Source organism: Chironomus tepperi, unplaced genomic scaffold (assembly GCF_022539635.2).
Source record: "Chironomus tepperi strain 1889 unplaced genomic scaffold, CSIRO-AGI_Ctep_v1 contig_171, whole genome shotgun sequence".
Lineage (NCBI taxonomy): Eukaryota > Metazoa > Arthropoda > Insecta > Diptera > Chironomidae > Chironomus > Chironomus tepperi.
The window spans coordinates 559287-703465 of record NW_027226293.1 but is presented as its reverse complement, the minus strand read 5'-3'; the positions used below and the strand labels follow the sequence as shown (position 1 = coordinate 703465).

General features: G+C 30.0%; 14 protein-coding genes across 19 annotated transcripts; 8 read left to right on the top strand and 6 right to left on the bottom strand.

Annotated features, from left to right (window-relative positions):
- The first annotated feature begins 11680 nt into the window (after window positions 1-11680).
- On the top strand, window positions 11681-15571 carry LOC139088858 (uncharacterized). Its single transcript, XM_070638178.1, has 3 exons — window positions 11681-11820; window positions 14728-15173; window positions 15242-15571. The coding sequence occupies exons 1-3, from the start codon at window positions 11681-11683 to the stop codon at window positions 15550-15552; spliced, it is 897 nt and encodes a 298-aa protein (XP_070494279.1). The 3' UTR covers window positions 15553-15571.
- A 40719-nt stretch (window positions 15572-56290) lies between these two features.
- Window positions 56291-57426, top strand: LOC139088857 (uncharacterized). Its single transcript, XM_070638176.1, has 2 exons — window positions 56291-56789; window positions 56853-57426. Exons 1-2 carry the CDS (start codon window positions 56332-56334, stop codon window positions 57424-57426), a joined length of 1032 nt encoding a protein of 343 aa, XP_070494277.1. The 5' UTR covers window positions 56291-56331.
- A 5852-nt stretch (window positions 57427-63278) lies between these two features.
- On the bottom strand, window positions 63279-68409 carry zld (zinc finger protein zelda). The gene is made up of 2 exons (XM_070638204.1): window positions 65842-68409; window positions 63279-65262 (listed from the first exon to the last, which is right to left on the bottom strand). Exons 1-2 carry the CDS (start codon window positions 67793-67795, stop codon window positions 64103-64105), a joined length of 3114 nt encoding a protein of 1037 aa, XP_070494305.1. The 5' UTR covers window positions 67796-68409; the 3' UTR covers window positions 63279-64102.
- A 28217-nt stretch (window positions 68410-96626) lies between these two features.
- Window positions 96627-98642, top strand: Tbce (Tubulin-binding cofactor E). Its single transcript, XM_070638158.1, has 4 exons — window positions 96627-96801; window positions 96883-96983; window positions 97050-97212; window positions 97286-98642. Exons 1-4 carry the CDS (start codon window positions 96715-96717, stop codon window positions 98519-98521), a joined length of 1587 nt encoding a protein of 528 aa, XP_070494259.1. The 5' UTR covers window positions 96627-96714; the 3' UTR covers window positions 98522-98642.
- A 157-nt stretch (window positions 98643-98799) lies between these two features.
- Window positions 98800-100593, top strand: PGS1 (Phosphatidylglycerophosphate synthase 1). 2 transcript variants are annotated; one of them, XM_070638161.1, is made up of 2 exons: window positions 98800-98923; window positions 99035-100593. In XM_070638161.1, exons 1-2 carry the CDS (start codon window positions 98896-98898, stop codon window positions 100513-100515), a joined length of 1509 nt encoding a protein of 502 aa, XP_070494262.1. In that variant the 5' UTR covers window positions 98800-98895; the 3' UTR covers window positions 100516-100593. The 2 variants fall into 2 exon arrangements, with proteins under 2 accessions (XP_070494262.1, XP_070494261.1); XM_070638160.1 differs by having other exon boundaries at window positions 98803-98923; window positions 98997-100593.
- Window positions 100594-100720: 127 nt separating this feature from the next.
- On the bottom strand, window positions 100721-105219 carry LOC139088864 (rhoGEF domain-containing protein gxcJ-like). Of its 2 annotated transcripts, none has more exons than XM_070638185.1 (4): window positions 105035-105219; window positions 104789-104905; window positions 104555-104690; window positions 100721-104242 (listed from the first exon to the last, which is right to left on the bottom strand). In XM_070638185.1, the coding sequence occupies exons 1-4, from the start codon at window positions 105059-105061 to the stop codon at window positions 103392-103394; spliced, it is 1131 nt and encodes a 376-aa protein (XP_070494286.1). In that variant the 5' UTR covers window positions 105062-105219; the 3' UTR covers window positions 100721-103391. The 2 variants fall into 2 exon arrangements, with proteins under 2 accessions (XP_070494286.1, XP_070494285.1); XM_070638184.1 differs by having other exon boundaries at window positions 100721-104251; window positions 105035-105210.
- Window positions 105220-105554: 335 nt separating this feature from the next.
- On the top strand, window positions 105555-106752 carry Hmg-2 (High mobility group protein 2). Its single transcript, XM_070638139.1, has one exon. It carries the CDS (start codon window positions 105637-105639, stop codon window positions 106735-106737), a length of 1101 nt encoding a protein of 366 aa, XP_070494240.1. The 5' UTR covers window positions 105555-105636; the 3' UTR covers window positions 106738-106752.
- Window positions 106730-107488, bottom strand: PIG-P (phosphatidylinositol glycan anchor biosynthesis class P). The gene has a single exon (XM_070638141.1). The coding sequence runs from the start codon at window positions 107353-107355 to the stop codon at window positions 106783-106785; it is 573 nt and encodes a 190-aa protein (XP_070494242.1). The 5' UTR covers window positions 107356-107488; the 3' UTR covers window positions 106730-106782.
- Window positions 107489-107685: 197 nt separating this feature from the next.
- Window positions 107686-109176, top strand: LOC139088829 (uncharacterized). Its single transcript, XM_070638138.1, has 2 exons — window positions 107686-107796; window positions 107860-109176. Exons 1-2 carry the CDS (start codon window positions 107784-107786, stop codon window positions 109101-109103), a joined length of 1257 nt encoding a protein of 418 aa, XP_070494239.1. The 5' UTR covers window positions 107686-107783; the 3' UTR covers window positions 109104-109176.
- On the bottom strand, window positions 109127-112914 carry LOC139088828 (succinyl-CoA:acetate/propanoyl-CoA:succinate CoA transferase). The gene is made up of 7 exons (XM_070638135.1): window positions 112585-112914; window positions 111100-111219; window positions 110664-110845; window positions 110387-110592; window positions 109897-110306; window positions 109620-109766; window positions 109127-109559 (listed from the first exon to the last, which is right to left on the bottom strand). Exons 1-7 carry the CDS (start codon window positions 112736-112738, stop codon window positions 109372-109374), a joined length of 1407 nt encoding a protein of 468 aa, XP_070494236.1. The 5' UTR covers window positions 112739-112914; the 3' UTR covers window positions 109127-109371.
- On the top strand, window positions 112869-118005 carry LOC139088831 (RNA-binding motif protein, X-linked 2). The gene is made up of 4 exons (XM_070638140.1): window positions 112869-113252; window positions 113410-113692; window positions 113829-114473; window positions 117805-118005. The coding sequence occupies exons 1-4, from the start codon at window positions 113239-113241 to the stop codon at window positions 117892-117894; spliced, it is 1032 nt and encodes a 343-aa protein (XP_070494241.1). The 5' UTR covers window positions 112869-113238; the 3' UTR covers window positions 117895-118005.
- Window positions 118006-118678: 673 nt separating this feature from the next.
- Window positions 118679-120597, bottom strand: cact (NF-kappa-B inhibitor cactus). Its single transcript, XM_070638181.1, has one exon. It carries the CDS (start codon window positions 120095-120097, stop codon window positions 118916-118918), a length of 1182 nt encoding a protein of 393 aa, XP_070494282.1. The 5' UTR covers window positions 120098-120597; the 3' UTR covers window positions 118679-118915.
- Window positions 120598-120968: 371 nt separating this feature from the next.
- On the top strand, window positions 120969-127214 carry LOC139088886 (serine-rich adhesin for platelets-like). 2 transcript variants are annotated; one of them, XM_070638222.1, is made up of 5 exons: window positions 120969-121685; window positions 123378-123588; window positions 123704-125736; window positions 126191-126415; window positions 126488-127214. In XM_070638222.1, the coding sequence occupies exons 1-5, from the start codon at window positions 121571-121573 to the stop codon at window positions 127045-127047; spliced, it is 3144 nt and encodes a 1047-aa protein (XP_070494323.1). In that variant the 5' UTR covers window positions 120969-121570; the 3' UTR covers window positions 127048-127214. The 2 variants fall into 2 exon arrangements, with proteins under 2 accessions (XP_070494323.1, XP_070494322.1); XM_070638221.1 differs by having other exon boundaries at window positions 126191-127214.
- Window positions 127215-129099: 1885 nt separating this feature from the next.
- On the bottom strand, window positions 129100-143771 carry Snrk (SNF related kinase). 3 transcript variants are annotated; one of them, XM_070638224.1, is made up of 11 exons: window positions 143489-143771; window positions 137674-137799; window positions 137368-137576; window positions 137085-137286; window positions 136899-137021; window positions 136561-136824; window positions 136020-136174; window positions 135816-135950; window positions 133870-133984; window positions 132186-133787; window positions 129100-131856 (listed from the first exon to the last, which is right to left on the bottom strand). In XM_070638224.1, exons 2-11 carry the CDS (start codon window positions 137704-137706, stop codon window positions 131509-131511), a joined length of 3186 nt encoding a protein of 1061 aa, XP_070494325.1. In that variant the 5' UTR covers window positions 137707-137799; window positions 143489-143771; the 3' UTR covers window positions 129100-131508. The 3 variants fall into 3 exon arrangements, with proteins under 3 accessions (XP_070494325.1, XP_070494327.1, XP_070494326.1); XM_070638226.1 differs by having other exon boundaries at window positions 132186-133784; window positions 143489-143770; XM_070638225.1 differs by lacking the exon at window positions 143489-143771 and adding an exon at window positions 141303-141398.
- Window positions 143772-144179: the final 408 nt, after the last annotated feature.

Below are 144179 nucleotides of genomic sequence, written 5' to 3'. Positions count from 1 at the left end.
GCCGCTTGTCTATGTTTATAACTTTTTAGCTTGGAGGGTTGTTAGTTTATCGTTTAAGTTTATGCTGAAAGCATTGAGAAAGTCACTGGTGCACGTTCAAGTCTTTAAAAACGAAAGAACATAATGTAAACTAGATGGAAGGAACATTAAATTATAATAATTATTTAAAGACGCACATAAAATTAAAACTTTTTTAAGGAATTGGAATATAAAAAAAAAGTAGAAAGAAACTTGACGGAGACAATGAAATATTGAAGGCAACAAAAAAAAAGTTCAAGGAAGTGTGTTCATCAAGGTAGGTTAGTGAAAATGAAATGAGATTCAGAGTTGCAAAGCAGGCAACTGTTGCAGGCAAAAACCGTTCAAATTCTAGATAATTTGTATGGTTTTGTTAGAAAACCATACAAGTTCTTAATAATTGAAAACATTTGTACGGTTTTTTGTAAACAGGACTTTGTGGCAGACAAAACCATACAAATTCCAGATAATTTGTATGGTTTCGTGAGGAAAATCGTACAAATTCCTGACAATTAAAAGAATTTGTACGGTTTTTGTCTGTCAAAGGCACCTGCATTGCCACTCTGAAATGAAAAAGGCAGAAAAAATAGAAAAAAACAAAAACGTCAGCAGAAAAATAGACATCATGTAATGAATACGGATTGATTAAATTAACTAGTCACGAATTCATGAGATGATGATAATGGAAAATGAGAAATAATAAAAGGAAGGGCTGGGAGATAAATGGGGAACATTATCTATCATCATCATGATTTCAAGAGTCAATGAAAATCCCATTTTATCGCATTTTCATTTAATTCAATCAAAATAGAGACTTCCTCTCGTTCCTCACAAATCTATTTGCTTTTTTTCGTCCTTCCGTATGATCGGTAGTAACAATGGAAAATTGATTAATTACATTTTTTTCTACTTCGTAACATAAATCCTCCCGCAACTCGTAAATTTATGTATATATTCACGCAGTATTAATGATGATTATTATTATCAGATATTGAATGTTTTTTGATTTGGTTCTCACGACCTGGGGGGAATTGATACAGGAAATAAGTTGATAGAGCATTATGTGATGAGCAATTGAGAGCAGTTTGTGGGTTGGAAGTCAATTTCAAAATTAATATGTAAAGATTGACTTGGAACTGTCAAAATTTATTTGAATTTTTAACGGATTAATTTAGTTTGAATCTTTAGAGAACAGTTTTTCTTTGAATGTTTTTAACGGATAAAATTATTTTGAATATTTAACGAACAAATTGACGAAATTAATTTGAAATTTTCAAGGAAAGCAATTTTTTGAATTATTTTAAGGGAAAAAATTATTTTGAATCCTTAACGGTCAATATTAAATTGAGTATCTAACAACGAGAATTTTTGAATTTTCTAACGGTTAAAAATTATTTAAATATTTATTTTTTAAAAAAAAAGTAGAATCTTTATGAGTTTTTCAATTGTTAAATGTAACGGACAAAATGAACTTAAATTTCTAAAGGACACAATTAATTTGAATTTTAGATATTTAACGGTTTTTGGCCAGAAAATTCAAAATAAATTTGAATATATATAGCTATATATGTACCGCATAAGACCAGCCAGTCAAACATAAATCACCTCACAGCAAATACAATCAATAATTTCATCATAAAATATTGCTCAATATATTAGGGAAGTGGAAACAAGACTTATATAATCACCTGATTGAGCTGATGATATAACACGACATCCAACAAATTGATACAGATTAGCCTGTTATCACTAAATTATAACTCACTTTTATATCCCCCACCCATCCAACAACCACAAGATGTTTAATAAATTTTTCCCAATAAAATCACAATGTTATCTAAACTTTACGCGAAGTTTATATCTCTGCCGCGTACACAGTAACAATGGGAACAAATTTTGTAACACAATTTTGAAATGGTTGGAGATTGAATTTTTGGGGATGGAGTGAGAAATGACGGTGGAAATATGGAATGTAAATTCTGACTTGTCTTTTTTTTGTGTTGGATGGGGATGCATAAACAGCATATTTTCCACTCTATTCAGTTGTATAAAAATTTACATTTTTCTCTCACTGACACAAAAAATATAACCGAAATTGCCATGAAGATGTGGCAAAAAAGAAGAAAAACTTTTGGCTTGTTAGAAGATTCTTAAAAGTGGAATTTGGGGATTTTTTTTTTCTTGCACGTAGTTCATAAAAATTGTAGTTGAAGCTGATTTTGTTCTGATTTATTTTAATGGTCTAATGGAAGTTAGGTTTATTATTTAACTGGTGGATTTTGAATAGGATGGAGTGTCGTTTTTTTGGCGGGAAAAATGTTGTTTTCAAGGACTAATTGTTAATGAAAACATGCTATTGATGGATACAGTGTTGCACTTGCTATTGGCAACGATAGAGCAAGGTACAGCTAATATTGGAACCTTGAAGTTTCCTTCTTTGTTTTGCCAGCGGTTTGCATTTGCAAAGAAGATGCATAGAAGTTTCTGGGTTGTCTGATTACTTACTTACTGTAACTGTGATGCTATGTGAAGCTTAGATTGCAACAAAATGCTTTTCTTTTGACTCTGTTGCTGGAAATGCTTTTTTTTTTGACTATTTTGCTAGCTTTATCACCTAGTTTGTACAAATTCTTTGCCAGGACGTAAAGCTGAAGTTATTATTCACTGTTCTGTGACATATAGATTTTAGATCTCCAGGAAGTATTTTTCCTTGAGGATTCCAACCAAAAACGGTGTAGCAAACTTGTGTTCATATTCCAGCATTGACATTTTCTTTGGTATTCCTGGTTTGTCTAGTTATAAACCTAGCATTTTATGATGAATTGTATTCTGTCAAACTCGGGAGAGCTTGTAGATTGGCTCTGTTCTAGCTTTATTATCGTAATTACTGTTACTGACCCGACAATGTCCTGTTTTTCTTTATTCGGAATTGAGAAGATATCTAGGTATCATCCGAAAAAAAGACAAGAGTCTATTTTGGTTAGTTGAAGGGTTTAGCAGTTCTTAATAGATACTTACTTACTTACTTCGCTGGCCGTGCAGATCAACTGTGATCCATCAGATGACGCCTTAAGCTGGCTTATCGCTGACTTTCGTCTGCCAATTACCAATTTCAAATGCATAACTGTTTCTATCGACAGCTTCCTTTCAGAAGTTCTTTGTGATTCTTTAGTGAATCCTTGATGATTATTAGCACCTCAATTCTTATTCACTCTACCAAAATCCAACCTAGTCGCAATAGAGACATCAAAAATTAAGACATCCAGCAACGAAATTTCCCCCAAAAAATAACACATCTAAGTGAACAAGTCGAGATCCCATTAAAATAACACACAAAATAAGCACTTCAATCTTAATATGATTAAAATATTGATCCTGCTACTTTTTTCCCGAGGTTAATATAATCACCTTAAACATTTCTTTTAAAACATCAAGCCGTGAAATTTTTCAAGGAAATAAAAAACAGCGAGTACAAGTTTGTGATACTTTGTAAATATCTTTTTAAGTACTTAATATCTATGATATTTAATATATCCAATTTTCCCTTCTTCAAATTCAATGAATTATTTCTTTATGCGTGATTTCTCCACCTCTAGTTCTTCCTGCTTGTCTTCAGAAAAAAAAAATTTTGTTTAACTTCAATTAAGTTGATTGATTTTTGAATGGAAGAATAAGAAGCGTAAGGTAACAGCGGTGAATAGAAGAAATAAGACGTCCTTAGACTTGTAAGTACTGCTGTGTATAGAAGTAAATCAGCGGGTGGAATAAAATGCCGAGGGAGAAGCTAATAATTTTTATATTTCCCAAAACATCCATCATTTGTGTTCCTTGACAAACTTCAATGTGTGTTAATATAAATGTTGCATTAATCCTATCAGTTCATTCAATGCGAACAAATCATCGCAGTCACATACGCATGTAAACGTTCTCACATTCCAAAAACTACCGTACGTACGGATAGAGAAATATTTTGTAACGAGATTTTTTTGTGCTTTGTCAGGACAAATTTCCCCCTTTTTCCTCCAAAATGTTGTTTATTTCGCGGAGTTGGGGGGATGAAACATACTTGTAAATACTTGATGGAACATTTTTATTGTCTGCTAGCTTTTTTTAATATCCGATTGAGAGCTCTTGACTTTGAAAAGCATATTCATCTTCTTTTTTCCATTCATTCATTCATTCACTTGCTTACTTTCTTCCGTCACATTTTCAAGTCAACACTTTTTATTCATTGAAATGCTTCCTTGCTGTTTCGTTGTTTGGGGTGTGCCGATAGGACGCCGTGCAGTTTGTTTATTGAGGTTGATGTTGTGTAATGTCAAGCACTTGAGGCATTTTTTTGAAGAATTGCGAATATTTTGCTCCCTATTGTTGTTTTTTGCAATTGTTTCTTGAATTATTCAATGATAAAGTGATTAAATGGAGGAGAAATGTTACTTAGAGTTGAATACTTACGATTTAATCCTGTAATATTGATAATTTAGTAGAAGCTTTGTTGATTTTATCCAAATTTGACTTTGTTTTGATTGAAAACTAAAATTGCAGAGTTTTTGGCCCTTCGTTAAAAATTTGAATTTTAAAAATCCGTTAAATTTAAATTATTGAATTTCTGACTTTTCTTTGTGAAACGAAGCTGTAAACTGCTTCAAAAGTGATTTAAATTTATTTTTGAAGCTATGAGAATGCTACTTAAGCAGCAAGAAGCGGCAATTTCCCACTAAAATGCTTTAAATGACTCTTGGACTTTCTGATGATCTGTCATTAAGACATCTTGGTCCTGACTGCTCTGTGCTGCTTAATTCACACAGAATTCATAATCCTCAAGTATGATCTAAGTAGTAGTCTAAGCTGTAGACAGCAATAAGACCAGTTTCAGGAGACATCTGCTGAAGCCATGGATATCAATTGATCTGTCTGGCCAGCAAAGCTAGTAACCAAAGCATGATCTCCCAAAACCAAGATCCACTGGCACTCTTTCCATCTCCCATTCCCAAAAAAAAATCTAATTCGTGAACGTATTGAGAAGTCTATAAATTTTATTATTCCTCCACACATCTTCACATGACTTTCGATAATACATTGACTATACAACTTTCAGTGACTGGGATGGATGGAGGTAAATCGCGAAGCAAACATATTTATGTTTTCGTTGTCAATTTAATATAATAACATAACTTCCTTGAATGCTGAAATGTTTATCTTCGCACATACAACCCCAACTCCAACTCCTACCCTCCAACCAAACTCAATTCAATTCGAGACGTACAAACAGTGAGAAAAAAAATAACACAATGTTTGGCTTCTGAATAAGAAATAAGGCATTGAATGGAAATACATTTCCTTCATACATATATTTGGTGCTTTATAGTAATAAAGATTTCTTCTCATCACATGAATATATATTTGTGCTATTATTGGCAAAACAGCGACTTTGCCAGCTTTCATTGTATGCTGTCTTTGCTCAAAGCCAAAAGGCGATGCTAAGAGATAACGTTAAAAGAATCGGAATCAACAGGTGGTTGTAAATATAAGAAAAAGAAAAATAAGTGAGCGTTAAGGAATAAAAATATATTATTCTTTGGGGAGACGACGAGGAAAATGAAATGAAAAGGAAAAAAATAGCAAGCAGCTCCCTCAAAACAAATAAATTCATTGTACTGTATAAATAAAATAATCGACTTCGAGTATATATGCTTTGTGGATTTCCGCGTTATTAGGACAAAAAATTGAGCTACCAATTATGTAATGTCTTATAACTAAATACGCTATTAAAAGCGAGTAGTTGGAGGATGTTTATGGACTTAAATGTTTCCTATGTGATTTGTAATTCCCAATTTTGAATTAAAATTAAGCTATTTTTCATTTTTATTTTATATCCTTTTACGATGGCTCGTTCTGAACATACAATGGACATGCTATGGCTTTAGGATTATCTCAAAAATCTGTTGTGACGCATAATAAGAGGGAATTTAGAAGTTTGAGGATGTGGAGTTGTGCATTAGACGCACATTAAGCTATTAAATGCATTTTAAAGATTCCAAAATTGAATCCGTTAAATTTTGAATTTTTTGAAAGCCGGTAAATTTTAAATTTTTTAAAGCAATTGAATTTTGAATTTTTGAAAGCCGTTAAATTTTGAACTTTTGAAATCTGTTAAATTTTGAGTTTTTGAAATCTGTTTAATTTTGAATTTTCTGAGTACACTGAATTTTCGAAAGCCAGTAAATTTTGAATTTTTGATAGCCACTGAATTTTGAATTTTTGAAAGCCGTTAAATTTTGAATTTTTTTAAAGCGTTTAATATTCAATTTTTGAAAACCGTTAGCTTTTGAATTTTTAAATGAAGTATATTTCAAGATAATAAGACATTCCGTCAAAGGATGACCAAACATCCACAAATCATAGACAACAAAAGATTCTCAAAAATTCTTTCTAGTTACGCCTCAACATGTCATGTGTGCATGCATCTATATAAGGATGCTTTACGTAAAGCAAAATAGAAAAAATAAGCAATTTTAAATTTCACATACAACAAAAAAATCTCTCTCATTTTTCGTCATTATTTAAACTGTATATATTTTTACAATAGGATTTTTATTTATGTGCCGTTTTCTACAAATGCATTTTTCTTCTCTATCTTCTTTTCCACTTCTTATTCTCATTTTTATAGATTTTTATTTATTTATTATGTGTAGTTTCTAGGAAATTTTTGGACTCCAGCTGCTATTGCTAAAGATTTCTTTTCTCTTATTTCTTTTACTGCATTTATTTATTGAGAAAAAAAAGAAAAATATAATAAATGTGTAAAAAATTTAGAAAGGGCTGAACTCGAAAAAATATAAAAATCCTTGAAAAAAAGCACTTTTTTTACTCATTTCGAATTTTTTTTTGCTCATCGCAAAAATAAAGGGTGGAAAAAAATTTCTCGAGGTGTTTACATTAAATCGATATTTATGATGTACACATATTTAGCCGTTTTACTGTTTTGGCACTTTTACCATTAAATGAAAAAATAAAATTTCACGCTCGCCCCATTTTTTTTATTGCTCGCTTTTTGCTCCCGATTTTATGATTTTTGAAAAATTCCAATTTTTATTTATTCCATTTCACCGCGTGATTGCATATCGTTCGAATCGACATCGACAATAAAAAGGATTCAATAAAAATGGGAATTTTTTTTTGTTGAAAGTTGTGATGACAGAAATTAATAAATTTAATTGAAAAATTTGCAAGGAGTTGTTTGTTTTGTGGAATGGTGAAGATTATGTTGATTTTAAAGTGATTTTGTAGCTTAACTTACCTAGTAAAATAGCAAAATATGCTTTAGATTTGATTTTCAATTTTTGAATATTTTGTCTTCATTTTTCAATGCAGTTTTCGATTTCTTGATGTAATCTTTAGTTTTATATGATAAATCATCAATTGTTCTTGCTCCTTCATATAATTGATACAATTTTATGTCTGAAAACTAACTAAAAACTGATAAATTGTTGAAAGTTTACTTAAAAACACATTTCTTTTACCGAGATGACTAAATTGTGTCTTCATTCATTTCATTTGAATTTAATTTGACGGTTATTTGAGAAGTTTTACCAAAAACAACGTGTTTTCAGTGAAATTTCATGTTTTGTCTTGATTTTATTGCCAAACCTACTCAAATATTGCAAAAATCTTTCAAATTCGTCCCACTAAAGCCAAGAATTCTCCAAAATTCTTACCAAATCTTCCATACCAACCCCTAATTCCATCCCTTACCAAGCAAATTGCTATTTTTTCTTAATTTATCCAAGAATGCATAAAGCATAGTTCTTTTATTTTTGTTCCTTATTTTTCTAAATTCCACATTACGACATGTACTTACTCACACATGCAACATCCAACATGCCATGTAGAATGAAGGAATTTAGAAAAAAATAACATAAATTTCATCATTTTACACCCACAACTATAAAATTCTCATCGTTGTTGTTAATAGCTTTTAAATTTATAAATTCTTAATGCAAGGAAACGTTTTTACAGTTTTTAAGAAGAAGATGAGAATGATGAAGGAATGAGGAAAATTAAATAAAAACAACAACAACAAGTGAATCTTTTGCTTATCAGAAAGAAAACAAATTAAAAAAAAATATTTTTAATGAGCAATTTATTTAGTCCACTGCTTGAGTGACGTGGCTTTTATAGAGATGACAATTTATCACTAAGCAAAAGCCAAGCTAAGAGTTTCTCATAAAATCAGAGCTGAAAGGAATTATTCACAAAAATAAACTGAAATATCCTTGTTGGAAAGGATTGTTGTCATCTTAACATAGAAAAATATCAAAAAAAAAGTCTTCATCATTCGCTCGAATTCACATCAAACCAATTTTTGTCATAGCCTTTTGCTTGTTGTCATATTTTTCTGTTATTCTCTTCATCACTTCTTATAAATAAAGAGGGATGAAATAAGAGAATTGTATAAAAACAAGTAAGTAAGTAAGGAAATGGCATTTAATTGTGTTAATTATCCACTCAGTGAACTTTCGGCTCTGTCAATCGAAAAAATGTTTCAAAAACACTTTTATAGCATGATTTTTTGGAAAGGACAGGACGACAATATGGCTAATACTATAAATTTGAAGGATGTTTGAATCTTGCCACTTTTTATCACATTTTGACACTAAAATGAGAATTTTTGATTGACAAATAAGCAAGAAATTCACAAAAAACTTTTTGAAGTGTGAGAACGTTCAGTGACTAAATTGTTGATATAATTCAAATCACAAAATGCCGTTAAAATGTATCCAAATTATTAAATTTGAATTGTTATTGAATTTCAAAAAAATCTCTTAAATCCTATTAATCTTAATTTGATTTTAAATACTACCTCAAAAATGCGTTCAATTCCCTCACGTAAACACGAACAATCTTTCATCTCCAGTCCTTCCAATGTCTAATTACCAGTTTTCCATTTGAATTGCTTAATCTTAAACGCGAAATTTCATAGATTCTTAAGAAATTGTTTATTTCTATTCCATTTCATAGCTTTGCCCACACATTGAGTTCATTATGGATTCATTATGTCTAGATGAAATTTGTCATGCATGATTTTAAGTGTCTATGACTTAATTTCGTCAAATATCATTTTTTATTATTTAAATTCGGGTCGATAAAATGAGAATAATGTGTCAAATTTGCTTTTAATTATCTACTTCTGGTGCTTAAATATCATGATACATTTGCATAAGGAATTATTTTTTTCGAACGATACAAGTTGAAAACTGAATATAAACGATTCTGTCTCGTTGCTATAATAACTTGATGTATGTTCGTTATAATCAATATGTGAAGTGTTAACGAGACTATACGAAAATAGATTGAGTTAGTGCTATAATGGTGAATATATTACGTTCTATGTTATGCTTTATAGTTGAAAAATGTTGTATTAGAGTGAATATTCTAGTCTGGCTGTTAAAAATCTTTAAAATTTGATTTTTTTTTGGAAATTTGAGCATTTGTTTACAATTTTTGAAAAGTTTTATTTTGAATTTTGAATCAATTAGACTGTTTTGACCTAACTGAAGTTTATTTGGTGGTAAAAGGTGTGTAATTCTATCAATTTAATGTAAAATTGACTCATAATTGTGTCTAATTTTAAAGTTATTTGCAAAAAAGTAAAAATAAGAAAAAGTTCCCGAGATGACCAAATTAAGGATTGAAAATAATCAAAAAATCCAAGATGACTGAAATTAATGATTGGAAATTGACAAAAAATTCTCGAGATGACAAAGTTTATGATTTAAAATTATCAAAAAATCCAAGATGATCAAATTTATGTTGAGAAATTGACAAAATCTCTGAGATGACAAATTATGGTTTAAAAATTGAATCTAAATGACCAAATCATTGTTTTAAATTTCAAAATTATTTTGATATTTGAGATTTTAAATATTTTCAGACAGTTAAATTACTAAAAATTGGCAAAACAATTAGTCAAGACATGACTTCAAAAAACTCCCCAAACCAACTTGCCGAGCACTCAACTAGTCAATAAATTCATTTCTTAATTCAAAACAAGAAGGAGAGAAGCCCTGACAACTGTTTAATTAAGTGTCTAGTGAGCCTAATAGAATTCTCAGAATTTTGTCGTGGTAATATGTTGATTTTGAAGTATTTTTTTTTATTCGATCGTCAAGTTATTAAATCAACTTACCAATTTTTACTGGCAATTGTCACATTCAATAATTATTATTTGATGATAAATCAATGGTGACTATATAAATACAATCTAACTGTTGTTTCGATTTAGAAGCTGTTAGCAATTAGACAGAAAATGAAATTTGAATCTGGTCACCAAACATAAGAATGATTATCGTATGGTTGAATAATACTAAACGACATGAAAATGAACATCAAAGAGAAACTAAATATCTCTAAAATTTTTATTATTTTTTTCGGCGTTACCATATGAAAGGAAGTTTTTTAAGTATGACAGTTATATAATCTGGCAACTAAACTTTCTTCTTATTATTTTTTCTGTGTTATAAAAAAATCAACAAAGCCAATATCGCAGAGCAATTACTTATGAAATGTTGTCCTATTCCTTCTTTTGTGTCTCTTTTTTGGAGCAATTTTACTTGAAGTATCTTGTGTGGTACTGCGTTTTGTCGATTTGCTTGATAGGAATGATTTACTGTGTCGACTATTGATTTAATTTAAATTTTGAAAAATTTGCTTTTTATTTTAATTTTTTTTTTGAATTATGTTGATGAATTTGTCAAAATAACGAACAAAATTCAGATCAATTTAACTATTTAAAAAATTAAAAATTCAAAGATTCAAAAATAACGATTTTCAAAAATTCAAAAATACCGGTCAAAAATATTTCAAAGATTCGTGATATAAATCCAAAGTAACGCTAATGAATCCAAAAATTTTTTAAAATTAATTTGACCGCTATATAAAGTTTATTACCGTTACTATTTCTGACAATTATTTTTTGAATTTTTGAAAATCGTCATTCTTCTTGGATTTTTTGACTGGTTTTTTTGAACTTTTTTAAATAGTTAGTAAGTTTTTGATTTAAATTTTTTAGAAACGTTATTTTTAACATTATTTTTGCTGTTACTTTTAAATTTTTATAAACCGATATATTTCAAATTTTTAAAATCGTTCTTTTTTTAGTTTCTCTATTTTGACTGTTAATTTTGAAAATTTTTGGACCATTATTTTTGAAATTGTCTGAATTTGTTTTTTTTTTTTTAAAAAAATTATTTTAGCCGTTATTTTTGAACCTTTTTGAACTTCATTTCAAAACTTCAAATTTTTGAAATCCCTAATCCTACTGGAGGTCGCAGTGCCTCCAGCTCATAAGTCTGGGTTCTTAAATCATTTTATATTACTCCTAAAAATGCGTATTAATCTCATATCCCTGCTGACGTTCCAACTTGTTTTCTTCCTTTTATTATTTTTGTTTAAGCACATATATTAGAGAAATTTGATATGCGACTAGAAATATATTTCTTTTCTTTTTTTCTCATTCTCTGTTTAGCCATTTCGATCAGTTTTTATTTTCTAATTTAAAATAAGGTAAATAAGGAATGGAAATTTGAATCGTACGAGAATATCTTGCAGACAAAACTTACTGTAAATTCATAGTTTGAACAAGGAAATGCATTGTTCTAGTATGCCATTAAGTGATCGACGATACAAGCCACCACCGCGTATATCAACATCAGGATACGACACAGGACCTGTTACACGACCGTGCACAGAAAGATTCGCTCTTGGTGACTTTCCAATTCGCTATAAAAATCGTTCAATCCGGTAAGTCTAAAACTTCTTTTTTGATATTTTTAAATTCCCGAATATCAAATTAATTAAGTTTAATGAATTGATCATAACATTGTTGCTTAATTCCGCGATTCTATGAATGAATATAAATAATAATTTATACCACCAGTAAATGCATATGTTTTTTGGTCGTTCATGGATTAATTTAATCAATGAGCGGCTTTTTTATGAGATAATAAAAAAATCTTTCTCGATTTAATTTCGCTACAATATTATTTTGGGAAATAAAAACTGTAATATTTAAAAAAAAAAAATTGATCCAGTGGGGAATTGTTGAGGTAGAATTTGGAAATATAGGGATGCATGGTTGGTGTCCATTAGATTATGACCTGGAAGAGTGTTTTTTACACGTTTTATACAGCGAAGTACTTAACCGCACAGCACAACTCGAGTTGTAGTGCGACTAGAAACAGCAAAAAAGTATCCAAAACCGACTAGTCTTTCCCTGGTATCGAGTTTGGGTTGGTAGGTTGACCCTCTAACCACTAGGTCACTGCTAATTATGTATTTTGCTATAAAAAGACAAATCTGCCAGAACGAGATTAAGATCTTTGTGGCCAAATGGCTAGGCAGCACTCCGAATGATTTGAACCACTCTTCAGGGAGTGCGCGGGTTCGAATCTCACGACAGATTAATCATATAATCAATATATAAGAGTGTTACTGATTTGGCAAGAATTCGCCGAATGCTCTCAAGATATTAGACTAATGTGCCAAGAATCCTAGTTTGAATAGCTTACTCACATACGCTTTCCGTACAGATCAACTGTGATCCATGGCCTCCCTCGGATGACACCTATAGCCTGCTATATTGCTGACTTCTGTCAAGTAGTACTGGTGTAGAATCTAGACATTAACACTCCCCTGAATTTGGACAGTAAACTTCAAACAACATTTAATTCAATTCCAATTCCAAAACTCGATAAGGAAGCGTTTTTTCTAACAATTTTTTAACATCGCTTCTATTTAACTTCTAGAAGGAAGAGAAGATGAAACAAAATTAAAAATTAGTCAACACATGTTAAAAACCTCATTCAGTCGCTCATTTCATTCATTCATAAGTCAGTCTAAAATTTCAGGCAATATATTAAACTATTAAATAACCAATTTTTCTCATTGGGCACAAACGTATAGAGCACAAAACTGATGAAATGAAACATATTATTCAGCCTTAATTTCCATGGAAATGTGATGGTTATAAATGTGAATATGGTCTAACTTAACATAGTAAAGGCAAAATTAGCAGAAATAACACAAAAGCATATAAATCAAAAAAAAACAGTCTCAGCTGTAAATACAAGACGATTGAATGTATCATATAGTCAAAGTAGTTATAACGATTTTTAATAAGACAAACGAAATAAACCAGTTCTGTGGATATAAATTTCATGTGTGTTGTCTTGTTTTCTAGATTACAAATCACCCAAAAGTCTCGCGGCACTTTGACTTTGAAGCAAAAATGGAATCAGAGTTGCAAGGCAGTGATTTGGCATAGACAAAAACCGTACACTTTTTGATGAATTTGTATGGTTTTGTAAGAAAAAGTTGCAAAACAGGCACTTGGCACAGGAAAAAACCGTACAATTTCTTGATAAAATTGTTTGGTGTTGTAAGAAAAAGTTGCAAAGCAGACACATGGCATAGGCAAAAACCATACAATTTTTTGATACATTTGTATGGTTTTGCAAGAAAAAGTTGCAAACAGGTAATTTTCATTGGCAAAAACCGTACAATTTCTTAAAAATGTGTATGGTTCTTACAAAATCAAACAAATTATCAAACATTTGTACGGTTTTTACCTATTACAGGTGCCTGTTTTGCAACTCTGTAATGGAACTGATATACGTGACTTTTATGAGCACATTTCGCCGATTATTAATGTAATTAAAATTTTTTAATCTATTTTTTTGTTACTTTTATTACAAAAGATCAGCATTAATAATGATATGAAAATAACAATTTTTATGACTTGCATGCAAATAACTTTCAGAACTATTAATAATAAATATTAATTATTTTGTGAACATGACTTTTAATAGGCTTTTTCCTGATATTAGCATAAATATTGTATCATAGCAAATAAATAATTTTTAATTAAATGCTTACCAATAACGACGAACCGAACATAAATATTTATTTATTTATTTATTTGAATATTCATCTGTTGAAATATCATAATTCTTTAGAACTACCACGAATATTTCTTCAACAGTAATAAATATCAATAGGAAGAGATGGGAGTTTCTCGAATTATTACGGTTTTGTGGATCTTAAAGAGCATTCGAATGAACTGTGATTTCAAAATGTTCATTTTAGAGTTTTGAATGGTGAAATTCAAGCTTTAATTGAAATCGTTGAAATTTGAATTTTAAGAAACGGTTAAAATTTGAATTTTAAAAACTCGTTAAAATTTTGAATTTTATAAAACCGTTAAAATTTGACTTTGAATAGTTCTCAAATTTACAAAATTCAAATTTTAGAAAACCTTACAAATTTGAAAATTACAAAACCGTTAAAATTCAAATGTCTTAAAACCGTTAAAATTTATATTTCCAAAATCCGGCTACGCCAGAAAAATTAACAACTACTCATCTCATTCATCACAAAAACAAGCTAAATAGACAACCGCAAAAAAAAAACTTTCAGTCTGCGTTTCGAGGAAATTTAAATGATTTTTTTTTCTCTCGCTTTTATTTCTCATTAAAAAATTTGTAGAATTTCTTTCTTGGTTATCATGGCTCAATATTTTTGTTTTCAGTTTGGCGCCGGCAATAAATTTAAAAAACAAAAAAATTCCTCCTTTTTATTCATAAATCTCTAAAATATATCCATAGACTATTTACTATTCTCATTATTCTTAACTATGTATATCCATTGTAGAAGTTCATCGCCGACATCAAATTCTGATCACGGCTCAACGCCCGACACACAAAAAACTCCACTGATTATTGTAAATCTTAAAATTTCGCCTGACGCAAAAACTTTAGCGCCAAAAAACATCAAACGATCTGAAAAGAAGTTACCGCCTTATTGCGTGCAATTTCAAAATACAACAAAAGGCACCAACGAGACACCACATCCGAGTCCAAGTATGAAAGTTATACAAGATTTTATCGTGCAAGGTACATTAATTGGAAATCAACGACGTCAGTTAGCCGCACACGCATCAAAGAATTCACCAAATATTATTATAAATTGTGATGATAGTGAATATGATGAATGTGACACGTATGCTGAATCAACTCTTAATATGTTCCAAAATATCAATTCCGATCTCCTGCTAAGCTTAGATTATTATGAAATGGACAGTCTTGGGAGATTGCCAGGCAAGTCTTATTCATGAATCAGAATAGAAAATATGAATATTATGAATTTGTGTCTATATTACTCATAGGAGATAGCCGTACACCTACACCAATACAAAAAGCATCACTTAATCGTCCATTGTCAGCAAGTCAGTTATCGCAAGCACGAAGCATAACACCTACAACATTAGTTGGTGTTCCAGCTGGTTATCGTCCATTAGGTTTGAGATCTGTGTCACCGACAGCAGCACGTACAGTCCTACGAGTTGATTTGCAAGGAAATACTGACGATTATCATAAGACAGAGACAGCATATAAGGATATTGACTATAATATTCATAGATTAAATATTAAAAGAGGAATTAGAAATAAGAATGATAAGTTGCTAAAGTTTGGTTGATTTGTCTTTTTTTTTGCTGTTTGGTGCTAGAAAATCTTTTTTACTAATTCAATATTTATTCGGTTATTTAGTATGGAATATCCTTTGAAGTGTTTTTGTTATCTTGTTTGACAAGCACTAGAGTTTAATTCTGAATTAAATGTATGTCACTAAGAGCTATGATAACGATAACTAAATAAAGATATATTACATAAATTAAGAATTTGAAGGTTTTATGTGCTGAGTTTTGAATCAACAAATACACGCAGAAAATTTAAAATTTGAAAAGTTTTGAAGTTTGAAATTTGAAATATTAAAAAATTTGAAATTTGAATTGTTTTGAAATTTAAAATTTGAATCATTTTTAAAATTTAAAAAGTTTTAAGGTTTGGAATTTGGAATATTTTAAAATTTGAAATTTGAAATATTTTGAAACTTAAAATTTGAATCATTTTTAAAATTTTAAATTTGAAATGTTATGAGGTTTGAAATTTGAAGTTTCTAAATTTGAAATCATTTAAAATTTTAAATCTAGGGTAAAAAATATAATTTCTTGCGTTATATAATTTCTTGCGCGAACAAATTCACCAAAAAAAAATTTTTTTTCTGACATGAAATTTTTAAATGCTTATGCCTTCTCAACGATAAACTCTTTGGACACCGAAATCGGTTAAAAAAATACGAATTTCGTGAATTTTCAGATTCCGTGAAAAAAATATTTTTTGGATGCTCCATTGCTTCAAAAATCGATCATTTATACTGAATATAATTTCTTGCGCAAAAAAATATAATTTCTTGCGCAAATTTGGACAAGTAGGCGATAAATTTTGATGGAACAAAACATCAATTTTTTGATTATTTACCCTCTTTTACGACGCTGACTTCCTTCCAAATAGTGTAAGGATGCTTCTTGATCATTTTAAAATATTTCTGAGATTGAAAATGCGAAAAAATTATCACAACAAAATTTTATTGTGTTAGCCTACTTGTCCAAAATTGCACACAAAAATTTGAAAATTTTGTTTTGGTAATTTTTTCGCGTTTTCAACCTCTGAAATATTTTTAAAATAATCAAGAAGCATCCTCAAACCATTTGGAAGCAAAACAACGTCAGAAAGGAGGATAAATCGTCCGAAAATTGCAGTTTTGTGTCAAAAAAATCAATCGCCTACTTGTCCAAAATTGCGCAAGAAATTATATTTTTTGCGCAAGAAATTATATACAGTATAAATGATCGATTTTTGAAGCAATGGAGCATCCTAAAAATATTTTTCTTACGGAATCTGAAAATTCACGAAATTCGTATTTTTTTTAAACTTTGTTTGGTGAAATTCATGCTTCCGTTCAAAAGTTATGGACATTTAAAATTTTCAACTGCATTTTGCGCAAGAAATTATATTTTTTACCCTATTAAAATTCACAATGTTTTAAAATTTAAAATTTGAAATCTTTTAAAATTTAAAATTTGAAATTTTTTACAATTTGAAATGTTTAAAAATCTGAAATTCGAAACATTTCAAAATTTAAATTTTGAATTATTGTAACGCTTAAAAATTAAAATATTTAAAAATTTGAATGTTTTGAAATTTAAAATTTGAAATCTTTTAGAATTCAAAATTTGAAATCTTTTAAAATTTAAATTTGAAAATCTTTTAAAATTTAAAATTTGAAATCTTTTAAAATTTGAAATCTTTTAAAATCTAAAATTTGAAATCTTTCAAAATTTAAAATTAGAAATCTTTTAAAATTTAAAACTGAAAATCTTTTATAATTTGAAATTTTTTACAATTTAAAATTTTGAATTTGAAATATTTAAAAATTTGAAGTTTTTTAAATTTAAAATTTAAAATATTCACACAATTTTGTGTGAATATGATATTTTAAAATTTAAAATTTGAAATTCCTTTTAAGATTTAAGATTAAGTTTAAAATAAAAACTTTTTAAAATTATTTCCATGAGTGAATTAGTAATTAAGTACTGAATCACATATCCACTAAGCAACCAACCATCTTCACCCAACAGCAACCTAACAGTAGGATACACCATTATTAATCAATCCACTTCAACTGCAAAACATTGCTGCAAAAAAACAAGATTTCTTAATGCGCTCGTTTCGTCGATTCTTAATGCCATTAGTCATAAATTTTCAGCGAATCAGAGATCTCTCAAGGTTTTCAAAGCCCAAACAAAACAAAATATAATGATGATGAATTTTTTTCGAAAGTCAACAATTAGATGAGGAGTATATTGCAAATGAAACGATTTTCAAAAGATTATAAGAACCGATGAAAAGGTAAGCCAGCATTATATTGTCGCAAATAAATTTAAATTTTTTTTTTGTTTTCATAACTCTACGTGAATGGCTCAATATCTACATATATATAAATATAAATAAAAAAAATTAATAATGGGTTTAAAATATTAATAAAAAAAGAATAATTTCTTCGAAAATGTTTGCGGTCATTTTTACGATGATGCTGAGGTTTTTCTCATATTAGATCTGCTATAGGTAGATAATTAGTATTTGATTTTTTATGGCTTCTAATAATATGGGAAATGCAATCTATGTTAAGGTCCAAAAAGCTACAATTGATGAAAGAAAATTTATTGATTCATTTATAACTGTTAATCGATAAATTTTAACGAAACTTTCCTCCTTGTCGACTTTCTATTGTTATTTGATGTCTTGCCGACCCGACAGTGCAAGCTTACACAGACCATATCATATGAAATAAATCAACAAGTCCTATTGATTCCATGTTCTGATTGCAAAACTAAATTTTTTTACAATTCTACCTGAATGGAATAGAGAAATGATTTACAAGATACGACAGACTGAGTCCTGTGCATGTGTAGGATAAGTAAATGCTTGACAAGAGTCTTTAAAATATAAATTTTCAAATAAAATATAAAATGAATTTCTCCCGGCTGACAGTAATTGCTGTTTTTTTTTTCACTCGCACACAAATTTTATTTCTTCTTCTTTTGTTTTTTTTTCTGTTTAATATTAGACTAGGCGTGACTAGGATGAAGTTTGATTGAATTTTAAGGAAGATTTGGGTACAGGAGAGGCGTAACAACCTTGTAAGTCGGATATTTGGAGTTTAAGACAAGTATCTTGAAGAAACAGGTTCAAATCCTTGTACTGAGGTTAGAAAACTATTAGGTAGACAAGTTTAGTCCAGCCTGTGTGCTGCGAGATTCTTGTGTATCGATGAAATCCTATTGAAGATGACATGAGCTGCATGTCGTGTGAAATCTCGGGATTGGCTTTTACCACCAAGGTTATCGCGACGAAAAAAAATTTGGACAACACTGACTTAGACTCATGGCATTAATAACTCTAGTTCCACTACTTTTTCAGGACCCGAGCTTTAACAACTCCCTGATTATGTCTCTAGTCCATCATCAGAAGATTAAATTGCATTATTTTAAACATAATTACTTAAATTACAGGAAAATCGAGTCTCTAATTCATATTTCAGGAGTCGGAGCACTTGATTACTATACTTGCGGGCTACAACGTCTTACACTAATTCAGAAATCCAAAACCTTCTCCTTGCAATTTTCTCAAGCTCAAGACTTCCCGAATTGATACCTAATTTACATCTCTAATGACAATTATCCCGAGCAGACAATAATCATGCTATTTAATATCTAATGACAGCATACCGCGATAGATCTATAAGAACGTGCATATTGACCATTAGGGTAAGCTCGTACTTGATCAAAGAGCTCTTCGAAGGAAGCTGTCGATAGAGACAGTATTTCACTTGATACTGATGATTGGCAGTTTGAAGTCAGCTTTAGGCGCCATCTAAAGAAGATCTTGTATCACAATTGATCGGTACGGTCACCGAGGTAAGTAAGAAAGTAGTGAAAATTACATCTTTGGTTGGAAAACCCACAAATTGACCAATAGAGACTCGAACCTTGGAATGCTGAGTCTGAATTGCAACTTTCAAGTATTCACAGCTTTAGAACACTGTCCCATCTAGCTAAAAACTAATTCTTAAAATACCCCTTGCATCACACCTTCCAAAAAGTCATCAATTTCTGCACAATCGTCATTTGTGTGGCATTTTTATGTCTCTATAGCAGCAATTCAACTCATTTCAAACTAAACAATTGCAAACAGAATCCAAACTCCCGCTAGGTATCTCCTTTATAGCCCCAATTGTGTCCAACAATGTCTTCGTCGTATACAATAAATTTAAACTGAATTCACATGAGTTCCATACTAAAAAGTAAATCTATGTGTAAGCGATGATGCACCATGAAGATGAAGATAAAAAGGAATATAAAAAAATTCAGCATTATGGACTGGAAAGATAATTAAATGAGAGAAATATATCGCTTACTACGTCTATTAAATGCAAGTGTATATCTACAAAAGTTATAGTCATTGGATATACACATACGAGAACAATAGAGGGTAATAATTTAACTTTTTTTATATTCTTCTTCTTCTTTACTTCTATTTCTATTTTTAAGGATTAAAAGTTGAAAAAAAAAATCATAAAGGCGCCAGCGGCATTCATTTCATTTAGTCCTCTAAGGGGTCTCTCTCTTCATTTATTTTCTTCTTCTATCTTCTATTTCCAATTTCTTTGTTTTCTGTCGAAAATTTCGTAAATTACATTTTCATGCATGTATATGTGCATCCCTAATTGTGATTTTATGTTGTCTTCTCTCTGTTTTTTATGTTGGTTGGTCAAAAAGTCCTCAAGAAATTCTTAATGTTCATCGTTGTGAAAGGATAGTTTCCCATAAATATAACCGGTTAGTCAAGTAACAGAAACGATTTCTTTATTTTTTTTCAGGTTTCGCTCATTTTAATTTAGTTCTTACGGTCATTCATTTATCATGGGAATGGCTTGTCGTTGCTCTTGATGACCCCTTTTGATCCGTACTTTATTGAAAATTTGTACATCATATTCATTATAAAGACATTGGTCATCTTGCATTAGTGACCTATCATATGACCCCAACTGACTACTGGCTATTAAGTTAAACATGACCTGTGAGCGTGTGCGAATAGTTAATGTCCAACGTCTTTTCAAATCAACATTATAAGGTTAAGGAGTGGAGGGAAAGAAAAATGAGAAAATAAAGAAGTCATATGGCGAAGCTTATCAATCAGGATTATATTATGATGGAAATAACATCGTTACATCGATGATGATGATATCCTTGATGCTCTCTCAACCATAAATTAGTTTCAAATAATTGTGCTGTCGAATGATGCTAAAAATATTTTTTGACATGGCTTTTGTGTATTAAGAAATCAACTGTGATGGATAATCCAAAATCTGTATTATTGTCCTGTCTTTACCTTCTTGCAATCATTTTTTTCTAAATTCACTGATGTATTTATTATTTCGTAGCCTATGGCTGAAAAATATATTTTTGGATTAGAAGGAAGAGAAATGAGAAGGAATTTAATAAAATCGATATTTTTCGGAGGAGTTTTGCGGTGTCAATGGAATTTTCGGTTCATTTCTTTAGAATGCAGGGATGGTATTGTTATTTTTTAGTAGAATTGGATGTTAGCTAGTTGATTGACTGCTTTCTTACTTATTTAATGCACTATTTTACTTGAATTTTATGATTTATTGAGTTTTATGCTAAATTGCAACTAAATTGATTGTTTTTCCAAATTGTAAACAAAGTCATAGTTGATTACCCCTTTTAATTCATATTTTAAAATTTGTAAATTCGTTAATATTTGAATATTTTTTGACCGTTACAATTTTTTTTGTATTTTTAAAAAGGTTGATGATTTTGAAAATTGCAAATAAAATCATAGTTGACTACCCTTCATTTTTCAAAATGAGAAAATCCATTAAAATTTAAATATTTTTTGACAGTTACAAAATTTTATGTATTTTTAATTGAGTTTTAATCTAAATTGATGAATTTGTGAAATGTAAATAAAATCATAGTTTAGTACCCCTTTCAAAATTAGAAAATTCATTGAAATTTGAATATTCAATCTAGTCATCAACTCTGCATCCTTAAAAAATGTCTCCTGTAACATTTGCTCAATTGTGACAATTATGTACATGAACATAACGAACAGTAAGTCTAATGTTCATGAAATGTTAATTTCCCAATGAACGAACAAGTTGAAGACGAAAAAAAAAAAATTTCTTTGTAAATTTTTAATGAATTTTAACGCAATTTTGCTACTTTAAAACTTGCTTACTTTTGTATTAATAAAGTAATTAATTTTAAGTGTTTTTTCTTTCTTCGGCTTGAAAATTATTTTTGATGGCACTAAAGGGGGAAGCACTGAAAGGGTAGGCATGTATCGGTAGGCGATGATGACTAATTATAATTAATTTTTGTAGTTGAGGTATTTTTAAAATAAATTTTTACGGTTTTAAATTTTTAATAATATTTTTCAATATTAAGTATATCGAGTATGAGGTGATATAGGCAAGAAAATCTCAAAATTATTAATATTTTATGCTGTATTTTTAAAGTGCTAGAAAAATTTGAAAGGGGAGAAAGAAAAGTTGTAAGTCATGGCAATGTCATTACATTTTATAGCCAAAAGAAAACATTTCCGCCTCCTAAATTTTCCACTTCCTTTAAAGGACATTTGCCGATGATGTGAAAAAAAAATATTAAATATTCCGATAGAGTTTCACTTTTTATTTTCCTGCTATTCGAAAACGAAAATGACATTCCATTAAGTTTGATGAAGCTTCTTCCTTTCAATGTCCAATTTTTTTCTTTTTTTTTTTTTTTGCGTTCTTTCCATGAGATAAGAATCACAAAGCACATAGAATGTGATGATAAACAGAACAAATTTGGAAAATGTATAGAAGCACAAATTTTCGGTTATTGATGTGTTTCGGTATAAACTTGATGGTGTTATGTTAATAATGACACTCCATCCATTTTATCTACTTTTTTTGGAACGGTTTTGGAATATGTATATTGAAGGGCTGTGAGTTGTTGAATATTGAGCAGATTGGGTGACTAAGTGAGGAAATTCAAATATTGAATCTAATTTTATAATATTGTATTTCATATTTTACAAAACTGGTAAAATTCAAATCTTTAAATTCTGTTGAAATTCAAATTTTTTAAAGTTACTTGATTCAAATTTTACAATTTAGGAAAAATTCAAATCTTACAAAATTGGTAAAATTAAATTTTACAATATTAAAATTAAAGTTCAAATTTGACAATTCTGTTGAAAATCAAATTATAAAAAATTGGTAAATTCAAATTTTACAAATACGTTAAAGATCAATTTTTACAATTCGATTGAAATTCAAATTTTACAAATCCGTTAAAGCTAAATTTTTACAATTTCGTTGAAATTCAAATTTTACAAATCCGTTAAAGCTCAATTTTTACAATTTCGTTGAAATTCAAATTTTACAAATCCGTAAAAGTTCAATTTTACAATTTCATTAAAATTCAAATTTTGCGAAGTAAATTAATTCAAATTTTGCAATTCTGCTAAAATTCAAATCTTACAAATATGTTAAAATTCTAATTTTAAACCATCAGTATACAAAAGTTAGTACAGAAAATCCATTAAACTTCAAACTTTAATTCAAAGTGCTTTAAAAACTTCATTAATATTTGCTTTAGTATGTTGACTGCATAGCGTTAAGCATAACAAAGTCTAAATGAACTATAATCACATACCAAGGACTCCAGACATAATAATCCACATTTATTTTACAATCCGTAAACAATTTAAATATCAAAAAAAATATATCATTAGAAACTTGCAACTGTTCCGACAACTAATGTCCTCTTCTTATTCATTCCTATCTTAAAATCCCAAGAATAATAAACACAAATTCAATGTATTGGAACAAATCACATTCTCTAAACACACCTAGTTCAGTTCGATAAAGTTGTTTTGTATATCCATCAATAATTCAAGAAACTCAACTAGCTAATAATGATTTAAATTACATTCGATGAATGTGTTGATGATGACAAGAAGGAACAGTAGAGGGAGACAGCACAAAAAAAATATTCTGTCTGACATACTATGCTGTATAGCGTATATTAAGAAACCTCCGCGGAGTTTAGGCCATAAAAGTTAAATGACATGAGAAAAAGACACAAAAAAAATTGTTTAATATACAGCGGCGTGTGTCTCATCATCGTGTTTATGAATTAATCAGTTGTGATATTTTATTATCTCATCTTATGTTAGCGATACTTGCTAGATGCTATGTCACAAATTGGAAGCTAAAGCACATTAAAGTTAAATTCTGGGTGGCTTTAAGGAACACAAGATTCGCGCGAAATAGTTTTTTTGACTCTATTCTTTAAGTTTTCATCATCAGTAAAAATTATTAAAGTGGAGACAGAGACAGAAGGAGCAACAAAAAAAGGCGTCGGAGCTTTAATGAAAAGGACACAAAAAAAAAAATTTTATGGCAAAAATTGGGATACAGTTGAGGGGTGTAGATGAAAATGAATGAAAAAAAAAAGGCAACGGTAAAGCCCATCGAGACATAAAATCTCAAGAGTTAAAGATAATGGTGACGGTGGAAGGTTTTGCAGCTAGATGGATATAAGCTTTAACTTTCATTCTTTCTGTCTAACATAAAAGGCACTTCCTTACACTTTTTTTTTTTTTGCGGTCAATAAACCTTTTGCACATTCATTTTTGCCATTTACGGGTGCCCGGTCCATTCATGCCTTTTTTTTCTCCTTTTTCCTTTCTCTACTATTACTTTATATTATATATCCAATAATGGCGAGAGCTTCAAGATATCTTTTACTTCTTCACATCATCAGATTGAGTAAGGGAAAGATATTGAGTGAGTGAGATAGAGGATGATGAAAAATAAAAGAAAAATGAAAGTGATCCCCTGACCCAAAGACCTAATTTTCTGTACACATAAAAAAAAGGATATAATTGATAATTGTCCCAAAAGTTCACTTGTTGATTGCTTGCAATCCCCATGTTTAAGGCCTTTTTTTCCTACTCTTGAATCTCTTTGAAATGATTTTTTCTCTCTCACATGTCTGTTGAGGATATAAATCTCTTTTCCTCTTGTAACGAACGCAAAAATTCCTTTTTTTTCCTTTCTTTGAATGTTTTTCCTTTCTTTTTTCCATACACACATATACACTTGATACCGTCATCAAAAAAATTATTACTCTAGACGTGGATGGGTGTCCCTTTTTCATTCTTTTGCCCATTTTCTGATCTCTCTTCTGTGTCTGGGATTTTTCTTTATCAAGTTCATGTACAATGCATGATGCAGTTCCTGAATGTGTTAATTGCAATATTGATTTTTATGTTTTCCCTGTTTTTTGGATCAATTGTTGGATGTTGAGCTTGTTGAGATGATGTTTTCACTTGATATTTACCTTATGATCACTATTTGGGTGTTGAACAGCACAGAATACTTAGTTAAAGTTGTTAAATCAATGAAAATTCACATTTAAATGCTTTTTGTTATTTTCTTCTCACAGGTGACTTCAATGAAAAAATTAAGGGGAACGTCAACTCAACATTGATCCTTTTAAATTTCAAAATGCCGTTAATGTTGTAATATTGCCAAAATTGATCAATTCTTGAGCTTAAATGATGAAAATGCAATGGAAAATCATCTTTAACACTTTTAAACACAAGATTCTTCAACATTGTGCCACAACAACACAAATTTCTTAAAGCAAATCAAAACAAAATCTCATAAAAATCATTAAATCAGCCCTTGATAACCTTGAATTTAGCGTTTCTGATAGACTTCTTGGAAAAAGGCATAAAAGGAAAAGTGTGCCGAAAAAGGACAACGAAAAGATACATGCTTGGGACTAATCTACACACTCTAACAAATTTTTATTAGTAAGGAAGAGGGAGGCTGAAAAAAATATTAATCATTGAGGTTTTTCTCTCCTTTTTTTTTGGGTAAAAAAAGGAAAAATAAAAGAGAAACACAAGAATGAAAAGGCCAAAGAGAAGGAGATATATGTGTATATGAAAAGAAATGAAAAAAAAAAAGTAGGAGAAAAGAAGTTCTCGTGTTTAATAGTAGTAAAGTAACTGACCTTTCCTTGTTCTATATTATTAAGATGACCCTTATCTTATACTCAATTCATTTTACGCAAAAAAAAAAGTCTTTATAGACATAACTACTTTTTTTTCTCAATGAATTCCACATGAATGTGTCTTTATGATTATTAGTCTTATGCTTCTTGTTTTGGTTGTTGTTGTTGTTGTTGTTGTTACTGTTAGTTTCAATTGCAACTTCATTGAACATTAAAAGGGATATGGAGAGTTACTTAATTAATTTTACTCTCACTTTTATTGAAGTGTTTAGTTGATTGGATTAATTTTAATGCTCAATATATGATCAGGGGATATTAAGGAATTGTAAACAAAACTAACTATTTGATTTAATTTGCAAAGAATTTGAAATTTGAGTTGTAGAAATGCTAAATTTGAATTTTACAAAACAGTTAAAGTTTAAATTCGTCAAAAATGTTGAATTTTGAACTCTACAAAACTGGTAAAATTGAAATTCTGCAAAACTTTTGAAATTTTAACTTTACAAAACTGTTTAAATTTGAATTCTACAAAACTGTTAAAATTTGAATTCTGCAAAACTGTTAAAATCTGAATTTTACAAAATCGTTGAAATTTGAATTCTACAAAACTGTTTAAATTTGAGTTTAACAAAATCGACAAAATTTAAATTCTACAAAGCTTTTGAAATTTGAATTTTACCAAACTGCTAGAATTTGAATTTTGAAATTTGAATTTTATAAAACCGTTGAAATTAAAATTCGTTAAAATCGTTAAAATTCGAACTTTGCAAAATCTTTTAAATAAATCCCAAACAAATCGTAAAGTTTGCCTACTGAGTTCCTCCTAAAAATAAAATAATCATAACATTAAAATCAATAAAGAATCCTAAATGTAAGCCTTAAAATGCCAATTATAGCATAATATTTAATGTTTAAACATAAAACCCTTTTGTGTTCCCTTTTTTTTTATTTTTTCAAAATAATACCAAAAAATGTTTAATCCTAATCCTTTTCCTTTCACTTACCTTCATTTTTGTGTCTAGCCGAAATCTAATTAAAAGGTCACATTGGCCCCCAAAAATATAACTAACAAATTGCACAATCATTTGGAAATTGTTCCTTCAACTATCCAATAACTTTTTTTCCACGTTGATTCATCAAACTATGGGTGGGGACAATGGGGGTGGGGGGTAGTCAAAGTCAAACCGGCAGGTAAAGAGATTTTATCCGAAAAGATTAATCAGGAAATGAATGGTGGGAGTCGTGAGACAGTCTTTTGGGGTTGTAGTTTCTGTACACACACATACACCTACCCAGATAATATTAAAAACTGAACGAAATTTTTGGGTGGATAATAAACCGCTATTTAACCCAATTTCCTCAACTCATCTTATAGAAGAAAAAAAGGAACAACAAAATAAAAATAAAAAAGCATTTTTTTCGGGAGGAAAGGTCTTTGCCTTTTATATGCTTTACTGTCTGGTAGCCGTTTGTTGGATGTGTTTTGATATCTATCTCATTTCTTTTTGCATTGTGTTAGCTACGTGTACGTATGGATGGATGGATGATGATTTCAAAAAAACTTTTGTTGTATTTTTTGGGATCACCTAACCCTTTTTTTTCTCTCTCTCGGTGCAGTTGAATTATTGAGGGGATCCTCCGTCACTTTTCGTCTTTCACAATCACTCAAAACACAACAAAAAATATATAATAAAAAAAAAAAAGCCGTTCTATAAAAACTTCCTAAAAATGGATTCAGGTCAAATAAGTGTCTGGCAGAAAATTTTTTAGATCTTTAATGAGCAACCAAAAAAAATCTGAATGAATGAGAAAGATTCAATGACCTCTCCTTCTCGGTCCTTTTTTTTTTTTTGGATATATGTGTCCTTTTTATATACCCACGAGTGTGGCACAATTGATCCCAATGTTCCCTTGAACTTGTACTATACACATACATATATGTGAGATAAATTTGTTATTTACGTTTTACAATGATTTTGATGCAAAGCAGTAGCATTCAGAGATGGGTCGATATTAAATAATAAAATGAAAAAACAAAAAAAAAGAGAGCAACGAAGGTCATTGTCATAGGAAAAAAGGTTTTTCTGTCGGTAATATCAACTTTAGCACACTTTTTATTAGATTAGATTAAATATTTGCTTATAATTTTGTTTTTGTTCAGGTCCAATTTAAAGTGCTTTAAAAAATATTCAAAAATGTACAAGGCTGTAAAATAATTTATCCATAAAATTGCCAAAAAAGAGAAAATTTATTGGTTAGTAAATCGTTTTATTGCAGGCTATTAATGATTGAACAGAGTATATTCAAGGTTTTGAAACTAAGGACTAATGTGCTTCTGGATGAGTAATCGTTGGAATTGTAAATTTTAGCTTTCCCGCTATTTTTTGTTGTTTACAAATTGAAGGGAATTGTGGAATAAATGGTTTTAGGATGAAATGTTGCAATATTCTTGCTGAATTCTGCTTGCTCACTGTTTTTAAATCATATTAAATCATCAAAACTTAAAATAGACCTCTAAATAGATTAAAATTGACATCTAAAAACTTCAGGTGGAAAAATTTTTCAAACAAAATTCAAAATTGCTGTTAAAAATTTAGCAATGATAGATTTGATTGCAATTTAATCAGTTTTACTAATGAAACTCAATTTTGCTCACTTTTATCAAAATTAAAGCCGATTGTTGTCAAAAATTCTTTAAATGCACAGCAAAAATCACAAAAGTCCAATTAAAAAATCCAACCCCAATACCAAAAAAACCAATTTTGTCACCCCAAAAAAATCCATAATTCTCTTTAAATTTCAAAAACCGCCACCAAAAAAAGAAGTAATTTAATGCGTTGAAAAATTCAATAAATTTTTCCATATAAAAATTTATTACCTTTAAAGTTTATTTGAATTATTAAGTGCAAGCCTTGTGCCATTCCTTATTTAATATTCTTACATCTTCCCTCTCGTTTACCAATAATTTTTTCCCTTAAACCATATTTCAAATCGATTTATATGCCGATGCAAAAATATATAAAGTAAGAATAAGAAAGAATAAAGAAATAAGAAAATTAACGTATCATAAAAACCATTAAACTATTTGGTATTTATTAGCATGGTAATGGAAGAAGTAAAAAAAAAATGGGAAGAATCGAGGAAGGACATGAGGAGAAATTTAATTACCTAAATTTCTTATTTTTTTTTCTTTTCTTTACTGCGTTCAGCTGATGCTTTTGAGGGGCGGCTTTAAGTGTGTAATTGAAGGAAGGCAGCAAAAAAAATAAGTAGAAAGATTTACAACATAGAATATTAAAGCATTAAAGTACTGTACAGGTTTTTTTAGTATTAAGAGAATAAAGAAAGTTTTCAATTTATGACCTTACTTTTAGCCATGTTGTAAATATATTATAAAATTTTATATATGTATACGTGCTCATAAGAACTGTACTTGGACTGTACTTGAGGATAATCGCGAAGAAGTTTGAATTTAGAAACTCATTTTGTCTTTAAGTACTGAAATATTATTAAAAATTCTTTTGAATTTTAAATTTTATAAAAATTATCTGATAAAATTTTAAATTTCAAAACCTTGCAATTTGAAAATTTAATGCATTTTGCATTGCAAAATATATCACAATTAATCTTGAAAATCGAAAAATTTGGATGGCAAAATGTTAAAATAAAAAATTTCCAGAATTTGTAAAAATTGCTAAAATTTGAATCTTAAACATTCAATAAGTTTTAAAAATTAAAATTTAAAACTTCGTTGAAATTTTTTAAATCAAAAAATTTGTATACTTTTGAATCATAAAATTAAGAAAAGTTGCAAAAATGTTATGTTATTCAACAATAGTTCATGAAATTTTTAATTTTAGAATCAATAAAATTTCAAAATTTGAATTTCAAAATTCGTAAAATTTAAATTTTAAAAATTCTTGTAAATTTTGAATCAAGAAAACTTCGTTATAATTTTGAATTCTTAAATTCTAAATTAAAATCATGAAAATTTTCGTTAAATTTTGAATCACTTTAAATTTTTAAAGTTGAAATTCAGAAAATCGTCAAATTTTAAACGAAATAATTCATTTAAAGTTGAATTTCAGAATTATCAAATTTCGTTAAAATTCAAAATCTATTTCGTTAGCTTTTATACCAAAAATCTTAAAATTGAAATCAAAATTTCGAAAATTTTGTATTTTTGAGTTTCGTTAAGTTTTGAATCCCGAAAATCCGTAAATCTTTGGATGACAAAATTCGTTAAAATTTGAAGTTACGAAAATTCGTTGAAATAGAAAATTCGTTGAGTCCTTTAACTTAAATCTCGTTAAATTTAAAATCACAATTGATTTCGAAAACTGAATTTCTGACATATTTTAAATTTCAAAAATAAAAGAATGTTAATTTTTGAAGTCTGATTTAGTTTTAAATCTCAAAAATCAAACTACATCAATTTAAAATAAGCAAGAAAATTTAGTTCAACTTTGAATATTACAAAATATTTCAATTCTGTTTACAAAAAACCAACTTATTTGTTTAACAAAATTAAATATGCACCACAATTCCCTTAATATCCATAAGAATTCGAAACTCCTTCAGTCCATAGATGTTGAAAAAAACAAAAAAAAAAAAATTAAGTAATTAATAAAAAATTTCCAAAGTGCGCCATCTGTTCAGTATAAAAAAATCATAGTAAAGTCGCGAATGAAAGAGAAAGTCCTCTCGTTGGGTTAGTAATTTTCCATCAATTATATATACACTCACGTATAGCATCTCGAAAGCACTAACAATGCTTTCCCCAGCAAAAAAAAAAAAAAAAATCTCCACCCAAAAAGTAATTAAGAAATAAAATTAAATATTGTAAATTTTCCATTGTTATGTAAAAAAAAATGAAATTTTTTGGCATGAGTGAGGTGAATATAAAAAAATGCTCACAAAATGTGTTGGTCGCAAATTGCCCGGGATTTTTAATTTTTTTTTCTTGCTATATATTTATATACAGCAAGTCTCCCTCGACAACATTGGAAATACAAGCAGTTAACTCTTTCACTGTCACGTCCTAAAAAACTTTCCTTCTACCCACCCCCATGCAGCATCTTCTTCTCAATTTTTTTGTATTTTTCTATTTCTTGCTCTTTGTGTGTGTATGCAGGGATGCTATGGATGGCAGATAGCCCTCATCCCACTATCCACCCACACTCATAGGTTTTCTTCTAATTTACATTTTTTTTTCTTTCCTCAACACTTTTTAGCGCATTTTTGTAACTTGTTTTCTAAAAGGTAGCTAAATAATACACTTTGGTCGTTCGACTGGCATCTGAGATGAATGATTTCGAAAGCTAGACTTCGTAGAGAGCTCTTAGGATTGTTAGAATCTTACGGTTTGTTGCCATAGCTCTATTATATCGAGTTATTGGGTAGTTGGGCATTTAAAAGTTTCAAATCAATGCATGAATACTATAATTAATGAGATTTTGATTTCAATACAAAATGTAAACAACTTTTTGCGGAAAAATTGAATTTATTTAGAAGTGACTTGGATCCAACTGGATCTTGTTTTTAGGTCGGAATACGACCTGAATATAACTGGATCTCGTTTTTTTGGTCAGGAAGTGACTTGGAATCATCTTCATCTACTTCATCTTGTTTTTCAGGTCTAGCAGTGACTTGGATTATATCGGAACTTGTTTTTTTTTTGTCTGGAATTGACTTGGATTCTAATGAATCTTGTATTGTTAGAGGGCTGGAAGTGGATTCTACTGGATCTTGTTTTCTAGGTCTGAAAGTGACTTCAATTCTACTGAATCGGGAAGTGATCGGGATCTTACTGGATCTCGTTTTGTTTGTCTGGATGTGTCCTGGATCTTGTTTTGTAGGTCTAGAATTGACCTGGATCCTATTGGATTTTGTTTTGTTCGTCCGAAAGTGACCTGGATTCCACTGGATCTCGTTTTATGGGTTTGGAAGTGATCTGGATATTACTGAATATTGTAGTTCTAGTACTGACCTGGATCTTACAGGATCTCGTTTAATAATTCGGGAATTGAATTATCAACCAATTATTGGTTCGCTAGGACGAAAATGCGCTTAAATGACTCTACAAGAATGAGTACTTTTTGTAATTTTTTTTCCTATCGCACAAATGGCTTTTCTCCTTCATGACGCTTTCTTTTTTATTCCTATTCATTCTGCGTAGCACACAAAAAAAATTCTTATTATTAAAAAAAATTTTTTTCGGCGGGCGAAGGACTTTCTTTTCATTCTTTTTTAATACTTGAAGGGGTTGAAACGTAGAGGTTGGAGTGATTATTTCTTAAATGCTATTGATTTTTTTTTCTTCTCTTGTGTTGTTGCCTCATCTCCTCTCCTCCTTCACAAACTGACGGTAATACTCGCCACGCGAAAAAAATATATATATTCAACCCTTTTTTTTTTAATTCTCGCTTTTTTCTTCTTTTTTTTTTGCTCATTAAGACACTAACACAATAAAGTTCGGTGATGGTCCATCTCCATGAACAATATCCATTCCCCCACTTATTTTCATTAAAAAAAAAGAACGAAGAGGAAAAAAATTGATTTCTTTTCAATGTTGGGTGGGAAAAGGGCTGATGAAAGGATGAGTGTGAGGCTTGTAATGGCAGTGACATCGCATTGAGAATGTCTTATTTTGTGAATTCAATTTTTTTTTTCGAAACAATTCGAGATGGATTTTAATCAGAATTTTAAATTTTTTCACTAATGAAAAGCATTAGACTGTTCAAGATTAGTCTTAATTGAATTCTTTTTTGAGAAATATCAAAAGACTGAGGCCGAAATGTATCTTGAAGTTTGTTTTTATGATTAGAGTATTTTTAAAATGAAAATCACTTCATTAATTCTTGAAATCTTTGAGATTTAAATACTTTTCATGACTTGAGGAGATTTTTTGAGATAGTCTGGAAAGAGTTTGAGTTGTTTTTTTCATTTGCGTCAGTGAATATTCGTAAATTTAGTTGAAATTTACTTGATTTAGTTGTGATCAATTTGAAAATGATGATTTTTTATCAATTTTATTTGAAAATTGTTGTAAATTATGATTTTTTACCTGTATTCGTTGATTTTTTGATGTAGAATCATGTTGAGCTGTTTATAGTCCATGTATGTTCAAGATAAAACTATTCTAAATTATTAAAAAGTCAGTAAATTCAATTAAATACATTCTTTGAAAAATTTAACAAATTATTACACAAACACAAGCAAAAGGGAGCAAAACTACACTTTTTGTAAAAATGATCGAATGAAATTTGAATTTGAAATGTTCGTTATTTTGAAAAAATTGATATTGAAATATATAAATCGAGTAAGCTATTGCAAACTACAACAGCAACTTCTTGTTAGTCTTCTTACAGTTCTATAAAGATTATTCAACATTAAATTCACCAAAAGAATTTTTTTCATTCTTAAAGCAAGCATCAGAACTCAATTAAAATTTATAATCACCAGATAGATGCTCATCCCTAATTAAAAAACTTAGAGGACGAAACAGAATCAAGGAGTTTAGAATTTCTTACATTTTTTTTTATAAATATTAAATTCACATTACTATTGAACAGCTCCATTATCGTTTTTTTTTGCTGCTGCTGCTATGGCCTGTTTGCTGTTTTTTTCCGTTAACGAGATAAAAATGAAATTAATGAGTGGTGTTTTCTGTTCTTTTTTCTTATTTTTTAGAGCAGAAAAAAGAAATTTATGTTTTAGTGGAAGGAGAAAGAAAAAAAAAAAAGTTTTTCTCGGCGTTTTTTTCTTCCTTTCATTTTTTTTGGGGAGTAAATGAGGAGGGTGAAGAAAAAAAATTGTAGAAGGGTTGCGAAATGGAAAGTGAAACTCGAGAAGAACGAGACTGGTATGAGATGAGAGCTCTTCAACTGATTACATTTTTTTTTTCTTCTCGAAAGCTAAAAATCTCCTCTTGTCTTCTCCGTTTCTTGGTACAATTTTTACTCAATTCTCCCTCCAATCACTTTTCCATTTATGCCCAGTGTGTTGTGGCATGAAAAGCAACATCTATTAAAGTGAAATGCTCGAGCAATCAAGCTAAAAAATCTTTCACATATATGTACGAATTGTAGGAAATTTAGAAATTTTGCTTTGTCTGCAAATGGATGAGGATATAGACGCATTTTTAAAGTTATTGGATGAATTTTCAAGATTGATGAAGATTCTCATTCAAAACTAACTTAGATTGCTAAGAAATCATTTAAAATCATGTAATAAATTCAAAGGCACATGGTTTTACTATATAACGGTCATTTCAAATTCAAATTGTCGTGCTTAAACGTAAACAGTTTTTCACTGAACGCACTTGCGAAAAAATCAAAATTTTCAAAGTTTTTATTAGTTTAAGTGAATTTAACAAGGATTGAAGCTGAAATTCAACAATAATATTAAAGAAACATTCACCAGACCACAGAAACATCTAAATTTAGCCCAATTTAACAAGATTTTCTCAGTAGAAATCAACAAAATCTCAATTTACCTTCCAAACAACAACAACAACACGACAAATTTTAATCAAAGTAATCAATTCAATCGAAAAACTCGGCTAACAAAAATATCACATATATATACGTATCGTTCACAACATACAACATATATCCACAACAGTAAACTAGCAACAACAAAAAAAAAACGTGGAATTCCAAAAGTGTGTAAGTAAGTAAAAAAAATCATAGAATTAAACTCCTTTTTGCCCTTTTTTTTCTTATTTCTAAATTGCACAAAACCATAAATTATTTGCACACATATAAAAATAATTGAGGCCTGAGAAGGAGTTTTGTATTTCCATTAGAAAATTATATGCTTTTGCATTATGAGTTAATCAAACAATGAATTGTGTTATGTAGCAATAGTTTCTCCTGGTTATTGTTGTTCATTGGCATCAGCAGCAGCAACACAAACGACAATATTATCGAATTACATCAGTCTATTCACTGAGGTATAAAAATTCAACTTTTGTTCAATTTAATTTATTTTGACACAATTGTTGAGTAGAATTTTTATTTTATTTAATTTCGATATTTTCTTGATTAAAAAATTTATTTTTGCGTCATAAAGAATGTTGATGAAGTGCAAGGAAGTGAGCATATCTACATCATAATAAGATATTCCGCTCAAGGCCAATTTTTATACTCCAAAACTTCAATAAACAACAAAACAGGAAATGGTTTTGTTTTTCATTCAATTCTTCCAAGTTTGAGAAGCGAAATTAACCACACAAATGATTAAGAACATCAAACAAAGATGATGCCGCCCTAGACTGTTGCATATTTTTAGAAATGATGCGAATATGATGAAATGTTATATCATCCTCTATTATTGCCTTTATGCATTTCTCCCTTCTATATCTTCTTTGTTTTCGTGAATTTGCCTTGCATTCATCAAAATGAATTTAGCGCAGCAACAAATGAATCATCATGACTGATGGCATTTCGTCATGTTTAATATGTCTCATGAATTTATTATTCCCCGACAGAAAATATTTTCATTAACGCTTTAATTGATTGCAGAAATTTCATGATACATGATGAATTTTATTCGTTGGAATCAAATTAGAGCATAAAATTTTGAACAATTATGTGTAGACATACATTTAATTAATTTTTTTTATAATTTTTTTGATTTAGAGACACAAGCAAATTATTTCGAAGAATTACCGTTAATTCAGTGACTCGTGATGTAGACGAAAGCATAATTTCATCGACAATCAGGAATGATTATGAAATGAAATGAAATGAAATGATTTATGAAGGTAAGTGTTGTAGCTAGTCAAAAGAGATTATTGCGCATTTTTGAAAATCATTTGAATACAAATTTGAAGCTTCGTAAAGTTTTGAAATTTAAAATTTCGATCAAAAACAGCCAAAATTTACATTTTTATGAAAATTAATCTAAATCTATTAAAAATTGAAATTCATAAATTCATTAAAATTTGAAAACTACCAAAAAACATTAAATTTCGAATTCAAAAAGTTCGTTAAAATTTGAATTTCTCGTTAAAGTTCTAATTTTGAGAAATTATTAAAATTTAGAAAATTCTAAAACTCTTTGAAGATCTTTAAAATTTGAAACTTTCGTTAAAAATCAAAATTCAAAAAATGAGTTTGAATTATTCAAATATAAAAAAGTCGTTAAATTTTCAAAATTCTCAATTCTGAAATATTCAACTCTTTTCTTCAAATCAACTTTCAAAATGACCAAACCATCATAAAAACCAAGCTAATAAAAATCCGTTGAAACCTAAAGTCACGATAACAAAATATCTCGAAGCTAATTAAATTAAAAACTTTTAAAAGACTTTTAAAACATCATTAACTTGTCTTATCGAAAGACAATTAGATATTAAAGCGAAAATAAATTCATTTTTAAATAAAAAAAATTTTAATCATGAAATGATTTGATTACATACTACAATAATATAAAAATGTAATTTTCTGATTCTCTTTTATATTTATTATGACTGACATATACATATTATAATTAATAGTCAATGATACATTCAGTCATTCACAAAAAATAAAAGTATCACGAGATATGCTACACAAAAACGCGATGCTGTGTGGTTTTCTCAGTCTGTTGATGCGATGATGGAACCATCAAATAGTTTTAAAGTCTGTACACAGCATCGCCCAATGAGAAAACATAAACGGTATAATTTGAAATGCGCATTAAAGGCTTCAAATATATTGTAATTCTGGGGATGGAATATCAATACAATGTACCTAGACATAATTTGGATGTCGCAAATACAGAAACCAAGTTGGTTTGACTAGAAACATCGAAAAAAGGACTCGAATCTGACTTGACTTTTCCTGGGATCGAACCCTGATCGTTCGGATCAACGAAAAAGGACTCGAATCTGACTTGACTTTTCCTGGGATCGAACCCTGATCGTTAAGGTTGGGAGAAAGAACGAAAACGACACTTGAATTGCACAAGACTAGCTGGGATCGAACCCGGGATCTTTGAATCGATTGCTCGACTTCCTAACGAACTAGACCATTGCCGTTTTTTCGCTGACAGAGTTGGTGTGACTAGAAACAATTAAAAAGCACCCGAATCAACTAACATTTTTCCTGGGATAGAACCTGGGTCGTTATGGTCGGTAGGCCGACACTCTAACCACTTCGCCACTGCTGCTTATCGCTAAGAGCTTCCTCATTGTGGCATTAAATCTATTATAAGTATTCGATTAACAGATATTGTGTGGGCAATATTTTATTCATGAATTTCGATTTTTTTTCGTGAATTTTTCGTTTGTTTTTTACAAAAGAATTTTTCCCATAGGCATCGCACTTATTTATGTATGATTTTGAATTTAAAGCTAAAGCAAATACAAGAAAATAAGATGAGAAGAGTAAAAAAAAAGGTTTAAATGTGCAGAAAAATTCACATTCACACGTTGACCTTCTGTTCAAAAAATTTATTTTTTTGTTTTATATGAAACGAAATTTTGCAACATTGCCATTAGCTTACTGTTCGTTGAGTAAAACTGTCTAAATTAAGCGAGATACAGATTCATATATTATTAAAACATGTTATTTTTTTTTTCTTTCATTTTCTTCTGTTTATCGTCTCTCCTTGACTAAATACATCAGCTTGCGTTTATACTTCTTAGAATTGCAGAAAAAAAAAATATATTCGCGGTATAGAAAGAAATATTTTTTTTATTTTGGGTGCAATTTTTCCTGGTAGTCTATGAGGTGATGAATATTGTTTGACTGACTGAGCTTTCGCTTAATGTACCGTTGTCATTGCTTACTATACTTCGATGGACAATCTGATCATCAGTGATCCGTAGCCACTCTCAGTTGGTGTCTAACACTGGCTATATTGCTGGCTTCCTATTGTCAATTTTCAATACTAAATGCTTTACTGAATCTAACAATAGTGGTAAATCATGTAATAAAGAACATCTTAATTTACGAAGAATTGACCAAGTTCAGTTCTAGAATTTTATTATTAGGCTTCACTCAGCGACTCCCCTAACTCTCCACCGTGACACTTCATTGTTGTAGAAATTCTTTTTTGAAATTCTACATATATTTACGCGATTTTTTGAATCACGAAAATGAAGATTTTAGAAACTCAGAGATTTTTTCCTCTTCATGAGCCCTGCTTCAGATCATGCAGTAATAAGCAAAAAACGGAAATGGTCTAGTTAGTTAGGAAGTCGGCCAGTCGACTTAAAGGTCCCGAGTTCGATTCCAGGAAAAAGTGTAGTTGAATTCGGGTTTTATTGTTGTTCTAGTTACACCAACTCGGTTTGTGTGATTCGCGACATTGTGGCTAAGTACGTTGCAATTATGGTTTACCCTGGGTCATGCAATTATGCAAAGTTTGAGACCCTGCAAATCTTGGTTTCGAATGAATTTATGTGATTCACGGTCTCTCTCAGATATTGCATGAAATTGATTCTATAGCTGGCTTGCGACCAATTTCAACATGTCTCCATGGTCATTCAATTGATCGAAAATCGATCATAATCGTAATCGTCGATCTAATCGAAAAATGATCAATCGATCTTGCTGGATCGATTTTGTCAATATTGATCTTGAAGGTAACATTTGTCTTTAACTGCTTTCTACCATGAAATCTCTGAACGTCCTCATAACTCTCAATTTGAATAATTGTGTTAAACTTCTAGTTCGTGACCCGTTCCTTTATCCAATATTGCTAAGAGGTCTAATTCGTTTAATTTGCGCAATTCTATTTTAATGTTGATTACAAAATCTTTCCAACTTGTGCTTGAACATTTTCAATAAATTAAACATCTTAAATCATGAATATTCAAATGATATTTCGAAATTAAAATGCGCTGTAGGCCTCAAAAAATACTACAATTTAATCACTAGTTATAATTTTTATTTTTATATATTTCTCTGTTGCACCACAGACTTCACATTATAATAAAAATGAGAAACCAGAAATATCACAAAATAATCTAACACGCGAATATCCTAATGATAATTCAACATTAGACATTATGATCATTTTTGATTCTGTTGATGCTATAAAAATAATATATTTTGAATGTTTCGCCTAAATATATAATAACAATAATAATCCCAATGGCAATAGTATAGATCTCGCGGTATTAATTTAATGAGATCTGTCTTTCGGTGATCTTTTTGTTTTAAAAGTCTCCTTTTTTGCATGTTACGAACTTCAAATATGATAGCTCTTTGTTTCTATACGTCTTAAATGCTATAATTACTGTTTATGATCAATTTATAAGTGATGTACGTGCGTTTAATGATGTAAATCACTCACTTTTTGGTATTATTATAATGTCCTCATTTAAGGACCAATCTTTAAAGATATTTTTGGCATCATTACGAAAATCCTCAAAATTATCAAATTTCCAAAATCCTTAAATTGACCCGTAACTGCTACGCAACCATAAATCATAAAAGATTCTTATTTACAGTTCAAAATGCAGCTCATTTCAACTTCCCGTCTCGCTGTGGTTCTTTTGCACTCGATGATCGTGATTCATTAATGGAGGGGTATGAGATGATTAATTGACTTACATACGTAAAAAACAATAGGAATGTTAAATTGTAACACAATTTTTTATTTTTTGAGTAATTGTTCATTGATACTGTTTAAGTATCTGATTTTTGGGAACCCAAACGAGCGCTAATTTGCAGTTAATATTTGATTTGATGATTTGTGCTTTGATTTAATGATCGATCATGCAAGTTAGTGGATTTTAAGTGATTTTGTCTGGTATTTTTGGTTGTTTTTATGATGAATATTGAATGGAACTGCTGGATGGAAGTGCCTTTGTGACTTAAATGCTGCAGAATTGATGTTGTCGCTTTAGAAGTGCTGTTAATTTGTGAAAATATTGAAATAAATGAATTTTAATGTTTTATCTTCTTTGCTTACTTATTTCTTAGTTGCAGTCCCCTTGTTTGAATAAGAAAGACGAATATTTGAATTTTTAAAAACCGTTAAAAACCTAAAATCATTCAAATACATTTAAAATCACTAAATTACGTCTTTTAACAATCCATAAGTCCTAAGTTTCAAAGAATAAACAATCATAGCTTCAAGCCATCAAATTGCGCTTAAGATTTCAATTCCAATGTGCATATTATTAAGCAATTATTTTCAAATTTAATAAAACAAAAGATTTTGCATTCAGAATGTTTTTTTTATAGACAATCCAACTGACCGAAAACATTTATAGCAATAAGGAATTAAATTCTCAATAGTCAAAATCAGCAATAATATTTATCCCCGGATGGGAGTTATCATGCATTTTAAATGCTAATTTAAATTTAATTGAAAATAATATTTAATAATTGCTACATTTGAGTCTATAAAGCTTAAAAACAAATTATGATTCATTTTTATTAACGTGTTTGCGGTATTTCGCGAGAAATCAATATAGCGTGATTTGATTAAATGTGTGATTCAGTTTCTCGCATACATCAGATGAGAATTTGATTGTTTTTAAAGGGAATTCTGTTTGTTTTTTTGAGAGACAGTTCATGACAACAATTTAAAAAGACATGAGTAGGAAGTTGCTGAAATATTTCGTTGGTGCTTTTACTTGGAAATTTTTTGGTTTAAATGAGCTGGAATTTCGGCAAATGAACTAGAATTTAGATTGTGTGAGGTCTGTTTGGTACTCATTAGTGGATTCTGGAAGGTATATGACGTAGAAATGGCATACAATCTGATCCAAGGCAAGCATTTGTCTGACCTGAGACCGAATTCAACCGAATCTGTTCTCAATCTTGTGTCATGCCAGCCTGGAACTTGACTTTTTGTTGTTTCTAAGATGTATGCTTTCCGAGAGTGAATCTAGACTACTTAGAATAGAATCGATGATCTGTTGTATTGTCCTAAAGTCTATACAGAATGTCTATGTCTTGACCAACAATAGCTCTGTTTGCATATATTCTCAACTACTATCTTAAACTATCCTCATCTATTTAACTATATCCTTGATTCCTTACTTTGCTGGTGTACAGATCAACTGTAATCCACGATTCCCTGTAGCTGTCGCTCATCACTAACTAGTTCTGGAAGACTTTCGTTTATTAATTCCTATCCTAAATGCGTACTAAAGCCTTCTTTCATGAATTCTTTGGTCACCGACGTGATCTAAATTCTCAAAGCTAGACGACGACTCGAATTTCGTATAGAATCATGCAAAGTCCGAGTCGACTTCGAGCTGTGTTATCTCTAAACTCACTCTTGAAAATCTTAGCTAATGGAGCATGCAGTTAGACTATATACAAAGAACAAATACCTACTCCCTCCCCTGTAAACCCACCAAACAGTCATAAATGCTAATCACGCAGATTATGAAGTGCGACAGCAATGACAAGTCTCCTTCCCCCCCAAAAAAAGCAACAACATCCCCTATTCTAATTTGATGTCATAAAACCTCACATATTCATAAATTCAAATCACTTGCTCACATTACACATAAAAGTCTGTACTTTTTTATCCTCAAAGACGTGAGTACCAAAACAAATAAAAATATGAACTGCAATAAGCAACAGATTTTTACTTCAGACATTCATTGAATTCTTTCATGTCACCCAATGGTATTGCGCTTTTTATTGCCTTTCCACGCGATATTTTTACACCGCGAGAATGATTTTTATATTTTTATTCCATTTCTGTTGTGTAAAGGCACTAAGAAAAAAGTGAGCAGGCATGAATAAGACGAAGGAAATCGTAAAAAAAGCGGTGAAAATAATAAAATACACACTCGGGAATTTTTCAGTCTCTGTGTATACTTATTGTCGTGAATTGGGGGAAAAAAATCGTCATTTAAACGACGACCTGTTGCTTACATACAGCTAATAGCATTATAAAGTAGTGATTCACATACATATTAGTATGTGCGACATATTATTGACGCTATTATTATGGAAATTTTTCTTAAACTGCATATTAAAGGTTAATAATATTTATATGCATTTTAAGGCGTGATATTAAGGGAATTTACATGCTGTATAACTGCGTATGATATTTCAATCGCTGATAATATACAGCTATTGTTATTTCAAGTGTTTTTATGACACGGATCCTTGATTTATGAACTTAAATATTCAATTCTATTCTCCATCAAATTTGAATAGCTATTCAGCCATAAAGAGTGAAAGTATGAAGGAATTTGATTTAATTTTTACAAAAACTAAACTCACACATGCTCACATAGAATGCAAAGAGAGGTAACTATTCACATAATAATATGAAATCCAAATAAAATCCTAAACAAACATACTAAGAAAATTTGCATTAAAAATAGAATACACATCCTCTACTCGATGCTTGAAAAACATTTTTTTTTTTTGAGATAACTTTGAATAAATTGAAAAAATAAAACTGCTTGTCTACATATTAGTTCGTGCAGAAGAGTTGAATAATCAACTGATGAAAAACTCCGAATGATGCTTCTTTGTGATGATGTTGTCGATGTTGATAATGAGACATGAGTTTCGGTCAATGCGGGGACTATGAGGACTTTTTTGGTGTCAAGATTTTAAAATAAGGAACTTAATACCTTGTTTTGTACTTGAGAGAGATAGAATTGAGTTACATTGATATTTTAGGAGCAGTTTGAGTGCTTGAGTTGCTATAAAACTTCAATTCTTTGGAAAATCAATGAATTTACACATTATAAAAGCCTATTTTTGACAGAAACGTCTTTGCTCCTTAATTTTGCATCATATTCAATCATTAAAGCAGTAATTAAACTCGTAATTTAACCAAAATTAACATTCAAAAACTCCAAGTGGATGAAAATTTCGAATTTCAATTTAAATTTTCAATAACCGTTAAATGTTCATCTCCTAATTTCTTTCATTCTTCCACATTGATAATTCATCAAATCTTCACAAATCTAAATTAAAAATGGCAATATTCATAACCTCAAAAATTCTCAAAAAGCACATTTCGCCATAAAAATTCACAGTGTCTACACCTTTTTGTGAAATATGGTAAGAAGGACAGTTAGAAAACATCCTAACGAACTATGCATACAGTATGTGTGTGTCTTGTATTTTGAAGTACCATAGAAAAAAATTTTTTTTCCACATTTACTATATACATCACTTAAGTTGATATGTAGAATTAGAAATTTGAACAGCTCAGCATAAAAATAAAAATCCTCACAGCAAATCTACACGAGCATAGACTGTGTAGAAGGAGTATATATAATATGGAATAAAATTGTCCACACATTAGTTGACAGTTCACGAATAAAAATGTTTCAAGTAGAGTGAGATAGTCGACATCACTCGTGGAATAATAATAAAATATCCCCATTAAGCACTCAGTATGTGCTAAAATTCCTATCATTATATGTTCTCGCACAACATAACATACATATCCTGTATTATTCGTATATCCTTGAACGAAATCTATGGTACATTTGTAAGTGTAGATGACGATTGTATATATGTTCGTGTGAGATGCTTGTAAATGAATAGGTAATGTGAACATGATTTCAAGATATGATGACAACAAAAGCAGTATCATAAAACACGATAGTTCTCTCACTCCAAACCATCTTCTTATTCATTACATTGCATACATATATTACATATTTATGTACATACGACAATTTCTATTCATTAAAGAATCTCTTCTTATATTTTATTTCTATGTTTATTATTGCCATCATCGTCATTGTCGTCGTTATACACGCAAAACATAATGAGATGAATATCCTGAATAGAATAGTACAAAAAAAAAAAAACTATAAATGACATTCAAGGTTGTCAGTCAAAGACATAAGGAGAGTCAATAGACATTAAAGTGTCTTGTATTAAATAGGAAATGAAGACATTGTCTCATGTACCATTAACAACTTTTTTTTCCTCTATATTCTTCCTTATGCTCTGATTTCTCTCCTACCTACACTTTTTTTCATCTAATTTTATTCATCATTGTCATTATTGGGTGAAAACGTCGTGCTTTTTGCTGTATCATCTTCAATTTAGGAAGAGGGAATCAACTTCCCATGTGGATGTTATGATGAATTGCTCGGAGTTGGGATTTTATGATCTTGAAAGGGACAATTTATAACGGTTTTTTCTTATTTTGAATTTTTCTAAGATTTTTGGATTCTCACTTCGAAAAGTTTTCTTGGTTTTATTTGCAATTAATGCTAGTAAATTAAAGTTAAGTTGCTAATTCTGATAGAAAAAAGTGGCAAGAGTTAAACAACAAACAGAACAGTCTAAAATATTTAATCCTGAAGAAGATATAATAATTCTAAAAAACACGTGTTTTGGAATAATCGGCTATTATTTGGAAAAAAAAATGCAAGCTTATTGCATCTTGTGCCAAAAAAGCAGAAATTATTCAATTCAGCAATAAATCAACTGAATTTCCCATAAAACCACCAACCCTGACTGCAGAATCTTCAGGATCAAGACATCTTGAAGCAAATTTAATAGAAATCCTCATCGCAAGCTCAAAAATCCAGAAAATCTCTTTCAAGGGTACTCGACAAATTATTATTATTTAATAGAATTTTATTTTTTTAAGGAAACACTCTTCCTTTAAACTGTATTTCTCCGTACGTAACCAAAAAAATAGCACTTGAAACGAAAAAATTCCCACTTTAAAGACACAAAAAGAATTTTTTTAAGTATAAAAAAAAGAGAAATAAGGAAGAAAAAAAAAATTGTGTAAGACAATTAGAGAAATAAAATAGAAAATTACAGCACAGCAGAAGCGTAAAGAATAAGATAGATAAAGAAAAGACGGAGAACATTTTCAAAACGAAGCAAAAGTAGATAAAAAACGTCTAATAATTCTTTATTTCACAACATCCTTAATGTATTTTTTTTTTCTTCACTTCTACTTCTTTGCTTATTTTTTTCTATTTCAAATACACTTTTTTGGTGCTATTTTGAGGAAAAGAATTAAAGAGTTTGGTCATTTTGTCTTAGATGTAGATATTTTAAATAAGATAACATTGCTTTTAAAGGATTAAGTTTTTCGAGTTGCTGTGATTGTTGTTCAACTCTTGCCACTTTTTTCTATCAGAATTGTCAATTAAAGTTTAATTTACAAGCATCAGACGCATTTAAAATCAAAAAAACTTTTCGAAGTGACAAACCAAAAAGTCTAAAATATTCAAATTTTAAATGATCGTTAAATATTTCTATTACAAAAAGCACTTCAAAACCAAGATGCGCCTCAACTATTTATCTCCTAATAACCAATTTGCCTCAAGTTTCTTCCTCATCTTCTTCATTTCGTAAGGCTATTATGATTGTGTATGTACATTGCCTGTACATATATGTGGCCCGTTTGCAAACGATAATAATGTAGGGCAAATAGTTTCTCGTCTAGCACCGAGAGAAAAAAAAAGTACTCCAAAAACGTAACGATGATGATGATGATGATGATGATGCTATTGCTCATTGCTCATTGAGGATGATGGGAGAAGATTTTTATGTGTACAGCAAAACATTGAAAATAAAAATATAAGGGAGAAGATATAAGAAGTAGCAGCAAAAAAAAAAAGAAGAATAAAAGGAATATAGCATGAAGGAATTCGATGAAGTTCCTAATGCGAAAAGCAAACATAAAATTTATGTACATTGGCTTCTGACGTGGGCCACACTACTAAGCTTTACTTCTTCGTCTTCTATTCCACTCCGCGAACATCGTCTTAGGGAGATATGCTTCGATATCAGAAGGCACAAGACATCATAGTGTTGATGGTTAATTAATTGCCGGGATTTTGAGTGGATTATGTCGTGTACGATAGTTACAGTAGTCGGTCTTGTTTAAAGAACTTCTTGTGCTTCTCATCAAAATGTAGGTCAGTGTTATCGTTGAGGATTTTTTTAGCAATTTTTTCCATTAAAGATATTCATGCTAACCATGAAACTTAATGAACTAAAAACACTTGATTTCTGTGCTTATTATACTCACTTAATTCGCTCAAGTGATATCTCTATTTCTTATCATAGACGGAATAGAGGAAGAAATAAGATATTTTTTTCTGGTATTGTATTCAGTATGAACAAAACTTTCCACATTTCATCATGATGGATAAATATTAAAGGACTAAAGACTCTTTTCTTTTATCCATAGTAAGGAAGGAGAGTAAATGAGATGATATTAACTGGAAAGATCGAGTTTATGTGCCGTAATGTTGTTTATGTTCATAAATACAGCTGTTTAATATCGATTTTTTTTCATCCTTTCATTTTAAGTAGTTTTTTCAGCCACAAAACTCAAATTGATTTCTTTTCAAGCGAATTTTTTCTTCCTTTTTCTTCTCATTAGAGAAATTATTTATCTTGTTTTATGTTGATGCATGTTTGTGGTGGATGATATAAGAGATCGAATAACAAATTCATTGTAGATTGTACATGACCAGCGTAATAAACTAAATATCTAGCTGTCCGAGGCTTGTTGAGATGTTAAAGTTAGTCATTGTTATTGGTTGGATAACTAAGACGCAGTTTTTTTGCAGACATTTAATAGGAATTAATCAATTTTTTTTGATGGACTTTTCATAAGAAAATATTACTTCCTACATCTTGTTTAACTCTTCAATCAATTGACGTTAAATATTGTACCTTTTTTTCTTTTTAAAGGTTATGAAAAGTTTGGACTGAAAAATACGTAAAAAGTATGAAGAACGTAATTTTCTTTAGAAACACCTACTTATAGAATCGTAAGGATGTGTAGACGGCCGTTCACTTGGTATGATTGTATATATGATTTGTATGATTGTGCATACTCGAATTGCACGTGTTTGCTAGGGGCTAAGTCGCCATATTATCACAATGAATCCAAAAGCACAATGTATGTCCGTACCCGAGCATACCTTAATGGTTTTCGTTAACAAGTTAATTTCAGTTGATGACTAGTTTTAATTGTATTTTTGTCCACTGAGGCCACCCCTTCAGCTTCGTGACGGAATTTTGAATCATTTTTAAAAAATCTTTGCATTGTACTGCTCAGGATAGTTGATTTCATTAGAAATTCAGTTGAACTTTGAGCTCTTGATGTAAAGTAACAGAATTCTAGTAGGAATCGAACCCAGGCTTAAAGGAAAGGCTTCACATGCATTAAGTAGGTTAAACTTTTAAGTCTTGCATTGGCAGATTAGCCTAGATTGGCTCGATACTTCAGATTCCACTATGAAGATATCAGGGTTTAATCAATCTTGAGTTTAAGGGAGGTTTGGAAATCAATCTTGATGCCTCGAGAACAACCTTGAGTTTGTTGAGTCAACCTTGAGGTTTGATGACCAACTCTGAGGTTGTCAACATTGAAGTGGGGGATCAACCTTGAAGGGTCAACGTTGACGTTGGGAATGATTTTGGAGGTCAACCTTGAGAATCACCATCCTCAAGACAAAATGCAATCCTTACCTCCATTCCCAGATCCAAAAATACAGCGTCCATAAAACACATAAATAGATAAATTGGTGCTTTTGTTGAATGTTAAGTAATAGTAATGAGTGGTTATAGTTTTGCCCTTGAAGCACTTTTATTCTATGCTTCATTCTTCTTCTTCTTCTTCTTCCCCATAAGATTCTGTTTCCCGCGTGTTTCATCCATTTAAAGCATCGTTATGTGTGAGGTGAGAATGAGAAGGCAATTAAAGTAAGGAAATTTTTATTGGGAAAATTCATAAAATATGAGAAGCAGCAGTGAATATCACTTTATATCTTTTTACATGTAAATATAAATTTATGTATTTAAAATGTAGGACAAGGATGGAAACAAACAGCACAATGTGCGTTATTATAATGATAAATTTCTTAAGCTATGCTCGCTTTCCTTCACAAGAACTTTTCTTCATTTTCCGTGAATTTATTTTAGAAAATTAATGTTTTTATGGGTAATTAAAGCTCCGGTGGAATCTGCCCTTACAAGCATCGAATGCCATGGACAGATAGAGAGCAAGTTATATGCCGCGGCAATAAATGCGCACCGTTGCGATGAAGAAAGCAATTAACAAGAATTTATTACTTTAAAAATACATTTTGAGCATATAAACAAGTAAACTTCTTCCCCGTCCCCTGGCTCACTGTTTGTGTCTACTAGGTCTGCTACACAAGAATTTTTTTCTTTCTCGCCGCATTCCATTAAGTCCACCAATTATAACTTTTTTTTGCTCTCTCTATGCTGTGATATACACGTTGTTGGTCAAATATGAAAATTGTCTCTTTACCTAACAAAGTTTTTCATTTTTTTATGCCTTTTTATTTATGTTACATCTCATGCCGTGAACAAAAATAAATATGTAGGACATCGCGATAACTTTAAGAATGTTTTTCATACTCCATATAATGTATTCAGAATAATGATGATTGTGATTTATATTGCAAATATAAAAATTCTTGGAATTTACTTTTTTTTTACTTCAAAAAATAAATGTAATTTGAGAGTTCAGTTAAGTGGCTCAATTGTTCGTGGGATCTTCGGTTTCAAAATACTTTGAACAACTTGAAACTAAGGGATGGATGAATTATTGCTGGTTATTTTGCTTTGATGATGTTTTGGAAGAGATAGTTCTTGTGAGATGAGAGATTAATAGATATTATGTTCGATGAAGCATAATTCTAGTTGAAATAGATCTGAGTTTTCACCTAAATTCAAGATTTTTAGTAATATTTTCTTAAACAATCAAGTTTTTATGTTTAGAATAGGAAATTTGTGGAATTTTAAGTTGATTTGAAAGTTTTTCTACATTTTTACATACTATTTTGAAAAATTTTTGTCTTTTAGAGTGAATCATTGCAAAACTTTGCTTATAATCTCTTTGCTCACTCTTTTTCTTTCTTATTTAGTTATTTAAAATGTACTTAAAGAAATAGTCAAGCTAAACTTTAGTGTCAAACATTCGATGTGTAAAAAAATGTAAACAAACAATTTTTTCTCTCAAAACTAAAGAATACTGTCCTTAAACTCGTAGAATTTTAAATAATCATCTAAAATTTCCATACTAAACACTATAAAACACTTAGATAGCAATCTCTCAGTTCTTATAAATCCATTGATTCACACTAAATTCATAAATTCAACCTTAAAATCTCCAAAAAGAAAACAATCCAACTTGTAGCTAATAAACAAACAAAAACACATAAAAAAGAATAATTCTAATATTGATTCAAAGAAATCCACATTTATTAAGAATCTGTTCTACAACAAACAATGGAAAAATAATCTTCCTCCAAAAAACTACAGTTACAATCCCGTAACCGAAGAAAATTTCATATAAAAAAAAAATAATTCTGTTTCTCTGCTTTCATATCTGTTCCACTTTATGTCTCCTCATGTGCTTCTCACGCCAACCAAACAACATAATGTAGAATTAAATGTAAAGAAGGAAACATATTGCAAATGTATGCTTCTCTCTGCCAATCAGACACCGTCATTTTAGAGTATAAAAAAATCAGATAACAAATGGGATAAAAAAATCTCTCTTTTCATAAAAATAGAAATCTATTGAAATCTGATTATTTATTTTTGCTCTATTTTGCTTCACATATCGTTCCTATTGTTTTCATTATACCAACAAAACAAATTCAATAAACAGGACAGAGTTGAATTTTTGTTGAAGACTTGCTCGACTTTATTTGCAGTTTTTTTTGTGTGATGGAATGATGAGGAAAAATACACAACAGCAAAAAAAATATATATAAAATGATATTATATTAGAAAGTTTTAGCAGGAAGAAGTGAGATTTTCTCCTTCTTGTTGGAGCGAAATAAATGATTCAACAAACAAAACATAATAAAAACTGGTAGCAAAGACATTGCTGATGGTTTTGAGTGACTTTTGGAGATTATGACAATGAGTTTTTGATTGGAAAAATTTAACAGTTTTCGAAAATTCAAAAAAGATTTAACGATTCTCAAAAATTCAAAGAAATCTAACAGTTTCCAAAGTTTAAATTTAATTTTCAAAAATTCAAACGAATTTAACAGTTTTCAAAAATTCAAAAGAATTTAACGATTTTTAAAAATTCAAATAAATCTAACGGGTTTCAAAAATTCAAAGAAAAAAAACAGTTTACAAAATTTAAGCATTTGAAAATTTTGAACAAATTTTCAAAAATTCAAAAGAATCTAAATTGATTTTTTTGACATTTTCATCTAATTTAACGAAAAAAATGCTTGAAACTCCCAAAAAACTAATTCATAATCACCAAAAAAATCCTTAAAAAGTCACCCAAAATGTTTACAAAAAAAATTGCACCTTTTCCATAAAAATGCTCCAAAAAAAAAAAAAAAAAGAAATCCTTTTGCCAAACTTCAACTCACTTACGAAGCAGTTTTTCATCTCCGTTCCCACACTTCTCGAAGCACAATACAAACGAAAAACGAGAAGTGAAAAGAATTGTAAAAGAAAGCAAGAAATAAAAATAACAAAAAAAAAAAACTCAAACAACAAAAATTGTCTAGAATTTTTTTCGAGATATTTTTATGAGAGAAGGAAAAGAAATAAAATAAAATAAAATAAAATAAAGAGAACAGAAATTTTTATTTATGTGTGATTTATTAGAAACTTGAAAAGCGATTTCGATTCACATGATCCTATGAATAGCGACAGAGTTTGCAGTTTTTTTTTCCTCTTTTCTCTTTTATTTAATTTTCAATGTCAGAAGGATGAATGGAAACTACACTTCTTTGTCAAATTTTTTTTGCATTCAATAGAATGATGCGTATCATTATAGATTAATGGTAAGGGGAATAGTTTTTCTATGCGATTTTATTTGTACTTGAATAGATCACCTGAATATTCATCATAATTTTTTATTTGAGGTATGGCTTTTGGTGAATTTAATTTTATTTTGGGATTTTTTGAAGTGGATTTTAAAAATTGAAATTAAAGTTTGTCAAGTGAAGTGTTTGGAGAAAGAATTAGGACTGCTTGCAATCTGGTTTATTCAAAATGGAGCTTGAATTCAAATCGAATCGACCTTCCAGAGTTCAAAGTCAATTCAGATTTTGTATGGAAAAGTTATTGAATTGTTGAATTTCTATCTTAAAATTTGAATGCTGAATTTTCAATTTTTAATACATCAATTTTGAATTTTTGAAACTTCAATTATGAATTTTGACTTTTTGAATTTAAAATTTTAGAAATTTCAATTTTGAATTTTGAATGTTAAATTTTGAATTTTTTGAAATTTCAATTGTGAATTTTGAATTTTTGAATTTTTAATTTAAGATTTTGACTTTTTGAGTTTTAAATTTTTGCTACTTAAATTTTGAATGTTGATCTTTGAATTTTAGAAAGTTCAATTTTGAATTTTGAAGGTTGAATTTTGAATTTTTGAAATTTCAATTTTGAATTTTTGATATTTGAATTTTGAATTTTGAATATTGATCTTTGAATTTTGGAAATTTCAATTTTGAATTTTAGAAATTTCAATTAAGAATTTTGAAGTTTTGAAATTTTAATTTTAAACTTTTAATATTAAATATCTTTAAATTTTTAAAATCTCAACAAAATTCATTAAACATTCAACAATCACTTCAACAATCTGATATCACAGATTTTCCAAAGAAATGAATCACTTAAAAACATAAACAATCACAACAACAATTTTCAATACGCAGAAAAAATTCTCGTCAACAAAATTTCTCAAAAGAAAAATCAAAAAAATAATTCTTTCATGATTCACATCGAATGTAGGAGCATAATGCATGAATAATGCACATGACGCACATAAAATGTCATTTATTCTGAAAATTTCCGGTACCACAAACAGATGAATGCATTCAGCAAATAAAAATGCATTTATAATGTTTACAAAGAATGGCAACATGTGTTGAGCATAAAACTCAGCATAGTATGATGTGCGTGTGAAATAATCTCAGGTGTTTATTCATCAACAATTTTTTGTGTTCTGTGTTTGTGCGATTCTGGTAAGTGAGTCATTATGCAGATCATTTGTAATATGTAGCATTTAACAGTACAATTCATTTGCGGGAATCGTATTAAATGAAGTCCCGAGTGGTATAATATAGTCACGTCTTGATCAGGGCATCTTGACGTATTGACATTAACATGAAGTAACGGAATCTTGATGACCACGTTGTTTTGTTTGGAAAGAGCTAGAGTGTCTTAAATGAAGCCCAAAAGACACGTTGGAGCCGATATGGTTCCATCAGGACACATTCACGTCTTGCTGTTAATGCGATTTAACGGTTCCCTAGCGGCCACTTTGTGTTACTCGGAAATACCTTAAGAGAATGTCTTGAATGAACCAGGAGTGTCTCGTTGCATCTTTCACAATTTCACCAGAATACCTTCAATTCTTGCCATTAACATGAAGTAGCGATACCCCGAGAAAGACGGCTGGATACTTTTAAAAAATGTCGATGCGGAAGCAGAAACACAAGTTTGTTTAACTACCCTGGGATGAAATACACAACGGAAAATACTTCCTAGAGCTCCAAAAGCAACATGGTGTAGGACGGTTCTAAGAGAATGTCAGTTAGATGCTACTTACTTACTTCGATGGTTGTACAGATCCACTAATTTTAACACATGACCTTTCCTAGACATCTCCTAAACCTGGCTATTTTTCTGGCTTTGGTCTACCGCTTACCGATATCAAATGCATTGCTATCTTTATCAACAGCTTTTCTCAATCAGTTCTTAGGATTCTTAGTCAGTCAGATGCAAAAACAGATAATTTGTACAAACTTTGTGAAAAAGTCAGCAAAATAGTCAGACGGAAAGCATTTTGTAGCAACCAATACTCCACACCGGAGCATAACTCCAATAATTAAGTAAGTAGCGGTATCCTGCCGATCACAATGTATTACTCGGTAATAGCTAAAGGAAGAAATCATTTTCTCAGGATTGTATATTTCATGGTAATCAAGCGTGAGCTAAAAATGAAATAATATAAATAACATACACATTAGATATGTTTTAATTCAGTGGAAAAAGTGCTGCTTCATCAAAGTTAATCACCAAACGGTTTTTATTTCTTTTTCTTCATCCTTCCCCTTCCTCAACACATCTCTCATGGACTATTTTGTATAATCATTCATAAGCATCATCATTGGAGCTCGCTAATAGTAGAATTTTGATTCATCAATGTGCATGCGGAGTGGTAAGATACATGGCATTATGTATGAAAGATCCTGCCATACATACATAAAAGGGCTAAATAAAGAAAAAAAAAACATAATAAAAAATAAGAGGCAATGTGAAGATGAAAAAGGCCAGGTGCTAGTCGAATGCGATTATTGCTTATAAGCATAACATCATCATCTTCTTATGTATCTATTCCTCCGTTGTTTTTATTTCTCCTTTCCTTCTCACCTTAAAGGGTTCGTTTTTTTCCTTTCGACTTTCCCAAAAAAATTACTTCCTATATGTAGATTCTACATCAAAATTTATTTATGCTTAAAAGTATATAGGAAACCCTTTTTATTTTGCCTCATTCTCTCATACTTCGCTATACTTTAAGTTGTTTTCTTAATATTCTCTTTATTATGTATTAAGATATACTTTTTCGTGTGCAATTTTCAGCACAACTTTTTGTTTCGTTCTTTAAAATTTAATAGCATTTCTTGAGGGCTTGACACGATGAATTTCATAGGTAATATATTTAAGTATAGATTGATTGTTTCTCATATTTCATGATTTTGTAAATTATAGCGAAAATATTATTATGGATTTGGGATGAAATTTGAATAGATCCCGTGTAATTTGATGATTTTAAGCATTGTAATTGATTGTTTTTAAGGAGTTTTTTGTGTTTTGGGAGCAATTATAGTTCAACGGACTTTTGAGATTTGAAATTTTTAGGTTGGTAAGTTCAGTGAGAAAAGTTTTTGTTTACAAAATTTCAAAGTGAAAATTAAATTGAATTTAAAGGAATTCTTGGTTCTAAGCTGGTTAAAGCTGTCTTATTGAGCTAACATTGAGAGAAATCGAGCTTTAGAAGTAAATCAACATCAAGGAATTAAGGTAAATATAGCAAAATTCAAGAAAACTTCACATCAATTGAATTTTACAATGAAATTGTTTTGAATAGCAAAATATTGCATGATATGCTGCATATTTAGTGGCGTTTATGTGACAATCTAATTATTTTGAAGCACATTCTAAGGAATCATTCAAAATTAAAGTGACCTTTGATAAGAGTCTAAAAGTGAGATTTGAAGTTTATGAATATTTCACATGAATTTTATGAATATTCCACATAAACTAAGCTTCCATATTCATCAATCCAAGCCTTAGAATCCTCTTAAACATATTCTTTATTGTCAGAACCACAACAGAGTCCTTACAGTCATAAAACCTTGAACAATTTGCAAAATTTCTACTCTTTAACATCTAAATGAACTTACAGTCGTAAATTTAAGCCTTTCCATTCTCACAAACAATAGTTTTCGCACACTTTTAACACTGAATTCCTTTACGGGATAGTGCAAACATCTCGTTACGGTACATAAGATCATAGTATAGACAATTTTTTGCTTCAATTTTAACGACTTTGTTCAACCCTTTCTTTTTTTATTATTTATTTATTTCAAAAATTATTTTACATAGTCATTCCATCAAAAAGACAGACAGAATTCCTTGAGACTGCTTTTTTTTTTTGTTTTTATATCCCTTTACTATTTTTGATGAGAAGAAGACACAACAGATTTCAAGATGAGAAAATATATCGGTAAATCATTTTATGCCTCTTAACCCCTTTCAATTCCTTATTTTGATATAATGCATCATTGTTGTTATTTGTTGAATAAGCTTCTCATATACTGTCTAGATTTTTGTATAATAAAATATGCATAAGACACAAATTTATCTAATTAGTGATGCCAAATGAAGTTTAGAGAAAGATTTTCTAAACAGGAATGAATTATTATTATACATAATAGTAAGAGAGTATCAAAAATCATCCAGCATCCAATCCATTATTTGTTACGTGTGTGAATATCATTAAAGCATAATGAGGAGATATTTTATAATAAAATGTATATGCATAAATATACAAACAGAAAGCAAAAAAAGGAATGAATTAAAATATATAAAAAAAAATATTTGAGAATCACACTAAAGTATGAAGAAGAAAAATAGTTCTTAAAAGATTGAAAATGTTAATGACCCATGCTATTTATTTCTATTTTTGCTTTTTATATAGAGGCTGAATAGATTCATTGGCATATAGACCTAGATATGTAAGAATAATTGAACTGATCAGATGATTTTTTCTTCTTTGATATGTCAAGGTGCTTGATGGAATTGTTAGGGATCAATGTCTTCATTGTTTTTATTCAAATTTATGACTATTTATATCTAATAGATAAGTAAAGTCGTTAGAATCTTCAAACTTAGCTTCTTAATTGTCTTTCTCATGAGTTTTTGAATATTTTAGACTAGGGATAACATCCATTTATTAAGTAATAGACGTAAGACGTCATCAGACGTGGGATTCAGAACTTTTGAGTTTCTAACGGATTCTTACTACATCAACAGCTATTCGATACTCAATTATTGAAATTTAATTGAATATTTATGAATGAAAATATTTTCAGGAAGTTCCGAAACCGTTAAATTGTACCTAATAATGACACTTGGAGTTCAACTCCTATACAATATCTCATTGTTAACTGCAACACCTGATTGAACTCACGATTCTCACTTGATTAGTGTATTACAATTTCAATTTAAAATGCTTTAGATTATAGTAGGTAGAATAGAGATGCTTATGTTAGAATGAATAATTATTCATCATTGTAAATCATAAACGCATGAATTAAATTTCTAAATATTTTTCGTATATTCACATAAACAATTGAGAGAAATTTTTCCGGTGAATGAAGTGAAAAGAGAAAATTATGAAATTTGTTCTATTCTTAAGGTAACAAAGCATAACAAGTAAAGTTCATTTCGTGTCGAAATGTTGGATTAGAACATTATTGGGTTGAGTTAGAGGTTCTAATGGAATGGGAAATTGTGGATTAGTTGATTTGAGAGATTTTGCATTTAAATTTAGAACTGTTTGAACTTAATTTGAATGTTTTGATGAAATTTTAAACTTGTTGATCAACTTTTGAACTCTTTTAACTGAATTTGAATTTCTTAATCAAATTTTGAACTTATGAAACCAAATTTGAACTTCTTGGTCAATTTTTGAACTTTAATATTTTAATTTGAACTTATTTATCAATTTTTGAACTCTTGAAATCAAACGTAAACTTCTTGATCAAATTTTGAACTCAAAGAACTGAATTTGAGCTAATTGATCAATTTTTGAACTTTTAAAATCAAACTTGATTTTTGAAATAGATTTTTCAATTATTTATAAAATTCTAAACACCTCCAAAAGGTCATCCATAACCCCTAACCTCAACAACATCTCTCAATCTTCCTACACAAAACACAAATGTTCCTGCAAATTTCCTTATAATTTATGCATAAAATATTTTCATAATCTCATTTTCCATTTTGCTAATTAAAAAAAACAGCAAAAATAAATAAAAGAAATTTTACAGCAGAACGTGGATGTTGAACACGAATATAGTAAAATTCTTTTTCACATTCTTAATGGTCAAAGAAATTAATTTAAGAATGGAAATTGAGAAGATGATGGGAAAAAAATGAAAAGAATCAATTTTTCACACAAAAAAAACAAGAGCTTTGAATACTTTATAAATATTAATTGTACATAGAGTTCAACTTTTCAGTTCATTTTTGTGTTTCAATCAATCAAGTGCTTCTGTGAATATTCTTAGGTCAATAGCAATGATCCTGTGGAATTTATTTGTATTTATTGTGGTTTATTATTTCATAATGTGCAATGTCTTCAGTGAGGATATTGAAAATGACTTTAATGAGTTACCGGAAAAGGACTTTAATGAATTATCAGAAAATGATGTGAGTGAGGAAGTGGTCGATGAAGAAAATTCAAGAAATTACGTCCTAGACTCAGTTTATGATACATTAAGACAAAATTATGAGATGAAATTACAGCAAAATATGCAGAAACTGAATATGATAAGCGATATAAGAAATAAACGTAATACAAATGATCCAATGACTAATGTGAATTATCAAGATTATTACAAGAATCATCAACTTGATTTTAATCGTAAAAATGCCTTGACATTTCCATTAGGCTTTAAACATACACCGAAAGTGATACCAATAGCAAATCCCGGACCATCACTACATAGATCAGATTATTATGATGAAGATTATGGGTTAGTGCTGTGAATGTGATTTATATCCAATAAATTATATAAACGAGTTAAATTTTCATTTAGATATCCAATGCATAAATGTCATGAGAAGCCGAATGTACAAACATTTCACATTTCCGATCAGGATCATGAACACAAACAACATCCATCAATATCAATGGTTCTGTTGACGGGTCTAAAGTATCTTTTTGGTGGTTTTGCAATACTTGCGCTGCCATTCATTGTACTTAAAGCCATTTTTCTTCCCATCAAATTCTTCTTCTTCTTCAAAGCACTCGCATTACTTAAAACATTCTTAATGATGACTGTATTTATGAGATTTTTAAGATATAATCGACGATTTCAAAACTTCCCTAATCGACCAAATCGACCAAACAGACCAAATTTTCCATTATTTCCCGGAAGATACAAAACTAAATTACAGACAATTAAGGATATACTAAATAGCCAAGAAATGACTGATTTAGAAGTTGATGGTGATGCTGATGATGATTATCGAACTGAAGAGGAACCTTTGTCGAAGGAGAATGCAAGTGCACCGATGTATATCAATAATCCATTTAATTCGTCCGAAATATCGGCTGAATTCTTGGAAAATTTAGAGAAGCTAATAAAGTCGAAAGGGAAAAAATGGTGAAAATATTTTTTTGAGTTTTTTTCTATTTTTGTGCCTTTTTTATGAATGAGTTTTTGTAAAAATTAGAGATTAATATTTATTTTCAATAAATTGATCGAGGTTATTTTTAAGGTAATGATTTTTGAGAATTTTAAATTTAATTTTATTAGAAAGGTATGGATTATATAGGTAAGTGGTATTCAAAAAAGGATCGGTCTAGTATGTTAACAAGCTCAGGATTCTATGTTAGGGTAGTTAAGCTATATTTGAGTTCTTTGCTGTTTGTCAATAAGATGTCAAAACAGAAAATTTGTACAAACTTTGTGATGTGGTCAGCATTAGAGTCAGATGGAAGGCCTTTTGTAATAACCTAGACTCTAAGTTGGAGCATGGTTCCAGTAAGTAAGCATGTTTGCTGTTTATAATCACATCAGTTCGATTTGTATGATTCGTGACTCTTGGAGCAAGCTTGTTGATATAGATAGTATTGCATTAGGTATTGGTAATTGACAGAAGCTTCAGATGTCTACTTAGAGAGGCTAAGGATCGCAGTTGGTCTTTAAAGCAAGCGAAATAAGTAAGTTTATTGCATTTAAATCATGGGTTATGACAGCAGTGAAAAAGGGGCCATAGTCTAATAGACAAATAAGTCGGGCAGTCAAATCTAAGGCCATGGGTTCGATCCTAGAACCTGTCACAAGAACTCGGTTTATTTATTCGCGACACTCAAATTGTGGCTAGGTACATTGCATTGATATACCCTGGGTCTTTGTAGCGGGAAAAGCTAAAACGCCCATTGGGAAACCATAACTCTAAAGTTAAGTTGAACTGGCCTACTTATTTCCTTGGTTGAGGCACACGAAGCTCATCGCCGCGTTTAAAGAACGTTTGCAGACAGCTCTATCTTTCGATAACTTCTTCTTCTGCCAATTCGGGATATTGAGAACAATCTCTGTCTAGGTCTCTTAAAATTTAATTGTTATTCATAAAATCCAAAAATTAAACAAAATTTCAAAATTTTGGACATTATTTTCCAAAATTGTAAACTAAAATTACTCTGAAAGCTTCAAACTACAACCTGTAAATGCCTAGAAATTCAAATTTAATTAAGTAAAAAGTCAAATCATTATTTTTTTAAATTATTGTGTTTAAACAATTTATTTTTCATTTTTTTTCATTAATAAATTTTTCATCATTTTTTTCAATAAATTTTTTTATCCATACAATTTTATTTTTTTTTTTTGTTCTTTGAATACTTTTTTTGCCCATCTTACTTGACTAACAAAACAGATAATAATGACATTATTAAAGTATCTTGATTTTTTTTTTGGAAATACATCAAATTTTTGTGTTTTTTTTTTTTTGTCTTTTATAATATTTACATTAAAAATGAACTTATTTTATGTAATGTCTTGTCTGTATGTCTTTGTATGTGATGTGTATGTTTTTTTGATATATAATTTAGTAGAATAAAGCAAAATTGGACAAAATTCTACAATCATCTCAATTTTATTTCTACTTTTTTTCTTCTTTAAATCTAACTACTAAATTATCTAGTAATTGGAGAAGATTCTTTGTGGAATTTTCTTCATCTTCATTATTCTTGATTCACATTTTGGGGGGAGTGGGGGTAAAATGAAAATGAAATTTGAAATCAAAATTTGTGAGTGTTGAAATTAATTTTCTTGTGTAAGAATTGCTCCGTATACACGCTCGTAAATGAATGGATAAACGAATTGCTTATGTGATACTTAACAGTTTTAATTGCAATTTTTTTTACTTTTTTTATTCTTTTTTTATTTAAATTACATGAAAAAAAATTCCTAAAGATAAACTTTTTTTTTTACTTTAAACTTTTTTTTATTCGCTGAGCAAATTTTTTTTATGCCAAACATTTAATGATATTTATTCCAATTTTTTTATGATTATATTTTTTCTTGTACACACTCAAAATACAATTATACAATTATTATATAGGTTTTTTTTTCAATATTAGCTTTGCTTTCTCTCGAAATATTTTTTTTTTTCTTTTTTTAAATTTCTAAGGATTTGTTTTTTTTTTTTCTCTTCATTACTTAATAATATGGCCAAATGCATCAATCCTTGATCAATCTTTAATTCCTTCTCGTTTTTCATTCTTCTTTTAACTGAAATGTATGAGATTGCAGTACCCAAAGTTTATGGGATATTTGTCTATTTGAGGTGATATGAAATTAAATTCCTTCATTTTGTTCATAATTGATATGTAAAGCAAACTAATATATTAATATAAATCTGTGATATGGTAACGTTCTGATTTAATAGTTAATTATTGCATTCACTTTGGATAAATATGTAAATTTTCTGGATGAGTTTTTGGATTGAATTTGAGAATTTTAGCTTTTTTTGAAGATTTTTTGATTTGATTTGATATTTAAGGTTTTCTGGTAAATTTAAATTTAAACGGTCAAAATAATTTTGATTTTTTTCTAATTTTTTCAAATTCAAGCTAATTTTTTTATTTTTGAAATTTTGAAAATTTTCAAAAAATTGTTATTTTTTACTAATTTTGTTCTAATTGCAGCTAATTTCATGTTTGACAGTTTTGAATTTTTGAAAATCGTTAAAATTTAAAATTCAATAAAATTTTGAATTTTTGAAAATTCTTAATTTTTTTGAATTTTTGAAAACCTTTGAATTCTTTCAACTACTGAGTTTTTAAAAGTACGCTAAAATTTCGAATTTTAAGAATTTTTTAAATCAAAAAAACTCAAAAAAAGCTTAAAATTCCTCAATTTCAACCAATAAATTTCACATCAAATGTCATTCGGTGAGAATTTCGTTAATGATTTCACTAATTTTGGAATTGAATTTTATTCCCAAAATAAAATATCACAAAATAAGGAGAAAACGCAAATAAAATTATTTTGGAATTTTAAAATGTTTAATTTTTCATCATTTTGTATGAAATTAAATTTTTCTACTAATTCTATTGATTTTTCTTTTATACTAATTTCTTTAATTATTGACAAAATCATCAGCAATCACATTTCAGGAAATTTTTCATAGAAAATTCCGTTAAATAACGATAAAAACTTCTTTTTTTTAAATATTTGAAATATATTTCGTGAAAATGAATATTCAAATATAAAATGTCCGTTACTCTTTTTTTTGATATTTGATTCTGTCACAAAAAATTATTCATTATTGTTACTATTTTCTTGCATTTTTAGTACTTTGCTTATTCAATAATTAAACTACAAAATTACTGATTTACGTATAAAATTAGAGACAATTAAAGATATAAAATAATAAAAATATTTTGGAAGTCTCTTTGAAATTTAAGAATTATTTAAAATTTGGTAACTAAATTTTACAATATTGTGCTCATTGGCAACTTAGTCGTCGTTTTTGGGGGTCGATTGGATTATGATGTCTAATTTAGATGATATAAATGAAGATTTTAAGGAAGTCAGAAATTAAAATTTAAAATTAAAAATATTTTTTTACTTTTTTAAATTTTTATAAATTTGAAAAATTATTATTCAAGTTGTTAAATTTTTTAAATTTGAATTCAAAATTTTTCAAAACAATTTTTTGAATTCTTAAATCTTTTCAATTTTTTGAACATTAAAATATTTTCAAAATTGTTGAATTTTAAATTTCAAATTTTTATAATTTCAAAATATTTTAATTTTTGAATTTTAAAATAATTTTCAAATTTTTGAATTTTGAAATCAATTCAAATTGTTTTTTCAATTTAAAAGTATTTTTTAAATTGTTTTGAAATTTGAATTTTGAAAATATTTAAATTTAAATTAATTTTCAAATTTTTTAAAACAATCTTCAAATCCTTTTATGACTCTAAAAAAGACTCCAAAATTTAATTAAACATCATTAAAATGACCCCCAAAAAAGTTTAAAAAATATTAAACAAAAATTAACGAAAAATTCATAAAGAAAACAATCATTTTTCATCATATATAAAAAACTATCCTTATCAATGAATTGGAAGCATTTATAAAAATGGCAGCAGGAGAGATACAAAATAAAAATAATATAAAAACTTAAAGCAATAAAAAAAATGTTTGAAAAATAAAAAAAGGAGAAAAAATAAAAAACAATTTTTTATCATTATTAATTTTTTTAATTTTAACAAAAAGATTCAATGGAATTAATAACAATCATCTTGAGGAGAAAAAATCACGTTTCGTTTTTTTATATATATTTATATATATAGAGGTAGCTATATCAGAGAGTATATATCATTGTTTAGTAACATTAGTTTGTCGATGCCCTTTTTCAACGTCAAATATTTTTACACAAAATGTGACAAGAGCAACAAAAAAGAAAAGTAGAAAAAAAAGTTTCCACTGATTAAACATTAAGGATGATAGGGAGACACTTTTGCTCTATTTGAACCAAATTAAACACAAGAAATGAGCAGGCATACGCTAAGGGACCAAAAATTAATTATGAATTCATCAAAACCGTTACTTTAATTCACCATTGTCTTTTCAATCAGTAAAGGTATTCACATCATACTTTGTTGTTGTTGTGCCTTTATAGGAGACAAATTCCTTCACTTTTTTTGCTCAAAATAAGACGAAAAAAAAAAAATATAAATTTAATTTCAACTTAATGGAAAAAAATTTCTTGACATCTTTTACACTTTTTTTATTTTCTTTTTTTTTTCAATAGAAAAAATTATCTTCAATTTTTTTTACTTCTATAAATAAATTCAATCATGCTTATTCTGGATTTGAAGTTTTTTTTAGGTACATTTATTTATTTTTTTGTTATATAAATCTTTTTTTCTTATTTTCCTTTTGCCGTCCATTTGATGTGCATGAATGTACGCTTATGTATCTTGTGCTCTTGTGTGTATTGATGTGTGTATATAAATAGAGTAAAGAAATCTCTCTAAGGATAATATAAAGCAATTGCCTTTTTTTTATAAAATATAATATAAAAAAATATTTTTTTAAAAATATAGGGAATTTTGAGCAAAAATGAAATGAGAAATGTGTGCTAATGAGAGGAAAATCGATCATTTTTTTTCCTTTTCAGTGAATTTCCTTCTTTTTTTAAAAAAAAATCACCACATCATTTCACTCAATCTCTTTAGTAGCTTTTGCTGGTCTTATTTGGCGCACTTTTGTTCCTGCAAGAATCATTTTATGATTTGGAACTTCTTAACTCATATTTTAATGTCTGTTTGTGTCTTTAAGAATTTTTGGATTTAATGGATTGTGAAATATTGCTGATTGCTGTTTTGGAGTCGTAAAATATGTCACAGGTAAAATGTGTGGATTTTTAATATGTGACATATGTGTACACATTCTGTAAAACAGAATATGTTGTAACAACCCTGGTTACAACATTTTGATATTTTTCATTTTGGAAATTGAAGAAATTCTTCATTTAATTCAAAATTATTATCAAGACTTGAAGTTGACTCGGATTTTGTGTGATAGAATCGTCTCAATTTGACTCGATTTCATACAAAATTCAAGCCAATTTCAACTCTAAATTACTTTAAATTGTCAAAGAACTTTCAAAAATCACCAATTTACAAAGTTTTTTCATATTTTGAATTTTTCAAAACTGATAAAATTTTGAATTTCAGAAAGATTGTTGGTTTTTTGAATGTTATTCCAAATTCATTGGATTTTTGAATGTTACAAAATCGTTTAAATTTTGAATTTTGAAAAAACATTGAAATTTTGAACTTTACGAAACCTTTAAATTTTGAAATTTACAAAAATCCTTGAGTTTTTGAACATTTGCAATGTATTCGTTGAATTTTTAAGTTTTATAAGAATCTTTAAAGTTGGGCATCCCACAAAATCGTTAAAATTCTGAATTTCATAAAAATTATTGAGATTTTGAACTCTTCAAAACCATTGAATTTTCAAATTTTGTAAAACTGTTAAATTTTTAAACTTTTGAAATTATTGAAAACCGCTAAAATTTTGAGTTTTCCAGAAGAACTCAATTTTGAACTTTACAAATTCGTTAGAATCTTGAATTTTCTCAAATTGAGTTTAAACTTTGACAAAACCGTCAAAATGTTGAATCTTTGAATTTACAAAATCATTAATTTCGAATATTAGAAATCTTTGAAAAATTTTGAATTTTTGAACCAAGACGATAAAAATTTTAAACTTTTCTAAACCACTGTTTTCGAACTTTACAAAGCCATTAAAATTTTGAATTTTACAAAACCGTTAGAATTTTAATTATACAAATCCAATAAATTTTCAAATCTTAAAATTCCTTTAAACTCTCCAAGTTCTTCAGACTCTTCCAAAAACATAAATGCACCACATATTTTATCAATTTAATGTGTCTTCCATACTTATTTCTCTCTTATATTTTGTGTAAATATTGATTCGATAAACTTTTCTTATTTTTTTGAGGTAGATATTTCTTTTTTATGTGTTAACAATCAGATACAGTTCCTTTCTTTTTATTATTATTATTATTTTTTTTATCATTTTTTCGAGTTCATCATTTTGTTAAGAACGAATTATGTAAGTAGATTAGACTTTTTCTTTTAAATCACTTTATTATTATTCATTACTTGATTTTTTTGAGGTAGTATAATACTTTGGTAACTTCACGTTCACTTAATTCTTTTTTTTTTTTGCTGTTTTTAAGTCCAAAAAAAAAAATTTACTTAAATTATTTCAAAAAAACCCATAAAAAAACTTTTTTAGTCAGATGCATGCATAGAGTCATTAGAGTCGGGTTGTAAGCTAAGCGATGAGAGTCTCTTCTTACCATTTTTAGGTTTCTTACTTCCATTACCCTTCTTTTTCGTATGTGTCTCCGTATGCTTCACCATATGATCCTTACGTATAAAACCTTTACCACATAATTCACAGGTATATGGTTTACTTCCACTGTGAAGGCACATATGACGTCGTAGATCTGTCTTATGATTGAATGCCTTCGGACATTGGACACATTTAAATGGCTTATCACCATCATGTTTTGCAACATGCTCTTCGTGTGATGCATCACATGGAAAACGTTTACCACATCGATGACATTTAAATGGCTTTTCACCAACATGGAATGTCTTATTGTGTTGTGTTAAGTAACACGATTTATTGAACACTTTATCACATATATCACAACGAAATTCACTTATTGATGATGTTGTTGTTGATGCCACAGTTAAATTAGATGATTTTCTACTGACTTTTGTCTTATCCATCGAGGATATGTTTGATAATGTTGACATTTGGATATGTCCCGTTGATGATATGCTTGGTGATGATGGTGCCATTGCACATTGTGGTATCATATCATCCTCATATGGCATACTTGTACCCGCTGTTGTACTTATTACCATTTGTTGATATGGATCGGGTGTGTCAGGTGAGAATGGTTGTGGCATATCACCTGGATATGGTACACCACCTGTATAACGTGATGCAATTTGATCAAATGTTGTCATATAATGACCTGGATGTGGATGTATTGATGGTAGTGGTTGTATGATTGTAAATTGTTGTTGTTCATCATTAAGTTCATCATCAGTAAGTTGTGAGTCACGTAAATTACCAATAGTATTGTGATAATTCAGTTCCTCCGTGGTGATGGTTATGGGGTAACCCGAGGGGATGTTGGTGTTGGTATCCAAATGCTGATATTGCTGCTGATCCGTTAAATTGTTGATGCTGTTGGTGACTGGCGATTGCATGATGGTGGACTGCGGTTGGGTGGAGCTGATGATGGTGGAAGTATGTTCCATGAGTTGGAGCTCCTGCTGAAGGTGATGGTGTGCCTGGTGATGGTCCATTGATAAGTTGCTGTTGCTCAACAATTGCAGGCCCCTCAATTGGGAGGCAACTTGTAGTGAGGGACCTTTTTTATTGTGCGCGGAAAACACACGACAAACAAAATAATAGGGAAAAATTAATAAAAATGAAAATAAATTTTTTTTTTACTTTACTTTACTTCTAATTTACTCGAATGAAACTTAAAAAATTGGCAAAAAAAACTAAAAATCATAAAAAGAATAACTAAAGTTCTACGGTTGCTTTTCCTATTTTCTTTGAGATTTTCTTTGTCAAATTTCAAAAAAAAAATTAACGGAAAATTTTCATTCAAATTAAAAAAAAATCAAAAAAAAAATTAAAGGAACGAAATAAAGTCGGGAACTAAATTTGGCGCGCGCTTTTTGTCATGTAAAATGATAAGACTTAACAAAATTCCGCTAATTTTTCGTACTGTCTCGTATTTGTGCCTCCCAATGTCAAGGGAATTGTGTATATAGATATGAAACTAAGGATCAAGGAAGCGCTAAAAAATTAGAGTCAGTCACACATTCCACTCACACACAAATAATTTAATTAATGAATTTTATAAATTCAGAATTAAAATCACTTTCACTATCACGATTCAATTTTTGAGCACTTCCATTGAAACTGATATGATTCTCACCTGCTTGCCCGTTTCCCGATGCATTGTGGATGTTTGATGAACCACTATATTGTTGGAAACCCTGTTGTAATGCTGATGAGCCAAATGATGGCAATGTAAATTGTGGCTGATAATCAGGACTACGTGTTGAATTTTCAGCCGGTATTGTTTGTTGCTGTAATGTCGTTTGTTGATTCGCTGATGTTGTTACTTGATTATTTGCTTGATTTTGTGTTTGCTGTTGAGCTTGTTGTTGTGCCTGTTGTGCCTGCTGTTGCTGTTGATTCCGTTGATGATGTGATCTCCTTTTACCCATATAATTTGGATCTCTATTTGGATGATGATGAGCACTAATTGGTAATGTCGCTGGATCTGGTTGACCGCTTGACTTGACAGCATTTTTATGTAATGTCGTATTATAATGACGTTTAAGATGTCCTGAACTTGTAAACCATTTATTACATGCCGTACAATTGTAAGTTTTTGGTCGTCTTGCTTCATTCGATTTCCATCCCGTACTCTTTGTAACTGGCAGTGACGACGATGGAGGCTCAAAATTTCTTTGAAATTGTCCACCATTCTCCTGTGGCGTTGTTGTACTTGGAAAATCAGATGGTGATGTTGTCAATTGATTACCGGTATCAGCAAGTTCTGGTGAAAAATTCTTTGAAATTGTCGATGCAGGCGGTAATGAATTGCTTTGATTAACACCATTTCCAGAATTATATTCCGATGACTTGATATATTCTTGTTTCATTGACACCGGTGTTGGTGGTAAAATTGGTGAATAGCCATCAATTGGCGCTTTCATATGACTCGCTGTATTAATTGGAGGTGTTGGTGGATATTCAGGTTTGACATTTTGATGATAAACGCCTGGATGTGGTGGTATGAAATGTGGATCATGTCCCCATATCATTGGATGCCTTTGCATTGACTGTAATGGATGTAGTGAGTGCATTGGCGGTAGTGTACCATCCGGATGTGGTGGATATACCATTTTTTGTGAATCAAGATCAAGTATATCAGATGATGGCTCTTCCTTTACATTATAATGATGATGATGATGTCCAAATGGTGGATAATTATGCTCAATATTCTCCTGTTTAATATTATGTCCAATGCCATTACCATTTACGATATGTCCATCGGAATGTGCAACTTGACTATGTTCAATTAATTGTCCATCTGTCTCACATACAACGCCACATTTATCACATTGTTTTGGTGATGGTGATGGTGTCGGTTGACCAGGTGGAATGTGTAATAGTGAATTACTATTTTGTGATGGTGATGCACTTGTATGAGTTGGTGATGTTGATGATACAACGCGTGGACTCAATCCATTATTATTGATTTGTACTGATGAGTTTGTGGTTGGAACTTGAGAATTGGATGTTTGACTATTGTTGTATGGTTGATAACGTGATGAAGGCACTGTCTGTTTGTACTCTTGTTGATGATGAACTGATTGACCGTAATCCAGATTGTGATAATAAAGTCCCTCGTATGGAGGATATGTTGCTGTTGTCGGATATGATGTATGATGAATATCATTTGATGGTGGCGGAATTGATGGAACAAATGGTGAATTTGGTCCACCTGATTGATAACTATGTGGCGTACCAGCGTCATGTGGTGGTTGAGGCGTTGGTGGATTATTATTATTATGTCCATCACTTGAATCAGCTGCTGCAATTGTATTTTGATGTGGTGACATTGCTTTAATATGATGCTTGCCAATTGGCTGATTATTATTTGTTTCAGTATCAGTCGGTGTCGTTGATGATGGTGCGGATGTTGATATTATTGTATTTGGTGATCCACCCCAACGCGATTGATTCTCATGTTGATAATGCATGTGTACTTGTAATGAGGTAGACGATTCAAACAATAAACCACAATGTGTACAAGAATATGCACTATTTTGAGTTTGGGGAACCGACAGCTGTTGGGTTCCCCCTGTACTAGTCATTTTATAAATAGTAAATTTTTTTACAAAATTATTTTTTACACTAATTATTTTTTTTTAGATTTTTATGATATATGCTTTACTGCTCCTGTGTATCTATGCACATTTCAATTGATTTTCAACAAGCTATGCCCTTGAAATAAATTTCACTAATTTTTTATTATTTTTTTCACTTTTTTTGTTATAGGTCTTCAGTCGCTCATTCAATTCTTTTATCACTTAATTATTTTTTTTTTTTATTAATTTTTGATGGCATCAAAAAATTAATTAAATATGTTTAATTCCAATAATTTATAATTTTTTAATTAAATTATAGCTTTTTTTTGCGAGAAAATTTTTCTACTGCCAAATTCCGATATGCTGATAAAAAAAAATCGTAATATTTATTCGCGCGATAAATTCTCGTCTCTGATTTGCTTTTCGACGTGCACCAATGGGGAATTTTCTTTCAATCCGCGCCGTTTTAAACAATAAAAATGATAAGAATGAAAATGTGTTTGCCGAAAAAATCTTTTTTTTTTTGTTCCTTTCGTTTAATTTTCAATTATTATTATTTTTTTTAAAAAAAACTAAATTCACTGAATTTTTATATATATTAAAGTATATCTTTTTTGTGCTTCACTTTAATATTAATTTAATATTATTATTATATTATTATTTTTTTGACTTTTCGAACAACAGAGAAATAACTTAAAAAAACGCCCGATTAGATGCGATGCAAGAATACGAATGGTCTCCAAATGGCACAAAAAGTAAAAAAAAATATATATATATTTCTTCTGTTGATTCTTCTACATCGACCAGAAGAAGAAGAAAAATCTGAGACACACCAATACATACATAATGACCAAAAAGAGTAATTTACTTAGTTGTAGTTGAGAAGTGGACGATACTGATTCTCACGAAAAAAAAAAAAAGAAATTTCATATCACTCATCTTGTGCTTCTTAGTGTAACAGCCAAACATTTCATCCCTTTTTCTTTTCAGCTCTTACACGAAAATTTACGAAAATTCTTCTCAAGGAAAGAGGGGAAATTGTTTATATTCACATGTCATGTAATGTTGATTATTTTCGAGCTTCTATGCTGTTCGGCACATTTTATGATTTGTTTAACAATTTTTGCAGTTTTAAATGTTGTTTCTGTGATTATTTTTGAAAACTTTAATATTTTCCAGAACAATCAGGTACAATTAATTCAATTAATTAATTTTTTGATAAAAATAAATTCAGCCTGATTGACGGGTAAAACGGAATTAGGGGCTGAATAAGCTACTGAATTTTATTGTCAATTTTAGCAAAGTTATAATAATCAATTAATTCGTAAAAATGGATTCATCTGGAATACAGACTTAAGTTGAGTCCTTTTTGAGCTCATCCCAAATTGTACAATAATTTCTATTCATTTCACTTTTCAGTCTCTTATCGCTTACAAATTTTAAATAAATGTAATTTATAGTGTCTAATTAGTCATACAAATGTATGGAATTATGTATGTATGCTTAACACTAATTACAATGTCATAATGTATAATGTAAGAGAGAAAGTAGAATGGTGTAAGGAGAAATAAGCAGATAAATGTTACACATACAGTCATACCTAACAGAATGAGTTCGATTCCCAAAAAATCAAATTTTATAAATTTAATGCGACTGAAAGTAATTTGATTTAATATTTAATCTAAAGATAAATAGATAAAATGTTGAAATAGGAAGTAAATTACAAAGTTATAAACCAAATTGGCATGTTGGTCTTGGTCCAATACAAAGGTTAGTGATGTACAATGAGGATTGTATAAAAAAACAAAGTTTAAGTGAGCATTATGTCACACACTCCCAAGCAACTCCCGGTAATCGGTAGCGGTAAGAGCATTTGACATGTAAATAAGAGAGCGTTGGTTCGAGTCCCAATATGCACAGACTATGTTGTAGGGAAGGGTCATTTTTCTCTACAACCATAGTTGTAGTAGAAGCATAGGCATCATCTAAGATATATGTAAATATGGTGCTCAAATATGTTTATGCTATTGCGAAATGTCATGTCGCAATAGGGTTTCTGAAAAACCGCGTTTTTTCAAAACCGCGGTTTTGCGGTTTTCCAGAATTTCAAAAACCGCGGTTTTGCGGTTTTTTTGCGGTTTTCAATTTTCATACAAATGTATGAAATTTTTTAAAAAAATTTAAATTTGGAGTTTTATGCATGAAAGTATTAAATTCTTCTATTTTAAAGTTGTTATTATCATTTTGCAAGATTTTAGTCCAGTTTTGCTAAATTGCGAAATTTTTATGTCGCAAGACATGAAAAAATTTACATGCATTTAAATGAATTTATCCATTAGTTATATAATGTTTCATTAAATGTGTTATCCACATGGCTACAAAATGCTGTGCGGTTTTTGACAACCGCTTCCAATTAACTGCGCAAGTCATGGAAGATCAAGCTATAGTTAAGTTTCCATTAGTTTATAATGTTTAAATTAAATGTAAAATATCCACATGGCTACCACATCACTGGCTAAAGACAACCAAGTAACTGCTAGTCGATCAAGCTTTTTAAGTTAAGCCTATTTTATCTCTAAATTGAGTAATAAGATCTAATATTGAACAACATAAAGCTTGGAAATAACCAAAAAATTCTCAAATCCACATCTCACGCACCGTGTGAATACAAAACCAACAATCCAGCCTCCCCTTTCATGTAAATTTACTTTACAGCATCTTCGGAGCTTTTTTTTGTTCAGAACGAGAGCCGAATGCATCCTTACACACACTAATTTATATCTAAAATATTCTGTGAATTCCTATGTAGGCGTTTAAAAGATTTTTTTACTTTATTGTTATTTCTTACACATAAATGAAGCATCATTAAAGTTAAATTAAAATTATTTTAAACAACAAATTAGAGGCTAAAAAATAAAGAAGAATTAAATGAAATATTAACGCAAATTTCTTTGACATATGAGCTGTAGCCGCGTCGATGGAACAAGAAGAACTGTTCTCTCTCATGCAACTGACCATTATGGATGCAAAAAATGAAAAAAAAAATTCGCTGGACTTTGGATGATGCGCATTAAAAACTTTAAAATATCACCGAGAGTTTTTTTTATAATCACTTTTTTTTCGTACATTGGGCATTTACAATACTATAAAATTGTGTCGGCATGTGTTCTTATAGTCTTCTTCGTAGTTGACTGTGGTCCATTTTTCGTGCACACAATCAAAGTAATATGTCAAGCTTTCCGAGGATGTGTGTTGTCATCATCGGAGCTTTTTGTCGTTGTATTTGTGCTCTCTCGTCAGTTCTTCTATTCCCTCTCTCTTCTTAATTTTTCAGCACAGTTGTGTGCGTGGTAAATCAAATAAAATTAAATTTAAGGTTGTATTTGTAACATTAAAGGATCATCAGCAAAAACTTTCAGAATTTTGTAAAATAAGAGGAACAGATGATATTTTTATTTCAAATCTTTAAAAACAAAAAAATTTCTTTTCTTTTTTACTTCCATCTACCATATGACGTATCATTTCTATGATTTCAATTCCATTTCGATTGATTTTTTTACATGCTTGGACTAACTTTTTTAAAATCTCTCATATTTGAGAGACGATTTGGAAAGAAGGAAAGAGAAACTTCTATATGTGCTTGATGATAATGTGTAGGTAGACCACCCGCTTGCAAATTCAAGAAGGACGAAGAAAATTTAGATTCAGAAAAAAAAAATTAATTTTAAGTAAAGATGAAGTTCTTCATGTTCTTTGTCTACAGTTTAGATTGGGCATTATCAGAAAAATAATTGGCTTGAAGACTTGTAATTTAATTTTATGGAAAAAGTTTGAAATTATTTGGATTGGCTGAGATGTTAATGAAATTAATTTTTGGTTTGGGTTTGGGTGTTTTAACGGTCATTTTGAAGTTCAAAATTTTGAATTAACTGTCATTTTGGATTCAAAAAAGAATGACTTTGAAAAAATCCAAATTCAAAATTCATTGAAGATTTGAAAATTTAATTTATTTTAAATCTTAAAATTTAATGGTCATTTATGATTTGAACTCTAAGTTATTTAAAAAATCATAATTCGTTAGATTCTAAATACGTTTTAAGATCTTAGATTGGATTTAGATTTAGGAATCATAATTCAACATTATTTCAAATCAAAATTCAGAAAATGTTGGTTGTATAAAATTTGAAATTTGCCAACAATTCAAAAGTTCAAATTCGATTTTTATTTAGAATTCAAAATTTAAAAATTGTTTAATTTTCAAAATTTTCAAACATCGTTTAAAATTCATTTGAAAATTTGAGAATATTAAAATAAAAATAAATTGTCATTTAAAAAACAAAGTTTAAAAATCGTTTTGAATTCAAAATTCATCAGTCATTTTAGATTTAAATTTATTGGTCATTTCAAATTCAAAATCCATTAGTCATTTAGGATTTGAAAATTTGCGAAGCTTTAAATTTCAACGTTTAACAGTTATTTGAATATCGAAATATGAATTATATTCAAAATTGAAAATTCAATGGCTTCTGAAGGTTTGAAATTTAATGTTTGTTAAAAGTTTGAAATTCATCAGGCGATGAAATCTTAAAATTTAACGATAATTAGGTTTTAAAATTTAATTTTCTAATTTAAGATTTGAATTTCCTAATTTAAGAATTAAATTAAAAAATTTCATTTTATTAAATTTGCAATTTGATTTTAATTTTAAATTTTATTTCATTCAAATTTCTTAATTTAAGATTTAAAATTATTTCAAATTTCATTTCATTTAAATTTCAAATCACTCAACTTTAAAATTAAAAAAAAATAAAAATTTAAAATCGAAATTTCGCAAAGCAAATCTTCAAAACTATCTTAAATCCTGCAAAACAAATCTAAATCTTAATCCTCATATCCTAAACATCACCCTGTAATATTTTCAAAAAAAAAAACTTTCAACTTCAAATTCCTCAATACACGTAAGAATGTAAAAATCTGTAAAATGAGAAAGCGAGAGAGATTCTCATCCGACTATAATTGTACATATATATATGAAGATATTTCATTTAATCCTTGTAAAGCAAAAAAAATATCTTTTTTCACATTTTATGGACACAACTACATCCATAAGCAACATGTAAGTAAAGTATATACAATCTTGTTATTTTCTAATATATTGTTTTCTGTAAAGTCTTTGGCATAAGCAAAAATTGTATATTAAAAGTAGTTTAAAATAAATAAAGATTCTATCGCATGGCTTTTTATGGATAGTTTACGAAAACTGTAATGTTTATTCATGTATATGTGTAGATGTGTGTATGTTTAGGACGGGTTTTTGAAAATTTATATACAAATTTTTGAAAGTAAGTTTGAAAATTTTTCATAAAATAGTATAACAATAACATCATTAATATGTGCTACATGTGAAACCCTTTCCTTCATTCGTTACGTAGATTGCTTATGCTGTACATATATGGAAAAATTTTCATTACGTGATTTTAAGTCAAGGGGAATGAGAAAGTCTTCTTGTTCCATCATAACATAAAATGCATGTTCTAAAGGTATTCGACTTCAGGATATAATAATGTAGACAAGAAAAAATTATTTCTTCTACATTTGATTGGATTGGAAGCACGCCTGACCTCTTGACCACTCTGATTTAATACTGTTGAAACATTTTTTATGATTATTATTTTTAATGTAAGTAAAAAGGCCAAAAAAACAAGTTTTTTTTTATACTTTATTTTTATAAATCCCGATGGCGAACTTCTTCCCTACATATCATCTCCTCCTTTAACATTTACTTCAGGGTGAGTCCTTGATTATTAGTATATATTTTGTACAGATACTGCCTCACTCGCCAGATATTCGATTCTCTCATGCTTACGAATCCTTTTTTGATTAAATTTTAATTAAAATGAGTAGATAGAGACCAGTAGGTTAAAATGTTGATGCCCGATCGGTATACGTTCAGTTGATGTCACCATGGCGTTGGAATGGCTGTGTACTTTGTGATATAATTAGTGATATAATTACTTACTTGTTTCGATGACCAAACAGATCAACTGTGATCCATGGGCTTCCTCAGATGACGCATTATGCTGGTTCTATCGCCGGTTTCTGCGTGCCAATTGCAAATACCAAATGCAATATTGTCTCTTAGTGACATGAGGTAGGCAATTTCTTTAAGTAACTAAATTCAGAAATATGCTTAGACAGTCAAACAACTGAAGAATTAAGGCTTTAAACTACAGTGCAGTAAGAACCAACACAAATTTCGCATGTAGGTTAATCGATCCAAAATCCGGCACTTGGATTGCGTGACTCTGGAATGGTGCTAGCTTCGGCTTAAATTTGAATACTTTTCCAGGGTCACGCCGGCCTTCACCATGTCATAGTCGCACCGGTCTTCAGATTTAAAACAAATTCGACATTAAGTCTGAGTAACACCGGCCTGAAACTGGATTTCTGATCAATTATCCGATTTGTGCTATTCGGGCAAGTAGCAGTTAATTGCCAAGGTGACTAGATTCACTAGGAAACCACGATACTTAGACGACAGTACAGTAAGAGTCAAGAAGCGTGTCAATTAGCTATCTCATAACTCTGATTTAAATGGCTTATTGTGCCTAGGTTTCGAAGCAGTTTACATGTTCGCAGCAATTGGCTGCCTCATGGCTAACAGTGAAATGTCGTCTTATGTCTTAGTTCTTTAGGTAGATTGAATGTTTGTGCCAATTGACTGCCACACTGGCTCTAAGGGTCCTTCTAATTTATGCTTTGGATCCTTAGCTTATTTCATCATTTTTACCGATTTGTTAGTATTTATCCCTAAATATCCTAATGTCTCTGCATCGTCCTTTCAAAATTTGAATGTATGCCGACCGGGCATACAAACTTTGTAGCCAGTTGCTAACGGTTTTTTTTTCCTTCGTCCTGTTTCTTGTTATCTCTCTTGTGTAAGTTGAGTTCATTTGGAAGAGCTTCTTCAACAAAATTATTGCTCAAGGAATTAAATGGTCAGATATAGCAGCAACAACATCACAAAAAAAAAAGTTTAAAATTTAATTGAGCAAACTAATTTTTTCGAATATATACACAGAGCAGAGAGTGAGTTTTGAGATAGAATGAGTGGAAAAAAGGATAAGAATGGGGTTCAGTAACGACCATCGAGTTTCATTCGTTTTTCTAATAATTTTTGTTTTATCTTTTCAAACTTGAAAAAAACTTTTTTTTTTGGTTTAAAAACTTCTCTTTACTCTTTTTTTTTGTTATGCTATGTATGTTTATATTTAATGGGTGGAGCACAATAATTAAATTAAACTTTTTTCTTTGCATACAAAATTAAGGTCACTTTTGGGAATATTTTAATTCATTTAAAGATGAGTTGAGATGTAAATTTTATGAGTTTCTCATTACATGAAAGGACTTTAAGAATTGAAAATTATTATAAAGTTTTTATTCTGTGTGTGTTTTTTGGATGTGCTGAGGTCTTTGTTTATTTGTTTTAATTCAATTAGGTTAGTTGGAATTGTTTTTGTAATTTGCAGTTTTGAGATGTTCTTGATATTGGTGATGTGATTTTAGAGCTGATTTTGTGTTTGAGTTGTGGAAATGATGGGATTTTTGGTCTGTTTCACAGTAATTAGACTTACTTGATTACTTCTATGGACTAGGGTTAGTCGAAGTCTTGGTCTAAACAAATTCTCGAGAGCAAAACTAACCGGGAAATTTTGGTATCGGATTTGGCATCGTAAATCCTTGCTTTAGACGTATAGATCAATTATGAACTATAGATTTACTTAGACATTTCCTGAATCTGATTCTATCGCTGACTACCGTTGTCATATTTCCAATATTAAGTGCAATACTGTCTCTGTCAAGATCTATATGTGCTGACGAATGCTTAAGCAACTCAACCGTAATCTGAATTAAACTAAATTTACATTATTGCTATAAGATCGATTCCCAATAAAGACTGATCTCTTAAACATTCCAAAGATTTTCCCACAGATAAGCTTGCAGTTCTAACTCTTATCCGAATGAGCCAAACTCAAATTATTCGACTAAATGTCTAGTTATAAACATTTAATTAATAGTCAACACAAGATGCAGAACCTATGTCATTTTACTACTTGTTGACTGCCTCATGTATTTGAATTTAATGCCATTTTGTGCCTTGGTTTGTAAGCAGTTTGGTTGATTATATATATTGGGTAGTCAGCATTAGATCCTTCAGCCGTCATTTAACAAAAACCATCGATCACAATTGATCTTGAACTTGAAAATTTCCAAAAATTCAATTCCAATTCTCTGTCCACAAAATTAAAGTCACACACCAAAAACTGACTTCTCCAAAAAAAAAAATATATCTCTCATAAAATAAATGAGTTAAGTCACGAAAAGTACGAACAGAACTAAATTTATTTCAGAATTAAAAATAAAAAATATAAAAATCGTCTTAAAAATTTTTGCATTCTGTGACTTGAAAATCACACAAAACAGTTAATTATTATTATTTTCTCATTCTTCTTCTTAATGTCATGAAATTAAATTTATTAACCACTGGAGGAGCGTTACATATTGAGAATCTACGCTACACATATGTATGAAGCCATCGGACGACTACAAAATATTCATATAGTAACAATAAACACATAATTCTCCTTACTGAATTAATTAACTACTAAGAGAATTCTCTATATCTTCTTTTTCTTTCCTATCGCTGCGATCGCTACATCACAAGCAAATAAATAAAGCCAGCAGCCAGTTCGAATGATAAATTTTTAAGAGAAATAAATGTAACAAAACAAAAAAAAATTTTTTTTTTGAATATATAAATTCTGGCTTTTAATTAATTTTCTCTTCGTCTCGACTAAATTAGTTTGATTAGGAATGAAGTTTTTGTGGAGATGAAGCGCATGTTGATGATTAACAAGTTTGGAATTTACTGAAGATCAATGTTTGAGTTGTAAAGTGATTCTGTTGATGAATTAATATTGAACGTTCAATAACGAATCAAAATTTATTTGTAAATTATTGAATGAAATTGTAACGGATTTTGCTGAGATGACCACATTTAAGGTAAATTAAGTTTGCTTGGAATGTTTTGATTCAGAAATTACAAAATTCTTTAAAAATCAATCATAAATCAATTTAACAAACTCAAAACAATTTACTTAATGTCTTTTTTGATATTATGGTAATTGTAGTTATGTAAATTACCTTCCAAAAGTATTTAATTATTCACAATCATGTTTATTCATCGGAGTTCAAATTCAGACTGAAGTTTTGTATGAAAAGGGGGTTTCAACTATGTAAAATCAATATTTTTCAAATCTCAAATGAACGTTATAACTGTCATTGAGTTCAAACTTGTCTCAAATTGTGAAATATTCTTTGTAAATTGTTTTATGGAAGATTTAGTGCTTTTTGTCTTTAAAAAATTGAATTCAATTTTATTAATTTCTAAAAAGTTGTCTCTGAAGTGACAAAAATACTTAAATCAAGTTAAAGGCAATTTAATGACCAGTTCTATTGCTCTTTAAGTGATCAAACACTCTAAAACTCTAAAAGAACCAACAAATATCAACAAACTAACCAGCCACCCAAACCATCCACCACAAAACATTTTCTCAAGTCACTTAATGAAGAGGAATTAAAGAGAAGAAATTTATTCACACACGATTGAAATAAATATCTTATCGAAATGCATTGGTAATAATTCTTTGATGACATAATAAAATGATCATTAAGAACGGATTAGTTTGGTGAAAATAAAAGAAAAGAAAATAATAAAAGAGATTATAAAAAGATTACAACTTTCTTTATGTTTTGTTTTGTGTCTTCGTTTTGCTAAACTTCTTTCACCCGTCCGATTTGAATTGAATTTCGAGTCGAGGACCCTATTATTAATGGTAATAAATTTATTATTTCCTGATAACAGTTATTCATCTTATAATACCTCTTCGATAGAATTTTCTTATTTTTTTGGTTAAAAAATGATTTTATAATTTTTATCTATTGATTTTTGTTTGATATTAATTAATTATTCAACATGTGCTTGTGTGGTAGACTCATGATGAATTTTTCTTAATAAAAATAACTCAGTCGACTTTTTTTTATTGTATAATCAGATCGAGGAAGGCATTAAATTGGTCTTAGATCTTCATAATGATTATATTTTCGGTGAAATTTCTTCTTTTGGAAATATTTTTTTTTTTATTTGCCATTATTAATTAAAATTTTAAAAGAAAATGAATATTATGGATATGCCATTAATTTTCTTTTTGATAGCTTGTGATGGATTTTATCGATTATTTGATTTATTAGAGTCATTATGGGTATCTAGAGTTTAAAATTATGTATTCATAGATTAGATATAATTTTGTATTTTTTCGATCAGATTCTGATTTTTTATTTATATATTTTGGTAGATAATCTACATGATTGGCATGAATGAACCTAATTTAAATCTGGGAATCTTGTCTAAATTATGGTTGGTTGGGTATATAGAGTGACATATGTGTTTAAAGCTGTAGTTTTTAAACAACCATAACCTCGTTAAAGGTGCTTAAGAAAGATCTGTTGCATACTATCCAAATATGTATAATTAGTGACATTAAATTGGCTGCAATCATAGGAAAAATGGTTATTGGGATCGAGATTGGTTGAAGGAAGTGTGGATGGTTCGGTTGCACTATAAGGAAGCTTGAAACAGGCATTATGAGATTGGCATTGTTTTAAAGCGTAAAAGTCAAAAAGAATTTTGGCAAAATGAAATCACTTGGAGGTTGTACTCTGTTAAGAACGAGGCAGACCAATAAAACAAGAAATTAGCAGAAGTAGCCGTTTTCGACAGGAACAGAAGCTTGGTCAACCGCTTTATTAACGCCCTACGATTTACAGTGGATCAAAAGGAACTAATTATCATCACAACCTCATGTCAGTGTCATGCTAGTCTAGGGTACAGTTACCTGTACCCATGACCTTGACTTCACGATGAAGACGAGTTTCGATCCATTTTAACGACGAAAAATGCGGATTGTGCTGTTTGGGTAGTTTATTAATCTGTAGATCCTTTATAGCCTACATCACCAGTATTGCATTTGATATTGAAAATTGGCAAGCTAAAGCCAGCGATAGGGCCAGTTTCTATCGGTATGTGATAGAGGTGATGGATTACAATTGATCTGTACAGTCAGCAAAGTAAGTAACTAAGTATGGCTAGTATTCGTTCAAAGCTATTGCAATTTCCGAACCATTATATACTTAATACTGCAACTCAAATTTCCCAACGACTGATTCAAAGCCAAAAAATATTTAACAACAGTCCTCAAAACGTAATAAAACTCATCACATTAAAAATTTCAACAACAAAAACTTTTACATAACAAGACACACACATTTAAAATCAAATAAAAAGAGAAATGAGCATAAGAAGAAGAAAGGAGATGTAATTAGTGACAGAATAATATAATACCGACTAAATTTTTAGGGATCACAATAAAAAGTTATTGAAACCCAAAGCGACAATTATTTGAATATCTATTTCGGATTTCCCTGAATGACTCCACAGAGGATAATTGCAATAGATATGAATTTTGTGACTATAATTTGTTTTACGGAATGTTAATTTTAAGATGCTGTAAATATGTATACATTGATATACAATACACGAATGACTCAGTTGTACAATTTTAAATCTGATTAGGATTGATATTAATCATGTCTAGTTGTTGGTGTACAGTTGTTCGTAAACGTTGTGGACTAAATGTCATTCATTGATATTAATGCAAGAACTAAAATTCTTGAGGTGTCTGAGTGGAGTTGTATCTTGGGTTATGATCCATATATAGACGAATCTGCCAGTTTGAGAGTAAAGGCACTATAGTCGAGTGGTTAGGCAACAAACCAGATAGTTGTATTACTCGTTTATTATTACATGAGTTCAATTCCCATCACAGACTGGATCTCTCAATCATTATATAGAGTGCTGTCGATATGACAAGGATTCGCACAATGCTTACAACGTTACAATATTCATACCAAAGCCCACAGTTGAGTGGAATCGTTTCTTCAATACAAAATGCTAGTCAAGGTTGAGCTCATTCGAAAAAGTCACTAAATATTGACGCAATTAAATTGTTCTCTTATCTGCAAGAAGAGTTTTTTTTAGTTTTATTTGAAATCAATTTTGATTTTGATTGGAAAAGTCATCAGTTGGACATTAACTTCCTATCTACTACGACTTTGTATGAAAAAGTCAACTAAACTTCCTTCAACCTTTAAAATTCAAGTCAACTGTAATATCTTCCAATCAACATTGTACGTACTTTCAGTACAACACACCTAACACATCAAACCTGTATGCGAACAGTAGTTTGAGTACCACTGCTTCTCTGTCCCTTTTTCTAAAATATCCAAAAATGATAAAGTGAAAAGTCCTCTATAAAGAAATATCGATTTTAATTCATTCACAAGCAAGCCGCATAAAGGCGAACTCTTACAACAGAGAGACGATATGAAGAAAATTAGAATAGAAAGTTTACATCCAAAAAAAGAACGAAACGAGAGTGAGATGACTTTTTATCAAAATTACTTATACATTTTTTTTGTACATCATTTTTCTCATCGCATATATGCATATATATCGTACATATAAAGATTTTTTATCCAACTAAACAGAAATATTCATTTTTCTTGTTCCAAAAAAAAAAAACGAGGCGAATGTGTAAAAAGAGAAAGTGAAATTTGTGTTATATATGTTATAAGTGGGATGAGTGTGAGGTTGACCGGAGGGTTGGAAAATATACACAATTTTCCATCTTCAAAAACATATATGGATATTCATGTTCTATAATATATGCAAAATAATATCGGAAAAGACATTTGTGCTGGTAGAAAACTGAAAATTTTCTAAATAGGGGAGATTCTTTTTTTTTGAGAGTGGGTGGTTAGGCACATTGCCGGATGTTGAATCTAAATGGGTATGAGTATGGTAAATATATTGTATGTTTAGTAGTGAATTGTGTGTGCGGCCTGCACAGAAGCAGACCTTATAAACATTTCTTCTTTATTGTCAATGCTGAAATAAAACACAATTTTTTTATCCATCCCCCTTTCCTTATTTTTTTTCCGCATTTTCTTTTGCTGCTTAAAAAAATTTCTTCTTCCTCATCATCCTTATACACATCCTCATACTCCTTATCGTCAATTTTCTTTTATTCCCTCCAACATTTGCCTACGCATACAACTTTGTCGGAAATGGGCGATGGTCATATGTAAATAAGCTGCTGTTGCCGTTACAGCTGCTTTTCTTTCCATATATGTAGCTACATGAGCTACTGCTTTTGGCATACAGTACGGAAAATCTAAAAAAACGACTCCTTCTACATGTGTAAGCAGAAATTTTCCTCTCTTTCTCTCGTTTTTTATGAGGTAGAATGGGGAAATAAATATATATATATAGATGTGAAGGCGTTGGGATGGCTTGGACCAGGAAAAAATTGGATTGTAAAAAGAAATCGATAAGTTTGACTTTTGTAAAGAATTTTTCATTCACTCTTCCACGCTACACGATTTATTTTTATTCGTACGTGTTTTGATAATTTTTAATATTTAAAATTTCAATTTCGCCAATTGCGTTCACAACCCGGTAGAACATTCCATGTCATGGGAATACGAATATATATCGTTGAATGAAAATTTATGTGTATTGCGAGACAAGTTTCAATCTTTAATGAAAATAAAATAGGCAAGTTGGAGGTTTGACATAAAATATTCATAAAACCTGTAAAAGCGATCAAGTAATCAACAATTTAGTGACTACTTTAAATTTAAAGACAGCTCTTATTTTCACTTTCACGCACTTCTGACACTTGATTGAAGCCTCAAAGAATATATATCTTCATTTTGTACATAAATTTTAAGTGGATATTATCTTGCTTTTTGGATGAAAATTATAAATTCGTATATTTGGATAGTGGGCAAGTCTAGGAAAGGTTGAATATTTAACAATGTATTGCTTGATTATGGTATTTTGCCATATTTTGAATAATATTGTCATCTAAAATTTGTCTAGACATTTAATCTTTTTTTTTAAACTACAATTTAAATTTAAAAGAATTCGTAGTTTTTCACCTGAATTTAGTAGTTTTATACCCCTTTGTTTTCTAAAGTGAAAATATTCAACAAAATTCACAATTTTCACAGTAAACATTGACAAATTTAATAATTTAGGTGAGTATTTATTAGTCTGTTGGTTATTTGTAGCAAATAAGAGTATGATTGGCAGTATTCAATATCAAGAAATGCGACAAATAAGTAATTTAAGTTAAATTCAACAATTTTCATATATATTTCACAACAAAAGGCAGGTTATTAAGGTAATTCAAACTTATATGCAGTTTTCAAATAGACTGAATTGTTACTTAGCGTCCAACCGTAGAGAATAATGTAGAGCATCAGAAAAAAACAATCAGAAATAGTCGTTTTAGCCAAGAACAGAAACCTGTTCAACCACTTTATTATTACCCTAAAATTCATAGTGGATCACTAGAAACTAATCATCAAACATAGTAAATTGAGTCAAAACTTGAAATCTCAGTTTTGACATCAGCAACTCTTAAATTATTCAAACATCCAAGAATCATCTAATAATCTCAAATTCACCCTCACAAAGAATTACCCATTCACTCTCATCCACACACTTTTCATGCCATACGTATAGCTGGATCGAAGCAATTAAATTAAATTAAAACTATTTTTCCAGTACAATGCCTTATCTTGCTCTTAACTTTATTCTATACACATATGTACATACAAAATAAAAAAAAAAAAGTTTTTTTTTCCAATGTGTTGCTATGGTACGTATAGGAACGACAACGAGATGGTTTGTGAAATTTACAAATGCGGGCAACCCAGCCTTCTGTATGTACGTATGTATAACTATAATAATATACATGCGTGTATTTAAAATATCATAAATTTTCCATCCTTTCACTTACCTCCTTCAACCTCATCCTCATACACAATTCTTCTCATTTCACTTTTAACTCCTATTTTATCTTCTTCCACTATAATAGAGAAGAGAGTGAGTGAGTGAGAAAAAGAGATAGGATAGCAATATGTACGTATAACAATATAATATTGCTATCAATGGTAAGCAGAAAAGTTGAAAATAACCCACCTAGTAGTTCCACCTCATACCACACACATCCATATTCCTCAAAATAACATTTAAATAAAATTTTTTGGTAATGGAATGAGAATGACTACCTATTATTTTAGCAAAACTATATTTTCATGCGTATAGTTATTTCAGCTGGAATCCTTAATGAGTGTTATACAGTCATTCGAAAGGGGATACTGAACGTCTGTTTAAAATGAAATTTTAATTTATAGGAAAAATATTTTGTTACACAATCTTACACTGACACTATAAAATCCATAAGCATCTATACATTGTTAAGGATGTTATGTCGCAATTTTCATTTCATATCTCGAAGGAAAATTTAAATTTATGCTTTTCTCGGTCGTTTTTTTGTGTTGTTAACTGTGTCTTTTTTTGGAATGGGAATAAAGTCTTTATATCGACCACAAAAATGACACTCGCACATACATATTGATACACGAGTTGACTTTCATTGTTCTTGAAAATTATTTTATACAATAAGAATCTCTAAGGATACGATGAAGCTTCAACTTACAAAACTATCATTCATTATTTAGCAATTTTATTATTTTCTATAAATATATTTTCGGTACGGTATTTTGATATGGTTATAGGAAGTCATTAAAGTTTTGAGTTCTTTGATGAAGGAAATTTTAGTTCTAATTAATTAGTGTACGAACACATTAGGGTATGTGTTATCATCAAGGTTATCAGTTTTTTTTTTGTTATATCCTTTATGGTTTTTTGAATATTCTTTGTTGTTACTGATTTGATTTGACGTAGAATAATAATTGAGCAATAAATTAGAATTTTGAAGATTTTGCGTGAATTTAGTTAAAGAAAGCTAGACTTAATTGTTAAACAAGAAGCTTGAGAAGAAGCAAAATGCGGATCATGAAAGGAGGTGTTGAATTTTAACTTCCGGGTTCGAATCCTACTCATCAGCTTTGTGATTTTTCTAAAAATTTAGATAAATACTTACTTACTTCGCTGGCCATACAGAACAACTTTGATTCCTCAGATGACGCTTTAAGTTGGTTCTATTACGGGCTTCCGTCTGCCAATTACCATACCGAATAAAATTCTGTCTCTATCGACAGCTTCCTTCTAGGAGTTCTTTGGTCTTCCACGAACTATTTTACAAGATAAATACTTCAGCTTCTTAATTGTAGCAGTTTAAAGACATAAACTAAGAGTTTAGTAATACGAGATGTAAGGACACGGATCGAGACTTATGCAGTTAATAGAAACGAGAATCACGTTGTGACTGACTAAAGAAAATAATACCAAATCTAAGATCCAAGAAATTGCAGCTAATTATTGCACAAACTAAATCGGTTAGATTATACTATATGCTGTATACTTGAGCTTTACGTATACATAATATAGATTTAGGAATTGAGACATAGTTCTCATTATTTGACTTAGATCTCCTAAAGAAGAATATATTTGCACTCCTCATTGTTTCACTAAACTATGACAATGTGCTTAAAATAGCATCCTAAACTAATCAATCTAATTTGAACAGCATCCTCGATTTACAAACTAGATCTCACTTCCAATAGAAAACACACCACCAGTTCAAAAACTCTCAAACTTCAAAATTGCAATAAAAACATTTTAATTTAACGAATAGAAGAAAAAAAAAACAGCAATAAAGCAATTCAATCGATATTTAATGTGCAACAGAATGATATATCTCTCTATTTTCTACCCGAACTAAACAAAATCAATTGAATCTCATTGAAATTCCATTCAGATCCATTCGTTTTTACTTTCAATTTACAATTACATTGCAAGCGAATTTAATGAAACATAAAGAAATTCTTTTTTTGTGCTGTATTCCTTAAAGTCGACAAGAAAGATTTATTGATTTTTAATTATCGATTTAGGTTTTCTCTTCATCCACAATTCCCAAAATATATAAAACATGAGAGAGTGAGGAAGGTTCCTCTAACAAATAGGATGAAGGAAATAAATGAATGAATCATATTTTTTTAGTTCACATCTCTGATCTTGATTATGGGAAATTTAAAGTAGCATTATAGATTATAGTGCACATAATGGAGAGGAAATGTTACAGTTTTGCTTGTGAAAAGGGTAGGATTTATATCCTCTGTTTGTGGTTCTTGAAGTAGAAGAATGGAATGAAAGAAATTTACAATAAGGAATTAAAATATTAAAGTCACATTTGAATGGAAATATATTGAGCAATTATTATTTAATTAGAATTTTCTTAAAAAAACTTATTTATAGGCAAAAATGAGTGTTTAAGTCGTTGGTAAACTTTTAAGAAAATAAGAAAGGTATTGATGGGATATTTGTAAATGATGTTTATTTAGAAGGCATATGTTGAGGCCAAGTTCCAAAACAAGCATCTGTGACAGGTAAAAACCGTACAAATTCTTACAAAACCATACAAGTTATCAATAATTTGAATGGTTTTTGCCTGTAACAGTTGCCTGTTTTGCGACTCTGTGTTGAGCTGATATGGAATTGAGGGACAAGGTACTTGGTTATGCAAGCTACTAGCCTTAGACAGATCAGTATCAAGTAGAAGCATTCGATTAGGAATCTCATAAGCCAAGGGTTCGAGTCCTAACCTGATCTGTTCTTGTTTAGTAAACAATACAAATTCCAGAACAGACATCTGTGACAGTTCTCAAACAAGAGCTTTTGTAAGAAAATCCCAAATATCAATACCAATCAAGATTTCACAACTCTGAGCAAAAGACTTCTTGGTCTCGATTTTGAGAATTGATCAAGATAACAACTTCGGAAAACTCCTAACCTCAAAATTCATAGCCACGTGTTATATGCGTCAGTTGACCAACGGTACAGCGAGGATTCGTCAGATCTTTCACTCAACCCCTCAGCCTACAATCTTCAATAGAATCCGATGACATTACTGCCTCTAGCCTCAAATCAATGCTATACCATTTAGCCTCAAGTATCCACATAGGCGTAATTTATGAATAACCCACATAGGAGAGACCTTTGAATAAAAAAAATGTTCCATTCCCTCTAATCTAATTGCTTTATTATTGATGTTGTCGCTATACCGTACATATTAATATTGCATTATTTTCAAGCGCGTTTCAATTTACCTTTTGGATGTTAATGTCATCTTATTTCCATTTTTACCATCTTCATACAAATTTTAATTGCCTTTTCATTCATCATTAATTCATCAAGTTTATTTCTTTCTTTTTTTGAAATTTTTTTCCGTATATATTATGAAGTAAAAATTATTTTTCATTGCTCGCTGTCCATCAAGTGCAAAGTAAACATTCAGGAGAGAGAAAAGACAATATTCTGTATTCATTAACAGGAGCCAATGTAAGAATTTTTTTTACTTTCAACATTCCACCCGTCGATTCATAATTTATGCAAATACATCTTGCAGGGCATAAAGAATGAAAATAAGTTAGGGATGTGATAATGAATGAAATGTTTTTAAACGACTAGAGATGGATGGATTAATTTATTTAGGGATTCTGGTAAGAATTTGTGGGAATTAGGTTGGATATTATGTCATGTATTGGCATTATATCAATATAGATTGCTGAAAATTTGTAGTTAGGATATTTTGGGTATTAATAATGCAAGGTTATGCTAAACACTTTAGACCGGTGTGATTTGGTGCCACATTCGGTTTAAATCTAGCACAATACTAATGTCATGTGAAGGAATGTCAATTAGATGCCGAAACTGAGAATTTTGAACAAGCTGTGTGATTTGTCTAGCAACGAAGCTAGATGAAAAGCCATTTGCGGCAATCTAGACTCCAAGTCGGAGCTCCGTAAAGCATAGTTCCAAGCTAAGTAAGTAAGTAAGTAACTACAGAGTCAAGGCCTGATGCTGGATTTAAGATCGATTAACCGAATCGTGCTATTCGGGCAGGTATTTGGGTTAATGATTCAGATGACACCATAGTTTATGGTCCAAGATGCAATGCTAGTTGCCATATTATCAAAATCGATTAAAGTTTTGCATGGAATATCATACTAAAATCGGTTCGACTTCTCATGAAATTTTAGTCCATTTCAAGCTCTGCTAAAATTAGACCGTGGTTTAGATTACATGAATACAAGCTCTAAGAGACTGAAATATCGGTCTCTGGTAGGAATCGAACCCACGGAGTCTTATAATATTGATAGAAATATCTGATCTGTTGTCTAACCACTCGACCACAGATGCTTAATCTTGCAATGGCAGATTTACCTATATATGATTCATAACCCGGAATCCACTCGCCCAGACACCACAAGTATAATCCCGATAAATTAGAATGACAATATTTAACAGTCAATCCGTGTTTGTCAACATTATGTCTAAAAATTAACGCTAAAAAATACGAAAGCGAAATAATAATAACAAATTTCACCGTTTTAATGGATTTTTCATTGAGTCTTCTTATTATTTTGACAACATGTATTAAATTAAAAGAAGAAATGTGAGCAAGAGAGAGCCAAAAAAAAAATTAAAGCAATTTTTAATGGAGTTGATGATGAGTGCGTTGAAATTTTAATAAGCTATAGCATGGGCAATGTAAATGGAATGAGAAAGAAGTTTAATTTGATTGATAAAAAAAATTTGTTCATTCACAATTTATCATATATTTTTATGTATCATCATCATCCTGATAGTAATATCTTATTTCCATTTCATATAAATATATATTTTACGGAAATGTCCCAATTTCCCGGCATTTATATTTTAGGCATTTTTATGATACCCTTTTGTCTGATTAGGAAATTGGAATACTCACTCTCTCCCATCCCCTTACTTGCCTGCCCATCACTAATGTCGATATATGCAGGAAAGGAACGAAAAATTTTTTGTGTATGGATAAATCGATAATTCGCATTCGAAAGGATGACGGTATAAAAACGTAGAAAGAACTGTCCACTTTATCTCTCAAACGTATTACTGCTATGCTGCTTCTGTTACGGCTGTGGTGGATGAAGATTATCGATATAACATTGAATATTTTCATTTACTTTCATTAGAAATAATAAATTATTTTATATTATTATTCTTTCATTATAGTCATTGGATTTTACGTGCACGTTACATATTCTCATGTGACACTTTCAATATTACCCCGAGAATGTCATCAACATCCATTTCATTGAAGTGGATCATCATCGTTTTCATTTTTTTCCCGCTATGGAGTTAGAATTTTTACAACTTTCTGTATTGGCATCACATAATACCTACCAAAAACACTATTTTCGATATTCTTTTTGATATTTTATTACATAAAAAATTATTTTTTTTTTCTGTCTTTTTCCTCTATTACTTACTATACGTTTGGTCTCATTTTGTGTATGCATCTTAAGGAGGAAAAAGAATAAATGTCATAAAAAGGATTTTCATACTTTCTTCCTCTTCTCATCGTCCGTGCACATTTTTCGATCAGACAATGAGGACGATTATTGTTTGGATGACGTGTGGACTAGTAATGGTGTCCTTGGAAAGTGGAAGCTAGTCTTTAGAATCATGAATGGGTCATTATGACAGTTGAAGGATAATTGGGATAGTGACCGAACGAATATAAAGATAAGATACAGACTAGAACAGACTATTGAATTAAATTGACCTTCTGCCAGACCGTGGATATCTCCGAAAATTTAGTGTTAAGCATAAGCAACTAAAACATTGAAAGGACTCGGGTTCAATTCCTACTGAAGTAAAATTCTATGAAATTTAGTTTACAAACAAAGAATTCTCGGAAAGAGACTGTCCATAGAGACGAGACAACAATCTACTAATTGCCAAGCAGTAACCAGCGTACATCCGGCTAAGTGCGACATCTAAGATGGATTAAAATTGATCATTAAAGCCAGCGAAGTATATAATTCATTAAGATTTAATTGGCAAAAACTTTGAATAATTGAAAGAAATTCTATGCTGTTGAGATCCAATCCTTTAACCCAAGTTCCTCAAATGAAATAGATTCCGTCAAGTAAGCATTTATGCATGTAGAACCTTCTCTGGGTACATTGGACTAGCTTTCCCTAGCTTGCAAAGAATATGCTTTTATGGGACAGAAAGACCACTACGGTAACTAAAAGCTGAATTGAATACTATAGATGAAAGAGTCGACTAGATGCTGCATCTAAAATTACCTCAAGAATCCCTTTTCAGTTTCTTTTACTGATCTTTTAATATTATTTAATGATAGATTTGTCCATAACTCAATTTCCAAATATCCTTATCCAATTAGCATTTCCCAAACAGCAACAAATTACAAAAAAATGCACCCCTGATGCGTCTAAATCCCTACCAAACATTGCATAATCACCCTAACTCGAAAAGAATGTGATATCCGGTGTCATGGCTTAAATCTTTTTCTTTGCGTTTTTAGATTCAATAATATAATCTAGTATGTGAGTAGTACAAATATGTAATGATTTCTCTAATCAACATCTGAGCACCTTTATTTGCTTTATGATGATATGCAGCTTTTTTTTTATTATTATTCCTCTATACCTCGTACTCACAAATAATAATGGACATGAATATATAGAGAAAATAAAATATCCATGTAGTTATTATCTACTTTTCTATTTTACGATACACATACTTTATTGAATTCTCTAAAGATATTTTCATGTGGACCTTCATCAGTGCTTATAAGCAAGGAAAAGGAGAAAAAAAAGAGAAAATAATTCGATTCCTGAGCAGATTTCAATTTACAAAGTCGTATTTAAATGTTTCCTTTTTTTCTTTTGTCATTTTCATTCCTCCAGTGACGTTCGAGCACATATATATACAAATTGATTGGACTTGGACATAAGAAACAGCGAAAAAAAAAGAAAGAATATAATACACAAAATATACACAGTAGTAGCATCAGAATAAAAAAAAGGGTTGAAAAATCTCCTCAAATTTATTTTCAAATGGAATTTGTGTGTTTTTTCAATGCTTTCGAATTTGAAATAACTTTCTTTTTTTTCATTGGGGGCGAATGTAAATTACGTCATGTGGGAGATTTGCTAGTCTCTTCAATTACTAGACTCCTTATCACCTAGCAATTGTTGCTATATATTTGTATATAGGGCTCGAGAAGACAGTTTTCCACATCTAACCAGTTAGGCAGTAAAGAACATGCTTTAGAGGGGCTGTAGATATGGTTCACCTTATATATACTAGATGAGCATGCTGGTGATCGTTGCTCTCAACCTAACTCTTCTCTTGAGTGTACGTTCTTTGCCTTCTAGGGTAGATTAAGACTATGTAGATTTAGAATCTTTATTGGTATGATTCAGTGGTGGCAAGCTTCTATTTTCGCGGCACTCTTTGGTACTATACGACCGAAACCACAATGCATGCGGTTCGTGGCATTTGAAGGCGTTTTTGACTACACGCTAGTGTGCCACGACACATAGGTTGTCCATCACTGATATAACTATGATACACTCATTTCCGTTCTGTCAACATTTCATTCACAATGGTTCTCCTGTTATAAAATTCTTGTCTCGGCCTCTAATCCAACGTCCCAAAGTCACCCAGAGTTCCAAATTCACTTTGATCTCGTTCATTTCATTAAGCAGTTTAAGTATCAAACTATACTGAGAAACAGCAAGTTTGAGAATGATAGGATTCGAACCGACAGACCTTCAAATAATTCATCATTTCCTAATTTGAACCAACTACCTTGACGAATCCTCCACAACACCACTTAACTGTCTAAATTTCAAACAGCACATGACTCTATATGTTCCTTCCCCTCCCCTAAAATATTGAATTCCATTTGTGAATGACCCCATTGCTTCATAGTAAATGGAAATTGTATGTTTTTTTTTTTCTTTACTTCACTCTCTACTTTTTTATCGTAGGCGACCGATGAAAGAAGGGAGTAATAAGAAGAAATCGAAGAAGGTGAATGATGGAGGAGGTTTTGAAAAGCTTGAAAAGAAAGCAAGCACACAAAAAAAAAAGAAACTCAAAGTCGCAATTTGTTGCGATGGCAAAAAAAGGGTTGAAAAATGGCCTTCAATTTAGAAAAGCTTTACGTTGATGATGATTTTGAAGTGTTAAGAGACAGTGAAAAAGAAGGAAAAAAAAAATTTAGCACTGGGTGCATTTACAAACTTTTTAATTAATTTTTTTGTCGTGTTTTGCTGACTAGAAGCTTTTAACGGATTTTTTTTTTGTGTAAATTGTGATGGTTGAGTGAGTTTTAATGATAAAGTGTGATGGCTTTGGTTCATCGTCATGATTTTGAGTTAGTTAAGCAATAAAACTCAATAAACAAGCCTAAAAAATTGGTAAAATCAAGTTTCTTTCAAGAAAAATCGTTAAAATTCAAATTTTACAAAACTGCATTTTTGAATTTTACAAAACCGTTATTTTTCAAATCTCTAAAATACGTTAAGAATTGCTTAAATGCTCTTAAACCATCAAGACAGTATAGCATCAACGACAAGCTTCTCTTCATTTCTTTCAGTGCCTTAAAGTGATGAGTTTCAAATGGAAATTGAATCTTTAAGAAACCAAATGCCTGATTTCAAATTCAGTTTTTCCTTTCTCGTTTTTTTTCTTCATCCACACTTTTATGTTTTTTTATCAGATTCACTTGACCACTAAATTTCAGGCTCAACAACAAGCAGTTGTTATATCTTATCGCACGCACCTCACACACAAACCGGATAACAATTTATTTGAAAATTCGAGATATAGAAAAAAAAAATAAGAAGCGAAATAAGACCAAGGCATTTAGAATTCTAATGTTTTATTCATAACCTGATGGTGCCTTCCTTCCATTTTTTTACATTAGTTTCAAATAAGTGCAAATAGATTTTCCATTTTGTGCCAATATATTCTGCAATATTATATGGCAGGTGATAGGAATATCCATTCTTTTCTAGGGGATAAAATAGAGTTAACAGAAATGAAAATCCACATCATTAAAATTTCATTTTGTTCAATTCTAAATTTAAACGAAAACGTCTTACTTGGTTTGATCAGTTGATATCAAGTTGTTATAAGAAATTCGAATTTGAAGTAAAAATTTTCCCGCCATTTTTCAGTTCTCACTTGGGATTTTAAAATCGAGTTTTAAGACTCAATTTCCAAGCATTTATTGAGTAAGTTATGGCAATTAATAGAAAAAGTTGGCAAAAACATGTTAATTGCATTCAAAATGATGAATATATCATCTAAAATGATTAAATTTGCAAAACTTTTCTTCATTTTTGGTTTGTTTACATAACTTAAAGTAACAAATTGTAAATCTTTTATAGCTTTAAACTGAAATAAACCAATTTTATATCAATCTTCCTTCCAATTCTCTCCCAAACTTAAATTTAACATCAATAAATTCAAAATTGTCCCAAACTAAATCCTTATTTATATTGAAATCGCAATAAATGTTTCAATATTTTGATAATGCTTTATGTAAAATCAATAAAAATGACCATTTCTTCACGCAAGATGATGATTGCAATGATGATGATTATGACTCCCATGGAAATAAGATGAAGAAAATCATTATATTACTAAAAAAAATAAAATAAAATAAAAAAGAAGAGGAGAAATATTCATGAACAACTCACATGTGTGTTTTTTCAGCCTTTAGTAAGGGTGGCGAAAGCAGCAGCAATTTTTATTTCTTATACATCCTCAGTAGCCTCCCAAACACCGTTATTTGTTTCACAAATTCAAATCACGTTGTAATGTACATAATTTTACCCCGATGCCTTCGTTTTTCATCAAATGCCCGGGCGCTTCGAGGATGAGGAAAAGAGGAAAAGAATCTAACAAAAAAAAAAGAATCTTGTTGGTATGGGGTGGAAAGGCATGGCCAGTATTTTTTCATGAGAGAAAAAAAATCGACATCGTATAAAAAAAAAGAAAATTTAATGAAATGATGATTATTTGAAAAAAATTGGGGAAAGGATTAGAGTGTTGTCTGATATACTCAATGTGCCTTTGATGCTGAGACCTTCTTCTTCTTTCATCAGTCAACTCAATGTGTTTAGCTTGTTTGTTCAGATTCTGATTACAAAATGAAATTCCAAAAAAAGAAATGAATTTTTTTTTTTCTTCGCTGTTTTTCATTCCTTTGATTTTCTTTTTATTTTCTTTTTGTTTTGACTTGATTGAAACATGCTTGTGAAGAAGAATATTCATTTTGTGTTTATTTGCAGATGCTGATTAGATGGAAAATTGAATTTTTGCATTGAAAAACTTAAATTTTAAATTTTAAAACCATATAAATGTTGATCAAAAACCTTACAAATGATTTCAAATCTAAAATGTCCGTTAAAAAGTCAATCATCTTTAAATGTGAACCCTACAAATGCGACTCAAAAACCATACAAATGATTTCAAATCTGAAATATCCGTTAAAAAGTCAATCATCTTTAAATTGTTTCCCAATTTTTAAAACAATAAGGAATAAAAATAACACTCAAAAAATGTGAAGCACTTCAAAATGTGACATTTCTCCGATTAAACCTCACGTGACTGCCAATCTAAGACAAATTCCCTTTTTTTATATTTCTTCTAAAAACAAAACAGCAAAGTAAGAAACAAAAAACTTTAAATCGTGTGAAATTTTCCCATGTCCCGCTTCAGCTTTAAACAAATCAAAAAGGGAAAAAAATGAAATGTTTCTTGCCCTTTTCAATTTACGAAAGATTTCAATTTGAAGAGAAGAGAAAGAAAAAAAACTAACAATTCCATTTGCGCCAACTCCCCTCCCTGTTCTTATTTGTCGTTAAGAAGCAAAGAAGAAAAAAAACATATTTTTCATCCGTCGAAAAGAAAATTTTCATATGCGTACATATATATATTTATATCACACATATATGTATTTCAGTAAATGGAAAATTTCACGTATATGTTAAATTCTATACGCAATTTTCCATAATAAAACCTATCTAAATACGTATTAGATGTTTGGGACTGTTTGCAATTGATGTCTGAATGGTAAGTCATTTTTCCAATGCAAATTTGTTGTAGAAATTTGAATTCGGTAAGAAAAGAATTTTCCCGCCTTTTTTCATTTCTCACTTCAAGTTTTAAAATTGAATTTTTAGACTCAATTTGCATGAAATTAACAAGCAAACTGTATTAATTGATAGAAAAAGTTGGCAAGCAATCGTCAATTGTCATTAATTTCATGTTTTTGAACTCTAAATTGATGAATTTTAAGAAAATGTTGATCAATTGTTTACGTAGATACCTTACGTAATTTTACGTACGTTTAAAACTATTATTACGTTTTTAACAACTATATGATAAATTGAACATCCATAAATCTCCCATGAATGTCAGAAATAAACGTGCCCCATGATTAAATGAAACAGAATAAAAAATTATATACTAAAGCTCAATGTCCATGCTTTGTTGTAGTTAAAAATACATGAGGTATGGTACATTATTTAAAAAAAGGATGTTACGGTCAGTGGTTACAAAATTAAATTAAGCTTTTTACCGAAATTAAGATTAGGTCATAATTATCGATTAATGTATTATATCCAGTTGATGACCAGCACTTGAGAAGATTTTTCATTCTAAAATCATGTAAAAAAATAAAAAACGGAAGCCTTACGATGAAAATTTATGGATGAGTACCTTACATGTATTTTTTATAATACAAAAACATCCATCTACAGACATTGTCCATGTTTCATAAGAATAATAACAAAAAATAAAAAGAAGGGAGATTTTCCATAATGCTTATGATAAGAGAGAGAGAAAGAGCATGAAAATATCGTTTTGCATATATGTATTACTCGAGATGAATTTAACATATACGTAGGATGTAAAAAGCAAAAATTCTTCACTGTCCATTTCATCGATTTTTTTTTTCTTACGGTCATTCGACGCACATGTGTGTTCATGAAGTTTTAAAATATTTTCCTGCGAGAAAATGCTTTTTTTTATTATACGTGCAGATTTTTATAATTTTTTTGGAAAAGTGGACGGAAGATGGTTTATTAAGGAATGCTTCTGGATGTTATTTTAGTGAATGAAACTTTTAATTTTTATGAATTTTTAATTTTGAAGGAAAATTTAACGGAAATAATTTAAACATTGCCAATTTTTGTTAAAATTCAGCAGAATTCAGCTGTGTATTTTTAAAAATTTGAATCTTTGAGCTCGATTTACATGAAATTAACATGTTGACTATAGAAGTTGATAGGAAAGGTGGACGAGAAACTGCAAATTACATTCAAATTCATGCTTTACTCATTAAAAATCTAACGGAAAATTTGAATTTTTTTGTCAATTCAGCGCAATTCAGCCTTGTCTTTCTAAATTTTTTGATTTCCGGTTCTAATCAGTTTCAACTTTACATCCTAAAAATTTAACATTAATTTGTAAAAAAGACTAGAGCAATCAAGGCATCTAGCATAAAAGCACACATCCTCATGTTTCATCAGCAGTCATTGACATAAAAATCGCTAAAAATACCAATCAAAATTTAACGGTTTTGTAAAATTCAAAAAGTTTCGTTAAAAATTTGTAAAATTTTGCAAAAAAAATGTCCGTTAAAAGCAAGATACTGAAAATTTAAATCCCAAATGTTCGTTATTGATCTACATCAGTCAACCCATATAATAATCAATTTATCTCATTAAAAATCATCAAACATAAATAATTGACATCATTAGAAATGCATAAAATTTAATGAGACTTATAAATTTCAAGAAAATTATTTCTTCTTCATTGCATAAAATAAATAAATTGGATTTTTAACACAGAATAGAACTTAACTTTCCCCCTTTTAAATCTCATATGCTGCACATATATATGTCACTGTAACATTCCTATGCTCTTCTTTTCAATCTAATAAATAAATTTATGTTCAATCATTTTTCATGGGTTTAATACATTTAATTTCATCATTAGAGATTTACTTTCCGTGAGATTTTCTTACAGGAGATGCAATTCCGTAAAGGTGGTGGCTTTAAAGTTCCTGAAGTAGAATTTTTGAGGGAAAAATTTATTCATTTTTAACAACTCATTTTATTTAATTTTTTATTTCCAGGACATAATTTTTATTATTTATCGTGTAGAACAAAATCATTAAATCATGCTCGGAGGATTCGGACAGTAAAAAAAAAGGTTAAAGTTCATGTTAACCGACTTCTTTAAGAAGACACCAATAAACAAATTTTACTTCATTTTTTTTTCAAGAGGTCAGTGTAAAGGGGTCGGCTTTAAAAAATTGAAATTTAATTTGAATATCTACTTAAAGGGTCAGTCTACAATTGTGCCAATAATAAAGCATTTAGGAACAAGTTTATTTTATGACCTAAAATTATATTCGTGCAATAAAATTAATTTTTTATTATTCAAATGCTGACCGTATGTTGTACCTTTGACATATATATTTATTACAATTGAAAACTACTTTAAAATAACATTGTAATTTATTGTAATCAGGTATAATATGCTGAAAATGTCCGTTTTTATGCGCAATATTCAGTAAACTTGAAATTCATGAATTTTTGGAGATCCTTTTTATGAATTCGACTCATAGATAATCTAAGAAACTAAATAACCTTTATTTATTTGCACATGGGTTCATTATTTGTTTCCATGCAGTCGATCACGTTGTTATGATTGAATAACGGACTCTTTCAAAGTGTAACGGTTTTTTAAAATTTGAATTTTTATTAAGCCTGCTTTACACATGCACATAAAATAATTTTCTCTGAGTGTAAACAAAATAGATTTTCATAGCAGCATAAAATTCCTGAATTAACTAGTTTGTATGAGTATATTTGTATAAAGAGTAGCAAAAATGGTTGGCTTAACAGACCATAATATTCGTGTAAATGCCAGGATTCGCGTCGGACAGGATTTCGGCTGTATTAAGTATATTGGAAATGTGAGTCATCAAGAAACTTTCTTTTTCTTTGAAATTTGATGAAAAATTTTATCGATTGCTTTTTTTTGACATAATTAATAGGTTGTTGGACATGACGGACAGTGGATTGGTGTTGAATGGGATGATCCATCAAGAGGACGACATAACGGAACTGTCAATGGCCATTTTTATTTCGAAACGAAGTAATTTAATAACATCTGTGACTTATTACTGAACACATATTGAGCAACGACATTCTTTACTTACAGATTTCCTAAAAGTGGGTCATTAATTAGATCTGAAAAGATCATTAAGTTTGAGACATTGGAAGATGCAATTCGTGAACGTTACTTGCCACCAGAACAACAATCATTTATTAATGATGAGCTTTTAAATGAGGCACGAGATGCATTATCTGCGCCATTTATGAAGGTATAGAAGATTTAATTAATTCCATAAATTAACCAAAATAAAAGACTAAGCTTATGATTATATCATCTTCAAGGTCGTCGGTATGGATAAATTACGGGAACGGCAAAGCAAGTTAAAATTTACGGAAGACATAACGATTTGTCACTCAACAATTAATCAAGCTGGTAAGCTACCTGAATTGGATAGCTTGAGAACTCTTTGTCTCCAATCGTCATGCATTTCGCATTGGAATGTCGTAAATGACATTGTTAAGCAAATTCCATCATTGCGGAACATTGATTTGAGTCTAAACCGTCTCGAATTACCGAGCGAGAATGAACAATTGAGATTTGAGAAAATTGATACCTTAATTCTGAATGCCTGCAATTTATACGATTGGAATGAGATTTTAGGAATTGGAAAGATGTGTCCAAATTTAAAGGAATTATCGCTGAAACAAAACAATATAAAATGTTTAACTGATGACTCAGCGGATGCATTTCCTCGTTTAGAGACATTAAGTATTGGCGAGAATAGTATTTGTGATTTTGCGGAAGTTCTAAAACTTAAGGACCTCCCAGCATTAAAAGAATTGATGATTAATAATAATCATATGAAAAGAATTGACCTGCCAAATTGTGATCCAACGGAGAGATTAAAAATGTTTGAGAATCTCGAGTCATTAAATCTACGTCATAATCCATTTGAGAATGAAGTCCAAATGTTTAATGAATTGGATAAATTACCTGCCCTTGCCCGCTTATCATACATCAATCAAAAAGCATCTGATGGAAATGAAAATGAGATTATGGAAATATTCATGGAAGCTGTTGGAATGATTGAGAATTTAGTCTCATTTAACAGAAGTGAAATTGAGAAGGTCCACAGAAATGATGCAATGTATGAGATGTGGAAGAAGTTTGCAGTCGAATGGATGCAAATTGGAGCTGAAGGTGAACCAAAAATGAGCGAGTTTTATAAAAGTCATCGATGTTATCCTCGATTACTCAAGAAATATGGAAATCCTGATCAATTTATACTACAGCCACAACGTAAACGCATCACGACAATTGAAATCCAATTTAAAAATGTCACAAATGGAAAAATGTATCACAAAAAAGTTCCAATAGCAATGACAGTTAGATCACTCGTTGGATTAGTCAATAAAATTGCTGCTTTACACACATGCCCTGGAATGGATTTAAAATCTATTAAGCTCTATTATATTGATGCATACAATAACAATATCAAAGTATATTTGGATAATTTGTCAAAGTCATTGGATTATTATTCCTTACAAAATGGTGATACAATTTATATTGAAAAGTAGGCATTGCATTATTTCCATTAATTATATTACCCTTTCCAAAAACAAATTATTTTGCTTACACGTTCTGTAAATTGAGCTTATTAATAAAAAATGCAAAATTTCCTTATTTATTAACTCTCAATATTACTTGTTATTAGTCATGAATGCAGTCGAATGCCTTAATTACGCATAGAAAATCTTCTTTATCGATAATCTGCAATTTCAACGGTTAAACAAAATTCAAATGACAATAACGGTCAATGTAAATTCAAATAAAACCTTACAATTTGAAAACCATTCAAATGTTTTTAGAATCAGTCATTAAAATATAAACAAAGGAAAAGTTTAGTGAAATTAATGGTAGAATTAAAAGGATTTAATGAAAACTATCAATCATGTTAAGCAGAAGAACACAAAGTTTGGGTAAAATGACTATATGCATTACAACATTATTTCGTTCCATTTTATTTCATCAAATTTTTCTTTGCTTTTCTAGTTCTCAAATAATCTCTTATTTCCTCGCAATATTTCTAGCTACAATTAACATGATACGTAGACTATTATCTACATTCATTGACTTTCCAACCACCGCTAATCATCATGATTACTTCAAACCCACCGATATGAAAACTCAAAAACGCTATAATTATTGGCCATTAGAAAATTTCTCATTTCTGTTTGATATGTCACCATGCTTTCCAGTAAACTCCAAAAACATAAGAATCATTAGTGAACCATCTGATTTTTATGACAGCCTTTTGCGTAATGCATCTGCAGCTAAATATCGTATATCATTTGCTAGTCTGTATCTTGGCATTGGAAAAATGGAATCCGATTTAGTGAAAGCTATTCAAACTAATATCACTGAAAACAATGACCTCAAAGTTAATATACTGTTAGATTTCACACGAGGAACTCGTGGCAAGAAAAATTCAAAGTTGATGATCATGCCGCTGGTAGAACAAAGTAAGAACTGTAATTTATCACTGTATCATACGCCAATGCTTAGAGGAATTACCAAGAAATTGGCACCAGCACGATGGAATGAATTACTTGGTCTACAGCACATGAAAATTTATATTTTTGATGACGTATTAATCCTTTCTGGTGCTAATTTATCAAATGACTATTTTACAAATCGACAAGATCGTTACATAGAAATTAAGGACGCGAATGTCTCAAACTTCTTTAATGATGTCATAGGAAAAGTTCAAGAATTCAGTATGCAAGTTGATGCTAATGGTGATACACATATGCATGATAGTTGGAACTTATTGCCTTACGAAAGTAGTTATAAAGATTTTGTGGTTGAAGCTCAACGACGATTTAAGGAATTCTTTAAAAGTGTCTATGACAAGCAGAACAATATTCATGATTTTGACGAGACTGCTGACACATGGATATTCCCGACAATCGAAATGGGACAAATTGGTATTCATCATGATAGTCTTGTATCTAATAAGCTGTTATGTAGTGGCGAAGCTGGATCAACACTTAAATTGACTTCCGGATATTTTAATTTGACGCAGACATACATGGACTCTTTAGTGAAGAAATGTGAAGCTGATTGTAGTATAATTATGGCACATCCAAATGCTAATGGATTTAAAGGATCAAAATTCCCTTCAGGTGGAATTCCCGATGCTTACTCATTAATAGCTCGAAAATTTTATGAACAAATTAAGGAACATGGACAAGAGAATCGATTCTCATTGCTCGAATATGAGCGCGAAAACTGGACATATCATGCAAAAGGACTGTGGTATCATCATAATGGATCAAGTATGCCATGTATGACTGTTATTGGCTCATCAAATTATGGCGAACGATCAGTTCATCGCGATTTAGAAGCACAAGTTTGTTTAGTGACCGTCAACAAGGAACTTCAAAAGTCCCTCAAAACCGAATATGATCATCTCCTCCGATATTCAGAGACTGCTGAAAAACAGTTACTTCAACGCTTAATCCCTAATTGGGTTAAAGGCGTGGTATTCTTCTTCAAGAAATTCTTTTAATGCCATTTTTTTTTTAATTTATTTATATTTAGCCTGTCATAAAATAAAAAACCTGAAAAGTTTCTAGCATTAAAAAAACGTCAACTTTTTTTATTATTAAATTTTTACTTTCAATCATTAAGTTTCTTATATTATCCAAAATATTCATTGTATTTTTTTGTTTTTATACAACTAATTTTAAAATTTACAGAATTATTTTACTCATTTTCATATTTTTTCGCTTTTTTTTAATTTTTTCATTTTTTTTTTTCAGAACAGTTCACTACTGACAAATAATATTCTATTGTTTTTCGGATCGGGAAATGAAGGATTTTGAAGGATTATTTGAAAATTGTGTTTTAAAACTGTACAAATGTTCACAAAACCATACAATTCCTATTTTTAATAGCGAATTGAAATGATTTTTGAATAAAAACTGTACAATTTACATCTAAAAACCATACAAATTCAGTTTTAATTTAAAAACTGAATTTGTATGGCTTTGATTTATTCAAATACTTGAAAACCATACAAATTCACAAATTATACAATTGTATGGTTCTCAAGCATTCTTCCCACAACTTCAATCAATCACTTTTTAATGACATTCAATTCCCAATGTAACTGTAAATTGTGGTGCTTATTTTAATTGATTTGAATGAAAATGTAATAGAATAATTGTTGGTTTACAATTTAAAGTATATGTGCATTTCATTAAAGAAATTATAACAAAAAAACACTTGTTGCCTTTTCCTATTTTGTCACTTTGCTGACGTTAATTGTAAAAATTATCAAGTGGATTGAAATGTTTTTTTTTTTCTTTTCTTTTTTTAAAAACTTGTACTTCTTTCTTTTTTTAATCCTTATCATTTAAAATTTAATTCAACAAAAAAAATAATTAAGAACGAAAAAAAATTGATTTTCTTGATTTTTTACATGGCAATATCGATAGTGCGATATTTCACTGATTCTTTTCTTTTTTTTACAACTATAACAACAGAATTGATATGGCAAAAATAATAATAAACTAGTCAATTGAAGTATCCAGAAAGAAGGATTTTTTGCTGAGCTTTAAAATGTTTGTCTTGTGCCATCGAAAATGGATGACTAAAGCATTAGTATCATTGCTGAACAGTTTTTTGTGTCATAAAATTTTATCCGAAATTCTAACGAACTTTTACAATTTTGAATTATAACGACTTTCTAAAATTTAAATTTTAACGAACTTTTTTTATCGAAACTTATGAGTTGAGTTGAATTGAACTGCGGAATTACTGAACGACTCTTACGTAATCCAGATAATAAACTATTTTGCAAAAAAATGCACTAATGTTGCACAGTAGAAAAAAAAACTTATTTAAAATTATAAGAGTAATATAATTAAAAAGGAGCAGCGCAATTAATTCATCTGCATTACAAATATCCACAGAAAATGAATATTGAATCATTAAGTCAGTATCCTCACATTATGAATGATTCAATATGTTTGTGTGTACATTATTTAATAAACACGTTTCCTCTAATTTATTTACAGAAGCGTTTAGAAAGTTTTTTTATCAATTATCATTATTATTTTGTAAAATTCTCTTATCAATTATTCAAGAAATTCTAATAAGGGTAAACGAAGACTAGCTCTCAAATCTTTTCAAATATCCCCTTAGTCAATATCCTCTATCGTTCGCGAACAACTCATCCATTCATATTATTCACTGTCATATCTCTTTATCCACAGCTTTTTTTTACATTTCCATTATTCTACTTTCATCATTAAGCTTTAATTTTTTTTCTTTATTTTTCTCTTAAAATATCCTCTATGTTAAATTCCTTAGAAATCAAAACGTAATATAAAGAAAAACTAAATTGTTGAAATATATTTTACATTCAATAAACATTCAGCACAAACGGATTCTCATGTTTATAAAAAATTGCATTTTTATATCAAAAACAAAATCATTAAAAAAAGGAGAAATTGCAATTATTTTTTTGAATCCATTCAGCATTCTTTTTTTAAAACATTATCAGCTTATTCCTTAGTTTTTTTTCTCGTTATAGTTAATTAATCATAATCCCTTACTGCACTATATCCTTATACACTAAAAATAGATTTAATAATCTTTTTTTTTTCAATATGAATATATTCATCTGTCTTAAAAATGTAGTTTTTTTTCTATCAAATCTAATAACATCTGCGATTTTTTTAAATAGTAATAGTCAGGAGAGTCTGCTCTTATCTACTGATAACTAATCACAATTCACTTCATGAAACCTTAACTGTGCCTGCTTATTTCGCTTTTGTCAGAACTTGAAGTCGTACAATTTTTAATTTATATCGTCAATTTTAATTATTTTATTTTTTTGAAACCATACAATTCCAATTTTTGTCAGTCAACAAATTGACATTTGTAGGGTTTTTTTGCAATGAATTTGTACGGTTTTTGTTTATTTTTTATATTTGACTTAATTGCACGCAAAATTGTGACTAGTTGGTCCGAGCAAGCTTACAAGCTCCTGTTAATAGTCCCAAAAAACAACACTTTTTTCATTAATTTCTTTTTTTTTTTGTTGTATAATTAATAATAATTAAAGAGATGAAAAATAAATGTTAATTATTTGATTCTCACTGAATTTGGTGATTACAGACGTCTCAGAAAATAATAAGAAAAAAAAGAAGAAGGTAAAAGAATAATAAAAAATTAGCAGACAAAAAATGAATCTAAACTGATTGTGTGTGTATAAAGAAATTAAAGAAAAATTGTAAAAATAATATGAAAAACTTTAAGATAGATTTTTGCATGCGTTTTTAGATGTGATTAACTTTTTTTTTTGTGTTTGTTTCCTCATGTTGTGTATGTATTTATAGTGCATTATTTTCTCTGTATTTTTCTTTTTCTTCTTAATTAAAGGAGTTTCAAGCGTTTATTGTTGAATTTTTCCGAATTCTCGACCATGGTAGCAGCACCATTACTCTCAATAATTGGAGTTCGTTCACTTTGAGTTTCTATGACATCACCATTATTATAGATATTATTGTTATTTGTGGCAATTGGAGACTTTAACAAATTATTTGAATTGTCAGTAGCAATGCCATTCGTAAGGATCGTAGTATTTATTTGACTTGGCGAGACTTGATTGTTGAGTGATAGGGCTGTTAATGATGCAGCAGCCGCTAGCGAGGATGATGAAATCGTTTTGGTCAAATTGCTGGATGCTGCTGCCGGACGTACTTTCTTAGTCGTTTGACGAATTTTCTTTAGCTTACCGTTAACATTTGAGGATTTCTTAGATAAATATTTACTATCACTATTTGTATTATTCTTAATATTATCACTACTATTCATCATCATTAAGCTTGCGCTTGATTTCTTCATCGTCTTCGGTTTTTTGGGCTTTGTGGCTGCTGTTAAATTATTGATAGTATTGTTGGTGGTGTTATTACTGTTGTTTTGATTATTTTGGTGCGTGCTGCTACTGTATAAAATCCCATCCATATTATTTGAACTGATAGTGCCATTTTGTTGACGTATAGGTGTTCCTTCCTCTCCCGATGATCCAATTGCATTAGGCGATAACAGCCCATTACTTTTACAATTATCACAATAATAAAATTCTGGTATATTCTTGCGTTTTACTTTCACACAAGACATATGCAGCCATGTCAAGCAAGCTGAACACTCAATCATTGGACGTCCAGCAAACGGCTTACCACAAAAACATGTCACTGAATTGAAACTATCACCACCACCACCATCTTCATTGTCTAATTTAATTTAATACAATTTTTTTTGAAGTTTTTTTTTTGTTTGTTCGTCGATCGATTGATGGGCAAGCAGAGCAGGTAGTCAAGTAAAAAGAGACATAAGGAGAAGAAATTGCATTAGATTCATCAAATTAATATTGAAAAATTCATATAAATTCATTAAATATATTTTTTTTCTTCATTTTTTTTGCGTAATGTACAGTCGTCAATATAAAAAAAAAATAATAAAGGAACGCGAGAGAGAGATATAGGAGAAGAAAAAAAAATATATATTTTTTCTTCCTAAATGATGTGAACACTTACCATTTGTATAATTTTTTGAAATCTCACCATTTGCTCCGTCAGAATCAGAATTAAATGTCGAATTTTCAATTGAGCTACTGTTTTGTCCTTCAGGAGCCTGATTTTCACTAAGTGATTCCTGTGATGAATTTAGTGTCTATTTATGGCAGGAGAAAAATAATGCAAAGCTTGAAATTTTTCTTCCCCATTCACAAAATTCACAAACAAAAATAATGAAAAAATTTAATTTTTTACCTCTGATAAAAGTTCTCTTTCGTGATTCAAAACTGTCTCGCAAAATAGCAGGAAGGGATTTTTAGCTCGTTTCTTGTGATTCCACTTCATCTCATCATCTTTAGGCTGCATTCCGTTCTGTGAAAATTAAGAAAATTGCAAATTTTTTTCGAAAAATGTACGCAACTCAAAATATCATGAAAATTCTTTATAAATATTAACAAATTTACTAATATTAAATGATTAGCAAGTGTCTTTTGTACTTACCATGACTATTGTCTCTTCTGAATTCATTTTCCTTAAACAGTTTAATTAATTTTTCACTTTTCTTAAAAATTTATTTTTTTTTGCTCTCAAGTTTTTCGAGTTATCTTTTCATAATTCACATCATTTGTCTGTCTGTCAATTTTGCAATTTTTGCTCTACTTCCTTTTTTGTCAATTTCTCACTTTTACATATTTTTCCATTTAAATTGACTAAATCTATTAATAAAACATGAATAATTGTTCATATTAAACCAGTTATCCTAACAAATATTGGACGTTTTACGCATTAAATTCATCTGTCAAAATTGACGGCTCAAATTCTTTTATGCTATAACGCGCCAAACAAGTTTGAAATTTTAAAAACCGTTATTTTTTGAAAACTTTTGATCTAGTTTTCTCCTGTTTCTACCTAAATTAACATGATTCTACCTGCTAATTCTCACAACAATTAATCTTAGTTAATATAATTAATCACAAGATTCACGATTTGCTCATAATCTACTGGATCTCTGAAATTCAAATGAAGTTGAGGGGAAGTAACTTCGTATGCTAAAAAATTATTCGCTGAATTCTTAGAGCCCACAAAATAAATTAATTAATAAAATGAGTTCTGAAGCAGCTACCGAGAATTTAGCGGAACAACAGACCGAAGGAATGGATTTATCAATGAACAATCATACAGAATCAAAGATGGATACCACAACAGAACCAACTGATGATAAAAGTGATAAAAGTGCAGCTCCATCGCCAGTAGCACTTCCAGCAAAGAAAAAACGAAAGAAATCCAAGAAAATTAAAAGAAGTGCTGAGTATCCAAAGTTCTACAGAAATGCGTATGTTCGATATTGCGATGAAATGCGACCAAAAGTTTGTGAAGAAAATCCAGCACTGGATTCAGTAGAAATAACAAAGTTAGTCGCAAGTAAATGGTATGCATTACCTAAAGAAGACAAACAGCCGTACCTTGATGATGCTAAAGTTGACAAGGATCGATTTGAATCGGAGCTAAAAGCATACAAAACATTAAATCCAGATGAATGTTTAGAAGAAAAGCAACCGGCGAAGAAGCAAAAAGTCAGCAATAAAAAGGAATCTAAGGAAACAAAAAATAAAGAAACACCAACTACAAATCATGTTAATCACGAAACTCCAGATCCTGTCAAACCATCGACTTCATCTGCAGCAATTCCAACACCGTCAACATCCTTCAGTATGCCCAGTACGAGTAGCTTTTCACACGTCCCTGCTAGACAATCGACAAGTCAAAATAACATGAAAGTAGATGAAGACATACTCAAAGTTCTAATTGGACAGAACTGTGAAGTTCCAATATTCACAGATACATTCTTAGAGCACAATAAAATCATCGAATCAGAACTAAAGATATTAAGGAAGAACAATGTAGAAATTGAGCAGCAAAACTCTGTCTTAATGAAGCACATTGAGAACATGCAGAACGGAGTCTCAAAAGTCGAATTAGAAATAGCTGAAAATCGCAAAAGAAATATGCAGCTTGAAGTATATTTAACTAAATTACGTGTGATTCTCTCAGCGAATTTCAATTCACTACAAATTCCTGGATGGAAAGGCGGTGCAACAGTCGAGAATGTTGACAAATATATAACTGATCTGGCAAAAGCATCATCAAATAGCACATTGAACAAAGCTCGTGATATTATTAAGAAAATTGATCTCCAAATTTAATTTAATTTAATTTACTTTACAAAAAACAAAATTAGAATTATTTTATTAATTAAGTTCACCATATAAAATGTCTGATACTTCATCTATGTTCATATCGCCTGAATTTTGAATAATATTTCTTTTTCTACTTAATTTATCAACATAATCTTTGTCTGTGTACAGCAAGCACTTTTCCTTTTCAGTACAGTCACAAAAGTTTTCAATTTTGGATACTCGATTTTGATGATTGTTGCACAGTCTAGCAAAGTTCCAAGGATTTTCTTCAAAGTCATTGGGTATTTTATTATCGCATAGAATTCCATTCTCGTCTCTGTACTGGCATCTTTTTACAGCAAATGGATCAGTTACTGTATAAATTGAATCCACATTTGGTGTCATGACGAAGCTTATTGATGGATAGATGAAGAATCCAAATAGAAATGTGGCTGTAAGGATTAATATTGGAATAAACAGCGCAAAGTATTTGTTTGGAAGTTCTGTGACTCCAATTGCCTCAAAAAATTCTAAAGGTATGAATGCCCATAAGACATACAGTACAAACAGCGTAGAAAATAGTAGGTAGACGACGAATCCGTAGATTCCTCTGGATGATGTTGGTGCTGGCGTATGTTCAGGCATTTTTGGATATGCTTATCGTTTCTTAGTAGTGATTATATTCACCAGATAGTGGTGGACCAAATTGATCTTGTGTTTCAACACAGAGAATCAAAGATTCATAGAAGTTAGTTAATGCTGTTCGAACGTTTTTTGCGATATCTCCACAAAACTCTCTAAAAATATCAATGCTGACTTAGATAAAAGCATTGCACAATTTTATAAAATACTTACACATTTAAAATGTTGTCATTTAATACATATTCCTTCTTAATATGATTTCTCTTTGGTTCTGCATCTATTCTTAATACATCATACGCTATTTGTGCTGCTCGATTTGTTGGAAATGGTATACTAATATTAATTTTAATATCTTCCATGAATGTTTTTGTTTACTTTTTTGGAAAGGGACAGAAACTACGCAATAAAACATTCAACATTCAACCACAACAATGATGAAATTCAGTAAGTCAACGGAAATATTTATTTAATTAAACCTTTTTAACGCCTTATACTTACTAATTTCAGGTCTAATTATATTATTTTATCTACACATACTCATAAATGCTGAGATCCAGTACAGACATCCGCATGAAACAAATCTCGATAATGACCGGCTTTTAAAGCAAATTGAACAAATCGAAAATATCAGAAAGTCCAACGTTGATTCGATTCCGTACTATCAAAGACTAGTAAAGCATTTATTTAGGAAGCAGAGATTCCAAACAGATCCAAGATCAGATGATTATTTCATTGCTAATATTCCACTCAAAATCAACAAAAAGCAGTATGATTTACTTGTAGACACTGACATTTCCGGACTCAACATCAATGAGATCGATGGATTAGTCGAAGAGGTGCTTAAACAGTCTAGCAATGAAGATTGGCAAGAGTCGGCAACTACAATACTTTATGATTATTATAAGCAAGAAATAATTGACTCAATAACGACATTCAGCTCGCCAATTTTATGGATCATAGTCAGCTTAATAACAATAGTTATAGTCAATAGAATATTTCACTTTTCAAGACTCAAATTTATCACAATTATTTTTATATCCTTAATTGGTATCTGTGGAATCAGCTATTACATGACATTCTTAGATTGTATGCATGATTTGGAAGTGGAACAAATAATGGCACTCTCGAAAGATAAGATTAACAGTAATCCATGTAAAGAATATCATGCTGAAAGTCAAGATTATTATGCATCATTTAAAACATGGTTTACTGGAAGTAAGAAGAATGAATGCAAGGAATACATGAAGCAGACATTGATCCCGTCCCAAAAATACTGCAATCCACTAGAAGTGTTTTTCAAATGGCTTGCAAAACTGCAAATGAGCTACTTTGGATCAATATTTGAAGAGTTTACAGACTTTTTCGCAAAATCAACTTCATCGATGGACTTTCTCAGCAGGATATCATCAAAAATCATTTATATTGCATTTTTTGGCATCAGTACTATTTTTATTATAGTTATGTTTTTAAAATACGTTGTACAAAGTGTCCCTAGTCTAATTTCACATGCAGCTTCGTCATCTAACAGCAACAACAATGTTCAGAGTCCATCAATTGCTTTGTTAAGTGCTAAAATGGACGAAATACTAAAGGAAAATTCAGCAATTAAGAGAGAAATATCGGTAATTCGAGAACGATCTGAGGAGCCTCAGTCATTGCCAGCACCTCAAAGGAAGAAGCACAAATTGAGTGCTATCAAAGAAGCTGCATCACGCAAAACTGATGAATCTTATTCAGATGGATCTAGTTAAAATTAAAATTAATTGTTTTTAAATTATTTTTATATAATAAAGTGTCAATTTTTAATGGATACTTTTCATCGAATTTCTGATTTCTTTTTGTGAATAATTTAAACATGCAATATCTTTTAATTGTTTTTCGTTTCTAAATTAAAATGCAAATTATTGCGTAACACAACCAACTTCTACTTGGTAAGTTGAATTTTTTAAACATTTCAGGAATTGGACAAATTCAATTTGAATAATAAAAAAAAAGGATTTCAGTACAACATTTTACTTCTTAATCGAATGTTGGCATTGTCTTAAGACGTTCAAATGCAGCTTTCTCTAAAGCTTCCCGATGATCTGGATGTGCGACTTGAATTAAAGCGTGTGCTCTTTGTCTCAATGTCTTTCCAAAGAGCGATGCAATACCGAATTCTGTAACAACGTAGTGGACGTGCGCTCTTGATGTGACTACTCCGGCGCCTAAAAATAACATTTTAATTAGCATGTTTGTGAAAATTTGATAGCTTTTTGTCAACATACCAACTTTTAATGTTGGGACGATTTTACTCTCGCCTTTATTGGTAACACTCATAAGAGCAACAATTGGTTTTCCCTTTCCATCATAACCTTCAGCGGCACCACGAATGAAATCGACTTGACCACCGAATCCTGAGTACATTCTTGTACCTAAAAGTGAAAAAGTATAATTTTAGAACCATACAATTCCTTTTCTATGGCTATAACATTTGTGTGGTTTTACAAGAAATGTTTGAAAACCAATCAAATTTATTGCAAAACAATACAACAGCAAACTTACCAATAGAATCAGAGCAAACTTGACCAGTCAAATCAACTTCAATACAACTGTTGATTGCAGTCATTTTTGGATTTTGGCAAATAACTTTAGTGTCATTGACATAATTGATTTCGAGCATTTCAATGAATGGATTGTTGTCGACGAAATCGTACAATTGCTTTGATCCCACCAAGAAACTACCGACAATTCTGCCGCGATGAATTTTTTTCATGTTATTAGTGACGCATCCTTTATTAACGAGATCAACAACGCCACTAGCAAACATCTCTGAGTGAATACCAAGATCCTTATGATTATGGAGCTTTGCAAGGACAGCATCTGGGATATTTCCAATACCCATTTGAAGTGTTGCACCGTCGTCAACCAAGTTTTCTGCAATCCATTTTCCAATAGCTTCTTCTTGATCTGACCTTTGATAATTAATTAAAAAAACAAGTTTTCATTTCTAATGAATTCAATGCAAATTATTGATAAGATTGCTTTAATTTACATTTTGCGATGAGGATGATCGGGCAGTGGAACATCAACATTTACGGCCGCATCAAAATGAGATTGATGAATGATTCCATCACCGAAGGTTCTAGGCATTTGTTTATTTACTTGTGCAACGATGAACTTTGAATTTTCTAAGGCTGCTCGTACACAATCGACGGACGTTCCGAGTGATCCGTAGCCGTGATTGTCAATAGGTGAAGACTGAAAAATAGATAACAAAACATGTGTTATAAATAAAAATTAATAAAGATTTTTTTTGTCGTTATCATTACATGAATCAAAGCTACGTCGACGGGTATTAAACCACGACGGAACAACAGTGGAATTTCGTGAAGGAAAATTGGAATCGCGTCTGCACGACCTTCAGCAACTGCCTTACGAACATTGCCACCCATAAATGTCGAAACTGATCGGAAAATGTGTTTACAATCGTCTTGAGCATATAATGCTGGCCCTAAAGTGTTAATTAGTGATGAGTTTAATGAATAATTTAAAATTAATATATCAAAAAAGACATTATACTCATGAGGAACACAAAAACACTTGATTGATTAATGAATTCTCATCAATTTTATATTAGAAGACAGCCCTAAAATCAAGGAAACAGCTCGGAAACTTAATAAATTGAAATTTGGCAAGCAAGTCGGTTTTTATGTCCTCAACAAGAATTAGTTCAGAATTCATTAAATTTTGATCAAATCATGTCACCTTCAGTATGCATATGAATGACTTTGATGTCCTTTAAGTTATTTTCCTTGGCATGATGAGTCATGGCCTCCAGAAGGACATTTGGTGTCGCTGCGGCACCTTGTGCGAATACAGTATCGCCTGTAAGAATGAATTAAGAAAAGAATCACAAAAAATGTTGAAAATTGAGATTAAAGATTGAAAAGTATCGGATGTTCAAATTTACATGTAGTAAAGGGGCAAATTTCACGGCGCAGACTTCACAGATTTGAGAACATGCCATTAAAGTTCATATGAGATAAGAAAAATAAAAATTTTGTATGCAGCCATAAACAAGATAAGCAGGTAATATTGAATGAGCCATTAAGTTTAGTTAGTTCCATAAAGAATCTTTCCAGAAGAAGAATTTAAAATCTTGTTCAAAACTTGAATTTTTGGAAAACTTCCAGAGATTTTCAGAAGATCTAGAATTAAGGACTATAAATGCACATAATTATGCATTTTAAATTAGATCGATAGCTTGTTGCTATAACAAGTTACTGAGATTTTAAAATACCGAACTCATCGTTTCTCAAGGTACAAATTCTAGCCGCAATCTTTGAGAGATTTTTCTCACGTTATTAATGACGTCAAATAGTTGTTTTTATGGAGCTCACAAAAATACAAAACATTTGATTCAGTATAAACAATAAATAGCTTTATGCTTTAATGAGGAAGAACTTGTACGTTATCTTTAATGCTCTTTGAGTCATAATGTCTGATTACAAATCTATTCGTTCGCTCACATGAATGCAATCTGTGACGCTTATTTCCAAAATATTATAGTACGCCAATTTTTTTTATTATACTCTAATTTCATCACATGGACCCCATACTTGTGTGTAAATATAGTAAGCACTGATTAAGACTATATATGCTAATTTATTCTGAACTAATGAATGAAACAATTTTCCATTACGAATTATATTATCTACTTGTGGGTCAATATAGCGTGTACTCAATTGCTCCTAATCAGCTGCAAATTTAAATGCATTAGAATTTTAAATTTAATAAGGACACAAGGTTGCGGCATAGAATCATCTATTGAATGTACGGAAAAACATGTCAAAAATAATGAGTTGGATCATTACATGTTATTTTAGGTAATTTTCTAATATCTATATGTATAGGTGCTCTTTTTGACTTTCAACTTTAATGCTAGAATATCTTTTTATTGTATTATTCGATAAATAAAGTATATACGGCCTTGAAAAGTTTTTTTTTTCTTCTTTTTTTTGCGAACATCCAGAAAATCGGCAGGCAAAATTTATGTAACATAAACCTGTTTTATTGGGTTAGTAAAAAGGATTTTTAAGATTATTTATTGCTTATACACCTGTGATTAGACAAAAATAATCTCAAGCGGCTTATTAGATACTCTAATTACTTAATAGATAGATAAGTGTCGTAAAATTTTAGGTAGAATAAAGATCAAGTGAAAAAAAAATATTATTAACATTTTATTACCTGATTTAATGCATTCAACAGCTTTTCGTGCTTCTACATATGCTGGATCTCTTTCCAATGGTTGGGAAATGCACTTTGAATATGTAAAGAAGGTTCGATTAGCTAAAATCGAATTAACTTTCAAAGCTGATGAACGCAATTGATTAAAAGCCATTTTTCCTGTTTTCTTGTCAAGAATGCAGATGAACTTGAAAATATTCTAATTCCTTAATATATTTTCTCCTCACACAATCAAGCACTGTGATTCTTTTCCTCACTAACTTATAATAAAATGGTAAAAAATATTAGAATCAAATGAAAACTCGATGATGATAAAGCAACGTTGCCAAAATTGCACAATTTTTTGTAAAATAGAAATTAACGGTCAGGAATAATTTGAAAGTTTGTGTTTTTCGTGGAAATCTACGTTAAATTACTAAATCCCTTAAAATAACTTAATTACAGTGTAATACTGACATAAATTGTGAAATCCTGACACAGTTAATAATAATAACCTTTGGGAAATTGCCAGGAAGATGAAAATAATTCATGATACAAAGAATTTTTTATTTTTATCAAAATTTTAGTGATTAAGCGGCATTGCTTTGTTTACAAATAATTTAAATTAATTATTTCATGATTCGTGCATGCTGTATATAAAATAAACACCTCATCATGAATCCCATGACGTAAGTATCATATTCGGATTATAAACAATACAGTATTCAATTGAAATAAGGATTAAATTTAATATCTTAAAGATCCAGTAACTGGATTCTGTAAACGTTTATAAACACATCCTGAAATTAATGAATGGCAATTTAATTAACCATTATTCTCATACAGAAATATGAAAAATGTCACCAAATTAAGTGAACAGGAACTAAAAAGTGGCAATAAGACAAGTTGGCATGATCAATACAGAGACAGTTCGTGGATATTTGTTGGTGGCTTACCATATGACTTAAGCGAAGGAGATGTTATTTCAGTATTCTCGCAATATGGGGAAATTGTCAATATAAATCTCATACGTGACAAAAAAACCGGAAAACAAAAAGGATTTTGCTTCGTCTGTTACGAAGATCAGCGGTCAACTGTACTTGCTGTTGATAATTTAAATGGAATTAAGGTGACTTTTTTTTTTGCATTGTGTCAAAGCCTCCTTCGGTATTTACTTATTCGGGTTTTTTCCTCCAATCTTATTAACTACACATAAGAGAAATCACAAATTGATTGCTAAAATTTTTTTTTTCTTCAAAAACCAGATACTTGGAAAATCCATACGAGTTGATCACGTTCAAGATTATAAGCCGCCCAAAGATGATGATAGGTATGATGATCTAACGAGAAAATTACATACTGAAGGATGTGCGCCAAAAATTGGTGATCCCCAGTTCATTCCACCTGAACCATCAACTAAACGTGAGAAATCGCCAGTTAGACGAGATCGATCACCGAATAAACGTGAACGGTCACCAATTAGGCAAGACTGGCGAGATCGGTCACCAATTAGACAAGACAGACGTGATCGGTCACCAATCAGACAAGATAGACGTGATCGGTCACCAATTAGACAAGACAGACGTGATGTGAAGCGAGAAAGATCACCAGATAGACGAGATGTAAAACGAGAACGATCACGGTCATCAGATGGACGAGATATTAAGCGAGAACGATCACGGTCACCACATAGACGAGATGTAAAGCGAGAACGATCACGATCGCCCCATAGACGAGACATTAAGCAAGAACGATCGTCATCCAGACGAGATCAATCTCCAATTAGACGTGATATCAAGCGTGAAGAATCAAGAGGATCATACAGAGATCGATCACCCAGAAGACGGTCGAGATCAAGAAGTGATGAACGAAGAAGGCGCGATTCATCAAGCGATCGAAGCGATGGCAAGGTAAGTCAAGGCTTACTAATTAAGATTAATTTCGTTATCTTTCTCTGTGGTATATTTTTTCAAAAATCGATGGGAAATTTTATACAATTGGGATTTTTAAATTTAATTCCTTTTATCGTAATTCCTGTTTGGAGTTTGATACTTGAAATTTATCATCAATTGGATACGAAGTAATGGATGACTCGAAATGTTTTCGTTCTTTATTATCATTGGGGGAAAATACATTCAAGATTAAACTTGATAAAAAACTATCCAGAATTAAGCCTTTTTGTGAGGATTTTACCGGTTATCATAAGTGTTGACTTAGACAATGACAAAAAAAAAGATAAAAAACAACACAAATGGCTAGGTCAAGGCATTGTTTATTATAAGCGGAATGTACGGGTATTTTCCAATTAATAGTCAACAAGTCATGTGCATATTGAAATTTCCCGTAAATCCCTTGAAACTAATAACTTGACAATTAAATAAATGAGGCTAATTAATAACGGACTTTTTCGATTTAAAATTTATGAGAAATTCTAGGGGAAATTCCTATACGAGTCATACTAAAGTTCAAGTACCCAGAATCCGTTAATAAATCACAAATCAGATAGTAAATGTTTATTAAGAATAACCCATCTGACACAATCGCAAATTACGGAATAATGAACTGATAATCCTAATCTTATTTTTAATAAATCATGCGTTGTAAAAACACGATTCGATAATATATTGCAAGGCACATATTTTAAAATTAATATGGAAATTCCAAATGATTTCTCATGCATTATAAAATAGTTAAAAGTTTAAAAGCTTTACATAAAGAATGGGGAAATATCCAGCAAATAGTGAATTTTTTCGTCAATGAATAGGAAAGTAAATCATCAGTAATGATGTACATGAATGGGAAGTTATTGAATGTTATTGTTTTCGTACCATTTTACATCGCACAGCTGGTAATTGTGGAATTAAACGTTATATCAGGGTCGTGGTATGATTGAAATGTGCGAAACACATTGTTGCCTAACAGGTTTTTTTTTTGTTGGCTTTACCTTCTCTTCTCTCGTATCACTTGTACTCAATATTATTGCTTTATATACAGGCTGTGAATACAATAAAAAACTTCATACGGGGAAATTCCAAAAAATTACCAATTTTTAGCACTTTTTTTCTTCGAAACTGTATGATGAATTGTACGATTTGGGTGAATTGAGTGACTGACTGTGGTTGCTCATTGATTTTCTGGAATTAATATTCTAGAACATTACAAATGTTTTTGAACTGTTGTATGGTTCTGAAAGTTTTAACCAAATTTGCATGGTTTCTTAATTCAAATTCTAAAAATCCGTTGATTCTTCAAAATTTATTTGAGCTTCCTTAAGTTATTGCTTGCTCATCCAGTTCCAGAATCTTCTTAATTACTTGAATCATTTTACAGCAGTGAATGCGCCCACACAAAACTGCAAAGGCGGCTTCAATACTAGTTTATGTACAATTTGTTTAATATTACATTGTTCATATTGTTCTTCTGTCTCGAATCCCCATACCGAACGACGGATAGACGTCATCATCGTCAGCTATTATTATTGTGGCGTTTTTTTTGTATAAAAATAAATTTGAAAAATGGGAAAAACATGAGAGAATGAAAATTTTTTTGTACTTTTATGGTCTACATTTTCTAGTCAATAGGGAAAATAATAATAACAAGTATGTCCAACACAACCAGTGGATAGCCTGTAGATACATGCGACGTGAGTTTTTCTCTCTCGTATTTGTGAGAAAGATGTTTAATTGAGACGAAAAAAAAAAACACATTTTCTTATATAAACAAAAAAAAAAAAAAATAGTCGAGTCAAAAGCTATACACAAACTCAAAGTCGGAAAAACCCAAATCGACGTTAATATAATGTTGAGTTGAATATATATATTTTTTTTAATAAGGGGTCGTTTACAAATGATGCGGCATTACTACAGAGAAAATGTTTTGATTTAGTAAAGTTATTCGCGCTTCAGACGTTACTAAGCGATGCATTGTGCTGTATATAGAAAAATACCACATGAAGTCAACATTGGAATTTTTAGCTCTGCTATTTGGGAAATTTTTTCCTCTTCTGCCAATAATCTATTTTCAGACTCGAGTTTAATTTAGAATGAAAAAATTTATTTTCATGAAAATTGTTTTTCTTCGTCTTGTTTTGCGTTGGTCTGAAAAATTCCCCATCACATGCTTTTTTTTCACTCTTGGATATATTTTTGTATATTCATAATTCATTAGTTACTATTGTAAAGATTTTTCAATTGCTTCGTCTTTTTACGTCATGGAGCGCCACTTTATTTGCGTCTGATTCGTTTTAAGTCGAGAATTTTTTCCCAGTATTTTCTGCTGCGCTGGATATCCAACAAATATCTATTGAGATAAAAATTCTAGACAACATTGTTTGGGAGATCAGGGATGTATCTTGGAATTTGATGAGTAATTGTGCAATGTTGGAACTTTTTTGGGTATTTCATGACTGTAATCTTAACTGGTTGACTTGGAAAGTCCTTATTATTCACCGTTTTATGAAGAATTTAAGGTTTAATTTGGCATACTTTTAAGGTAGACATAAAAGCGTCTAGAATTAGATGTAAATCGTAAACATTTTCTCAAGAATCATCCTCTAAGTCATGCTTCGTCATAGAGGGGATTTAAGACTACATCAACAATATTCACTTACCTTGTCCATCCAGAAATGACTTGAATTCCGTCCCTGGACTACGCATCTAACGTTACAAACAATAATTTCCCAAAATGAATCCGTTCAGCTGTACTCATCTCCATTACTGATTAATGTTGTGATAAAATTTCACATGACTTGTAATTTCAGTTTTCAATTCATATTTTTTGTGTGCTTGCTGTGATTAAGGGATTAATTAAAGAAAGCCATTTCCCTCATGTCCCATTCATAATATATTTTGGCTATCTTTAGCACGTGGCTTAAAACTGATCCTTGGTTTTAGATTTTCATGATTGATAACGATAATACATTTGTTTGTGGAATTTCATTCATTTTTCCAGCACGTGCCATATATATAGAATTCTTTTCAAGCTTGTTTGTTCTATCTGAAAGCTTATGTCATGGGAACTCAACAAAACAGGTTTTGAGATAAAAAGGATTTAGATTCCAATAGTTCAAGAATTTCCCATACTTATTTTTTGAAATTGTCATCGTGGAGAGAGAAAGAAAATAAATGGCATCGATTGTGTTCATCAAAAAGCAATTTGGGCCATCCGCTAAAAATTTTCGCATGCTTACGAGACATGTCATTCACATTTTGTAATTTACTATTGTTACATTTTTTTTTTTAGCATCGGCATCACCATAAAAAATCCAGCAAGAAGAAAGACAGGAAAAAACGTAAAAGACGTTCGTCTACATCATCGAGTGAAAGTAATTGAACGATGGAATTCCCCCAATACATTTTGTTGCTATTTTATTATAAAATTAACGAAACAAAAATATACAAAATAAAGTTTCCAAACGATGAAGATAATCTTGTTATAGCTAAATTTGGTATTTACGCTACTTCTTGACTTTTTTTTTTTTTTGTTCCATCTATCCAAAATAAAAAACTTTTTCGAGGTCATGAATTATTAATGATAAAGTTCTTGTCAAGGTAATCTACATGACACAATGTTTCAGTTCATTCAAAAAGGATATTTTTAGTTGAGTTTTCCCGTGCATATAATTAACTTTAATTGACTCGCGTGTAATTTTTCAGAAAAAAATCAATTTCTTTGAAGACGTTTGTTTTAAGTTTGAATTTTTGAAAAGGTCAGTTAAAGTTCAAAATTTGAAAAATGTCAGCTAAAGTTCAAAATTTGAATAAGGTCAGTAAAAGTTCGTTGAAGTTCAAAAATTTAAAAATGTCAACTAAAGTTCAAAATTTGGAAAAATTCATAAAAGTTCAAAACTTGAAAAAATTCGTTAAAGTTCAAAAATTTGGAAAAATTCGTTAAAATACAAAAATTCGAGAAAAACCCAGTTTGAGTTTAAAAATTCCGTTAAACTTTTAAATATCAAAATGCCGTTAAATGAACCTGAAAAATTTTATGTACTGAAATGTCCTGAATATAAAAGAATTGGAAGTAAATGAAATATCTTATTGATTGAATTGTAAAATTAATGGATTGATAAAGTTTGTATTTATAGAATCATAAAATTGATAACAATTGATTTTATTTTCTCTTAGAAATGATTTCTCTGTCATAAAGGAATTCAATGAGAATTCTTCACTAAGTGTAATTAATTAATACAAAACAACAATAAAGGAATTAGTGATTAATCCGCTTTTTATCATTTTACATATAGCATCTTATGAATAGATGAAAGAATTTATTTTTTTGTTTTTGGGATATTTTTATGGATGTATCATTTAAACTTATTAATCATGGATTTTTTTTTTTTCTTATTAAATTATTAATTAACGGCAATTTCAGCAATTTTATTTACCAACTGATTCTTCTCCAATTCTTCAAATTCATTAGTACTGACGTCACTATCGTCATCATCATAATCACTCTCTGGTGTATAATATGCTGTAGCTCCCTTTTTCACTAAGTAATTGGCCAATGCTTCCTGATTTGTTAATAGACTTAATTGAAATGCTGTAAAGCCACCATAGTTTTCATAATCAAGGTCTATCGATTCACAATCCTCGCATAGAAATTTGATAACGTCATTTGAATGTGTTTCGACTGCTAAGTGTAGTGCGCTGTATCCAGATCGTCCCTCTCGTGCATTTATATTAGCTCCATGTTTTGCGAGAAGTTTCATTATTGGAATATTATTAAGACGACATGCGACATAGAAGCACGTCTCACCATCATAATTCCATTGTTCAAGATTTGCAATCAGTTCGTCTTCATTTGATGATGTTTTTGATTTTGGATATATGGCAGCGAGAATAATCTTTACACTATTAATATCTTCATTGAGGACTGCCAAATGTAATGGTGAATTACATCTATTATCACGAATATTAACATCAGCTCCGGCATCGATAAGTCGTTTAATTGTTAAGCTTTGGTTTAATAAAACCGCTAAGTGGAGTGCACTTTGACCTGAGAAGGTCCTAATATTCAGATAACTTTCATCTGGTGCATAATTGATGAGAACTTGTATTGCTGGCTCAATATTATGTAGAATGGCAATGTGTAATTTTGTATAGCCGTCTTCGTCCTGTTCAAAATACTTTTCAATCTGTAGCGTTGGATGTGGTTGTTTCTTAATTCCACTGAGCGATCTAAGCATGTATTCTGGAACATAAGACTGTAGTTCCAACAATACATGCATACCTTTCGTCTGTGAAGTGCTGAGTGTTGATGATGATATGTTTGAACAAGAAACAATGCCACTGTCTGTGTAATTTTCGTTATCTTTATTTGAATGGGATTTTCCCTTCGCATTTGTTGTCATATCAGTGTCTTGAGACTTATTATCAGCACCAAATGTGGTTTCTTTACTCTGCTCTGACGACAATAATTCGCAACTCTCTGTTATGAATCCAGAATCGCAGTAAACTTGCTCGTCAAATATCTTCTTTGAATTCTCGTTACTCGATGCTTCTCGTTTCTCTATGCTTTCGTTAAATGTCGACATCTTTTTTGACTATATGACTGTTTCTTTCTTTCTTGCCTTAGTTGCTTATTTTACTGTATATTTGCATTCACACTCTTATTATACTTTTTTTTTTTTTCTCTATTTATGAAGTAACTTTTTTTCTATTTTTATTTCAACTGTTTTTCTTCTCTCTCGCAATTTATACTCATAAAATATTTCATTAATTTATATTTTCCTTTCTATGAATAGAATCAAAATGGCGCAGACACATTAAAATTATTAAAAGAAATAATTTTTTTAATGCACTTTTTTTTTTTAATTTTTTTTTTTTCGTTCGTCGTATCAACACATAATGTGCACTATATGCGATATTTATTATTATTTTGGGTGGTCGTGTCTATCCGTACACACAGTACCTCGATGAATGTTTTTTTTTTAAAAATAAAAACTCAAAGATAAAAATAAAATTATTTTTAATAAGGAATGAACTTAAAAAAATAAACCGTCTACTTGGCGATCAATTTAACAACTGAAATCTACGGAGAAGCACAGACTGAAAACTGAACTTTTTTTTTATTTACTACCACATGTCTAGTCTGTATTTTCTTCTTACATATTTGTGCTCTTTTCTCTCCGATACTTTTAAATAGGCATGAAATTTTTCCGGATTGGGTTTTTCTGTTGTTGTCACTTGCTATTAAGTTTCTCAACTTATACAAATATATAATTAAAGTCAATTAGTTTTTGTATTATTTGAGATTAACACATGACACGTGTTTGAATGAGTAAAAAGTTTCTCAAATTTCACAGACACCAAAAATCCGTTAGAAAAGTATTTGAAAATGTTTCGAAGGGGAAAATCTTACGCAATTTAGAATATTCAAGGAAAAAATACCGATTATACGACATTCTAAGTCGTCGAATAGTGCATTTTTAACTGTATATTGATAATAAAATCCAATTAATGTCATTTGACATGATTTATGATAAAAGATGAATTCTGTGGCAGATCAATAAGGATATCTACAGGAAGCAGTAGAAGTAAAGGAGGCAAATATAGGAAGTTCCATAAAAATTCGCAAAAAATTCCAAAAACATTTTTGCGACGTAATAAGTTAACAAAATTAAGAAAAAAAAAAATTATTATTAATATTTATGATCCATCCGTTGTGTTGATTAAGTTTCAAATAAATTTAGACGAATTTAGTCATAAACGCAGCATAAGTGACGCCGGATAAAAAATCGTCAAAAAAGAATATCGAGTAAAAATTTAATGGAATTAAGTGGATATTTCATAATATTAATAACTTTAAACCATTTATAATGAGTGTTAAGTAGTGAAGGAGCTGTAAAGAGCATAAATAAACCATTTACAAGATGATTTAGAAAGGATTTTGTGACCAAAAGAAAATATTGACTCATAAATTTTTTTTTATTGAATTTTCTTTTTTAAAAAGAAAAAAAAAATAAATTTTAATACATAAAAAGTGATAAGATCAGACATCCATAGCAATGGATCAAACAAAAATCATCATTGAATCGTTATTAACTGGATCCCAGTTTGAAATATCAATTAGCGAACATGATAAAATATCTATAGTGAAATCAAATATTCAAAAGATTTTAGGTAAGTCCATACATTTTTACATTTTTTGCTGTATATTTTTCATCATCTATATTATTTGAGTTTGAGGAGAAATAAAAGAGACAGAGGAATGGAAGAAGAAGTGAAGAAAAATAGACTATGAGGCCTGATTGATTATATTTTTATTATTATTTTCATCTCGGTCAATTCTCGGAAGCTGCACTTTATTTTTAAAGCTTTTTTCATCCATTTTTCCCGTGAAAAATTTCCTTTTAAAAAAAATGTGTGCATTCTGTTTTTACATAAGACGAGACATAACTGTATATATGAGAAACTTCCTTGCAATAATATTTTATATATTTTTGGAATGTATGTTATAAAAGATTGACCATGTCACATATATAGGCAGCATTTTATATATATTTACGCCTTTATTTACCAATACATTAATATTTTTTTTAGACATCGTATCTTCCAAAACTAATAATAATAATGTCGAATGTGCATGGATGATTGTGCTTCGGAAATGAAAATAATAAAAAAAATATATACAGCAACAGAATTGAGAAAAAGAAAATTTTAGGTACATAATATAGAAGACAAAAAGAATCATAATTGCTTGAGTTCTCTCAAATACTTAAAATATGTGTAAAGTACAAGGTCAGATTTTTCATTCCGTTCTCGCGCTTTTTCATTTCTTTTATTGCTTATTCTTCTTAAATTTTTTTTTTTTTCATTTAATCTCTCGATATTTTTATTTCTCATATTATTATTATATATTAGTATTGTGTATATGCACTTGTCGTATGAATTATTACGATAGCTCATATTTTTTATATTTTATATAAATTGAAGATTATACAGTGTGTGTGATATAATTTTTCTTTTCTTCATTGATTTTTCTTTCTTTCTTTCTACTGCATATCTGCAAGTCTAATGCTCCATTATGTTTATTTTGTCTGGATGTTTAAAGGGTCAATTGACTGACTCACATTCCATTATATATATATTTTGACTTTGACTCTCGTTCGTTCGTGACTCATGAAAAAGACCCAATGAATCCAGATCATTCCAGTTGATATATGATCAGTTTCATTCATCTCAATTTATATATATATATTTTGCTTGATAGATAGTTTATTCAGCAATTTAATTTAACTACGTGACAATATTGTTATCAGTAACATGTCAGTCTTATGGCTAATGTCGCTGTTCTTATAAGAAATTGAAAGGGAATTCGAATTGGTTTTTAAAGTTATTGAAATGGAAAGTTGAAAATTTAACGGCTAAAATAAATTCAAATAATAAGTGTCTCAGTAGTTTGGCTCATTTAAATTTAGAAAAACCGCTAAAATTTAACTTCATTTCAATTCATTCTATTTGCAAAACATCCAAAATTTGAACTTGAATACGTTCAGGAAATCAAGCTCATTTCATTCCGGTTCATTTGAATTCAAAAACAGCCTCTAAAGTTCAGTTGTTCTAAATTGGAACAAAGTTCAGAATGTTCGATTCATTTCGGTTCATTTAAATTTCAAAAATTCGTTAAATTTGAACTTCAAAAACTGAAGTTCAATTTGTTCAAATCTCAAATATCCGGTAAATTTTGAAAAATTCAACTGCACACATAAATACGCCTTTATCGCCTATACAATTAAATATTATTTAACTGATTTTCATATTTCTTCTCTCCTCCATATTTATTATATATATTTGTTTTTTTCTTTCTTTCAGGCATTCCATCTAATCAGCTACATTTGCTGCATAATCAAATGGAATTAAATGATTCAATGCTATTAAAAGACATTCCAAATTTTCATGAAGGAAATAAATTGAAGTTAAAACTCGTTCTTGGTATGAAAGTTGGTCCAATATCGTCAGCACGTCGTGTTCCTTTAACTGATTATGATAGTTGGTTTGATGATGTAATGCATCAAAATTCAAAGTAAGATATTTTGTGTTACCGACTGACATTTTTTTTGTGTCTGTCTTCTTATTATTAATCACACGAATGTCTTCTTACCTTGCATTATGACTTTATTTTTGTTCTTTTTTTATAGACGTGAAGAACCATTAACAATAAAAACAAAATATTTAGTTTATAAAGGCTGTAAGAAAAATGTCCATCGATTATGGAAGATGAATGGAAGTGATAGTAAGGGAAAATCAACATCGGGTCATAATAATAAGTATGGAAAGTCAACAAATAGTCTTTTTGGTGGTGGTTTGAGTGGACGTGATGATGATAAGATTAAGAAAATGACTGATCAAACAATTCAGGAGAATATTCGAACAACTGAAAAAGTCAATCAGTTAAGATTAAAAATGGAACTGGTCAATGCAAGAAAAAAATTAAAATCAATTAAATTTCCACTGAAATCTAAGAATAATAGCAAAATGATGGATATATCGATGGATAAGTTATCGAAACAGATAACGGATAATATAACAAAAGAGCTTAATGTCATTGAAAAACCATTGACGGTATCGTCATCATCATCATCTTTGTCCACAGCAGCAACAATAATTTCATCATCGTCGATAAGAGCCAAAGACAATTTAGCTGATAAAGTCATACAGAAGCAGTCATCGAGGAATTTGTCAGCTGAATCAAAGATGAAAATAAAAGAAAATTTATCAAGAAATCGTTCATTCAAGACGATCCTCAATCAACCTACAATTTCAGCCTCAACCTCATCAATGTCATTATTTAATAATGATATAAATCCTCTAGAATTTTGTTTCTCATCGACTGGAACCAATGGAAGTGATATTTTTGCACCAACAACAAATGGAAATAAGTTGGGGCGTTCCTTATCCTTTCAATCAAACTACATTCTGAATCGTACTGACAGTAATTTATGTGTAAATACGTCAAGTTTGGCAACAATGGAAGCAGCTACAATATCAAATTCCTCGCCAATCATTCAGGAGTATATGGAGCATATTTGTGAACCATCATCAGCCTCATCAACGGCTATAGGAACAAAAATGAAAGATCAACTTCCAAAAACAAATTATTCAACTTCAATGCAAGATTTATTATTGCAAGAATTTCTTACCAAATCAACGCCAAATTCAGCATGTTCGCATTTTCAATTGGCTACGCCAAAATCAGGTCGGGAATATCCAAGTGCAAATAATTCAGGTAGTGCCTTAAAGCTAGCTGCAGATGAGAAAATAGATATGTTTAAGGGAACAGCCATAACTAAAGTTAGTCCAGGTGATGAATACTTTATACTTCCCAAACTTCTCATACGTGAAGATTCACCGCCAATACTTGAATCACTCGTCGTCAAAGACTCAAAAGCTGAGGATTTGTTAGATGTTGCATCAGGAAAGCAACCATCTGCCGAATCACTCATTGAATTCTATGAAAACCTCACATCCTCATCAACTTCCTCCTTAACGTCCAAAATTAATGACTATGAATGCTTTCATCAGCCACCGTCAACAAATCGATTTTATCATTCGGATCTGGATTTAAATCAACTTAATGATCGATTTAAAAATAATTTATCAATAAGTAATCAAAATATAAATACGAGTGAGGGTAATTTAGGCTCGGATAGTGACTGGCCACGATCAAATCTCCTTCTACTCTCAATAAATCAAACAATGAAAGATGAGCCACAAAGTGACTATAATTTAATAGATGTTAATTATGATAAGTTTATAAATGATTTATTAAATAATGACTCTGGTGTATCGGCTGTGCTTGGATCTGATAATGTGGATTCTGATTCTGTGAATAATAAGAAAGAATGTGAAAGTAATGATATTGTGGAAAATATTAAAAAGAGTGCATTTAGTGATGGTAGTAAATTAGTCTCAAAAGATAATAGTGAAATGATTGATTTATTTGGTGGTGATCTTGATAATGTTCTGACCAAAAAGATGACATCGCGACGGATAACACCATTGAAGAAACCGATTGACAAATTAAAAAGCTTTAGTAGTAATCCGCAACTAGGAAATCATAATACATTAAGTACACATGAAAGTAGTAATTTAGCAACGACTACTTCCACTACGACTGTTCATATACCACAATTATCTCGACTTGACGCTATTCCTACTAAATATAGGCGAGGTATGTATAACACGTTTCAATGTTTTAAGCTATTTCAATATTATTTTGATGTGTCATATAGATATTTCTTAATTATAGTATTCACTGCTTTTCACTTAGTGATTATAATCATTCGGTGACTATCGTTGCGATTTACATTGCATTAGAGGCGTAGTTCCTTGTTTGTGAAATAATGAATTATTAACGGCTGTAATTTTAAATTTTCTATCGGTTATGAATTTGAATTCTACAAAACCGGTTCGTTTTGAATTTTACAAAACTGTTAAATTTTGAATTATTTAAAGTCGTTAAATTTTGAAAGTCATTTAATTTTAGCTATTAAATTTTATCACTGGATATACCATTAATTGTAATTTTCGCATTCGTCACGTAGCATCTCTATGAAATTTTAATAGAATTAAAAGTCTATTTTTATGACAGTAATAATAATAATAATGTTTCTTTATGATTTCAGGATATATAAATTTGAATGATGCATGCTTATCAAATTCTGATCTCTCCACGTCAACGTCTTCAACGACAAAATTACCAAAGACATGTGATCGTAAATCGTCCCTTACAACAAAAGATTTGAGTAGTTTTCATCACGGAGCGAGCATATTTCATTGCCGGTCAAATCAGAATGAACGTATCCCGCAACCACCAACATTTGATTATTTCGATGGATGTGCGACAGAAAGTAATTCAAGCGGTCGACAAAGTCGATTTGAATATTGTAATAGTTATTATTCAAATTTAAATCAATTTGCAGCATCGTCGAACCGAAAATCGTCAGATGTTTCAAATTTCGATTTCCAGTCCGAAGAGAATCTATTCAATATGAATTTCGATTCATTTTATGAGGACTTTGTAGATAGTGCCGAATTATCATGGAGCTCATCGTCTAGTTCAACGTCATTTGATTCTAGTAGTATATCGAGTATGTATGACAAAAAGTATGTCATATTACCCGAAATCAAATTAGACAATAATGATCTTAAAGCAGATGATAAAGCATTAATGGTAGCCAAAGAGAAAGTCGAAACAGCGAGTAATGACGATAATAATCTTCATCATCAACATCATCCACCAACACAGCATCAACAGCCGCAGAATAGTAATAAAGAATCCACAGGAAAGCTTCGATGTTTTCATTGCAATAAGAAATTAGGAATCATAATGGTCATGAAATGTCACTGTAATCAATATTTTTGTTCAGCTCATCGATATAAGGAAGTCCATAACTGCAGCTATGACTATAAGGAGAATGGAAGGAAGCAATTGGAACGTGAAAATCCACTTGTCTGTACGCAAAAGCTGCCAAAAATTTAAGAAAAAAAAAACACAATAACACGAACTACATAACACGAATTATTAAACTATTATTCAATTAATTAAGGTTTAAAGAGTTAATTTAGTTCCAAATATAAGTTCTTTTTTGTTATTAATATTATTAATATATGTTATTGCTATGAATACATTCATTTGATGTATAATAATATTCATGCGGGGTCTATTTCTGTTCTATGAATCCTTAATTGGAGCTCTTTATTGCGTTTTAAGAATAAGTAATTTTATGATGGAATTAACGGATTTTCTGTGCATTGGAATTTTGCCTTTTAAAAATTAACGGCTTTGTAAAATTTAAAATTTTTTAGTAGATTTCAAGAAGATAACGAATTTTTAGAATTTGAAAATTAACGGTTTGATTAATTTTGAATTTTTGTACTGAAATCGTAGTTAATCACCCTGTAGTAAATAGTCATTTTTGAAACAGAAAAATACGTTAAACAGGAAAATCATAACAAAAATAAGTCTGAGTATGGCTTCAAAGGATTTATAGTACAGTAATTGACCCCAAAACATATTCTTTCATTTCATGTTGTTGTTTTTTGTTGGGTTTACATAGAAATGAATTAATTTAATATATTCGCCTCCTACCTTATAAATAATTTATTATTATACTGCTTCATTTCCTAGATTAATTTTGAAATATGAATAGATATTATTATATTCTTATGTATTTAATTTATTATTAATTAACAAAAATAACTGAAAAAAACAAGATGATAGTCACAACATAACTGTTGAAAAGTACATTTTAAAAAATGATATATTAATGAGTCGCTCATAAAATGACTTTTTTTTTTGAATGCAATAAATATTACACATAATAAACTAAAAAAAAAAAAATTAAGAAGACCTCTCCAAATCTTCAAAGAGAAATTTAAAAATATATAAAAAAAAAATTATTTTTGCTCACAAGTGATTTTTTCAAAAATTTTGCTTAAAAATGTTTAAAATGTTTTTAAATGATTCATTGCTTATGAGAGAATGAAGAAATTCCTAAAAAAAAAAATTATTAAAATGCTAAAAAAAATTAAAAAATTTATCCTAGAAAAGCATCCAAAACTCAATAAAAAAAGTATGAAAAAAAAAAATTAACATTTTTTTTGTGTATTTTATTCATTCAAGCAAGAGATGCCGAGATAGAGTCGATCTGACAGTTTATCCCATCACTGTCAGACGTTGTTTGTCTTAACATACAGTTTATGCAGCTGGAATGAGTGTCAGGAATTGTTTGAACAACATGTATGTGCATTTAAGAGAATGAATGAAGCTTTAAAGAAAAATTATTTAATGCCTAAAGCTTTGTGGACGAACGGGGAATATGTGATAATGATAATCATGCTATATTTAGGTGCTTTTGATGAGTTGTAGTGTCAATTTGCAGAGCAAATGGCCTAGTTGCTTGATTCTATACTTTGCAGCTGTTTTAATCTAGTTTGACTCGTAATATTCCTTTGATCATGCAAAGAGTTGAGTATAAGCTACTCAACTGCCTCTAACCGTTTGATTCGTCTTTGAATATCAGTCGCACTAAATAGCTGATACACTTCTGAGCTCCTCCTACATTTATACTTATCTCCTTTCTTTTTGGATCCAAAGATGAGCGATTCTCTACTCGAAAACACTAGTTGAATGCTTATGTACTGTAGTCATGTTCTAAGATTCTGAACCATTTAATAAACACAACTGAGCAGATTTCCTTCTTAAAATTTACGTCCCCTTAACGTGGGATGTTTTATTGAATAGCTTGAATGAAACAAAGCTCCGACTTGCCATCTGACTCTATTGCTGATCACATTGCATAGCTGAATAGTATGCACACCAGTTAATACCTAAAAAAATTCAAATACACCTGCTTCCTTATTAGTCTGTTTCCATCCAACAATTTTAAAAATCCCAGTTATCTAGAAAATAAGAAGTAAATCCATGGATCATAGTCTTTGCATCCAGTTCAGCCTCAAAAAAGCTTCAAAAATCGTCACCAAAGCTCTCCTGAAAATCTAGTAAATAATTTGAAATGAAACAACAAAAAGCTATTTTTGCATTAAGTGCTTTATTCTGGATATCCATTTTACATCAATTTCATTCCAGATAGTTCTCTTAAACTAAGCATATCAGTGGCAGATTTCATTCAACTCAATTAATTTTTCTTTTATTCTTCCTCTGTTTTTGGCTCAACTTTTAATTTAACTTTTTTTTTTTAATATATTCCAATCGCAAGACCAGCTTGCTATTCATTTTTTGTGATAAAAAGTTTAATAAATTATTCCTAAAAGGTTTCATCATTTTTTTTTGCATTTCAATTAGACAAACTTAAAGATTACAAAGTTTTCAACTTAAAATAACTAAAATTAATAGAATTGCTGACTTTGAGTTCGTTCATTCTCTTACTCAATAAGTAGAAACAATATTATTTCTCATAATTTTTAAAAAATCAATTATTGCAAGAAGAAAAACATTTTCTTTTTCATTTTTTTAACATCAATTTGCATTAATAATTAGTTTCTCATTTATCTTGACATCATTATTTACTTTAGGTTTATATTTTTTTTTTTGCAGTACACATCTCAACATTAGAGAGTTTTTAGAAAAAAACAGAATTTCACTGAGACTTTTTGGGAAACTTCCTTACTCTTTTTTTTTTTGGAATTATAAGTTTTACATGAATTTCTATGTACTTAAGAAGAAATTTGTTTATATCAACGATTTTAGAATGGTGTGCATTACACATTTTTTTTAACATCAGTGAATCTACTTTTAGCTAACGATTGGAGTTGGTTTTGGCGATTGTTTGCTGAATTATTCGTGAATTTTTAAAAATTTTAACGGATTTTTTAAGTTTAAAAACATTTGTACGGTTTTTTGTGATACAAATTTTCAGAAATGTAAAATTTTGTGTCATTAAAAACCATACAAATTCATTGAATTTAAAAACATTTGTATGGTTTAAAATTAACGTATTTAAGAAATTTGATTTTTTTGAACTTTTAAAACTCGTACATGAAATTAGAAACATTTGTATGGTTTTGAGTTAACGTATTTTAGAAATTTGAAAATTTTCTGTTTTTGAACTAACGTATTTTGATTGGTCAAATTTTATAAAACAATACAATTTCTCATAATAACATTTGTAAGGTTTCGAAGTATTTTTTTAAAATTTCATTAAATTAAAAGTAGAAACAAAAAATTTAAATTCTGTCATAAATCCTCAAAAAAAAAAACCAACAAAATTAAGTATACAGGTGTTAAAATCACATCAATAAACCTCATTACTCCTTCATATTTGCTAAGAAAGCAATTCTTTTATCAACAAATTTCCTGAATTTCTCAGCAAACAATCATTTACTTGACAATTACAATCGGCTGTGTTATCAACAAAAAGCAAGCCTATATAAATTAAAAATTGTACTTGCATTTATTACTTTTTGTTCCAGATTTTTTTTTATATATTTTGTATTGATAAGAAACTTATTCGTACACGTTCATTACCCCATTAAACCCCATCATTTGTTTCACAAAATCATTAAAAAAGCTTGAGAACGTGTGTATTTTTTTAATATTAATGTATTTAAGAAAAAATCACCCTGTAATCGCAATTATTCATTTTTCATCATATCAAATTTATTTTCACATTAGTTTTTTTTATATTTTTTTGATTACTTTGGAGTTTGCACAAGTATATCGCATCTAATGTGCATTTTCATTTATGAATTATATGCATTTTCTATTTGTGTATTTAACGATTCTGCTTCTTGCTTGTTCGAATGAATTAAGTTTTTTTATGTATTTGTAGCTATGGAAATTATTACATATTTTTTTAGTGCATTTTCCCCGCAGTTCATAAAACATTTTCTGTTCTATTGATTTTCCAAATTATTTGGAATCAAAAAGTGTTTTTTTAAAAAATAACGGTCAAAAAATATTTAAAAATAACGGTCGAATAAAATTTGAATCTTAAAAATCGATATTATTTCAAATTTTTGATAACCGTTATTTTTCAAATATATTTTGACAGTAAATTTGCATACTGGGAAAATGCACAATCGTAGCCGTGTTATTACTAGTTTATTGTTTTGTGGAAATTCAAGAGAAAAAAGTTGCTGCAAATAAAGTCAATTACTATTATAATTAATATTATTAATTTTTCGGTTCTAGTTAGATTTTTTCAATCATTATCATATTGGAATGAGATATATGTATGCATTATAGTTTTCAAACAGCAACAAGATATTTTTTTCTCATATCAATCAGGAAAAACAAACACTTTAATACTTTGATTCTTTTTTTTTTTTGTTTATCGTCATCCAGAGGCGTATCCATGCAGATGATGGATATGCCCCTATCGTCATCGTAATGATTAATAATGTTCACTATATTATTATGGAGCCAACCATTTAACTAAATTGTACTATATTAATGTAAATCTTTTTAATTATAACAGATTTAGCATTTACTTCCAGACAGTAGGTCATCGTCAATGTATTCTAAAAGTTGTTGTTGTTTGTCGAGAGACTTTTCATTTATATCGCCATCACTTCCGATAAAACGTGATCCCAGACAATTCTTAATCAAATATTCACGCTCATTTAGTAATTTCTCGTCAAATTTTGTCGAGTGCTTTGTGACTGATGAGGATGATGTTGATAATGTTGTATTGTTGATTGAATGATGGATTCCATCGCGTACGATTGATGAACATGATTGAGCTTTGTATAAATTTGATGATGATAGACGAGCACTTCCTGATGTTCGAAATAGACCCGATAATGGCTGACAGATTTTCTTGTGTACCTAACAAATAAACAAATTTAGTTTAATAAATGTTAATTTATTTCAGGCTAGTATTTGTTTTGTTGGAATTGCTAATTTTGTTGTTTTCATTGTTTTTTAATGGCATTGAATTTGACTTTACAACGACTTTTTGAGATTCAAATGAATAATGACTTTTTGAATTTCAAATGAATAACGGCTTTTTGAAATTCAAATTTTTAGCAACTTTTCTGAAATTCAAATCAATAACGGTTTTATGAAATTCAAATTTTTGAACTAATTAAAGTTCAAAAATTCAAATTAGAAAAGGACCGATAAAATTCAAAATAAAAATGACAGTTTATATTCACCTGAAAATATCGTCCCAAAATTTTAATTTTCTTCGATCGATCACTTCCATCGCTCGGCATCTGCGAAGACGATCGTACATGACTACCAATTTTTCCACTATTGAGTTTCGTTAATGGCACATCGGGCATTGAGTTTCTGTTCGATTTATTACTACTTTTTGATGAATTCGTTTGTGTCGCATCGTGATTACGCTTGAAATTTAAATTCTGCAAAAATCTAGCACTAAATCCTTTGGCTTTTGTATTATTTTGATTCTTGTTTGCCTTTAATTCATTTGTTACATTCTGTATTGTATCGTTTGATGACGGTGACGTTACTTTTGAATTTAAATTATTTAATGTTGATATTTTCATCGAATTTGATGACGTCATAAGAATATCATTATTACTAGGATTTTTTATTGGTTCATTAGTTTTTTCCTGTGAATCCTCGATCTTGCTTCTATCAATCTTTTCAGTACTGTTATTATTAGTTATCGAATTATTATTATTATTATTATTATTATTAAAATTATTGTGTTCACATTCTTGAACTTCCGTTATTCTATTTAATGATTGACTCTCACGTAATCTCGTTTCTGTCTGCCTCCTTCGTCCAGTTCTATGTCGACGATATCCAATTTCGGATGAATTTGAAGTACTTTTACCACGACTTTCATGACTTGTGCCTGACGGTGATGATGATTTATTATTTGATGATGTTGTATTTGATCCATTACGTAAAATTAAGGAACTACCAGCATTATTATTTCCCGAGCATGTATTACTCCCTGGATCTTGTGAATCACTCGAGTCACTGTCACGTCTTTGTGTTATAATTTGCTTTGTAATTCCACAATCAATAATTTTAGTTCCAGCTCGTTTCTTTTCGCTATTATTATCATCATCAGATGCATCAGAAGAACTACATGATGTTGTGCGCGATTTATGAAATTTTGTTCGTCGATGATGTGATGTTGCTGTTGATGATGTCGTAGCAACAGCTTGAGATCGTAAAATTGGACGTGGAGTATTTGTATTACTTGTATCGGATGAACCAGTATCACATTCAAGTATTTCCTTTAAACAGCTATTATTATTTAAATTTGCATTTTGTTGCATTAATGCCGATCGCGTTGGTGATGGCATCGTCTTAAATGGTTTTGATATTTGATTTATAATCATCGGTGTAACATTTATAGCCGGAATGGTCGATGAATCAGTAAGTATTTTAATGTCCATTGGACCACGTATTGGTCTGACTTGATTCTTATCAACAGAACCTGAACGAACATCCTTTCTTAATCCAGAACCTGCCTGTCCTAAAAACTTTTCCTTATCATCATTCTTAATTATTTTAACACCAGCAATGCCATCAATTAGACTCCTCGTATTTGCTGTTGTTACTTTGAGATCCGGCTCTTGTGATTTTGCATGAATTTTCGAGTGCTGTTCCTTTTTTAAACGTTCAGCAACTTCAGCTGCTAATCGATCTTGGACGGTGAGGTTTATACGTCCTTCCGACCTTGAACCTCTTCGATTTAATGGCGACGATGGCTCTTCATCTCCAATGTCGTCATCTTCCTCTTGCACGATTGAACATTTACGATTTCTACCTTTCTGCTTGATGTTTATGGCATGCAAATAAAGAATTATTTAAAAAATGAGAAAAATCAATCAAAATTTGAATATTTGTGACTCTTACCTGACTCATATCTCCAGGTGTTCGAGGTGCATTTATAATGCCTGGTACGACTAGTAAATTATTATCTTGCTCATCATCGTCATCATCTTGACTCATTAATTTTGAGCATTCATTTCTATTGAATTGAATTGAATGGGAGGCAATAATTAAGAGATTTTGTTTTTTATGCTTTTATGTCGCATCATGACTTGGATATGTATTTTTTTTATATTAATTAATTAATTATTGCTATTTAACATAGACACTTTCGTAAAATTAATGTTTTTTTAGCTGTGTTCATGCAAAATTGCTTAATTTCTATCTAAATATTTTTCGTCTTATAGCCGAAATGTTAATGCTTCTATACAAAAGACTTTTGATTCCATTTCTGATTGGACTTAAATTCATAATTAACAATTAATTAATTGATGCATTAAAAATGTTCTGAACATGTTATGTGATGTGTATACAAAATGTGCCATTATTGAGCACTCTAGTAACAAAAAAAAAGTATGTATATTCTGAAATTCTATCGATATTAATTTTATCTAGTCTTAATTAGTCATAAAGGTTGAATGTTGACTTCTCGTGTGATTAATTGGTAAGCGTATTATGGACTGAGATTAATTTTTGTGTGTGATGAAAGTTCTATGGAACTAGACTGGTGCAGTGTTAAGAATTACTGAAGATTCGTTAAGTATTAATTATGATGTGGAGTTGGATTTATTGCATTGAAGTTAGAATGAATTTTTCAACGACTTTTTGAGATTTGAATTTTGAACGGATTTTAGAAATTTGAATTTTTAGCTGATTTTTGAAATTTGAAGTTGTTCAAAACCATACAACAGTTTTTGAATTTGATTGAAATTATGTTGTAATTTACTTCATTTCCAGCACCTTTGTTGAGATTATTGTAGGTTTAAGAATCAGTATTACTCTGATAGCAATTTAAATGCCAAATTTCGTCCTTAGAATGAATATAAAGATTCTAACGGTCATTTCAAAATTGAATATTAGGTATTCATAGTTTCTAGTCCCTAAAGAAGGATTTGAAATTATTTTTAACGGTTTTTTGCAACAAAAAGTTGAATAAAATTTAGAATATTTGAGATTTTTAATACAATTTATCCGCTTCCAACAGTTAATCATCGAAGAACTTCAACCAATACTCCCAATATATTTCTATTAATTAAGTGCGTATACTACTAGTAACTTAAATACTATGTTAGAAATTAAATAAAAGTTATCTCCAGTTAACAGTAAATTTATCTACAAAGAAAATAATATTGATAAGTACTCGCAAATTAAGTAAACTTCATAGTATGTATAAATATGTATATGAATATTCTTTTTTTGTTTTTGAAAGAAATCGTGTGTAATTAAACAAAAAACTCAAGAACAAGATAAAAATTAAATTAAGAAAGTGTTAAGGTGCGATTTTTTTTATCATTCAATAATCGTGTTGCAGATGTTAGAGGCACTTTCCTGGAAAAATCCATGAAAAAATAAATTGAAACTCAAAAAATATTTTTGAATTTGAAAAAAATCTGGGCTTTTAAAAAATATAACAGGAAACGGATAATACACAACAGAAAATAAAACTCAAAAATAAAAACAGGAAAGTGAAGTAATTTGTCAGTGTAGGATATACTTTTTTTTTTGGACACACATCAATTAATTTAATACAGGGTGCATGCATATCTTTAATAACTTTACTATGTACACAGTTTCTGTTTAGTGCAGTGGTGGACAACCTTTTGTTATTCGCGGCACACCTTAGTGGTAAGCCTTGACCCAAACCGCATACGGCATACGGTTCATGGGATTTTCAATGGACACACTATTGAGCCACGACACACAGGTTGTCCACGACTGGTTTAGTGGGTTAATGAAGCGTAAAAAAATGTGCAAAAATCAACAGGAATGATGAACAGTAAACAGAACTAAAAGTATAAAGTTTTACTTACTTTGCTGGCGATAATGGAAGTGTGAGATCAGGTTTCTTTTTAATTTGCTGATCTGGACGATGAGCACGCAATTTTCGTTCGGCAAGAAGGAAATATGTTGCGGTTATATGATTATATTCATTACGATCTAAAGCCCTAAAGATACAAAAACAATAAAATTTGTCAATTTATTGATTCTATTGCATCAGACATGTCTCAACTTACTCTAAAATTTCATCTTTTTGAGCAATGTTTCCATTGACCATTTTTTGTACGATGAATGAATGATCCTCATCACTAACTTGCTCTTTACTCACTAAAGGTAGATATTCGGGTTGACTTTGTTCACCTTGTGATAACCATGAATCATTAGCGATTTGCTGCAATAGAATAGAAAAATGACTAATTAATGACTTCATTCTTAATTGTGTAAGGTATGGAAGTTGTTGTAGTTTTGAAGGTCATTCGTGTTTGAGAACATTACAACAGTTTTTGAAAATCAAGAATTTTAGTTTTAAGACAGTTGGAAACCATTCAATTGCTTTGTTGTATAAGAAACATTTATAGTGTTTTCAAATCAAACGACAAAAATTGCAATTGTATGGCTTTGAGTTGAACTTCGAAACATTTGTATGGTTCTCAACTAAACTTTGAATGCTGTTTTAAAACTAAACGACCCACTTTGTTCAGACAAAAAGTTTCCAGAATAAAAATCATTCAAATGACGCAGTTCCAAAACCACAAAAGGAATAACAAAATGACTTACTTCAATTGTTGCTCTCTTTTCTGGCTCACGAACTAACATTGATGCAATAAGTCTACGACATTCCGATGAAATATGAGGAGGCATAGTATATTTGCAATCCATAATCATAGTAAGCGTCTCAGAATCATTAGCTTCTTGAAATGGAGGTTGACCACAAACAAGCATATATAAAATAACACCTAACGACCACACATCAACAGCTGGAGCGTCATAACTGTCACCTAATAATATTTCTGGTGCAGAATATGCCAGACTTCCGCAGCTCTATAAAAATAGAAAAAAATAGAAAATTTTAGTATTTTTATAATGTCATTTAAATAAGATTAATTAAGGCTTACCGTCTCGAGCTTCTGTCCAGGACAAAATTTATTAGAAAATCCAAAATCTGTAAGCTTGACAACACCTAATTTCTCAAAGAACACACAATTCTCGGGTTTTAAATCGCGGTGCACTACATGAAGCTATACATTGGAAGTTAATTAAATTAATTAAAATATAGACGTAATTCACAAGTTTCTAATTACCTGATGACAATACGAAATGGCACGAACGATTTGACGAAAATATTCTCTAGCTAAGGATTCAGACAATCCAGCATCATGTCTCATAATGTAATCATATAAATCTCCACCATCACCAAGTTCCAGTATAAGATATAATTTAGTTTGAGTATCTATTACTTCATAAAGTCTCACAACGTGTGGATGCTGAACAAGCTTCATACATCTATAAATGATAAATGGCAAACAGATATTTCATTAATATTTGTGGAATAATAAAATTGTCAATGAGAATTCCTATACATACCGAACTTCTTGGAACAGATGTGCTTTTGATATGTCATCTAGTTTTGTTTTATCAATTACTTTAACTGCAACTTTTTCTCCTGTAAAAACATGTCTTGCTAATTTCACTACAGCAAAATGTCCAGATCCCAATGTCTCCTCGAGATCATATAAACCAGCAACTGTATTTGTTATTGCATTAGCTTTATTGTGATTGTAATGCTGACGCTCCTAGTAATTAATATATATATGAAAGTAAAGAAGACAGATGAACATGTTACAATGACTGACTGTATACATATATGTGAAAACAATAGACTGTAAGTACCTGTTGTATCATCATGGGGCGCTGCATCATCATCCACTTGTTGAGACGCTTATTGTTAATATATTGAGTGAGTAGCTGCTCGTCTATTGATGAATGACTATTTACAATACCTTTTTGTGTTTATGTCTGCAAGATATTCATTAATAATAGAATAAATGTAGAATTCTTATTAATTTATAGACTTGAACTTGAAACACATGAAAAGAAAGCGAAAGAAGAAGTAAATAAAGGAAATGTATCGATGCTTCGCCGTATGGCTATTGAGTGTCAGTAATGAGGTGATTTTCTGACATTTGAAGTACCTCTTTCAGCTTGAAATGCTTTAATTAAGGCTAAAATTACTGAAATCTTTGAATATCGCCATTTTTTGGCTGCAATCTAACTAAATCTTTGTATTGCTTCACAGAATATCTGGTTATTCAATCAACTGTAGCACTAAATATCACAATTTATCGGCACACTTTCGGAATTCAATTAAATTAGGAAACTTTTTGAATTTTTCCAATAACGTTCAGAAAATATTCAAATTCTTTGTTTACAAAATTACAAGCCCCTCAAAGTTCAAAATTTTCAAAATCAAAAAAGTCGTTGAAAATTTTTGAACTTATTTTCCCGACAAAGCCAAAAGTTGTTTCGTCTACGAAGGTTAAATCATTAATTGAATTATTACCAAATAAACATGCGAGGTGTGCTTTTTTTTTGTCGTTCTTGTTTTATTTTTAATAAAATAAAATAACTGCGAGCTGAATTGACGTCAAACGTGGGAAAATAAGGCGACAATTCTAATAACTTTCACCTCGACAATTCCTTTTCATATTTTATCAATTATCTTAGTGAACCGAATATTATAATAAAGAAACATGAAAATCATGACTATTTATTTACATTCCTCTTCTTCCTCCTTGACTTTTCCTTGAGTCTAAAAATGTGTTAACATTGACCAAAAAAGTCTTGCGAACAATTCGTAATCAAACATCAAACATGACATCACCGACTATAAAAATTTAGAGCATAAAAACTGACATTTTTTTCGTAGTTTATTATTTCTTTTGACTGAGTGAGTAAGCAAGTTAGAGTTATTAACTATAGTCAATCAAATATTGTTAACGCATATCCAAAATGTCTTTAAGTTTATCAATGAAAATTCTTTCTTTTGTTATGCTGAGTGTGTATTCACAAAGTCTATTCTGACAGGCTGTTGTGCATATATATTTTGTCGATTAATCTATACGCTAATTAACATAAAAAGTGATGACTTTGACTTTATTGAATTAAAATCTCATGAATCATCAGAATTCTAAGGAAAATTGAAGATTTTGCAGGAAATTAGTCAGTCAGATGATCATCAAGATTAGATTTAGACATTTGAGTGACTTTTAGGATTAGTTTGAGTGATCTGAACTGAATTTGAGGAATTTCAAGGTTGTGTCGGATGATTGAGAGTTAGAGACATTGTTGTGCATATTTTAGAATGCAATAGGGGAATATTCAACGTTTGAAACAGTTCTTGAACTGCCTTTCCTTTTGAAGATGATCATCTTGATGGATTCACATCTCAGCAGAGGGACTTGGCCCAGGATATATCAATACAATGTTTCACATGGCAAGAAAAGTAAAAAATAATCTGAAAACTGCTTTGACTTTCTCTAGGATCGAACTTGATTCGGATGGATGACTATTGCCATTAAGAAAGAGCTGCTTTTTGGTTGGTCATTGACCTAACCATGAAATTTCCTAATTTCTCTGTCATTTGCAATATTAAACTCGGAAGCAGATCTCTTCAGCATACAGATAGTATCTGCCACACTTTTACCTTCTTACCAACTCTAAACTCCATTTCTAAACCACAAAACAAACAAAATATCTCTTAAAACCTTCCCAAGACAAAACAATGACTTTGATTCCTTACGATAAAATCCTAAATTCACGAAAAAACAATAGAAAAATTAGAGCAGTTTGAAATATATGCTAACTAGAACTGGGACAGAAACTATAGCTTTAAGCGTTACGTGCGATTTTGTCGAAAATACAAAAAAATAAATAAAATTGATTATTAGTTGATGATAAGTTACGTAAATGTCAAATGCAAATGATATAATAAGGATAAAATAAAGAGAAAGACTTTTTTTTTTCGTGCCTTAGTTTTTGTAATGTGCGACCGTTCAATAATAATAATATTAATAGGAAACAAAATAAGCTTAGAGGTAGAGAGTGAAAAAGAAATAGAAAAAAAAATTCACTTGGCAAAATTAAAATCTGAAAATCGATTGAATTGTGAGCAATAAAATTGAAAAACTATTTTTATTGAGTATCGCAATCAGAAGATCAAAATATAATTTGTTTTTAAGATGAAATTGTATGTCGCTGTCTACACGTTTTGGGGGACGGTTGGATATTGAGTGACAATTTTCACTCAGATCAATCAGAATTGTATTCAAATCATTGAATTAAAAGCTCAACGAGTTTTGAAAATACAGAAAATTAATGAAAACCTTCTCAAAAATTTCAAATTTTTGTACGCCGTTACGTTGTATGCCGTTAGATTTTAGACAAACTTAGAATTTTGAATTTTTTAAAACTGTTAAATTTTGAATTTTTGAAAACAGTTTAGTTTTGAATTTCAAAAAGCCGTTAAAAGTAAAATTTATTTAAAATCGTATGAAAAATCAAAATATTTAAGTTTGACTGTAACTAAGCAATATCCTAGTTTACAATAGACAATTAAAGCACTTCCGATAAAAATCAATGTTTACCCTAACTACGGCATAATCAAAGGATAGTTTTTCCTTATTTATAGAGGTGTTGACATAGTCACTGCTTTTCGCATGCATAATATTTATTATTATTAGAACTTTGTGTTTCGTGACTTTATTTAGCTTTTTTTTGTTTTGTTATTTTTTTCGCATTACTTTTAATAATTAATCGTCAAACTACTTCGATGACTGAAAAAAGCCTTTGAATTTTTATTTTGTTATGTTAATGGAATTATAGCTATATCAAAAGAATTATTAATCAATTTTATTTAATTTTACTATAAAAATAGCACAGTAGACGCATTCATGAAGGTCATAAAAAATTTATGACGGTCCATATTTTTTATTTTTATTTATATATATCTTCTGATAGATACACATATTAATAAATAATTTACCGATGCACAATATTCATTGCTCAACATATTTATATATATGCAATTCACTTATTATAGGGCTCATTCCTATCTATAAATTAATATCAAGCACGCGAATTTTCACCGATATGTATGGTATTGCCAATAATTTCCGGAAATTCTTATGTCGTCATTGTATGGATTATGTGTATTTGTGGATAATCAGCTATCTGGGAATGTGTGCTTTACTTAGATTAAGATTTGCTAAGCGTCTTGATAACCAAGGTTTTGTAAGTGTAATTAAGAATTCCTTACGGATTTTATTTATTCACAATGATGTTTATTCTTCAGAGTTCAAAAAAAGACTGAACTTTAGAATGAAAAAGGGGGATTCAACTATGTACAATAAATATTATTCAAATCTCAAATGACCGTTATATCACTAGGAAACTGTTCAAATGTTCAATAAGTGATTAAGAGTAATAAGAAGTTTAATTATGTATGGGAAGCCCTAGATTACCTTCAGATTCACCCCAGGTAATCCACGAAAATCAGATCCCAGGAGCAAAAAGTCACAAAACCACAACTGTACACAATGCGCGCGTAATTTAACGAAAGCTCATTCCTTTCTGTCTTTCTTCATATTTGCCTATTAAAAAACAGATGAGTATGAAAGGTGGATGGATGGATATACATTTACAGACTTGAAAACAAAAAAAGAAAAGAATTAAATCTTCTCGGGGAAACAAAAGCGTCAATAAGAGTGAGAAAGAAAAGTGTAAAGAAGCTAAAAGCAAAAAAAAAACATCAAAAATATGCTATACGCGTTGTTGGGAAGAGACTCAAATATTTGTTCCTATTTATAGCCTTCCCCGTGAACCGCGCGCGAATCTTTCTCTTAATAATGAAATTTAAGTAAACTTGAAATAAAAAAAAGTATGGCACGTATTTGATGTAAGGAAGCACATTGAATTACTTTACCGTATTTTTCGTCGATCACTACTCATTTTGAAGAGTCAACAAATAAACTGGAAAGTGGCTATAAACTTATTATTTTATTACATTCATATACACGATATTAATGCAAAAAAATGTTATTGAATTGTCTCATCATCATCATCATCATCATCATTTCGCCCTTAAACAACATTTGTATGAATGAATGGAGGTCTATCTCGTATGATTTTTTTTTTTATTGCAAAATATCGTCTGTGAGGGTTTACTTCCACTGTCAGTCACTCAGTCCGGATATACAGTATATTTTTCATTGCTTTTATAAATAAAAAAACCTCATTCTTACGTTTTTTTTTATAGATTGAGTGGGCCAAGAAATATTTATATATTTGAGTCTACAGGGTTGGTAGTCTGGTGGCTGAGACTTAGTATATGTGACAAAGCATACGATTTTACATTGGTAGAATCCAGTATAACAATAGCAACAATTAGGAATTCCGATTGGACAGATTTGATTTCATTATATTTGTCTAGTTCTAGATCCGGTTGCATAAATGTATCTAGATAGCACTGGTCGTCCTTAGAACTAGACATACAACTAGTCAAACACCTCAGAAGTGTTATTACATCTGTATCAATTGAATAAATTAGAGAAACACAGAGTAATCCTCAATCTAGCTAAGGTACTGTCTATATACCGGTACATCCAATTTCCCAATGACTAATTTAACCAAATTCCAGTTGGTCGACAATTCCAAATGACTACAGTGACTCCTCCTAACCCTGATCCCACCTGATCCACAAACCCCAACCCTGCATTTCAAATATATACATCTTGTTCCGTCTCATATTAAATAATTCCATTTGTATATGTGTAAAATTTTTATGAATGAGAAATTCATGTATTTTTAAATATCAACAAAAAGTTGCTTAACATTTTATTTTTTTCTTTTCCTTTTTCCTCTTCAATTCGAAGAATATGCTAGATTTATATACATGAATTAAATTGAGTAGGAATGAGATGCTGGATCTAATTGGAATCTTAGTAATGACCTCGGTGATGAAAAAAAAAACCTGGCACTGATTCTGATGTTGAATTGATTTCCTCTACAGACTTGAGGATAGATAGTAGTAGGAGGCATAATGGAGCCAATTTTCGGGCAACATTCATTTAATTTGAAACAACCAGCAGTTTTGGATGTGAAAACTAATTTTTTTTAACACAAAAAAAATAACAGAATAATCAGTTTTAGGAAGTGATTTTGAAATTTCTCTTCATCTAGTTATCTTCACTTATTGTTATTGCCTTTTTTCTTCTTTTTATTTCAATTTAAATCTTTTCAATTAAATTTTGCTCTTGTCTTTGTAATCTATTCACTCGTTTTTTATTAGAAATATGTGTTTTTGGAACTTTTGTACCTCTAAATCACATGTCTATGATTAGATAAAGAAAGGTGAAACAAAAAAAAAAACTAATAAATTAGACACAAAATTGCTATAGACTATTTTACACAAAAATACAGCTGTATTTTTATTATTTTTTTTCTTATATGAACTGTAAGTTAGCTGTAAATTCCATTGTAATCTCATAATTCTATGATTTAACTATCCAGTTGTTTGTTAGACTAAATCCCGCTTACTTATCCACTCAATTCACAAAGTTATTTTAATTTTTTTTCACAATTCCTATTTTTTTAGCCTAATTTTTTTCTTCAACTTTTCAGCCATTAATCTTGTAAACTTTTCACTTACTTTTTTTACGATTTTTTTCAGCATTTACAGGATTGAGTAACAGAATCCTAATTGAGTTTAGTGATATCAAAACTGTTTTTATAGTTTTTATTCGGCATTATTTCATATATTTTGTAAATTTCTTTGCATTTCTTTTTTTTACACTTTCATAATAAACAAATTCTTAGTTATACACATACACAACACATCCTATTGATTTATTTTCATAATTTAACTTATGCTTTGGTTACTATATTATCAAAACAATACATTTTAGCTTATGATTTAAATTAATTAATTTGATTTTTCACTTTTATTTGTGATACTCTTAACAAAGTTTTTTTTTACTACAGTAGAACTATATCGACTACCTATATGTGAAAAAATAGCCCAGATATAACATCGACATGGAAAACGCCCAACTTTTAAAACACCCAGAAACCGTTAAAATTAAGTTTTCTTTTGTTTTAGTTTTCAAACAGTAAATTTTGAATTATTTTTAAATGTTTTGTTAATTTATACGACTACTAAGATTGAATTTGACTATTACATAGAATATCGATCCATAATATGGATTTTAAGACTAAATAATAATTAAATGGGATAAAAGAGAAGTTGCTGTACCTGAATGTATGGTTTTCAGTCAATTCTGTGAGGTTCTGTTGGAAAATGAATTTGAATTTTTCATGATCGTTGCGTTTTTGAAAACGTT

Coding starts and splice junctions, on each gene's coding strand:
- Tbce (XM_070638158.1), top strand. CDS start 96,715: ATGGTTGGCTTAACAGACCATAATATTCGTGTAAATGCCAGGATTCGC. Junction 96,802..96,882: donor GTATTAAGTATATTGGAAAT/GTGAGTCATCAA, acceptor CATAATTAATAG/GTTGTTGGACATGACGGACA. Junction 97,213..97,285: donor TATCTGCGCCATTTATGAAG/GTATAGAAGATT, acceptor ATCATCTTCAAG/GTCGTCGGTATGGATAAATT.
- LOC139088857 (XM_070638176.1), top strand. CDS start 56,332: ATGATCCTGTGGAATTTATTTGTATTTATTGTGGTTTATTATTTCATA. Junction 56,790..56,852: donor TATTATGATGAAGATTATGG/GTTAGTGCTGTG, acceptor ATTTTCATTTAG/ATATCCAATGCATAAATGTC.
- LOC139088858 (XM_070638178.1), top strand. CDS start 11,681: ATGCCATTAAGTGATCGACGATACAAGCCACCACCGCGTATATCAACA. Junction 11,821..14,727: donor TATAAAAATCGTTCAATCCG/GTAAGTCTAAAA, acceptor TATCCATTGTAG/AAGTTCATCGCCGACATCAA. Junction 15,174..15,241: donor CAGTCTTGGGAGATTGCCAG/GCAAGTCTTATT, acceptor TATTACTCATAG/GAGATAGCCGTACACCTACA.
- Snrk (XM_070638224.1), bottom strand. CDS start 137,706: ATGATGATGCAGCGCCCCATGATGATACAACAG. Junction 137,287..137,367: donor CATCTGTTCCAAGAAGTTCG/GTATGTATAGGA, acceptor TATCATTTATAG/ATGTATGAAGCTTGTTCAGC. Junction 135,951..136,019: donor CAAAAAGATGAAATTTTAGA/GTAAGTTGAGAC, acceptor TTGTATCTTTAG/GGCTTTAGATCGTAATGAAT.
- LOC139088828 (XM_070638135.1), bottom strand. CDS start 112,738: ATGGCTTTTAATCAATTGCGTTCATCAGCTTTGAAAGTTAATTCGATT. Junction 110,846..111,099: donor CATTCATATGCATACTGAAG/GTGACATGATTT, acceptor TTAACACTTTAG/GGCCAGCATTATATGCTCAA. Junction 109,560..109,619: donor CGTCCCAACATTAAAAGTTG/GTATGTTGACAA, acceptor TGTTATTTTTAG/GCGCCGGAGTAGTCACATCA.
- zld (XM_070638204.1), bottom strand. CDS start 67,795: ATGACTAGTACAGGGGGAACCCAACAGCTGTCGGTTCCCCAAACTCAA. Junction 65,263..65,841: donor ATCGGGAAACGGGCAAGCAG/GTGAGAATCATA, acceptor ACAATAAAAAAG/GTCCCTCACTACAAGTTGCC.
- PIG-P (XM_070638141.1), bottom strand. CDS start 107,355: ATGCCTGAACATACGCCAGCACCAACATCATCCAGAGGAATCTACGGA.
- LOC139088831 (XM_070638140.1), top strand. Junction 113,693..113,828: donor ATAATTTAAATGGAATTAAG/GTGACTTTTTTT, acceptor TTCAAAAACCAG/ATACTTGGAAAATCCATACG. Junction 114,474..117,804: donor GCGATCGAAGCGATGGCAAG/GTAAGTCAAGGC, acceptor TTTTTTTTTTAG/CATCGGCATCACCATAAAAA.
- PGS1 (XM_070638160.1), top strand. CDS start 98,880: ATGAAAACTATCAATCATGTTAAGCAGAAGAACACAAAGTTTGG. Junction 98,924..98,996: donor CAGAAGAACACAAAGTTTGG/GTAAAATGACTA, acceptor TTGCTTTTCTAG/TTCTCAAATAATCTCTTATT.
- cact (XM_070638181.1), bottom strand. CDS start 120,097: ATGTCGACATTTAACGAAAGCATAGAGAAACGAGAAGCATCGAGTAAC.
- LOC139088886 (XM_070638221.1), top strand. CDS start 121,571: ATGGATCAAACAAAAATCATCATTGAATCGTTATTAACTGGATCCCAG. Junction 123,589..123,703: donor GTAATGCATCAAAATTCAAA/GTAAGATATTTT, acceptor CTTTTTTTATAG/ACGTGAAGAACCATTAACAA. Junction 125,737..126,190: donor TCCTACTAAATATAGGCGAG/GTATGTATAACA, acceptor TTATGATTTCAG/GATATATAAATTTGAATGAT.
- LOC139088864 (XM_070638184.1), bottom strand. CDS start 105,061: ATGAATTCAGAAGAGACAATAGTCATG. Junction 104,906..105,034: donor CAGAAGAGACAATAGTCATG/GTAAGTACAAAA, acceptor TAATTTTCACAG/AACGGAATGCAGCCTAAAGA. Junction 104,252..104,554: donor TTCAAAAAATTATACAAATG/GTAAGTGTTCAC, acceptor AAATTAAATTAG/ACAATGAAGATGGTGGTGGT.
- Hmg-2 (XM_070638139.1), top strand. CDS start 105,637: ATGAGTTCTGAAGCAGCTACCGAGAATTTAGCGGAACAACAGACCGAA.